The 144179-nt window shown below is 43.8% G+C and overlaps 1 protein-coding gene and 1 long non-coding RNA gene across 2 annotated transcripts; one reads left to right on the forward strand and one right to left on the reverse strand.

The window, feature by feature from the left end:
- Positions 1-7342: 7342 nt before the first annotated feature.
- On the forward strand, positions 7343-25708 carry LOC100077648. Its single transcript, XR_003759954.2, has 3 exons — positions 7343-7529; positions 22574-22667; positions 25522-25708. It is a non-coding gene; the product is annotated as an uncharacterized LOC100077648 (long non-coding RNA).
- Positions 25709-27127: 1419 nt separating this feature from the next.
- Positions 27128-87457, reverse strand: LOC103171503. Its single transcript, XM_029066792.2, has 7 exons — positions 87368-87457; positions 83688-83754; positions 79720-81875; positions 70224-70360; positions 64500-64657; positions 43213-43325; positions 27128-29928 (listed from the first exon to the last, which is right to left on the reverse strand). The coding sequence occupies exons 3-7, from the start codon at positions 81793-81795 to the stop codon at positions 29590-29592; spliced, it is 2823 nt and encodes a 940-aa protein (XP_028922625.1). The 5' UTR covers positions 81796-81875; positions 83688-83754; positions 87368-87457; the 3' UTR covers positions 27128-29589.
- Between the last annotated feature and the right edge of the window lie 56722 nt (positions 87458-144179).

The following is a 144179-nucleotide window of genomic DNA, read 5'->3' on the forward strand; positions in this document are numbered from 1 at the left end:
CCTTGCCCCTTCACTTCTCTGGGCCTCAGTTCCCTCCTCTGTAAAATGGGGATGAAAACAGTGAGCCCCAGGTGGGACAACCCCATCACCTGGTCGATGCTTGCGGTGCTTTGCACATAGTAAGGGCTTAACAAATACCACCGTTTCTTTACTTTATTTAAGCGCTTAACAAACACCAACATTATTATTATTCTCCATGCCTCAGTTCCCTTATCGCCCCGCGCTCAGAACAGTGCTTTGCACATAGTAAGGGCTTACCAAATGCCACCGTTTCTTTATTGAAGCACTTAACAAATACCGACATTATTATTATTATTCTCCTTCCTCCTCTTGTCAGCTGTGGGACCTTGTCCCTTCACTTCTCTGGGCCTCAGTTCCCTCCTCTGTAAAACGGGGATGAAAACTGTGAGCCCCAGGTGGGACAACCTCACCACCTGGTCGATGCTTGTGTTGCTTTGCACATAGTAATAATAATAATGTTGGTATTTGTTAAGCGCTTACTATGTGCAGAGCACTGTTCTAAGCGCTGGGGTGGATACAGGGTAACCAGGTCGCCCCACGTGAGGCTCCCAGTCGATCCCCATTTTCCAGAGGAGGTAACTGGGGCACAGAGAAGTGACTTGCCCCAAGTCACACAGCTGACAAGTGGTAAGGGCTTACCAAATACCACCGTTTCTTTATTTTATTTAAGCGCTTACCAATCATTCAATAGTATTTATTGAGCGCCGACGATGTGCAGAGCACCGGACTGAGCGCTTGGAAGGGACAAATGGGCAACAGATAGAGACGGTCCCTGCCCTTGGACGGGCTTACGGTCTAATGGGGGGAGACGGGCAGACAAGAACAATGGCAATAAATCCCAACTTCATAATAATAATAATAATTTTGGTATTTGTTAAGCGCTTACTATGTGCCGAGCACTGTTCTAAGCGCTAGGGTAGACAGAGGGGAATCAGGATGTCCCACGTGGGGCTCACAGTCAATCCCCATTTTCCAGATGAGGTAACTGAGGCACAGCAAAGTGAAGTGGAAAAGCAGCGTGGCTCAGTGGAAAGAGCACGGGCTTTGGAGTCAGGGCTCATGAGTTCGAATCCCAGCTCTGCCACTTGTCAGCTGTGTGACTGTGGGCAAGTCACTTCACTTCTCTGACCTCAGTTCCCTCATCTGTAAAATGGGGATGAAGACTGTGAGCCCCACGTGGGACATCCTGATTCCCCTGTGTCTACCCCAGCGCTTAGAACAGTGCTCGGCACATAGGAAGCGCTTAACAGATACCAACATTATTATTATTATTAAGTGACTTGCCCACAGTCACACAGCTGACAACTTTATTACTATTCCACAGCGAGGGCTTAACGGAAGGCACGAGCAGCATCACTGAGGGGCGGATTTCGGGGTGAGCGAGAAGGGAGGCCGGAGGGACTGACGGTTTTCTCCCCGTGCGGTGCAGGAGGAGGAGCGGGTAGCGGGCCGGTCCTTCGTGGTGTTGGTGGTGTGGCTTCCCTCGCCTTGCCCTCCCGTGCCTCCAACTGGCCATGATCGCCACCGGAGGCCTCCTGAGGCTGTCGGCTCGCAAGGCCGAGCCCCCAAGGGCCCAGCGCAGGAGGAAAGTCAAGAAGAAACGCAAAAACGACGTGGTGGTGGTGAAGGGCAAGCTGCAGCTCTGCTCCCTGTCGGGCCTCGTCGCCCTCTGCGGCATCCTCGTGCTGCTGGTGGGCATCGCCATGGCCGTGGTGGGCTACTGGCCCCACCGGCCCGGCTCCTCCTCCTCCTCCGCCTCCTCCGCCTCCGCCTCGACGCCAACTCCTCCGAGAAGACCTCCGTCCTCCTCCTCCGTGGGCTCCCTCGTCCGGCTCTTCTCGGGCTACCTGCACTCGGACCGGCTGAAGGTCTTCGGGCCCCTCATCATGGGCATCGGCATCTTCCTCTTCATCTGCGCCAACGCGGTGCTGCACGAGAACCGCGACCGGAGGACCAAGGTCATCAACCTGCGGGACCTCTACTCCACCGTCATCGACGTGCACAGCCTAAGGGCCAAGGAGCCGCCGCCCGCCAGCGCCGCCCCGCCGCTCAACGGCTTCCCCGGCCGGGCGAGAGGCCGGGGAGCTGAGTTCGAGGTGGTGCGGCAGCGCGCCGCCGCCGCCGCCTCCGGGGAGCCCTCCGGGCCCAGGTGGCTCCACAGCGCCCCTCCCGGCGGGCCCGCGCCCGACAGCCCCCTGCTCGACGGCGCCCCCCGCGGCCGGCCCGCGCCCGACAGCCCCCTGCTCGACGGCGCCCCCCGCGGCAGCCCCGCGTCCGACAGCCCCGCGTCCGGCTGGGGGCGGCAGAGCACCACCAGCTCCGTCCTGGGGTCGTCGCTCAGCGCCATCGCCCTGCTGCCCCTGCAGGGGGGCGGGGGCGAGATCCGATTGGCCGACGGCGACGCGCGGGAGGGCGGGGCCGGGGCCCGATTGGCCGAGGGCGCCGCGGCGGAGGGCGGGGCCGGGACCCGATTGGCCGGGGCCCGGGAGGAAGGGGGCGGGGCCTTAGAGGCCGGGGGCGTGTCCCTGGAAGACGAGGGCGTGTCCTTGGAATGCAGGGGCGGGGGCCTGGAGCCCAGGGTCTTGTCCCTGGAAGGCGAGGGCGTGTCCCTGGAAGGCGGGGGCGTGGACCTGGAGCTCAGGGAGGTATCCAGGGAATGCGGGGGCGCGGACCCGGAGCCCGGGTGCACGTCCAGGGGATGCGAGGGCGGGTCCCTGGAAAGCGGGGGCCTGGATCCCGGGGACGTATCCTTGGGCTGCGGGGGCGTAGCCGTGGATCCCGGGGCAGTGTCCCTGGATCGCGGGGGCGCGGTCGAGGCTCCCCGGGGCGTGTCCCCGGAATATGGGGGCTTGGTCCTGGAGCCCGGAGTCTTATCCAGGGAATGCCAGGGCGTGTCCCTGGAATGCAGGGGCGTGGACCCGGAGCCCGGGGGCGAATCCCTTGAATGCGGGGGCGTGGACCTGGAATCCGGGGGCAAGGACTTGGTATCTGGGGTCGTGCCCCCGGAATGCGGGAGCTCGGTCCTGGCTCCCGGGGGCGTGTCCCTGGCAAGCGAGGGAGGGGTCCTGGCTCCTGGAGGCGCGGTCTTGGATCCCGGAGGCGTGGGCCTGGCTCCCGGGGGCGGGTCCCTGGGATGCGAGGACCTATCCCTGGCAAGCGGGGGAGGGGTCCTGGCTCCCGGGGGCGTGGGCCTGGAACGCGGGGGCTCGGTCCCGGCTCCCGGGGGCCTGTGCCCCGAAGGCGTGTGCTCGGTGCGGGAGTCGGGCCGGGCGGGGCCTCCCGGGCCGGACGGGGATCCGCGGTCCGGGGGGATGCGGGAGGTGGCTGCGGGGGTCGGAGGCCCCGGGGGCCGCCTGCCCAGGACCGTCGGGCCCGGGGGGGTCCCCGCCCCCCGCCCCCCGGGCTTCCTCCCGCTGCAGGACCGGCCGCCCCCCGCACGGGCCCCGCAGCCCCCCAAGCCCCCACCCGCAGGCTCCCCCTCCACCCCAAAGGAGCGGCTCTTCGTCATCTGCAGGCCGCACGGGGTGGGCGTCGACGACGGCCGGGGGGAGAGCCCCTAAGTGCCCCCGCACCGTACGTCCCGAGCGGTCGGTGCGGTGCTCTGCACATCGTCGGCGCTCCACAGACGAGACGATGGACCGAACGATCCGCACAGGCCGGATTCACCCGAGGAAATCCGTCACCATCCAAAGATCTGCGGCATGGCCGCCCCCGGTGGCATCCACTGCCTTCCTAAGGATCAAACTCAATAACCATGCCGATGCCGATGGCGGTGGCTGGTATCTGTTAAGCGCTTACTCGGTGCCGAGCACTGTTCTGAGCGCCGGGGGGGGAATTCATTCATTAACGAGGGCATCTGTCAAGCGCTTACTATGTGCCGTGCGCTCCTTTAAGCGCTGGGAGAGATACAGGGTTATCAGGTTGTCCCACGTGGGGCTCGCCGTCTCGATCCCCATTTGACAGATGAGGGAACTGAGGCCCGGAGAAATTAAGTGGCAGGCCCGCGGTCCCACGGCTGTCGAGCCGACAAGTGGCCGAGTGGGGATTAGAACTCACGACCTCTGACTCCCAAGCCCGGGCTCTTTCCATTGAGCCACGCTGCTTCTCTAACACTGTGGGGTTGTCCCACGTTGGGCTCACGGACTTCATCCCCATTTGACGGATGAGGGAACTGAGGCACAGAGAAGTTGAGCGACTTGCCCAAAGTCACACAGCTGACAAGCGGACAAGTGGCGGAGTGGGGATTAGAACCCACGACCTCTGACTCCCAAGCCCGGGCTCTTTCCACCGAGCCACACTGCTTCTTAAGGATGGTGTGTGTGAAGGGCTTACTCTGTGCCAAGCACTGTTCTAAGCGCTGGAGTAAATGCAAGATAATCAGGTTGTCCCACAGTCTAATCCCCATTTTTACAGATGAATCATTCATTCAGTAGTATTTACTGAGCGCTTACTATGTGCAGAGCGCTGTACTAAGCGCTTGGGATGAACAAGTCGGCAACAGATAGAGACGGTCCCTGCCGTTTGACGGGCTCACGGTCTAATCGGGGGAGACGGACGGACGAGAACGATGGCGATAAACAGAGTCGAGGGGATGAAGTAACTGAGGCACAGAAAAGTTAAGCGGCTTGCCCGAAGTCACACGGCAGACATGTGGTGGAGTCGGAATTAGAACCCAAGTCCTCTGACTCCCAAGCCCATGCTCTTTCCAAGCATCCTTTTTTTCCTTATTAATAATAATAATAATGGTATTTGCTCAGCGCTTACTATGTGCCAGGCACTGTACCAAGCGGTGGGGTGGTCACAAGCAGTTTGGATTGGACACAGTCCCTCTCCCTTATGGGGCTCACAGTCTCAATCCCCAGATGAGGAAACTGAGACACAGAGAAGTAAAGTGAGTTGCCCCAGGTCACACAGCAGACGAGTGGCGGAGCTGGGATTAGAACCCATGACCTTCTGACTCCTAGGCCCGGTCTCTATCCACTGCGCCAAGCTGGTTCTCAAGCAAACAGCCCTCTATGCCCAATTGTGATTATACATTCCATGAACACAGCGACTCTCCAGTGATTAGATACACTTTTCTTAATTTTCTTAGGAGCAAAGGATATATTTTTGGCAATAACTGTGCACTTTATTCCATCTTGTTTATGTTTCTTTGAGCCCGTGGGTTGCTCAGTTGCCGGGTTAGTCCATGGCGACCTGAAAGTCAAACGGCTCTCCGCTGAGCCGCTGACATCCACCTTCCCAGAAAGGGGTGAGCAATAATATTGCTGGGTAAAGGCTTGCGAGGTTAAAAGCATGAATAAATCCGTCCCTAAAGAACACTCCTCCCACTTCCCACAAAATCGCGTACATACACACGCACATACACACGCATATATACACAGACACGGACACAAATTCTACAATAGTGGCCTCCTGTGGAAATCAGTATGCATCGCTGGGATGTGGTTGGACTGTTACATTCCTAAATTTAAGATATTGAATACAGTACATGATGCTTTATTGAGTATTACTACACCTGTATTGGATAATACCATTAATAAAGAATGTTTTTAATAAAAGGTTTGCAAACAAAAGTCGCCATTCAGATTTCGCTTTATTTTGAGGTCATGGAATGCTTTCAAATATAAGAGGCCGTTGAAAGTTATGGGGTTAAGATTGGGTCTGTAACAATTACATTGTATTCATTTGGTAAATAGTAAGCCTTATTTTTCCAATTTCTCCTTTATACTGAGGTTGACCCTATCTTTTTTTTTTCCCACTCATAAATCAATGATTTATAATCTGTTGCCTATCTTGCTGTAAGGAAATGCTTGAACCCAGACAAAGGGATTGGGGTGGGGTTAATCCTGGGGATTGTTTCTTTCTGATGTTTATCTTAAACATGTTTATTTTCTCTTTAATGAAATGCAGTCTTTAATGAAATGCAGTGAGTTCATTGTCATGTGTTAAAAAGTTACCCATCTAACCGGGTTCTCAGAGGAGGAGCCCACCCAGGAAACAGGTAAGAAATCGCAAGAGTTAGACAGAACAACCTGCTGCTGGCCTGGAGCCCTGTCCGTGTCCGCTAAGCAATGTGGTTTAGTGGACAGAGCACAGGTCTGGCAGTCAGAAGAACCTGGGTTCTAATCCCAGCTCTGCCACTTGTCTGCTGTGTGACCTTGGGTAAGTCGCTACACTTCTCTGGGCCTCAGTTACCTCATCTTTAAAATGGGAATTAAGATTAGGAGCCCCATCTGGGAGAGGGACGGTGTCCAACCTGCTTAACTTGTATCTACTACAGTGCTTAGAACAGTGCATGACATGGCAATGTTCTAAGCACTGGGATAGATACAAGTAAAGCAGGTTGGACACCGTCTCTGTATTAAACGCTTAACAAGTACCATTATTCTTCAAAAGTATTTATTGAGCACTTACTATGTGCAAAGCACTGTACTAAGCGCTTGGAATGTACAAATCGGGAACAGATACAGTCCCTGCCCTTTGATGGGCTTACAGTCTAATCACGGGTTTACAGTCTAGTCATGGGTTTACAGTCTAATTATTATTATTATTCCCACCCTGAGCCCTAAAGTCTCAGAGAGGGGTTTTCTAAAAAGCTCCACCTTGGGAAGGGTGTGTGGGTTAAACTAGGTTATTCGCCCGTGATCGAGACCCATTTGGTTTTCAACTGCAGCGATAATGTCCTAAGTGTGCCCTACCAGCCTAAATTTGGGTTCCTCTGAACATGAACTAGGGTAGTATGGAGGGACATACTGGAGACTAGCATAGGTGGACATGTTCCTGGCCCACAAGGAACTTTTAACAAATCCATTTATTTGAAATGCATAAATAAATTCCCACCCCAGGACTTTTCAGGAAAGTAGGTCTGATGGTCCACCTTGCTGATCATAAAGTCGATGGTCATCTATAAAACTCGGTTTAAGGAATTTAATTTCTTCCAATTAAGTCGCACGATAATAGCAAGGTGTTGATTCAGATTTGCTAATTATTCACCTTTGCAGAAAGAAACTATCTATGAAAATGAATAAAATGCAAGGCAAAAAAGCCAGTGTTGATTAGAGGGTAATATCTATAGCTCATTCGATGGAGACCACCGTGGAAGCAGTGTGGTCTAGTGGAAAGAGCATGTTCCTGGAAGTCAGAGAGCTCTGTGCCTCAGTCTCCTCAACTGTAAAATGGATATTAAATGCTTCTCCCCATGATTGTGGATCAGGGACTGTGTCCAACCTGATTATCTTGTATCTACCCCGGCACTTAGAACAGACCTTGAAATATAGTAAGTGCTTAACAAATTCCATAAAAAACCAGCACAGTACAGTGCTTTGATTAACAAAAAATAGTGATTAGGTCTATGGGAGGTAATTTAATTTTAATTTTCTTTTTTAGCCTGGCAGATGAGAAGAAAGTTTCAAGCAGCCATGTTGAGGGAATTGCTGGCCAAAGAGGATTTTGGGGTAGTGAATCTGCAACAAGACTGCCCGAGGCTCTGAACTCTGGATAACTGCGTGAGTAAATTTATGCAAAACATGAGCAATAGTGCTTCCTTTCAACAAAGGAGTGGGCTGGATAGTATTATGAGAACCATATTCTTTGAAGTGAAAACTGAATGACATTTTGATTTAGCCAGACAGTCAAAATACACAAAGAAGTATCTCCCTTGTTCTCCTCAATCAAATTAGGTTTTCCTTATGCCTCTCCCAAATGCACTTTGTGCTGATAACTAGTGATTTGAGCCTTGGAAAAAAAAAGCTATTCTGGTAATCCTACAGTGTAGGAAAATTATTATTTTCATTAGTGTACTTTGGGTCAAAATGTATCATCTTCAAAGACATCACTGAAAGCCAGCATCTTCACTTGTATTACTTCACTCTTTGGGTGGTTTCTTTTCAGAGACTCAGAATCAACTTTCCATAAGCTAATAAGTAATAATAATAATAATAATAATAATGTTGGTATTTGTTAAGCGCTTACTATGTGCCGAGCACTGTTCTAAGCTCTGGGATAGACATAGGGGAATCAGGTTGTCCCACGTGGGGCTCACAGTCTTAATCCCCATTTTACAGATGAGGGAACTGAGGCACAGAGAAGTTAAGTGACTTGCCCACAGTCACACAGCCGACAAGTGGCAGAGCTGGGATTCGAACTCATGAGCCCTGACTCCAAAGCCCATGCTCTTTCCACTGAGCCACGCTGAGTAGGAATAAAGCATAGGCAGATTGCAAGGCAGTCAGAGGGTAAGGACATTATTTTTCGGCTATTGAGTAGTGGTTGACAGTTTATCCTGCCTTTTGGATGAATAACTTTGAAAGACTTTCCCAGAACTGTTTAACTTTTCTTCTGAGTAACATGACCTTTGGAAAGATTTTCTTTTCCACTATTCAGTCAATCAATCGACCGATCAGTTGTATTTATTGAGCTCCTACCCTGTGCAGAACACTGTATTAAGTACTTGAGAGAGTAATAATAATGAAAATGATTGTGGTGTTCGTTAAGTGCTTACTATGTGCCAGGCACCAAGGTCTTTGAGGACAGGAATCTTATCTACTAATTCCAGTATTCTCTCCCTAGGGCTTAGTACTGTGTTTTGCACACAGTAGGTGCCCAGCAAATACTATTGATTCAATGATGAAGGGGGTAGTTCCCTCAGAGTCCTCACCTTACCATTGCATCAAATAAGGCCCCTGAGCAAGCCCGATACACTGGCATTAGGTGGTTTCTGAACAATACACTTTGTGGACCTGTTATATATCAAATTCCTCCCTCTCCCAATTCGGAGAACTGCCAGGAGGAGGAGGTGGAAAGAGAGGAATAGAATAATTCTGCTTTTCTTCTACTTTGAATGTTGAGTTGTTTCTCTGGGCAGAGACAAATCTTAATCTGGGGAAGGCTGTCCAAGAGATTGAAATGCCTCTGGAATTTCTACAGGAGAGCTAATGGGCTTGGGGAGAGGCAAGGCATGTGAAAAAGGAGGGCGAAGTTGGTGGGAAAGAGAGGAGGGAAAAGCTGGTTCTGTCTGGATGGTTCCACAACGGTTTGATCCTACGAAGTGACAAGCAAGTGAAATACTCGAGGTTATTATCGTATTTACTGAGCTGTGTGCAGAGCATTGTATTAAATGCTTGGAAGAGTACAATATAACAATAAGTGACACGTTCCCTGCCTACAACGAGCTTGCAGTCTAGAGGAGGAAACAGGCATTAATATAAATAAATAAGAGGTAATGAGACCAAGATAATTCCACTGAGGGGTGCTTTACAGAACCGCCCCTCTAGTTCTCTCCAAACTTTAAATTATCAAGTCTCTGGGCATCATGAGCAGGGGGATGGGCACTAGGGATGTGTCTGGATTGCTTCATATGACTGGGGGAGGGGGAGGCAATGACATGTGGTATAATAATTAAACCTCTTCACCTCAGGTTTGGTAGAATTGATAGAACACTGAGTTAGCTTCCTAAACCAACCACACGGTCATCAAACCAATTGCACTGCTGTCGTGGCACCGTCTGGATGCCATGGCTTCAGTTTTCTTTTATTCATTCAATCACATTTTTTGAACATTTATTACTGTACTAAGCAGTTGGATGATTAGAATACAACAGTAGCCACTTCTGGTTCCATACAACATGGATGCTTGAAACCAAAATATATTTTTAGACACTGTCAACTGTGTTATTAGTATGTGTAAACTCAACCTAAAAAAGTGTCTTTCTCACTAAAGGGTTTATCCTTTTTCTTTAACTCTCAAAATGTGTTCTACTCTAGCATAATGTACAATCCATTTTGATTACAGATAGTACATTACTGGCAAAATTATACAGTAATTCTTCTTTAATTGCCTAATAACCGTTGTCTTTTACCTAGATTGGGTAGCAAAATTATACAGTAATTATTCTTTTATTTTCTAAGTAGCTGTTGTCTCCCACCTAGACTGGGTAGTTTATCAGCACAAAGATAGTATCTGAATTTGCTTATTTTGTCACTCCATGTTCAGCACACTGTTCAATACCCGTGCTCAGTAAATATCCCTACTAATAGAGTAAAACATAGTTTAAGCCCCAAACAATTTAAATTTGAAAGTGCTGGAGGTTGATGCTCTGGTAAATTTGGCTTTCTAGGAAGAAAAGCAAATGAACATTTGAAGAAAGCAAGAGCATTGAAAGGTTGATTCAGTGATCTAATGCTAATCCTTCAGGGTTTTGTAACCACCTGACTTTAGGAAGGGTTATTTAGAGCCCTAAACACAACTTCGACTTGAAAATTTGATTGCACAATTCTCTCCATTTATATTGCTAATTTCTATTCTGCATTATGCTTAAAAACCATTCCTGATTTATTAGTGTGGCTCGTTACTAATGCATTAGAAGGAATAAATGAGTTGCTGAAGATGCTTAAAGGAGAAAAGACCTCATTTGAGTTTATTACTAATAGTAAAATAGAAATTACTAATTTCTTTTTTAATCTCCCCTAACCTCTGGGATCTTATGTTGCCGAATAAAAGAGCCTGGGCTTGGGAGACAGAGGTCGTGGGTTCTAATTCCGACTCCTCCTCTTGTCAGCTGTGTGACCTTGGGAAAGTCACTTAACTGCTCTGTGCCTCAGTTACTTCATCTGGAAAACGGGGATTAAGACTTTGAGCCCCAGGTGGGACAACCTGATTACCTTGTATCCACCCAGCGCTTAGAACACTGCTTGGCACATAGTAAGTGCTTAAAATATACCAAAATTATTATTATAATAAAGGAACAGCAAAATTCCTGTAGAGTGGTGGGAGAGTGGAAGTCTTGAAGGCAGAGAATCTGGGTTTCAGTTCATGTTCTACCACCAGTTTGCTCTGTGATCTTAGGCATGTCTCTTAATCTCTCCAGATGTCTGTTTCCTCATTTGTAAAATGGGAGTGATGATCCCAGCCTTTCTCCCTACCTCACAGTGTTATCATGATGTTCTGCAGCTCAGCCTGTACTAAATGCTTCATCCCACTAATACCAAAATACTCAGTGAACTTTGAGCTCATCTCTCTCTCACTGTCAATTCCTTGCTTACATCCTCCTTATGACCTGGAACTTCCTGCCCTTTCATATCTGACAGAGTACCCTTCTCCCCATCTTCAAAGCCCTAGTAAATCAAATTTCCTCCAAGAAACCCTGAATAATCTATTCTCCCCAACCTCTTCTCCCTCCCTTCTGCATAACCTATACACTTGGATCTGTATCCCCTAAAAATTTTGTTATTCATCCCACCCTCAGCCCCACAAAATTTATAGGATTAATTAATCCATAATTAATCCAATACTCTGTCCCTTCCCCCGTCTATGATTTATCTTGATACATATCTTCCCCACTAGATTGTAAGAACCTTGAGGACGGGATCATGTATTTATTATTATTATTATTATTATTAAGTGCTGTCAAGTCATTCCGGATTCATAGCCACTCCTGGATATACTCTTCAGAACATCCTGCCCTCTGCCATAATCCGCAACCTTTCTAACGGTTCTTCCGTTATTGTTGTTATGGTCTCTATCCATCTAGCTGCTGGTCTGCCTCTTCCACATTTTCCCTGGACTTTTCCTAACATTAGTGTCTTCTCCAGAGAATTAGTCCTCCTGATTATATGTCCAAAATAGACTAATCTAAGTCAAGTCATTTGGCCTTCCAAAGACCACTTTGGTTTAATTTGTTCCAAAATCCATTTATTTGTTTTGGGGGCAGTCTATGGGATTCGCAAAAGTCTTCTCCAGCACCACATTTCAAAAGAATCGATGTTCCTTCTATCCTTGTTTATCACTGTCCAGCTTTCAGATCCCTACCCTGTCATTGGAAACTCCATAGAGTTAACAATTTGTATTTTTGTGGCAATTGTTGCATCAGCACATTTCATGACCTTTACCAGGCTCCTCAGAACAAGTCTTCTTAACATTTATCTTTGGCATATTTCTTGGCTACTAGTTCCTTTATCATTGATTATTGATCCCAGGAAAGAAAAATTGTCAACTATTTCAATCTTCTCTCCATCCACTACAAATGTGTTAAAAGTTCCAGTTGCCATGATTTTTTTTTTCTTGACATTCAGATATAGGCCCATCTTTTTGTTCTGTTCCTTAACTTTTAATTATAAGCCCTTCAAATCTTCTTCACTTTCTGCTAGTAGGGTTGTATCATCAGCATAACGCAGGTTGTTTATATTCCTTCCTCCAATTTTCACTCCCCATTCATCTTCATCTAATCCAGATTCTCTCATTAGGTATTCACTGTAAAGGATGAACAGATAAGGCAGTAAGATACATCCTTGTCTTACACCTTTACTGATGAGAAACCATTCTGTTTCTCCATATTCTGCTCTTATTGTAGCCTCATGTCTACCATGTCTGTTATACTCTCCCAAGCACTTAGTGTTCAGCACAAAGTAAGGGCTCAATAAATATCACTGATTGATAGTCTGATAAGTCATGTGAAAGCATTTGGGGAATAAAAGCGCTAAAGAAAATTGAAGTGTTCTTTTGAACTCTTCTTGCATTCCAAGTCAACTGGACATCAGATAATGAAAATCTCCTTTCACTTGAATGTCTCTGGGCTAGACATAAAGCTTGGACAGGGCTGCCCTTTAGGCTGAAATTGCTCAGGACACTCAAACAGTGTGGGAATAACATTTTGGTGGGGAGAGAGCAAAGGGAGTTTTAGCAAGTTAAAACCGGTATTTAGAAAGTGCTCACTATGTGCCAGGCACTGTGTTAAGTACTGGGAAGAATTTAAGATAAACTGTTCAGACATGATCCCTTCCCCAGGCAGGGCTCATAGTTCAAGTCGGGGGAGGACAAACATATAGAAAAGACAAATAAATTACAGACAATGGGACAATTAATAAAGACAGTATTTATTAAATGCTTTCTATGTCCCTGCACTGAAAACAAAAAATGAAAGACTTGGGGCAAAATAGTAGATGAACAATACTAGCAAGGACGCTAGACTGTCAGCTTGTTGTGGGCAGGGAATGTGTCTGTTATTTTGTTATATTGTAGTAATAATAATAATGATAATTATGGTACTCATTAAGCACTTGCTCTAAGCAAGCACTGTTACTTGCTAAGCCAACATTAAACATTTTTCTAAGTGCTGGAGTAGATATAAATTAATCAGGTTGGACATAGTCCCTGTCCCTCATGGGGCTGACACTCTTAATTCCAGTTTTACAGATGAGGTAGCTGAGGCCCAGAGAAGTAGTCACGTGCCCAAGGTCCGACAGCAGATAAGTGGCAGAGCCAGGATTAGGACGGTCCCACAGCAGATAAGTGGCGGAGCCAGGATTAGGACCCCCATCCTTCTGATTCCCTGGCCTGTGCTCTATCCACTAATCCATGCTGCCTCCCAAGCCCTGTGCTCTCCCAAGCACTTAATACAGAGCTCTGCACACAGTAAGTCCTCAACAAATATGATTGATTGATTAATTGATTGCCTGAAATGGGTCCTTCAAATTGCTTTCTCTGCTGATGTCCAGAAGAAGCCCCCAGAGCTGCTGTTTCCAAGGCTTGCTTGTTCCCAATCTAAGAACTGGACAACTTGCCAGGAGGGGTGGGATTCAGGACAAATTACCCCTAGAAGTCCCAACTGTAGTAATGCTCCTGATAGGAGTGTGAATGTTTTCCAGTTGTTTTTCTGTCACTAGGAGATAAATGGGAGATAGAGATGATGCACAGGAAGAAATGCAGAGTTGAGCTCTGATTCAGTTAATGGCAACAAAACAATTACAAATGAGTTAACAGAACCATCTGGCTAAACTGAATTATGGCTCATCTCGGATGGCAATTTTCAGTACTTAATTTGTGCCGGGCCTCACCTCACTGTGGCTTTGCTCAAGAACCATTTTGGGAAGAACTATGATGGGGGTGGTGTGGGAGGGAGCTATGCTGTTGGGGGTCTATGCTCAGACCTGTTGGAGCCAGGAGCTGCGTTGGACTGGAAAATGGAGTTTCTGCTTCTGACACCATTTTCCCTGATCCTTAAATCTCCCATCCCAGCCGTTTGACTCTGCAAAGAGAGAAGTCTAGTCTTTCCTGTGAAAAAATGATGATAATAATATACTAATCTTATAATAATTGTATTATTATAATCATCATTGTGGTATTTGTTAAGCACTTACTCTGTGCCAGAAACTGAACTAAGCAATGGGGTAGATACAAGGTAGACTGTAAGTTCTACCTTTACAGTCTACTCTGGACTATAAGCAGGGAATGTCTTTGCTTATTGCAGTATCGTACTCTACCAAGCGTGCATATAGTACATTGCTCTGAACACAGTAAGCACTCAATAAATATGATTAAATAATGTGGTAAGGTTGGACAAATTCCCTGATTTATTTCTTTATTTTATGGAATTTGTTGAGCACTTAGTATGTGCCAAGCACTTGTACTAAGTGCTGGGGTAGATACACAATACTCAGGTTGAGAAGCAGCATGGAGAAGTGGGATAGAACACAGGTCTGAGAGTTAGAAGGTCATGGGTTCTAACCCCAGCTCCGCTACTTTGCTGTGTGAACTTGGGCAAGTCACTTCACTTCTCTGGATCTCAGTTACCTCATCTGCAAAATGGGGATTGAGATTGGGTGCCCTATGTGGGACAGGGACCCTGTCCAACCTGATTTGCTTGTATCCAACCCAACACTTTAAGCGCTTAGTACGGTGCTCTGCACATAGTAAGGGCTCAATAAATACTATTGAATGAATGGAACGCAGTAAGTGCTTAACAAATACCATAATCATCATCATCATCATCATCATCACAGTCCCTGTCCCACAGTGGACTCACAGTCTAAGTAGGAGGGAGTATGATTTAATCCCCATTTTTCTGATGAGGAAACTGAGGGCCAGAGAAGTGAAGCAACTTGTCCAAAAGACAAGCGGCAGAGCCGAGATTAGAACCTAGGTCTTCTGACTTCCAGGCCCGTGCTCATTCCACTATGCCAAGCTGCTTCTCACTTGGGGCTCAGTGTAAGAAGGAGGAAGAACTATCAATTAAATCAATTAAATCCTGGGCAACATGGATTTTGAATCAAAGATAAGGTACTCCTGGCTAAAATGCCCCCACTGAGAAGCATGATTAGCTCTTCTCCAAACAAGACATTCATACAGAATAAAGGAGATGTGGACTCTGGCTGGAGTTCAAAAGGAGTTTCTTTGAAGAATTATAAATCTCTTATTAACCATGTGTGGTTTCACTTGACTTACAAGTTGAAAAGGATGCAAAATTCAGATCCAGATTTAAAGCCACCAACTAAGACTTATACAAGGAAAACTCCACAATAGATCATCCACCCCCCTTCCCTCAATCAATGGTATTTATTGAGCACTTACTGTGTACCTAACAGTGTTTTAGTTGCTTGGGAGAGCAGAGAACATTAAAGTTAGTATATAAGTTCCCTGTTTACAAGGAGTTACAGTCTGGATGAAGAGACAGACATTAAAATAAATTACAGAGAGGTGAAACAGCAGAGTATAAGGATATGCACGTAACTGCTGTGGGGCTAGGGGTGCGTGAAAATCAAGTGCTTAATGGTACAGATCCAAGTGTATAGGCAACCCAGAAGGGAGGGTGTCTAGGAAAAATGAGGGTCTTGTCAAGGAACGCCTCATGGAGAAGACGTGATTTTAGCTAACCCTATAAAATTACTGGTAACTATGACTCTAATAGGTTCCTAGTAAGAATAATGGCCAAAGTCCTCATTTAATCAATATTTTAATTGGAAAGAATACAAACAGAGCCCAGTGGAGCTTTGAAACTGCAAACCTAAAGGTACACCTGAAGAACAGCCAAGTCATAACAAGGACTTCTTCCAAGTACTTGGGGTCACATCCTTTCAGCACACGGCTCTCCTTGCTCTGGGCAGGGAACGTGTCTGCTAATCTTGTGGAACTGTATTCTCGCAAGCATTTAGTACGGTGCTCTGCATATAGTCAGTGCTCAATAAATACCATTGGTTCATTGATCGATTGAGGCTTTTGCTTGGAGAAAGGATAGCAGAAACTCAAAATTGAAATAACCCCAGCCTCTTTTACCACAGATATTGGTTGAAGAAAAAACCTCTCCCTGTGTCTCTGAGAAAGGGAGAGACTGAAGTCCCCTCTTGATCGTGGCAGACCTTAATCAGATCAATAATCCATTCAACTCAGCGTTCTGCCTCCAACTCTGTCATCTTGTCCCCTTCTACCTCATCTCCTTATCCCCTTAATACAACCCAGCCTGCACACTTCGCTCCACTATTGCTAATCTTCTCATTGTACCTCAGTCTCATCTATCTCGCTGCCGACCCCTCGCCCACGTCCTGCCTCTGGCCTGGAATGCCCTCCCTCCTCAAATCTGATAGACAGTGACTCTCCCCTGGCTTCAAAGCCTTACTGAAGGCACATATCCTCCAAGAGGCCTTCCCTGACTAAGACCTCATTTCCTCTTCCCCTTCTCCCTTCTGAGTTTTGGTTTGAAAAGGAAAAATAAGGGGGAGAGGAGGAAAAAAGACAGTGCAGGGAGGAGAGAAGGATCAACTGAAGGAGAAGGGAGAGGAGAAGGAGAGGAGTAGAGAGGAGAGGAGAAACTAGAGGATACAGCAGGGGACAAGGCTCCATTTGCTATCATGACAAGGGGTGGGGGCGGGGAGGAGTGGCACAAGACACAACTGCTGTATCTGACTTTGGAGGCATCCCTCTGTTCTTTCCAAGCATCTAGTACAGTGCATCTCACCAAGTGGGTGCTCATTAAATATTATTAGGGCTACTGGTGTTCCCCATATAGATAGGAATTAGGTACCATGATTACTCTGGGATTTTACTTCCCCCGACATCAGCCACTTTGCTCATATCTGTAGATAGATGATACAGATATAAGTATAGATATTATGGTATTTGTTAAGTACTTACTATGTGTCCAACACCGTTGTTAGCCCTGAGGTAGATACAAGTTAATCAGGTTGGATGCAATTGCTGCCCCTCATGGGGCTCAGAATCAAAGTGGGAGCGGGAATGAGTGTTTCATCCCCATTTTACAGTTAAGGGAACGGAGGTACGGGGGAGTTAAGTGACTTCCCCAAGGCCACACAGAAAGCAACTGACAGAGTCAGAATTAGAACATGGATCCTGTGATTCCCTGGCCTGTGGTCTTCCACTAGGCCATGCTGCATATATTTCCATGATCAAAGCTGCTCAGTTGCTTTTCATTACCTCCCACGCCCTCCTGGCTCTCCCCTTTGTAAACCTTTGTGATTGATTTTTTTTTCTTTGAGCCTTTTTGATTCAGTCCCAAGGGCACAGTCCCCAGAGAACAGAGAAAGCAGGGCAATGCAGCTCTGAATCATTGTCCTGGGAGAGAAGGACTTCCCTACATTCTCCCTGTCTCATAGGATTCGGACTGTGGTCACCACCATCTTTCTTGGTAATATTGTTTAGAAACACCCAAAAGCTGTGTCTACAAGGTTCTGGCATTTCCAATTCAAAATATCTGACCTCAAATATTGTTCTTTTTTCTCTTTCTCTCTCTTCTCATTTATCCTAGTCATAGTCTATATCAAACAAAAACTCCTCACTATTGCTTTAAAACTATCACCTTGCCCCCTCCTACCTCACATTGCTTCTCTCCATCTACAACCCAGCCTGCACACTTTGCTCCTTTAGTGCTAACCTCGCTGTGACTCGATCTCACCTGTCTCACTGCTGACCCCTCGCCCACGTCCCGCCTCTGGCCTGGAGTGCCCTCCCTCCTCTAATCTGACAAACAATTACTCCCCTCCCCTTCAAAGCCTTGAAGGCCCATCTCCCCCGAGAGGCCTTCCCACACTAAGCCCCACTTTTCTTCTTCTCCCACTCACTTCTGCATCCCTTTGCTGACTTGCTCCCTTTGCTCTTACCTCCTCCTAGCTCCACAGCACTTATGTACATATGGCACAGTGGATAGAGCCCTGGCCTGGGAGTCAGAAAGACTTAGGTTCTAATCCTGGCTCCTTCACTTATCTGTTGTATGACCTTGGGCAAGTCACTTCACTTCTCTGTGTCTCAGTTCCCTCATAGTGAAATGGAGATTGAGACTGTGAGCCCCACATAAGACAGGGACTTGTCGAACACACTTTGCTTGTAATCACCCCAGTCCTTAGTCGAGTGCTTTGCACCTAGAAAGCATTTAACAAATACCACAATTATTATTATTATTAATAATTTTATGTATTTGACTTGAAGTCTGTCTCCCTGCTTCTAGTCTGTAAGCTCATTGTGGTCAGGGAATGTGACTGTTTATTGTTGTATTGTACTTTCCCAAGTGTTTAGTCCAGTGCTTTGCACACAGTATGTACTAAGAGAAACAGCGTGGCTCAGTGGAAAGAGCCCAGGCTTGGGAGTCAGAGGTGATGAGTTTGAATCCCGGCTCTGCCACTTGTCAGCTGTGTGACTGTGGGCAAGTCACTTCACTTCTCTGTGCCTCAGTTACCTCATTTGTAAAATGGGGATTAACTGTGAGCCTCACGTGGGACAACCTGATTACCCTGTATCTACCCCAGCGCTTAGAACAGTGCTCTGCACATAGTAAGCACTTAACAAATACCAACATTATTATTATTATTACTCAATAAATCCAATTGAATGAATGAATGAATTGTGAGCCAGGAACCTGGATTTGTCTTTACTTCCCAAACAGTTCCCTGGGATACGGGTTTCCCCTACCATTGGGCAGTCCTGGATCTGTCATTTGGGGACACCTGTAAACCTGCTCAGCACAGGTGAATTTTGACTTTTAGCAGATTGCCTTCCACTCGCTAGCCACTGCCCAAGCTAGGAATGCAATGGCTAAGCCTTTGCTTGACTCCCTTCCGTAGTCGAGACTGCTAGAGAACTGGAAACTCTCCAGAAATGACGCTGAGAGGGGAGCTAGTCAGTTACCTCTCTCTCTGTAAAACATTTCCATCATGGTAGGAGGGGGTTAGCAGTAATGCCTCATGGTCTGTCTTCGGCAATAATCTGAAAACCTCTGTTGAAGGTCTACAAAGAAATTGTAGGGAAGAAAAAGAAAAAAACTACATTTCCCAGAAGGCGAAGAGGCTTGACTCCTGCCCTCTTTAGGGAGTGGTCCTGTGTAGAGCCCCTCTCTGGTCTTGATGAAATGGGAAAGAATACAGCTCTTTCTCTTTTTCCCTCCTGATCTTGGGTTGTGAAGGAACTTCTTTAGAGGTGGCTCCCCAAAGGCAAATCACTTGTCAGTCAGTCAGTCAACGGTATTTATTGAGCACTTACTGTGTGCAGAGAGCGCTGTACTAAGCACTTGGAAAAGTACCATGTAACAATTATCAGACACATTCCCTGCCCACTGTGAGCTTACAGGGGTGAGACAAACCTTAATAGGCAAGCTCCTTTACCTTTGATTATGCTGGTGGAAAGGTTGGGTTTGTGGGTTTAAATTTTTGTTTGAATTTGTTCTCTTGTATCCTTGACATTTGTGTCTCCAATTAAGATACAATTTGTTAACAGATGTGGTTAATAAGTTTTATAGTTCTTCAAACCACTAAGGTATAATCCTCTTTTGGATTCTGGGTAAAATGCACCTCTCCCTTAATTTTTTTGAATGCCTTGTGTGTCAAAGGGCTGTTTGTACTATCACTATTGTTGTTTCTCATAGGTTAGCAAGGTACCCTAAACCCGTATCTAAGAGAGAGCCTTTGGTCAGCTATAAGGAAGGTCTGCATAATAGAATACCAAAAGAGGCTAAGGAGTTGTGCTCCCTAAGAGGCTTTTAGAAAAGGAAAGAATATCCTAGATGGTCTAGTAATTCACTTGTGTGGAGACAGGAGGCTGGATCAAATGAAGTCTCAAAGCCCCTTTCCAACACTAAGATTCTCTGATTTTTTGATCTAAAATGTATAGGGATGTGCATATTTCTTGGTCACAAGAGTTGTGGATTTTTGATCACCTATTATCCAACCACTTAGACCAGATAAGGCGTGCATGTACACACACACACACTCACACACCCACACACACCCACACACACCCCCGCCACTAAATTCCGTTGTTGGTCCTGAACCTATAAGATCAGTTTTCCATGCATTTGCACCCTGTGTGTTTTATGGATTCGGAATTCAATGATCTGGATCAGAGAATTTACTTTCCATTGCTTCCTGTACTGCTAAATAAGTGTTGGTGCTTCTTTAAAAATTTATCTCCCATTCGTATCCTTCAAGAGGCTTTCCCTACTAAGCCTTTATGCTCTCTTCTCTCACTCCCTCTGTATTGCCCTTGTACCTGGATTTGCACCCTTTATTCACTCCTCCCTCAGCCCCACAACACTTATGTACATATCCATAATTTATTTATATTAACGTCTGTCTTCCTCTCTAGATTGTGAACTCACTGTGGGCCGAGAACACGTATACCAATTCTGTTATACCAAACTCTCCCAAGCATTTAGTACAATGTAAGCCCTCAATAAATATGACTGATTAATTGATTCAGTGTACATGTCTGTTTTTAGTTAGACTACATAGGATCTCTGCCCTCAAACACCCACCCCACACAACATACCCTCGGAACCATTTGAAACAATGACCTTTCTTTTTCTCGGTCAAACCAACCTCTATTATTGAAGCAATTTCAACAGTGAGCTCACCCTATTCACTTAACTCCTTGTTTCCTCCACTACTGTACTCTCATATTACTAAACCTTCTGGATTTTTTTACAGTGTTCATGGGGCTTTTATTAATGATATATGTTTATGGGCAAATGTTTACGGACACATGGACTGTCTGCTCCTACTCTTCCCCCACTTCTTACTTCCACACTGTTTCATTCTTTCATTCAAACGTCCCTCTACAAAAGCTTATGCCTCCTAGGGTCTCCTCTGTTAGAATATAAGCTCCTTGTGGACAGGAAACCTGCCACTTCATTATTCCATACTTTCTAATGTCTAATACAATGAGCAAAATAATAATGGTAAAAGCTAATACTATCCTCTATGCCACAGTTTCTCTAGTTTTCCTGTAAGGAGGGAGAGCTCAGTGTCAAGTGACATAACTTTGACCACCTCCATTTCAGAGAAACAGACCTTTTTTTGAAGTAGTATTTATTAAAGCCGTTACCATGGGCAAAGCACTGTACTAAGCACCGGGAGAGAATAACACAGATGGCAATTAAATGCAGTCCTTGTCCCTCGTGGAGAAATATTCCTCATGTCACCATTCAATTATTTGCATAATCATAATTAATTATTGATAATAATTATGATTTCATAATAACAATTCAATTATTATTTCAATTATTTCTCTATAAGAACTTGTAGAGAGGTCCATAAGCACAACAGTCCTGTGGTCTCCCATGATTTCTACTTTTACTACTCTTTCTATTTCAAGATTTTACTGCTTTTGTATGTTTCCAAGCACCTAGAACAGGGCTCTCCTCATCAAGGCTGCTATAGCTAATAATAATAATGTTGGTATTTGTTAAGCGCTTACTATGTGCCGAGCACTGTTCTAAGCGCTGGGGTAGACTACTGCAACTGCTGCTGACATGAGGTCACCAAAGAGGCCGTGGAAGGAACAAAATGGTCTTGACAGCATTCTACAGTTTAGGCTGGAGTTCACATATCAGAACCTCTCTATAAAAAAGTATACATCCCGCTTTGATTCTCTTTCTTTGAAAAATATTGTTCAGTAATCTCTCCATTTCTAATAGCCAACAAACTGGAAGAGCAAAATTAAGTGACATTTGTCTTGAGAGCATAAGCAAAAGCCAATTGCTTATGACTCATCAACTTCTGACATTTAAAACATCAATTAGCAGAGTGGAAAGTTTTTTTGCTTGCCGTGCCATTTTTAATTTTTAATTTATGTAGCATTTCTTAAAAACGTGTGGATAGAGGAATGTATAATACTCTGTTCTCCAGGGAAAGAGATGGATGATTGGAGAGGAATTTTACAGCCCAAGTCATCAAAGAAAATTCTTAATGAAAAGAATTTTGGACTGGAAGACAAAAAACCCGGGTTCTAATTAAGCTCCACTACTGATTAGTCTGTGGTGGTGGTAAGATACCTGAGCTCTCTGGTTCCAGTTCTGGATCTGGATTGTGTCTTCCCCCTCCCTACTTCAAAGGTAAACCTTGGAGTTCCTCAATAGAGAAGCCCCAAGTATGTTCATGGTATGTTCATTCTCCATATCGATTAAATGTCTGCAGCATTTTCATCCACAAAGTTCTTCCTTCCCACTCTCTAATGGGTCATCAGGACAATGCTGACTCATAACTTAAAAAGACAAAAATAGGTCCCATTTAAATAGCATTTGCATTGTTCATTCAAACCCGCTGAGAGAACCAGTTACTGTCTCAGCACGCCTTCTTTGTTTGGTACAGATTCTCTGAAACTCCTAGGAAGGAATTTTTCTCAGGTTCTAACCCCATTTTGAAATGCACATTTACAAGGCAACAAGATATAGAGGATAGAGCATGGCCTGGGAATCAGAAGGACCTGGGTACTAATCCTGGTTCTGCCAATAGTATGCTGTGTGACCTCGATCAAGTCACTTAATTTCTCTGTGCCTCAGGTCTTCAAATGCCGGCGAGACATTTCAGTCCCATAGCAGCTCCATGGACACACCTTCTTCAGAACATCCCGTCTTCCGTCATAAAGTCACACTGGTATGTGTATCCATAGAGTTTGCTTGGTAAAGATGCAGAAGTAGTTATCATGGCCTTCTTCCACACAGTAAAAACTTGAGTTTTTGCCATTGTTTTTGATCAATGTTCTGATCTCTTGATTATCTGCCTTTGACTCTTTCCCATGCTGCTGCTGCCCAGCACAGGTGAATTGACTCTGATGCTTTGGCTTAGACCTTTCCATTATGGATAAGCCTATATGGCGTAATCTTAGCTTCAGCAGCGTACGCAGACTCTCTTGCCATGATAAGGTGTCAATACAGGTAATTCATCTGTAAAATGGAGATGAAGACTGTGAGCTCCAAGTGGGACATGGACTGTGTCCAACTTAAGTTGTCTCTTAGTACCGTGCCTGACACCGAGTAAGTGCTTAACAAATACCATTAAAAAGGCTGCAAGGGTTAAATGCAGAATACATATCCATGTTGCTCAAATTGTGATTCTGAACTAATCCTTCTGTACTGTTCGTTTTGATTCTAAAAAATGGAAAAATTCATGTTTTCCTATCTTTTCCAATAGAATGAAACCCCAGCATCTTCAAGTTGGGTTTTCCAAGTGATTTAGAACCCTGGAAAGCAGTTATAGGCACTGCCAGAATGAAGACTTTCTTTTTGGACATAGTCTGCCTGGAAAAAAACCAGACAACTCTGCAATTCATTTGAGATCCCCTAGACTGTAGGCTCTTCCACTAGATGATAAACTCCTTGAGATTAGGGGTCAAGTATACCAATTCTATTGCTTCACAATCTTCCAAGCGTTTGGTGCAGAGCTCTGCACTAAGGTATGCACTCAATAAATCAAATTTGTTGATTGACTGATTTTGAGGGGGATGTCCTAACAATTTTCTGGTTACCTCGGGAGGAGAAGTGGTGAGGGGGCTTCAACCACACCTAATAGGTTAATCAGTGGTGTAAGTTCCTTCTAGGCAAGAACCATTTCTACCAACTCTATTTCACTGGACTCTCCCAAGAACTTAGTACAGTGCTCTTCACCCAGTAAGCTCTCAAATACCATTGATTGATTGATTGATTGAACTGAGACTAGAACTTGAGTTCTTTGCTTTGTTTGCTTCCTTCCACCAGGTTCCCTGCTTTTAATCTGCATAGTAAATAATAAGGCTAAGAAGGGATTTAGCCAACTCTAGTCTATCCGTCGATCAGAGCTTGGCAACAAAATCTCAAGCCAATCATTCATTCAGTAGTATTTATTGAGTGCTTACTATGTACAGAGCACGGTACTAAGCGCTTGGAATGTAAAATTCGGCAACAGATAGACAATCCCTGCCCAGTGACGGGTTCACTGTCTAAACCTGTCTCTAACCTTGATAATTATAATTATAATGATGGTATTTGTTAAGCGCTTACTATGTGCCAAGCACTGTTCTAAGAACTGGGGTAGATACAAGGTAATCGTGTTGTCCCACATGGGACTCACAGTCTTAATCCCCATTTTACAGATGAGGTAACTGAGGCACAGAGAAGTTAGAGCCTTTCCCAAAGTCACCTAGCAGACAAGTGGTGGAGACTGGATTAGAACCCACATCCACTGACTCCCAGGCCCAGGCTCTTTCCACTGATCCATGCTGCTGCTCTACTAGTGCACTTTTAAAGTCTGAGTCAAGTTCACCCTTGGCTCCATTTTGACAGCTTCCTGGAATGAACTCATTTCCTTCCACATGACTTTTGGCAGGAGTGGTTACTATTCCTCTACTTTCACAATGAAATGGTTTTGGTCTGAGCCAAAGGGTACAGAAGAATGCCCCATTTGAAGTCTCCTTGCAGGATAAACTCCACTGCAGTAAAAGTAGCTGGCTGAATTGCCAGGGCAATACATCCACCTATGCACATCAGTGTGAATACTGAAACTTGTGATAATTTGTTGAGGAACAAAAATACAGTCAACAAATCGATAGTATTTATGGAGCAATTGTGTATAGACCACTGGACTAAGCACTTCGGAGAAACCACTAATGTGATCTCTGACCACAAGAAACATCATTTTGAAGGGAAGACTGACCCTAAAATAATTTACAGATAAGGGAAGAAGGACAGTAGTTGGGTACTAAGGGTTTTTAAGGGTAGTTGGATGAACAAGTGCTGAATAGAGCTTGAAAGTAGATATGTACAGAAGGGCTAAAAGGTGTGGTGAACGTGCAACGTGTAGTTGGTGCAAAATTATTAAGGTGGCAGTTGGAGGAACATAATTTAGGGAGAACATAAATTGATCAGGGAAGGCTTTCTGGGAGTGGGGGAGATATAACTTTTGAAGGGGTTTAAAGATGGAGAGAGCTGTGGTCTAACAGATTTGAAGGTGGAGTGAGGGCCTGGCAGATGAACAGGCATGAGCAAGGGACCAAAGGTGGGGAAGAATCAAACTAGTTGCCCAAGGGCAGAGAGAACTACCTGGAGCTCATCAGGGTGTTTAGGAGGGGTTTCCTATTGAAACAAGAAGATGATCCTTGAGCGTTTCAGTCTCAGACCTTTAATCCGTTCTGCCAAAGTTGTTCTGTTTTAAAAATTTTTGTCCCTCAAAATACAGTGTAAAGAGTAAGGGTCAAAGTTTGGTCACAGCTGCTCCTTTGATGCACAAATCCCAACTGTTCCTTGAGACACTTCTCCTTCTGAAAAATCCTTGCCATTTTTCCTAAACTGCAACGATGCTGTGAAGATCATCAACTTTGCCTTTAGAAACAGGATTGGGGAAATTCAAACAGGTGGATGTGGTTAATACCATGGAAGTCTGACTACATTGGCTGAAGAATTTTCAGGCAGTGGACAGTTGGAGGAGGTTAACTGACTACAAAGTTCAGCTGATTCTTTTTTTTTTGTTATTGTAGGATATACACTGCTCCACTTGGCTTGGGGAAGATGTAAACAACTTGATCTTCAGATAGGTTTATTTTCACAGACGTGACACTTCAGCACCCAGAAGGAATTGATCTGAATAGAACTCAACAGAAACAGATGCATGATCAACAGCCCCTTCCCTAGTGGCACCCATAAAGATGATCTGTTGCCATGCTATTTGTGGTGACTGGTGCTGTTTGTAATTCTGTTCTGGGTATCACAATCCTGCCACAGCCTCTGATTTCCGAACAAGCCAAGATGTTCTGCCTGCCACTTTTGCCTTCTAGCCTGGCTGTCTCCTCCTTCCCCCTCCCCATCTTTGTCTTCCATATCTATCATTTATTTATATTAATGTCAGTCTCCTCCTCTAGATGGAAAGCCCATTATGGGCAGAGAATGTGTCTACCAAATCTGTAGTATTGTTATACTGTACCTCCTATGCACTTAGTACGGTGCTCTGCAGTGAGTACCATTGATTGAACTGAGGCACAGAAAGGTGGTTTTTGGTTGCTGTTGATAATAATTATGGTATTTGTCAAGCACTTACTATGTGCCAGGCACTGTACTAAGAACTGGATACAAACAAATCAGGTAGGACACAGTCCCTGTCCCATATGGGGTTCATGGCCTCAATCCCCATTTCACAGATGAGGTAACTGAGGCATAGAGAAGTCAAGTGACTTACTGAAGTTATTGTTTTATGATATTTGTTAAGCACATATTATGTGCCAAGCACTGTCCTAAGTTCTGGGATAGATACAAGACCATCAGGTTGGACACAGCCCATGTCCCATATGGAGCTCACAGCTTTGATTCCCCCCATTTTGCAGATGAGGGAACTGAGGCACAGAAAAGTTTAAATGGTATTTATTGAGCTCTTTGGGCAGAGCACTTTACAAATAAAATAGTAAACATAATCCCAGTTACAAGGAATCAACCTCCTCTACTATTTCCTCATCCTCCTGACAGCATTTGTACATACACACACTCATCCTTCACTCCTCACCCCCCCCTACTTCTTGTGGACAGGGAATGTGTCTACCAAGTCTGTTGTATTGTACTCCCCCAAATGCTTAGTACAGCGCTCTGCACTCAGTACATAGCACTGATGATGACTGCTCCTATTCTTTACAGGTCACGCTCTAAGCCCTTCCCTATTCCCTCTCGGCCCTCCCCACCCACCTCCTCCAAGCAGCACCCTGGGTAGCAGTCATGATGTGGGTGGGCAGGGAAAAGGGAGCAATCAATCAGTGGTATTTATTGAGCATTTACTATGGGCAGAGGACTGTACTAAGTGCTTGGGAGACTACCACTAAATTAGCAGACATGTTCCCTACCTATAATGATCTTGTGGTCTACTGGGCCACCCCCCCGGGCTAAGGTCAGGGCTGAGACCACCCCTAACCTGTTGGTATGCTTGCTCTCTAATGTCAATCTCAGAGGCAAATATGGGAACTCCCTTTACTCTGGTCTAGCACTACCCTCCTTTATCTCTTCTAGCCTTTCACGACCCCAAAAGCTCCAGAATTGAATCAGATTAAGCCCACACTCAAGTACAAATTGTGGAAATTAATTTTAAGGAAAACCAGAGCCAGGATGATTTTTCACTCCAGATTTATTCATTTTACATTGTTATCTTGCTTGAGCCTGCAACCAGGCAGGGACCAGAATCATCAGTCGTTAATTATTTTCATTTTAAAATGCATCACCTCTCCTACCCAGTTCTTAAATGCAAAATGACCTGTTTGGGAACAGTCAATTTGGGAATGAGAAAACAGGCATAGGAAAATAAATATGAAAAACAGAAAAAGAATGTTTTGGAACCAGAACACTTTCAGCATTTTCAATGAGCGAGGACATAGCTTCTGCATTATGCAAACTTGTTTTGGTACAACTGCCATATCAAGTTAAGGGACTGAGCATCATAGCCAGAAAGCATCTCTATTAGGACCTTTTCAACAATAGTAAATTCTAGGCTTTCAGCAGTACTGATTTTCTCAGGCTCAAATATCTACAGGTTACTTTCAAATGAAACAAGAAATCATCTTTTAAGTCACCACATCCAAATTCCAACGTTTTATGCTCTGTCAGAAGTCAGCCTTCAAACTATATAGGCTCACATAGTCCTTGATCCCTTCAATATACCAGACCCTTTGAGGTCGATGGGAATTCCAGTCCTGAGCTCAGTTCAATGGCCTAGTGCCACCAGCATCTGAGAAAAAAAGTCAATCTGGCTCCTCTCGAGGAGCTGTAGTGGTTTGGGAGTGTGGTTTGGGTGCTAGGATACATAATCCATTTGATGTATTCATCACAATAGGATGCAACTCTTCACCCCTCTCAAATATGAATTATTAAAGACTCGGTCACTGTTGCATTTCATGTGGAACTTGACTGAAAAATCATTTGGAGGCTGAGGAATACAAGCCAGTTAGGGCTTCTGGTCTCCACAAATTTTCATCCATCTCTTGCTCTTAAAAAAAATATATCTCATTTACCCATTTTGTTCTCATTCGTGGTGCACAGTGTAATTGACCTTGAGGGACACCTATAGGAAGATGCTGAGACTGGAACATCAGTAAATTCCTCCCATTTATGTCTCTAGTTCCTCTTCCCTGCTCTCCACAGAGCACAGCTCACCTGCTATAAAATGAATTGGTAGATGATGCCTTCATTAAACATTAAACACTATTTTCAGCTCTTGTAAGTTCTTGTCCTGTGGAGGATATTCCCATAGTAAAAATGTACAGAAGCTTAACAAATAAATATCTTTGTGAACTGCAAGCTGTATCTTACAAAAACAGTCCATTAGTACTCTGTTGGCTGTGGATAAACCATTTTTACCACCTGCTGTCTTCCCAATACGGATGAATAATTTTTATGCTCACATCAGTGAAAAATTGTTTTAATGAAAACTGAAGGGCAAGTGCGCTTACTGTTATGAAATCGCAGTCCTACAGAGAGACCTACAAGCTCATATACTCAAAAGGGAGAGCATAGGGTATGTTCTTCTCATATCTTTTCAAAATATATTTTCACTCCTCTCAGTGTGAGGTTGTACTGCAGATTTTAGGATAGGCTAAAAACCACCGTATCGAAACAGCCGAGTCTTTTCAAACTCTTCAAGTCAAGTGTCTTTTCCTGTTGGTGCCATCTACTGGTTTACATGATCTTATTTTTTTATTTTATTTTATTTGTTTTTTACTCTACACACATTCCTAAAAGCACCAAACTAAGATTCAGTGGGCAAAATACCAAAATTGATATCTATTACGGTTCTGGGAAAAGACATTCTGTTTGGTCAATTAGAATTGGGCCATCGATCTTAATTCTCTCTCATGTATCAGCAACAAAGTTGTATCTACCAACTCAGATTTCCTGAAACATATCAAATTTTCATGGGATGGAGTGGCAAGTTAATAGCTTTATAGCATTGATAAACTATCTGAAATTAATGTTACCAGCTTTTGATTTTGAGGAAGACAACATTTTTTGGAAAAACTAGTATTCTAATTATTGACAATCATGTTGGAAAAAGCTTTAACTAGAGCATCCCCACGTAGGAAACAAGGCTTGAGCTTGAAAAATCAATGCACATGCTAATGCATCCTCAAATATTACTTTCAACCAGTGTTAATGTGATGGCATTTTTGCAATAATTTTACCTACCCAGATCTCTATGCTTCAGCAGATGGCATTCAAACGAGACGGCATATTTTAGTCTTTGTTCTAGCACCCAGGCCCAAAGGTACCCAGCAGCTTAATTTTCTGCCTCTCAGTCCAATTCTAAGAGGAATTCTTCTACGGTTAGCCCAAGACTGGGACAAGTTTCTCTATCTGTGCAGGCTGCTCAGACACTGTTGCTGTTGATTCAACTCTTCATATTGCCAACTGTCATCTTTTGCTGGTTTTGGTTTTGGTCTCAACAACACTCTCTTAGGCACTTGGGTGTGTTGGCAAGAACTGGAATACTGACTTGAAGCCATTCCCTCCCATCTGTAGAGAAAGCCTCACCATTTGAGCCTAAAAACACCCTTTATTTGGGGAATTTCCTTTTTTTCTCATTTATCTCCAACTGCTGAGGTAATTTCAGCTGGTTGGTCACAATCTTCTTCTGTATGTGAGATATAGTTATGACTTCCATTAACATCTCCAATTTCCGTGTCAGGAACAACTCTGGGGGATTCCTTGGTAACTAGCTCCTCCAAATATTCCGACTTCATAGGTAGATTCTTGTCCAGTGTCGGAGAAGTGACTTTAATTGAACATTCACAATGATAGTATCCAGATTCCTGCTTCTTCTTATGCATGGAGCAAAGGTCGATTTGACTTAAGATTTCAGTTCCAAAGGGGCTGTCTTCATATTCTTTATATAAATCCAAACTAATCTTCCTGTAACCCTAAGAATGAGGGAAAATTAGCTTTCAGTGTTTAGGAAATGGAATGCATACAGTTTGGAAATTTCTTCTGTTTAGCAAGACTAGTGACACCTAAATGTAAATAAATCACGAACATTGTTAACGGTACTGTGTTCTCCGAATTGCTTAGCACACTGCTCTGCACAGTTGGTGTTTAATAAATATTACTGATTGATACATCCCAAGAGATAAAGTGGCCAGTATCGGAAACTGGTAACCATGGCACCAGGATTTTGAAAACAACCTATCAATCAATTCATGATACTTATTGAGCATTTACTCTGTGCAGAATACTGTACTAAGTGCTTGGGAGAATATAATACCACAGAATCGGTAGACACATTTCCTGCCCATAATGGCCTTACTATGAAATCAATGACAACTCTGAATGGCAAGTTATTTGTGAAACCTCTTTGCACAATTGATTTACAGCACAGTTTCTCCTCCTCAGCTTTGTTTTCTGACTGCCTCAATCTTTCATCCTCTTACTGTGGGCACCCCCCAAGGCTCTGTTCTGGGTCCTTTACTCTTTTTGCTTTAAACCTACTCTCTTTGGGATCTCCTCTGGGCACTGGTCATGCCCAGCTTGACTGTTGCATTAGCCTCCTCACTGGTCTCCCTGCCTTTATCCTCTCCCCTCTCCAATCTAACCTCCATGCTGCCTTTCCGAAGCATTGCTTGGGCCACATTTCTTCTCTCCTCAAATCTCTCCACTGGCTTCTAGGAGCTCTCAGCCTCACATAAACACCTCATTCATTCATTGGTATTTACTGAGCATTTACTGTGTACAGAGCAGTGTGCTAAGCACTTGGAAAGTACAATTTGACAACAAATAGAGACAATCTCTACCCAACAACAGACTTACATGCCTCTGCTTGACTCTCCCTCCCGTAGTCGAGACTGGTAGAATACTGGAAAACTCTCCAGGTGCGACTCTGACAGTTGGGAAAGTACAGTACAATAATGAACAGTGAAATTCCCTACCCACAAAGACCTCCCAGTCTAGAGTTGGGGAGACAGACATCAATACAAGTAAAATCACAGGTATGTACATAAGTGCTATGGAGCTGGGAGGGGGGAAGAGCAAAGGGAACAAGTCAGGGTGATGCAGAAGGGAGTGGGAGATGAGGAAAAGTGGGGCTTAGTTCGGGAAGTCCTTTTGGAGGAGATCTGTCTTCAATAAGTCTTTGAAGCAGGGAAGAGTGGTTGTCATGATTGGCTTTAAGGCTGTCCACCAGCAGCATGGTGTAGTGGGCAAAGCATGGGCCTGGGAATCAGAAGGTCATGGGTTCTTATCCCAGCTCTGTTAATTGTCTGTTGTGTGACCTTGGGCAAGTCACCTCACCTCTGTGCCTCAGTTACCACATATATAAAGTGGGGATTAAGACTGTGAGTCCTATGTGGGACATGGACTGTGTCCAACCCGATTTGCTTGTATCTCCCCAGTGTTAGTACAATGCCTGGCACATAGTAAGCACTTAACAAATACAAAAATTATTACCCCTCATCTGGTCTCTTCACCATTATTCATCAACCCACTGTCTTCATTCCTTCCAAGAGAGCTTTCAGGCACTATCTTGCTCTCCAACTTCCCAGTGTCCTCCCCTGTACATAGTACAGTGCCTGGCTCACAGTAAATGCTTAACAAATACCACTATTATTAATAGTATTATTATTATCTCCTTCTCCTCACTCACACTGTTTTCCCAGATTGGCAGTCTCTCCTTTTCCACATCAGATGCCCATAGCTCTATCCACACTCCAATCCCTCCTAAAAAGCTCACTTCCTCCAACTAGCCTTCCCTGATTGATTTACCCACACCTTACTTTACAATCATTCTTTCAAGTCAACTCTAGCACTAATGATGAGCTTATTTACATCTTTTTTACCACTCATGTACATAAGTGTACTTGATTATTTACTTTAATTTTTAAAATATTTTAATGTATGTTTCCCCTGTTGAAGTGTAAACATTCTTGTGAACGGGAAATGGGTCATTTCTGTATTCTGCTCTTCCAAAGGACCTAGTACAGTGCAGCACAGGAAGTAGGTGGTTCAGTAAATATTACTACCAGCAAGCCTTAAAAAATTGCCCTATTCAAACACTGTGTCTTGGTTGTGGGCAATTGGGAGGAGTGTGTGTAGAGATGTCAATCTCCATTTTACAGGTGAAGAATCTGAATCCCAGGGAGTGAGTAATTTACTCAAGACCAGAGAACTGGAAATTGAGCAAGCTCCAGGACCACTCATTAGTGGTCTCCTCACCACATCACGTCTGCCATGAGTGAATACAAAGTTTACATTTTCTTGGAAACCCCCTTCCTCAATAAAATAATGACTCACTGATTCCTGTGATCACTTTTCAGCTTACCGACTGACAGCTGGGCTCATAATGGGTACATCTTGGCATTTCTTTTTTTTGTGTTTTGTTTCTTTAATGTTTAATGCTTTTTTGTTTAATGTTTCTCCTGTAAATATTATCCAACATTGGCTTCACTGACACTGTCTCCTCCTGGTCCTCCCCTTATCTCTCTGGTTGCTCAGTCTCAGTCTCCTTCACGGGTTCCTCCTTTGCCTCCCACCCCCTGTGGGGATCCCTCAAGGTTCGGTTTTGGGTCCCCTTCTATTCTCTATCTACACCCACTCCCTGAGCCATGAGAAGCAGCATGGCTCATTGGAAAGAGCACGGGCTTTGGAGTCAGGGCTCATGAGTTCAAATCCCAGGTCTGCCACTTGTCAGCTGTGTGACTGTGGGCAAGTCACTTAACTTCTCTGTGCCTCAGTTCCCTCATCTGTAAAATGGGGATGAAGACTGTGAGCCCCACGTGGGACAACCTGATTCCCCTGTGTCTACCCCAGCGCTTAGAACAGTGCTCGGCACATAGTAAGCGCTTAACAAATACCAACATTATTACTCCCTTGGAGAACTCATTCTTTCCCCTGGCTTCAACTACCATCTCTCTGCGGATCTACATCTCCAGCCCTGATCTTTCTCCCTCTCTCCAGTCTCACATGTCATTCATTCATTCATTCATTCAATAGTATTCATTGAGTGCTTACTATGTGCAGAGCACTGTACTAAGCACTTGGAATGTACAAATCGGCAGCAGAGAGAGACAGTCCCTGCCCTTTGACGGGCTTACAGTCTAATCAGGGGAGACAGACAGATGAGAACAATAGCAATTAATAGAATCGAGGAGAAGAACATCTCATTAAAACAATAGCAAATAAATAGAATCAAGGTGATGTACATCTCATTAACAAAATAAATAGGGTAATGAAAATATATACAGTTGAGTGGACGAGTACGGTGCTGAGGGGATGGGAAGGGAGAGGGGGAGGAGCAGAGGGAAAGGGGGGAGAAGAGGGCTTAGCTGCGGAGAGGCTAAGAGGTGGGGGGGAGTAGAAGGAGCAGAGGGAAAAGGGGAGCTCAGTGTGGGAAGGCCTCTTGGAGCAGGTGAGCTTTAAGTAGGGTTTTGAAGAGGGGAAGAGAATTAGTTTGGCGGAGGTGAGGAGGGAGGGCATTCCGGGACCGCGGGAGGACGTGGCTCAGGGGTCGACGGCGGGATAGGCGAGAACGGGGGACAGTGAGGAGGTGGGCGGCAGAGGAGCGGAGCGTGCAGGGTGGGCAGTGGAAAGAGATAAGGGAGGAGAGGTAGGAGGGGGCAAGGTGATGGAGAGCCTCGAAGCATAGAATGAGAAGTTTTTGTTTTGTGCGGAGGTCGATAGGTAACCACTGGAGGTTTTTAAGAAGGGGAGGGACATGCCCAGAGCGTTCCTGCAGGAAGATGAGCCGGGCAGTGGAGTGAAGAATAGACTGGAGCGGGGAGAGAGAGGAGGAAGGGAGATCAGAGAGAAGGCTGACACAATAATCTAGCCGGGATATAATGAGAGCCCGTAACAGTAAGATAGCCATTTGGGTGGAGAGGAAAGGGCGGATTTTGGTGATATTATAAAGGTGAGACCGGCAGGTTTTGGTGACGGATCGGATGTGTGGGGTGAACGAGAGAGCCGAGTCAAAGATGACACCGAGGTTGCGGGCCTGAGAGACGGGAAGGATGGTCGTACCATCCACAGTGATAGCGAAGTCAGGGAGAGGAGAGGGCTTGGGAGGGAAGATGAGGAGCTCAGTTTTGGTCATGTTGAGTTTTAGGTGGTGGGCAGACATCCAGGTAGAGACGTCTTGGAGGCAGGGGGAGATATGAGCCTGAAGGGAGGGGGAGAGGACAGGGGCAGAGATGTAGATCTGTGTGTCATCTGCATAAAGATGATGTCCTCCTGCCTTCCAGGCATCTCTACTTGGTTGTCGTCCTGTCATCTCAAGCTTAACATGTCCAAAACAGAGCTCCTTATCTTCCCACCCTAACCCTGTCCCCCTGACTTTCCCATCACTTCAGACAGAACCATCATCCTTCCTGTCTCAAAAACCTGTAAGCTTGGCATTATCCTTGGCTCCTCTCTCTTATTCAGCCCACATATTCAATCCATCACTAAATCCTGTCGGTCCCACTTTCACAACATCGCTAAAATCCACCCTTTCCTCCCCATCCAAACTGCTGCCACGTTAATACAATCACTCATCTTATCCAGCCTGGAGTACTGCATCAGCCTCCGTGCTGACCTCCCAGCCTCCTTTCTCTCCCCACTCCAGTCTATACTTCACTCTGCTGCCCAGATCATTTTTCTACAAAAACATTCATAACAAGATTCTCCACTCCTCAAAAAACTTGGTTGCCCATCCACCTCTGCATCAAATCAAAACTCCTCACCACTGGCTTTCAAGCACTCAATCAACTTGCCAACTCCTTCCTCACCTCACTACTCTCCTACTACAACCCAATCCATACACTTTGCCGCTATTGCCAAACTTCTCACTATGCCTCTATTTTCCCTCTCACTGCCAACCCTCACCCACACCCTGCCTCTGGCCTGGAAAGTCCTCCATCCTCAAATCTAACAGACAATTACTCTCCCCTTTTTCCAAACCTTATTGAAGGCACATCTCCTCCAAGAGGCCTTCCCTAACTAAGCCTCCCTTTACTCTTCTCCCATTCCCTTCTATGTTGCCCTGACTTGCTCCCTTTGCTTTTCTCCCCTCCCAACCCCACAGCACTTATGCAAATATCTGTAATTCACTTATTTATATTAATGTCTGTCTCTCCCCATATAGACAATAAGCAAGTTGTGGGCAGGGAATGTTTCTGCTTATTGTTGTATTGTACTCTCCCAATAATTTAGTATGGTGCTTTGCACACAATAAGAGCTCAAGGAATATGATTGAACAAACGAATGTTAAGATTTTTCACTTAGTTTCATTTGTTTTTAGCCCCATTTAGCAGTTTCTATTTGCTCTCTGTTTCTCTGGAAAAAATCATCCAGAACAGTCAGAATGCTCACAGTCCAGTCTCACTAAGGAGGGACTTGCCTACAGTATACATTTAAAATAATAATAATAATAATTATGGTACTTATTAAGTGCTTACTACACACCAAGCACTCTTCTAAGCACTGGGGTAAGTATAGGTTGATCAGGTTGGACATAGTCTCTTTCCCACATGGGGTTCATACTCTTAATCCCCTTTTTACAAATGAGGAAACTGAGGCACAAAGAAGTTAGGAACTTACCCATGATCACATTGCAGATCCATGGTAGAACCAGAATTAGAACCCAGGTTCTTTTGACTCCCAGGCCAAGCACTTAGTACAGTGCTTAAGCACTTAGTACAGTGGTCTGCACAAAATAAGTGCTCAATAAATATGATTGAATGAATGCTCTTTCCACTAAATTAGGTTGTCCTTTAGTGAGTGTCAGTGAGTGTGACTCAGAAGAGGAGTCTCTCTCGCACCCAATGTCCATTAAAATGAACTGCAGTACTCCTTCTCTGACCTCTTGCCAACTAGACACCCCAAAGCCAGAAAATGGCAGGAGCATAGGAGCAGTAAGGTCTTGGCAGGCAAGAGCAGTTGTGTCAGGGGGCAGAGCAGTGTCCCTCCTACTTCTGGACTGGTTTGGAAGGCCCTGAGACCAGCAACTGTTGGACAACGGAGCCCGACCCTTTCAATCATGCACCAATTCTATTTATTGAGCGCTTACTGTGTGCAGAACACTGTACTAAGCGCTTGGGAGAGTACAGTACAACATGAAGCAGACACATTCCCTGTCCACAGTGAGCTCACAGTCTAGAGGGGGAGACAGACATGAATAGACATAAATAATATTACAGAACTATACATAAGTGCTGTGGGGCCCGGAGTGGGGAATGAATGAAGGGCGCAAGTTAGGGCAACGCAGAAGAGAGGGAGAAGAGGAAAGAAGGGCTTAGTCAGGGACGAACTCTTGGAGGAGATGTGACTTCAGTAAGACTTTGGAGGGGGAGAGTGTAATAAATAGTCTGTCGAATTCAAGGAGGGAGGGCATTCCAGGCTAGAGATAGGATGTGGACAAGAGGATGGCGGTGAGATAGATGAGACTGAGGTATAGCGAGGAGGTTGGCATTAGCCGCCTGCCAATTCCTGCAACAGCTACCGCTCTGCTGAGGAAGGCCATTTCCTAACCATTCAATAGCATTAATTTTCTGGCTTTGGGCTGTCTACTTGGCAAGAGGTCATAGCACCCACCATTGAAAATGTGTTTCCCACCCTCCAGCTTCCACAGAGGCACCACCTTAACCCAGCTTTGCAGGCATCTCCACATCTGGCCAGTTCATTTGCCACAAGCAAAGTCATCCTTTTGGGTTTTTTTATTTATACTGTCTGCCTCCGCCTCTAGAAATAATAATCATACTTATTAAGTCCTTACTATGTGCCAAGCACTGTTCTAAGAGCTGGGGCAGATACAAGTTAATCAGGCTGTACTCAGTCCCTATCACCCATGGAGCTCATACTCCTAATCCCCATTTTACAGATGAGGTAACTGAGACCCAGAGAAGTTAGGCAACTTGTCCAAGGTCATACAGCAGACTTGTGGCAGAGTCAGGATTAGAACCCATGATCTGACTCCCAGACCCGTACTCTATTTACCATTCATTCATTCAATCATATTTATTGAGTGCTTACTGTGTGCAGAGCATAGTACTAAGCACTTGGGAAGTACAATTTGGCAACAGAAAGAGACAATCCCTACCCAACAGCAGGCTCACACTATGCCATGTTGCTTCTCATACTATGCCATGCTGCTTCTCCTCCAGTCAGTAAGCTCACTATGGGCAGGGAATGTGTCTGTTTATTATTATATTGTACACTCCCAAGTGCTTCGTACAGTGCTCTGCATACAGTAAGCACTCAATAAGTATGATTGACTGATAACTGATCTTGTCACCCAGTGCCCCCAGTAGAAGTGGGCACACTATGAAATTGGCACCGGTAGATAAGGCAGACCTGGGATCAAAAAAGTTAAAAATCAAAAAGATACATTGTGGCTGAGTGGAAAGAGCACTGGCCTGGGAGCCAGAGGTCTTGGGTCCTAATCCCACCCCCCTCTTGCCTGCTATGATGGGCAAGTCACATTATTTCTCTGTGCCTCAGTTTCCTCTACTGTAAAATGCAGGTTCAATCCCTGTTTGCCCTCTTGCTTAGACTGGGAGTCCCATATGGGACAGGGATTGGGTCCAACCTTATCACTGTGTATCTACCCCAATGCTTAGAACAGTGCTTGACATATGATCAGTGGTTAACAAATACCATTTTGAAAAAACAAACAAAAAAGAAGATCAAAGCTGGGAAGCCAGGAGCAGAGATTCCTTTTTTCTCCAGAAGTCTACTTTTCTGGCTCAGGCCAGTGGTAGAACAAATAATAATTGTGCTATTTTTAAAGTGCTTAATATGTGCTACACACTGAGGTAGATATAATAAAATCAGGCTCAACAGTCCTTGTCCCACATAATAATAATGTTGATATTTGTTAAATGCCTACTATGTGCCAAGCACTGTTCTAAGTGCTGGGGGAGATACAAGGTAATCAGGTTGTCCCACATAGGGCTCACAGTCTTCATACCCATTTTACAGATGAGGTAACTGAGGCACAGAGAAGTTAAGTGAATTGCCCAAGGTCACACAGCTGACAAGCATGGAGCCAGGATTAGAACCCATGACCTCTGACTCCCAAGCCCGGGCTCTTGCCACTGAGCCATGCTGCTTCTCATGGGACCTGCTGTCCAAGGAGGAGGGAGAACAAGTAATTAACCCCCATATTATTGATGAGGAAATTGAGGCAGGGAGAATTGAAGCCACCTGCCCGACGTCATAAACGGGTAAGGGGTGGAGCTGGGATTAGAATCCAGGTCTCCTGAATCCCAGTCCATTTCCACTAGGCTACAGAAATGGATTATCCTGTTACTGCCATCTATTGCCTGGATCCAAGTTGACGATTTGTCACGAGAGGTTGAGAAATGGAAGAAGTTGTTAGTGAGAGAATGGGGAAGAAATATTAAATTAAAATATGTGGAATCCTGTCAGAACATCATTCCTTTTACCAAGAACACCTGAAACATCCTCCCTCCTCATACCCCTGCAGATGATGACTTTCCTCTGCTTTAAAGCCTTACTGAAGGTGCATCTCCTCCAAAGAGGCCTTCCCCGACTAAATCCTCCTTTCTTAGTCTTCCACTCTCTTGTGCATCACCCTGACTTGCTCCCTTTATTCATCCTCCTCTCCCAGCCCCACAGCACTTAAGTATCTGTCTTTTATTTCTTTATATCAATATCTATCTCTGCTTCTAGACAGTAAGATGACTGTGGGCAGGGAATGTGTCTGTTTATTGTTGTATTGCACTCCCCTTATTACATTACTCTGCACAGAGTAAGCGCTCAATAAATAAGATTGTATGATTGACTGACTGACAAGGCACCTAGGAATCATGGGCCCAAAACCAGACAGCAGGGGCATCAAGTAGGGCAAATTACCCTATTTATTTTGTTAATTAGATGTACATCCCCTTGATTCTATTTATTGCTACTGTTTTTATCTGTCTGTCTCCCCCGATTAGACTGTAAGTCCGTCAGTGGGCAGGGATTGTCTCTATCTGTTGCTGAATTGTCCATTCCAAGTGCTTAGTACAGTGCTCTGCACATAGTAAGCGCTCAATAAATACTATTGAATGAATGAAAGACACCTCTTTTTTTTTTCCTCCTTCAACCCTCATGCCCTTCCTGGCTAACTCTAGCCCAGTACTAGCCCACAAGTCATGGGTTATTTCAGTTATTTCTACACTAGGCAATTTACCAGTGATACAAATTAGAACATACAGAGCACAAAGATTGAAAAATAATTCAACTCCACTGAGTGGAGAAGAGTGCTCTTTCTCCTCAGCCGGTGAAAGACAAAATTTCCTACCCCAGAAGTGAAGCCTGAAAGAATGTTCTTCCCTGCTGGTATTTCTGCAGCAAAATAACAGTAGTCAAAACAGAGGAAAGGAAATATTTGTGCCAAAAATCCTCTTAATGAAGAAATATGCTTGTCACACCTAGACTGCTCAAACAATATTTTCAGTGAAATAAAGTCTAGAAATCTGCTAAGTGAATTTCCTAGTAATTAGCAAAGAAGTGTCAAAAATGAGACTAAAATCTGCCAATTAAAAATTTGGATGATTAACCCCAAATCATCAAATGAATTGCTTGCTTTATGTAGCTCAGTGTGACCTAGGGGAAAGAACATGGGACTGGGAATCAGAAAACTGCCACATTTCTGCTGTATGACCTTGGGCACCACACAAGTTCCTTGTACCTGAGTTTTCATGTCTGTAAAATGGGGATAAAATAAATACCTGTTCACCCTCTCTCTCTCAGTGCCCAGTGTGGTCAGAGCCAGTGTCTGATCTGATGATCTTATATCTACCTCGGTGTTTAGCACAATGCCTGGCACATAGTAAGCAATTAATAAATGCCATCATTATCATTGTAGCAATACTAACTTTGGATTTTTTTATGGTATTTGTTAAGCAATCACTGTGTGTCAAGCAAACTTCTAAGCGCTGAGGTAGATACAAATTTATCAGGTTGGATAGTGCCGGTGCCTCAGTGGGCTCCCAGTTTAAATTAGACGGAGGGGGGGAGGTTAATCCCACTTCACAGATGAGGTACCCTGAGGCACAGAGAGAAAAGTTAAGTGACTTGCTCAAGGTCATGAAGCAAGCAAGAGGTAGGGCTGAGATTAGAACCCAGATCCTCTGACTCCCAGGCCCACGATCTTTCCACTAGGCCACACTACTGTTCTCAAATGTTCCACTAACTGTAGGGGATCCTCAAGGGTCAGTACTTGGCCCTCTTCTGTTCTCCATTTACACTCACTCCCTTGGTGAACTCATTCGCTCCCACTGCTTCAACTATCATCTCTATGCAGATGACCCCCAATCTACATCTCCTCCCCTGTTCTCTCCTTCTCCCTCCAGGCTCATATCTCCTCCTGCCTCCAGGACGTCTCCACCTGGATGTCTGCCCACCACCTAAAACTCAACATGTCTAAAACTGAGCTCCTTATCTTCCCTCCCAAACCCTGTCCTCTCCCTGACTTCCCCGTCACTGTGGACGGCACGACCATCCTACCCATCTCACAGGCCCGCAACCTCGGTGTCATCCTTGACTCTGCTCTCTCATTCACCCCACACATCCAATCCGTCGCCAACACCTGCCGGTCTCACAATATCACCAAGATCCGCCCTTTCCTCTCCATCCAAACGGCTATCGTGCCAGTACAAGCTCTTGGGAGACCAACACTTTTGACCGTGCAAATAAAATCCAGAGAATCCTTTTCATGTTTAAGAAGCTTTTTCAAATGCAGACTCATGAAAAGCGATTCCCCCCAACAGTATGTATTTGACATCAAATAAAGTAGTCCATTAATGAAAAAAGTCTTAAAATGAAATAAAGCTTCTACTAGACATTATATATGACTTGAATAGTCACTCTGATTCAAAAATATGGTTTGGTATAGAGAAATGTAATTATAACCAGTAGATGGCATCATAATAGCTTCAATGATATTTTGGAGGCCTGATCTATTGATTTCATTTTGCTGTTTCATAGAGGCTTCTGTCATGGTGACTTTGAGTTGGTCCCTTTCAATCTTTATAACCAGTAAATAGAATTTCACTTATCAGTCATATCAGACAGATCAATGACATGGGTTTTCAAACAATTAAACTTTAAAATTCTACTTGTAAATTTTTCTACTTAACATATGTTAACTGGAATTGATCTGGAAATTGAAGACATATATTCTGAAGCACTAGACAGCAACATCCCAAGTTTCTTGCTTCTTAATGTATTATTGGACAAAGAAATTTGATAGCAACAATGTTTTGAAAATAACCCTTCCCCCCTTACATAAAGCCCACGGAAGTCAAATGAGTAGAACAATTTCACATCTATTTAAAATTACTCTATATCACTCTAATGGCATTCATTCATTCATTTAATCACATTTATTGAGCACTTAGTGTGTGCAGAACACGGTACTAAGCACTTGGGAAAGTACAATACAATAATAAACAGTGACATTCCCTGCCCACGACTACTAATGAAAACACCCTAGATTCGAATCCTTACCTTATAAATTGGATAGTCAAAAAATTTTACTATCTGCTATTGCAGCAAACTACTCAATTCATTTAAAAAATGGCCCCTTTTCTCTTTGTATGCAACTCCAGCAGAACCTAAATACAATCCATCATGAATTCAGAATGTACAGTTCGGGGAAATACATTTGCAGGTCTGCATTCATTTTCTACACAGCTTTAGGGATCCACACAAATATTACAGTTCCAAAGCCCTTCATTTCAAGAACACAAGAACATTTCCTGTTTTTTCAGCCTTTCATTTTTTGGGTCCTCATATTTTGGGGTATGTGATTGCATTAGTTTGGTTCGCTGTATTGAATGATGTTCTTGGAAATCCAATGGACAGTGGACTAATCTAATCAGAGGCTTGGTTCTTCAGTTGTGGGTCCTAAAAACGGTTGAATCCCATGTCATACTGCAGTCTAGATTAGGTCAGCACTTCATATAATATTTATATTGAGAAGAGACCATGCAGTCTGGATACTAATCATTTTACCCCCTCAGCTAAATGCTTTTCTGAGTATTAAATGGATGATGGGAATAATGGAAAGTCCAGCCTGGATAAAACCACAGGAATGCTGGACCAGAGCACTGCAATTATTATTGTCTAGTGGCACACTGAAAGAAATAGGGTGAAGAGATACCCATTGGGCACACCTAGGGCCTTCTGAGTATGAAGGAAACTACATTCAGAGGATTTCAATTTGGGTCATCCAGAAACTACAATCACCCAAAATAGGAAATTTGAGTGGTGTGGCCTAGCAGATAGAGCACAGATCTGTGAGCTGGAAGGACCTGTGTTCTAATCCTGGCTCTGTCATTTATCTGCTGTGTGATCTTGGGCAAGCCACTGCACTCTTCTGTGCCTCAGTTACCTCACCTCTAAATTGGGAATTAAGTCTGGGAGCCCCACGTGGGACAATCTGATTACCGTATATCTACCCTAGTGCTTAGAACAGTGCTTGGCACATAGTAAGCACTTAACAAATGCCATAAATGATTATTATTATTAATAATACTACTAAAATGGAGGGTTAGACTGAGTCCTATGTGGGACATGGCTCTCCGTGTTTGTTTTGTTTGTTTTGTCTTATGGTATTTTTTAAGCCCATTCCCCCCCTTTTCCCCATCCCCCTCAATGTTTCATGTGATATTATGTTTGTGGGGTAATTCCATTTTTATTTGCTTCAGGAAAAGACATGGGTTCTCTTAGCTATGGGATAGGAAAAGGGTGAAAATTATTTTCTGGAAGGTAAATTGGGGTGGACAAACTGATTCGTTTGTATCCACCTCAGAGCATAGTACAGTGCCTGGCAGATAGTAAGCACTTAATTTAAAAAGTGGTATTTATCACAATTATTCCACAATTATTATTATTAATATTAAGAAATCATCCATTTTATACATCATTCTAGAGATCACATTTTGTTAAATCGTCACTGAAATCCTGTTTTGACACCAAAAAGGTAGCACAGGCAGCTGGTATATAGAGCTTATTAGCCACAGTGAAATTAATTTAATCAATCAATAATATTTACTGAGTACTTACTGTGTGCAGAGCACTGTTCTAAGCGCTTCGGGGAGTTCAATACTGTTTTAAGTGCTTGGGAGAATTCAGTACAACAGAATTAGCAGACTTAGTCCATATCAAGCTTATACACTAGAGGAGGAGAGAGACATTAATATGAATAAATGAATAATAGGAATAATTACCTTTCTCCTCAGGACTGGAGCTTTGGAGAGCTTGAGAAATGTCAGGTGTGGTTTGAAATCTTTGCCACCAGTGATGTCTACACTCATTTCACGGAAAGAGCTCTCCACAACATCTGATAAATAGGTAAATGAGAAACGGTAATGTTCAGAATTATTAGAGCCTGTGTTACTCTGTATCAAAATATCTAGCTGCACATGTCTGTGGAAGAACAGCAATCATTTGCCTTTCCACGATCAATCAGTGGTAATCATTGAACAATTTTACTGTGTGCAGAGCACTGTTTTAGTCAGAGGTCATGGGTTCTAAACCCAGCTCCGCCACTTGTCAGCTGTGTGACTTTGGGCAAGTCACTTAACTTCTCTGTGCCTCAGTTACCTCATCTGTAAAATGGGGGCTAAGACTGTGAGCCCCACATGGGACAACCTGATCACCTTGTATCCCCCCCAGCGCTTAGAACAGTGCTTTGCACATATTCAGTGCTTAACAAATGCCATCATTATTATTATTAAGCTCTTGAGAGTATTAATACAAGACTTGGTAGGCAGGTTCCCTGCCCACAAGGAGCTTACATTCTGGGGGGGGGGAGACTTCTGTGAGAAACAGATAATTATAATAATAATAACAATAATGCTGGTATTTGTTAAGTGCTTACTATGTGCAGAGCACTGTTCTAAGCGCTGCGGTAGATACAGGGTAATCAGGTTGTCCCACAGGAGGCTCACAGTCTTAATCCCCATTTTTACAGATAAGGTAACTGAGGCACAGAGAAGTTAAGTGACTTGTCCACAGTCACATAGCTGACAAGTGGCAGAGGCGAGATTCGAACCCATGACCTCTGACTCCCAAGCCCGGGCTCTTTCCACTGAGCCATGCCAGTGTGTAAGGTGTGTAAGGATGTGAATCTCACAATTCCCTCACTTTCTAACCAAAAATAGGGGAACAAAGAGAACCAGATATTACAAAGGACCTTCCTTTAGGGGGCTATGAAATTCAGGGAGTGGTCAGGAGTGCAAATGCTATTTAGCAAACAATAAGTCATTTACTATTTAGAGGCTGTGGTAGACATCATCATCATCACTGGTATTTATTGAGCATTTACTGTGTGCCAAGCATTAAGTGCTGGGGGAAGTAAAATCTAAGAGAATTGATATAAATATGGGCTTTTGTCTGGAATTGTACTCTTCCAAGCACTTGGTACATTGCTGTGCCAATGGGAAATGCTCAGTGAATACCAGTGATTGATAGAGATCTCCTTGATTCTATTTATCTTGATGATGATGTCTTGTTTGGTTTTGTTCTGTTTTGCTTTTCTGTCTATCTCCCCCATTTAGACTGTGAGCCCGTCACTGGGCAGGGATTGTCTCTATCTGTTGCTGAATTGTACATTTCAAGCACTTAGTACAGTGCTCTGCACATAATAAGTGCTCAATAAATACTATTGAATGAATGGAGGGGGACACAGACATTAATAGAAATGAATAAATGACAGTAATGTACATAAGTGCTGTGGGGCTGAACCTGGGATGAACAAATCCACATCCAAGGGCAATGCAGAAGAGAGTTGGAAAGAGGAAATGAGGGCTTAGTCAGGGAAGGCCTTTTGGAAGAGATGTGCTTTTAATCAGTGGTATTTATTGAGTGCTTCCTATTTGCAGAGCACTGTACTTGTGCTTGGGAGAGTACAGTACAATAGAATTAGAAAACACATTCCCTGCCCATATTGAACTTACCATCCTGAAGGTGGGGAAAGTGATTGTTTTCCCTTATGGTATTTTTTAAGCCCTTGGTAGTGTCTGGCACATAGCACTTAACAAATACTTTAATTATTATTATCACTAAGAAGCAGCATGGCTCAGTGGAAAGAGCCTGGGCTTGGGAGTCAGAGGTCATGGGTTCGAATCCTGGATCTGCCACCTGTCAGCTGTGTGACTGTGGGCAAGTCACTTCACTTCTCTGTGCCTCAGTGACCTCATCTGTAAAATGGGGATGAAGACTGTGAGCCTCACGTGGGACAACCTGATGACCCTGTATCTACCCCAGCGCTTAGAACAGTGCTCTGCACATAGTAAGCGCTTAACAAATACCAACATTATTATTATTATTGTGTCAAGCACTGTTCTTTAAGCACTGAGGTACATACACATTTATCAGGTTGGACACAGTGTGGGTCCTACATGGGGCTCACAGGAAGTAGGAGGGAGTTGGATTTAATCCCCATTTTACAGTTGAGGAAACTGAGGCACAGAGAAGTGACCTGCTCAGTCATCCATTCATTCATTCACTCAATCATATTTACTGAGCGCTTACTGTGTGCAGAGCACTGTATTAAGCACTTGGTAGAGTACAATATAACAATAAACTGACACCTTCCCTGGCCACATCGAACTTTCAGACTAAAGGGAGTCACACAGCAAGCAATTGCCAGAGCTGAGATTAGAACTCAGGTCCTCCGACTCCCAGGCCCATGTTCCTTCCAATAGGCCATGCTGCTTCTCTGGACCTTTCCCCCAGATCAAACCCAACTTGGGTATTTTGGATCATCTGTATGTAACACCCCTGATCGTGGTCCCCACCTCCGCCGTCTGGGGCTGTCCATCATCAGAGACCCAGGATTTAGACCCGATACAATCCTCTTACACAGGAAGCGGGATGAACTATTCAGGAAATATTGGTGGGTTGAGGGAATTAAGCCTGCTGTAACTCCAGGTGTGCCTTTAGAGAGTACCTGTGAATATAGCCCTCTAACAGAGAGGTTGCCAGTCTAGAGCAGTTCAAAAAGAAGAGTGAAGACCAGAATTTCCCTGGTTCTATTAGCTCAACAGGCCTCTGGGCAAGCCTCACTTAGACCAGTTCAGGAAGATGGACATTGACACTGCTCTCAAAGACCCTCCGGGAAGGAAAGACTCTTAGCTACACCCAAAAGTAGGTATTCCCCACAAGGGAAACACAAAAAACTCATCAATCACTCAGTGGTATTTTTTGGGCACTGTTCAAAGCTCTTAGAATACAATGCAGTTGAGTTAGTAGACATGCCCCCTGCCCTCAGGAATCTTACAAGTCATGGAGATACGAAAATTAGCCCGTGCCCAGGGCCTCAAACTGGGCAGTGGACTAAGAGAAATCAGGCAGCCTAATTGAAAAAAGTGCAGCAGACTCTGCCTGCTTTCTAATTCTCCCATGCCCCTCCCATCCCCCTCAATTTTTCATGCAAAATTATGTTTGTGGGACAATTCACTTTTTATTTGCTACAGGAAAATACTTGGGTTCTCTTAGTTGTGGCATAGGAAAAGGGTGAACATTATTTTCTGGAGGGTAAATTGGGATGGACCATAAAAGGGAAGCAGCATGGCCTAATTGAGAGAGCATGGGCCTGGGAGTCAGAAGGACCTGGGTTCTAATCCCATGCTCCTCCAGTTATCTGCTGTGTGACCTTAGACAAGTGACTTCTCTTTTCTGTACCTCAGTTACCTTATCTGTCAAACTGTGAGCCAATGTGGGGCAAGGATTGTGTCCACCCTGATTAACTCATATCTATCCCAGTGCTTAGTACAGTACCTGGCACATGGTAAGCACTTAAACACCATTGAAAAAAAGGCCAGAAAGAGAGAGACAGAGATTTATTGAGTGAGAAATAGAGAATGACAGAGAGAAGTGGAGGAGGGGTGAAGGGGAAAAGTTGAAAGAGAGACATAGGTGCCAACTGTGGGGGAAGGGAATGGAGGGTCATAGTTTCCCTGTGCCTCTAAGCCTCAGTTACCTCAACTGTAAAATGGGGATTAAGACTGTTAGCCCCACATGGGACAGGGACTGTGTCCACCCCGATTTGCTTGTAAACACCCCAGCATTTAGAACAGTGCCTGGAACATAGTAAGCACTTAACAAATACCATAATTACTATTACTGGGACTGTGGGAGTGAAACCACTAGGTTCGTCCCACAGGTTTTGAGGCAGGGTGGGCATCTGTCCCCATCCCAACAGCCTTTTATTTCTGGGTGGGGCTTGTCCTGTCTTATACTGTCAAATTGTTTCTGACCCAAAGCGACTCCATGGACACAGCTCTCCCAGAACACCCCACTTCTATCTGCAATCATTCTGGTAGTGGATCCTTAGAGTTTTCTAGGTCAAAATACAGAACTGGCTTACCATGGTCTTCTTCCACACAGTCAAATCTAGTCTCTGCCCTCAACTGTCCCCCATGCCGTTGCTGCCCAGTTCAGGTGAGTTTTGATTTGTAGATGATCGCCTTCCATTCACTAGCCACTGTCCAACTTCGGAATGAAATGGGTTTACCTCTGCTTGGTTCTCCCTCCCATGCCTACTAGAGTACTGGTAGAGAAACTCTCCAGATGCGATCCTGAGAGGGGTGGATGGAGCTAGCCAGAAATTAAATTGCCAAGATAGTGACCCTACTAGCTTTTTCACCCCTGACCAGCAAGCGGCAGCTGGTTTGTGACTTAGTGGATAGAGCATGGACCTGGGAATCAGAAGGACCAGAGTTCTAATCCCAGCTCCTCCACATGTCTGCTGTGGGACAAGTCGCTTTACTTCTCTACACCTCATTTACCTCATCTGTAAAATGGAGATTAGGAGTGTGAGCCCCATGTGGGACAGGGGCTATGTCCAATCTGATTACTTTGTATCTATTCCAGCTCTTAGTTCAGGTACTAGGATGGGACCCCACCCAAGGTAGGTTCTTACACTGCCCAATGTAGCATAAAGGGGAATTGGTTGGATGGAAGAAGCTGGTGTAGGTAGGGGGTGTAACTTCTACAGATGGGAGCAGTGACAACACCTGTCTGAAAAGCTGGGAAGAATGTGGCAGCTCTAAAATTTATCAGAGAAACAGTGTGGCCTAATGGATAAGAGCACGGGTCTAGGAATCAGTAGAAACTGGATTCTCATCCCGGCTCTGCCATGTGTCTGCTATGTGACCCTGGATAAGTCACTTAATTTATTTGCCTCAGTTGCCTCTTCTATAAAATGGGGATTGAGACTGTGAGCCCCACACAACAGGGACAGGGTCCAATCCACTGTGCATGTATCCACCCCAGAACTTAGAACAGTACCTGGCACGTAGTAAGTGCTTAACAAATGCCCCTAATATTATTATTAACCTCTGTGCCAGGCTGCTTCGACTTCAAACAGTTATTGCTTTGCCCTGGAGAGATTATTTACTAATGCCAATTAGCTTTCCGGGTCTGTTAAATAAACACTGGTTGCTCTTGAGTGCCTATTTTTTTTTAAGGTATTTGTTAAGCACTTAGTATGTGCCAGACACAGTACTAAGTGCTGGGGTGGGTACAAGCTAATCAGGTTGGACATAGTCCATGTCTCACATGGGGCTCACAGCATAAATCCCCATTTTACAGTTGAGGGAAATGAGACACAGAAAAGGTAAGTGATTTGCCCAAGGCACATAGCAGATAAATGGTCGAGCTGGGATTAGAACCCAGGTCCTTCTGACTCCCAGGCCCATGGTCCATCCACTAAGCCACACCTACTGCATGCAGAGCTCTGTACAATGAGCTTGGAATAGTGGAATAGTGGAATAGAGGAATAGTGGAATAGAGGAATAATGGAATAGAGAAGCAGTGTGGCTCAGTGGAAAGAGCACGGACTTGGGATTCAGAGGTCATGAGTTTGAATCCCTGCTCTGCCACTTGTCAGCTGTGTGACTGTGGGCAAGTCACTTTACTTCTCTGTGCCTCAGTTCCCTCATCTGTAAAATGGGGATTAACTGTGAGCCTCACGTGGGACAACCTGATTACCCTGTATCTACCCCAGCGCTTAGAACAGTGCTCAGCACATAGTAAGCACTTAACAAATACCAACATTATTATTATTATTATAGTACCCAAGGGAGATGATGCCATCTCTGCCTTCAAGGAGTTTACAGTCTAGCAGTAAATATATTATTGAAAAAGGAGGAGCAGAGATTTAGAACTTTGTTAAGGAAAAAAAAAAAGGATCTCTATCATTTCCTCTCAAAAGCAAAGGGATTTTTATGAGGAACCTATAAGCTACCATATACCAACTCTTACCTTGTACTCTCCCAAATGCTTAATCAGTGCTCTGCACACAGTAAACGCTCAATAAATATGATTAATAGTAGTAAGAAAAGGTGAAAGGGAAAGGTGGCTTCAAATTGGACATCTCTTTGGATGAAGGATGTGAGGCTTCCAACTGGGACCAGTTCTTATATATTTGAACAGGTTACTGATGCAGGGATCGAAAGCCAGAAAAATGACCCAGCAGCAGAGGCAGAACCTTGTTTACATTTCTACTGAACTTGTCACATTGGGCACATCCAGCCTTTCAGAGGAGACTCTCCCAACATATTAGGTGACTGTTTCCCAAAGAAATACCTAACCCAGACTCCAAAATCTCTAGTATCTCATTATCAGAAAGACCAGGGGATAAAGATGACATTTTCCAAATATTTAGACCCTGGCCTTGGCACTATGAGGTCAGAAGAGAGAGGGTATTTGCAGATGTCACAAATCCATTGATAAATCAATTGTATTTGAGCACATACCGTGTGTCGAGCAATGTAATAAGTGCTGGGGAGAGAACAATATAACAGAGTTGGAAGAAGACACGTTCGCTGCCCATAATGAGCATTCAGTCTTGAATGAGCAGCGTAGCATAGTGGATAGAACATGGGCCTGGGTGTCAGAAGGTCATGGGTTCTAATCCTGGCTCTGCCACTAGTCTGCTGTGTGACCTTGGTCAAATCACTTCACTTCTCTGGGCCTCAATTACCTCAACTGTAAAATGGGGATTAAGACTGTGAGCCCCAAGTGGGAAAGGGACTGTGTCCCACCCGATTTGCTTGTATTCACTCCAGCACTTAGTACAGTGCCTGGCACCTAGTAAGAGCTTAACAAATACCACAATTATTATTAATTATTATGATTATTACAAAGAGGGGGACTTTTCAGTCATTATTTCTGAGGCTTATTATAAGCTAGAGACTGTTACATGTAATAGTGCCAGGAAAATGTAATGTTAAATACTACCATGGGAGGAATGAAATGATTCTGAAATGATCAGAACCTATCATCCTGAATGGAGAAGTTTGCCTCTTAGGCCGGCTACTTTGAAGGTAGCCAGGCAGGCAAAAGATCCATGAGCTTATCAGCTGATTCAATGTGAACCTGTCTTCTAGACTGTGACCCCGTTGTTGGGTAGAGATTGTCTCTATTTGTTGCCAAATTGAACTTTCCAAGTGCTTAGTACAGTGCTCTGCACATAGTAAGGGCTCAAAAAATACAACTGAATGAATGAATAATTGAGAATTGCCCCTTTCTCCTTCCTCCTTAAGGTAGTAAAATCAAGCCTTCCCAACCAAGCCAGTGCCTGGAGTCTGTAACCATCCAGGTCACCCAAGGGGTAGGACACTTCCTTAAGGATGAGGGAGTTGTGGGGAAGCTCACAAAGGAAATGGAGACAAGGGTGAGAACACTAAATAAGGATGGTGGGGGGCTCACAGAGGAAATAGAAACAAGGGGCAGAGAACTACCATAAAGGCCATGGGGAAATCACAAAGGAAATGGAAATGAGGGACAAGCAGAGAAGCGGCATGGTTTAGTCGAAAGAGCACGGGCTTGGCATTCAGAGGACATGTGAGTCTGTAACTGGGCAGGGATTGTCTCTATCCATTGTCCAATTGTACATTCCAAGCGCTTAGTACAGTGTTCTGCACATAGTAAGCACTCCACAAATATGATTGAATGAATGAATGAATGGATTCTAATCCCAGCTCTGCCACTTGTCTGCTGGGTGACCTTGGGCAAGCCACTTAACTTCTCTGTGCCTCCATTAGCTCATCTGGAAAATGGGATTTAAAACTTTGAGGCCCATGTGGAACAAACTGATTACCCTGTATCTACCCCAGCACTTAGAACAGTGCTTGGCACATAGTAAGCACTTAAAAGGTACCATAATAATAATTACTGTTATCTTCAGTAGTATATTATTAAGCGCTTACTATGTGCAGAGCACTGTATTAATTACTTGGAATGTACAATTTGGCAACAGATGGAGACAGTCTCTACCCAGTGATGGGCTCACAGTCTTAACGGGGGAGACAGCAAAGCAAAACAGAGCAAAACAAAAACAAGACATCATCAAGATAAATAGAATCAAGGGGATGTACACCTAATTAAGAAAATAAATAGGGTAATAAATAATATATACAAATGAGCACAGTGCTGAGGGGAGGGGAAGGAGGAAGAGCAGACGGTGGAGGGGAGGGGCGAGGGAGCAGAGGGAAAGGGGGTGCTGAGTCTGGGAAGGCCTCCTGGAGGAGCTGAGCTCTCAGTAGGGCTTTAAAGAGGGGAAGAGAGTTAGTTTGGCAGATGTGAGGAGGGAGGGCATTCCAGGACAGCAAGTGGGAGGATGTGGGTCAGGGGTCGATGGTGGGATAGGCGTGAACGGGGGACAGTAAGGAGGTGAGCGGCAGAGGATCGGAGTGTACAGGGTGGGCAGTAGAAAGAGAGAATGGAGGTGAGGTAGGAGGGAGAAAGGGGATGGAGAGCTTTGAAGCCAAGAGTGAGGAGTTCTTGTTTCATGCAGAGGTTGATAGGCAACCACTGGAGGTTTTTAAGGAGGGGAGTGACATGCCCAGAGCATTTCTGCAGGAAGATGATCTGGGTAGCAGAATGAAGAATAGACTGGAGTGGGGAGAGACAGGAGGAAGGGAGATCAGAGAGGAGGCTGACACAATAATCCAGTCGGGATATTATGAGAGCTTGTACCAACGCGGTAACAGCTTGGATGGAGAGGAAAGGGCGGATCTTAGTGATTTTGTAAAGGTGAAACTGGCAGGTGTTGGTGACGGATTGGATGTGTGGGATGAACGAGAGAGCTGAGTCAAGGATGACACCAAGTTTGCGGGCCTGTGAGACGGGAAGGATGGTCGTGCCATCCACAGTGACAGGGAAGTCAGGGAGAGGACAGGGTTTGGGAGGGAAGATAAGGAACTCAGTTTTAGACATGTTGAGTTTTAGGTGGTGGGCAGACATCCAGGTGGAGACGTCCTGGAGGCAGGAGGAGATATGAGCCTGGAGGGAGAAGGAGAGAACAGGGGAGGAGATATAGATTTGGGTTTCATATGCAAAGAGATGATAGTTGAAGCCCTGGGAGCGAATGAGTTCACCAAGGGAGTGAGTCTAGATGGGAACAGAAGAGGGCCAAGAACTGACCCTTGAGGAACCCCTACAGCTAGTGGATGGGAGGGGGAGGAGGAGACTGTGAAGGAGACCGAGAATGAATGGCTAGCAAGATAAGAGGAGAACCAGGAGAGGACAGAGTCCATGAAGCCAAGATGAGATAAAGTGTGGAGGAGAAGAACAGTGGACAGGCACAAAGAAAATGGAGACAAGGCCATTTTACTCAAGAACTTGCAATCTATAGAGGATTGCGATCTCTAGACTGTAAACTCCCTGTGGGCAGGGAACATGTCTGTTATTTTGTAATAATAATGTTGGTATTTGTTAAGCGCTTACTATGTGCAGAGCACTGTTCTAAGCGCTGGGGTAGATACAGGGTAATCAGGTTGTCCCACGTGAGGCTCACAGTTAATCCCCATTTGACAGATAAGGTAACTGAGGCACAGAGAAGTGAAGTGACTTGCCCACAGTCACACAGCTGACAAGTGGCAGAGCTGGGATTCGAACTCATAACCTCTGACTCCCAAGCCCATGCTCTTTCCACTGAGCCATGCTGCTTCACTGTCCCAAACCCTTAGTACGTTGCTCTGCAGATAGTATGTGCTTAATAAATATGATTGATTAACTCTGGTCAATCAATCAATCGTGCTTATTAAGCACTTACTGTAAGCAAAGCATTTCACTAAGGGCTTGGGAGAGTATAAAACAATATAACAGCCACACTCCCCAAAATCAATGATCTTACAGTCTTGGGGAGAGACAGACATCAATATGAATAAATACATTACAGAGATGTACCTAAATGCTATGGAGCTGGGAAAGTGGTGAATAAAAGGAGCAAGTCAGGCCAAAGCAGAAGGGAGTGGGAAAAGAGGAAAAGGAGGGCTAAGTCAGGAAAGGCTTTTTGGAGGAGATGTGCCTTCAATAAGGTTTTGAAGGAGGGGAGAATAACGGTCTTTCGGATTTGAAAAGAGAGGGTGTTCCGGGCCAGAGAGGTGACGTTAGAGAGAGGTGGGAAGTGAGATAGATGAGATCATGATACACTGAACAGGTTGACATTAGAGGAGCAAAGTGTGCCAGCTAGGTTGTAGTAGGAGAGTAGCTAGGTGAGGAAGAAGAGGCAAGTTGATTGAATACTTTAAAGCCAATGGTGAGGAGTTTCTTTTTGATATAGAGGAGGATGGGTAACCAGTGGAGTTTCTTGAGGAATGGGGAGACATTGACTTAACAGTTTTGTAGAAAAATGGTCAGGGCATCAGAGAGAAATACAGATTGAAATGGGGAGAGACAGGAGGCAGAGAGGTCAGCAAAGAGGCTGATGCAGTAGTCGAGGTGGTATAGGATAAGTGCTTGGATCTACATGGTAGCAGTTTGGATGGAGAGGAACGGGTGGATTTAGCGATGTTGTGCAAGGACAGACATTAAAATAAATTACAGATAAGGGAAGGAGCAAGGATTTAGGATAGGTATACAAGTGCAGTGGAGCTAGGGGTAGGCTAAGAATCAAAGGGCTTAGGGGTTACAATGCAGTGCAGAAGGGAGGGTGAATAGCATGGAGAAATTAGAGGTTAGTCAAGGAAGGCCTCTTACAGGAGATATGATTTTAGTAGGACTTTCAAGATGGGGAGAATGGTGGTGTATCAAGTATGAGAGGGGAGGGAATTTGGGCCTAGGAGTTGGGAGGACTTGGGTTCTAATTCCGACTCCACGTGTCTGTGTGACCTTGGACAAGTCACTTCACTTCTCTATGCTTCAATTACCTGATCTGTAAAATGGGGATTTTGACTGGGAGCCCCATGAAGGACAAGGACTGTGTCCAACCTGATTATCTTGTATCTACCCCAGTGCTTAGTACAGTGCCTGGTGGATACAGCGCTAAGCACTCAGTGTTTAGTACAGTGCTCTTCACCTAGTAAGCATTCAAATGCAATTGAATGAACATAGTGAGAGCTTAGAAATACCATAATTATTATTTTTATCCTAGGCAGGAGAGAGGCCTTGAGTAAGGGGTGGATGGCCAGAGAGATGTAATCAAGGTGCAGGAAATAGGTTGGTGTTAGAGGAATGCAGTATGTGGGCTGGGTTGCGCTGGAGAGAAGTGAGAAAAAGTTGGAGGAAGATAACTGAATGAGAGCCTTAAAAGCAATGGTGAGGAAGTTTTTTAATGCAGAGATGGATGGGCAACCACTGAGGGTTTTTGAGGAATGGGGTGATACGTGCAGAATGATTGTTTTTTAGAAAAATGATCCAGAAAACGGAGTTCACTGTTAAGGGAGAGGCTGGAGGCTGAGATGTTTCTGGAAGATCCCAGAATGCCCCTACCTGCCAGGAGCCATGACAATCTCCCACAGCAAACATTGCAATCATGATTATTACTAACAACATCACTGATCGATACTTCTCTAGCCAACAACAGTATGTACTCAGCACCTACTTTGTGCAGAATCCTGTTCTCAGAGCTTGAGAGAGTACAATGGAAGTCAAGGAGGCTACAATCCAATGCACTCATTGCTTATGACACTCATTAAGCACTTACTATGTGCCAAGCACTGTTCTAAGCTCTGGGGTAGATACAAATTAATCAGGTTGGGCAGAATACCTGTCCCATATGTGGTTCACAGTCTTAATCCCCATTTTACAGATGAGGGAACTGAGGGCCAGTGAAGTGAAGTGGCTTACCTAAGGTCACACTACAGACAAGCCAGGGTTGGAATGGTACTTCTGACTCCCAGGCCCGTGCTCTATCCACTAAGCCATGATATTTCTCTAATGGAGAAGCAGCTTCTGCATTGGAGTTGCCAGACATCAACTATTTACAGGTAATGGGAATAGGGAGATGAACAAGGCTATAACTGTTAGTAGCAAGAAAGAGTTGTATTGGTTTCAGAATTTAAGCTGACATTTGTGTTGAGCCATAATGATGGGTCCGTTAAGAACTGACTGGATCAGATGGGGAAATGCGAGACAAACTTCATTATAAAGCTTCAGTTGCATGAAAGAAAACAATTTAGGAGCAATGAAGTTTGAAAGCGGGCTAATATAAATCAACAAAGCTCAGGAATACATCATGACCTTTTTTTCATAAATATTTTCACGATTTGGTTCAACAGACTTGTCTACAATTTGGAGAAAGGCACAGAGCTGCAGGCTGCTGAGCCATAACGGTTTTAAAAAAAAGAAGTCAGGAAGTCACTTCTGCAAAATTAGATGCTCTGAGAACAAGCTGCTAAACAATCTTGGTTTTTTCATTTGTTCATTCATTCAATCATTTTTATTGAGCGCTTACTGTGTGCAGAGCACTGTACTAAGCACTTGGAAAGTACAATTCGGCAACAGATAGAGACAATCCCTACCCAACAACGAGCTCACATTCTAGAAGGGAAAGACAGACAACAAAACAAAACAAGCAGAGAGGCATCAATAGTAGCAAGATAAATAAAGTTATAGATCTATACACATCATTAATAAAATAAATAGAATATTAAATATGTACAAATATACACAAGTGCTATAGGGAGGGGAAGGGTCTAGAGAAGAGGAAGGGAGTATTGTTTAAGTGTTTACCTTGTGCTAGGCACTGTATTAAGTTCTGGGGTAGATTTAATCTAATCAGGTTGGACACAGTCCATGTCCCACATGGGGATCCTGCTCTTACCTCCCATTTTACAGGAGAGGTAAGTGAGGCCCAGAGAAGTGAAATGACTTACCCCAAATCACACAGCAGACAAGTGGTGGAGCTGGGATTAGAACCAGGTCCTTCTAACTCTCAGGCCCGAGCTCTATCCGCTAGGCTATGCTCCTCCTTTTCCAATCACTTTTCCAAAAACCAAGAATTTTACCTAGTCCAGTGCTTTGCACACAGTAGGTTCTAAATAAATGCTATTAATGATGATGATGTTTAGTCATTCTAACATTTTTAATCTCACCACCTTGGAAATACCTCTGTCTGACTATAGCCTCCTAACCTCCATCAATCAATCAGTAGTATTTATTGAGCACCTATTCTATGCAGAGCTCTGTATTCAGCATTTGGGGTAGTACAACAGTGTTAATAGACTTGATCCCTGCCCTCAGTGAGTTTACAGTATAATGGGGGAGAAAGACAAAAATAAATTTTAGGTAGGAGGAAGCAACAGAGTAAAGATGTGTATGATGTAGGAGGAGGATCAGAGAGTACCCAAGTGCCTAGGTGCCTGGTCCACCCCCTCCCCCATCTTTCTCATCACTATCCTCCGTATCTCACAATCCAGTAATCTTGGTGTTGTCCTCAACTCCTCCCTCTAATTCCACCCACAAATTCCATCTGTCACCAAATCCTGTTGGTTCTGCCTTCACAATATTGCTAAAATCTGCCCCTTCCTCAATATAGATTGAATAAGACAGTGACTAATCAGGGAAGGCTCCCTGGAGGAGATATGATTTTAGAAGGATCTTGAAAGTGGGGAGAATAGTGGTCTGTTGGATGTGAAGGGGGAGGGAATTCCAGGCAGGGGAATGATGTGAGGAAGAGGTTGGCAATGAGAAAGAGATAATAATAATAATAATAATAATGATATTTGTTTAGTGCTTACTATGTGCCAAGCACTGTTCTAAGCACTAGGATTGATACAAAGATAGAACTTATCTTATCCTGCCTTTACTACTGCATCTGCCTCCTCGCTGACCTTTGGGCTCCTGCCTTTTTCCACTCCAGTCGATACTTCACTCTGCTGCACAGATCATTTTTCAAACATCATCCAGTCTGTGTCTCCCCATTCCTCAAGAACTTCCAATGGCTGCTCATCCATCTGCACATTCTAGAAACAGAAATTCTTTGTCTCTCCCTTCTAGAAACAGAAACTCCTTACCTTTGGCTTTAAAGCAGTCAATCAGCTCACCCTATCCTACCTCACCTCACCAATCTCCTACTACAGCCCAGCCCACACACTCTGCTCCTCTAGTGCTTAGAGAAGCAGCGTGGCTCAATGGAAAGAGCATGGGTTTTGGAGTCAGAGGTCATGGGTTCGAATCCCGGCTCGGCCACTTGTCAGCTGTGTGGCTTTGGGCAAGTCACTTAACTTCTCGGTGCTTCAGTTACCTCATCTGTAAAATGGGGATTAAGACTGTGAGCCCCAAGTGGGACAACCTGATTCCCCTGTGTCTACCCCAGCGCTTAGAACAGTACTCGGCACATAGTAAGCGCTTAACAAATACCAACATTATTATTATTATTATTAGTGCCAGTTTACACACTGTGTCCCAATCTCATCTATCCTGCCACCAACACCTTTCCCACATCCTCCCCCTACCCTGGAACTCTCTGCCCTTTATATATGCCAGTTCACCACTGTCTCCACCTTCAAAACTTGATTAAGGTCACATCTCCTCCAAGAGGCCTTCCCCCATTAAGCCTTCTTTTTCCCAGTTGACTTTCTTCTGCATTGTTTATGCACTTGAAACTGTGTCCTTTGGACACTTGATATTTGCCCCAACCCCACAGCACTTATTCACATATCTTTAAATTATATAATGTAAATTCTATATTACCAATTATGTATGTCTATTAATGTCTGTCTCCCCCTGTTGACTGTAAGCTCATTTATGGCCAGGGAACATATCTGCTAATTCTGTTGTATTGTACTCTCCCAAGTACTTAGTACTGTGCTCTGCACATAACCAACCAACACGCAATAAATACCATTGATTAGTTGAGTGACTGTGATGTGGAACTGCTGAACTGGCAGTAGGTAGTGAAATAGATTGAATACGAGAATGATTAATCAGGGAAGTCTCCCTGAGGGAGGTATAATAATGTTGGTATTTGTTAAGCACTTACTATGTGCAGAGCACTGTTCTAAGCACTGGGGTAGATACAGGGTAATCAGATCGTCCCACATGAGGCTCACAGTTAATCCCCATTTTACAGATGAGGTAACTGAGGCACAGAGAAGTTAAGTGACTTGCCCACAGTCACACAGCTGACAAGTGGCAGAGCCGGAATTGGAACCCATGACCTCTGACTCCCAAGCCCAGACTCTTTCCACTAAGCCACACAGAAGGATCTTGAAGGTGGGGAGAAGAGTGATCTGTTGGATGTGAAGGGGGAGGGAATTCGAGGCACGGGGAATGGTGTGAGGAAGAGGTTAGCAATGAGAAAGAGATAATAATAATAATGATAATAATAATTATGATATTTAAGTGCTTACTATGTGCCAAGCACTGTTCTAAGCACTGGGGTAGATAAAAGGTGATCAGGTTGTCCCACGTGGAGCTCACAGCATTAATCTCCATTTTACAGATAACTGAGGCACAGAGAAATGAAGTGACTTGCCCAAGGTCACACAGCAGACAAGTGGCAGAGCTGGGATTAGGATCCATAACCTTCTGACTCCCAAGCCTGTCCTCTTGCCACTTGGCCATGCTGATTCTCTAAGTTGACAATGAAGTTCAGTGAAGGTTGGTCTGAGAGGAACAAATCATATAAACTGGGCTGCAGTGGGAGAAGGGTGAGAACAAATTATGGGGAGAAGAGAGCCTATTTAGTGCCTTAAAGCAAGTGTTCATGAGTTTCAGGTCTATGCAGAGAGAAATGGGCAGTCACTATAGGTTTTTCAGGGGTCAGGAGAGGTGTATAGAAAGATTTTGAAAAATTATCTGGGGAGCAGAGTGATGTATGGACTGGAGTGGGGAGACACTGGAAACAAAGAGGTCAGCGAGGAGGCTGCTGCAGTATTTGGTACGGCACTTTGTGGGAGTATAGTAGAGACAGTCGACAGTTCCTGTACTCAAGGAGCTTACAGTCTAATGTAAACAGAGCACTAGTGATAGTAGTAGCAGTTTGAATGGAGAGAAAAGGGCAGATCCTAGAAATGTTGTGGAGGAAAACACGACAGGATTTGGTGACAGACTGAATATGCAGGTTCAGTGAGAGAGAAGATTAGAGAATAATGCCAAGATTGTGAGCTTGAGTGATGGGAAGGATGCCCAAGTCACACACAGCAGACAAGTGGCAGAGCTGGCATTAGAACCCAGGTTCTTCCAACTCACAAGCCCGTGCTCTATCCACTAGGCCATGCTGCTTCCAACAAGATTGCAAGATTACGTAAAGCCAATAGTTGAAATTGTAAGAGTGGATGAACTCCCCAGGAGTCTGTGGATTTTTTTATGGTATTTTTAAGTACTTACTATGTGCCAGGCACTGTGCTAAACTCTGGGGTAAATACAAGCTAGTCAAGTTGTCCCACATTGGGCTCACAGTCATAATTCCCATTTTACAGATGAGGTAGCAAGCCCTGAAAAGTGAAGTAACTTGCCCAAGATCATACAGCAGGCAAGTAGTGAAGCTGCAATTAGAACCCAGTTCCCACTGACTCCCAGGCCCGTGCTTTATTCACTAAGCACAGTGCTTCTCTAGATTGAGAATAGAGTGAGACCCTAATCTGTCATCTCATCCATAGCTCTTTCCCTCCTCCTTGAAAATCCCTTCTCTCACCCCATCACCGAGACCTCTGATTCTTAGGCCCCCCTCTTTTATCAGGCTAACATGTGCCCACCTGGACCCTCTATCTACCCTCCCCACGTGCACAAATCCACACCCCCCTCATTCAACTCACCTTCATCTCCCCGCCCCTCTGTTGATTTTAATAATAATGTTGGTATTTGTTAAGCGCTTACTAGGTGCCAAGCACTGTTCTAAGTGCTGGGGGAGATACAGGGTAATCAGGTTGTCCCATGTGGGGCTCACACACTTTTAATCCCCATTTTACAGATGAGGGAACGGAGGCACAGAGAAGTTAAGTGATGCCCACAGTCACACAGCTCACAAGTGGCAGAGCTGGGAGTCGAACTCATGACCTCTGACTCCAAAGCCCAGGCTCTTTCCACTGAGCCAGGCTGCAAATAGTGACCCATAGCCCTGGATCACTGGGAGATTCTTCCATTTCTGCCTACCTGCTTCCTAACACCATTGGTAGAAATCCAGCCCCCAGACCAACTTCAGCCATTTTAAATAGCCCCTCACTTGCTTCAATTCTGCCCTTTTTGCTCAGCAGCATTATCTCTCCTACCTTGACTTCCATGCCCTCTACCAATTATTCTAGACCTTTAGCTCCTTCCTGAAGCCCCCAAGTCTCCCACCTACCTCTCTCATCTGAGAAGATTTCACTGACTGCTTCCTTGACAAAATTGAAACCATCAGGTGCGAGCACCCCAAAATACCCTCCTTTCCTCCTAGTTGTTTTGTACACAGTAAGTGTTCAATAAATACGATTGGATGAAAGACTGCCTCCCACCACTTGATGCACTTGTTATTCATTCAATTGTATTTATTAGCACTTACTGTGTGCAGAGCACTGTCATTCCCAACCTCTCTCAAGAGGATATGTGATATCTGTTTTCAACTTCTACCTCCTGTAACTGTGCCTCTGATTGCATCCCTGCTTGACATCTAAAACTAGTTGCTCCCATCCTTCTTCCCTTCCTTTCCTTTTCAACAACTCACTTGCCCTCTGTCTTCAAACATGCCCAGGTCTTCCACCTTCTGAAGAAAGATTCCTCTGGGTTCCACAGAAGCTTGCAAACTCTGACTCCATCAAGATGCTTCCCTATCTCTATCTCCTAACCAGATCCTCAGTACCTGTAGCAGTTGTGTACCTATTGACTTATCTATTCTATTATTTAAAGATGTATTTTTCCACCTCTGCCCCTAAATATTTTGTGCCTGTTATTCCTATCAGGTTGTAATAATAATAATAGTAATATTTGTGAAGTGCATAGTATGTGCTCTAGTGTACTAAGATCTGGGGCAGAACCAAGATATTCAGTATGGACACAGTCCCTGTACCACATGGGGCTCACAGTCTAAGTAGGAAAAGAGGAATTATTATCTTATTATCATTATTACTACTAATAATAATGGTATTTGTAAAGCATTTACTATATGCCAGGCATTGTACAAAGTGCTGGGGTGGATACATGAAAATTGGGTTGGACACAGTCCCTGTCCCAAGTGGGGCTCACAGTCTCAGTTCCCATTTTACAGATGAGGTAACTGCGGCACAGAGAAGTAAAGTGACTTGTCCAAGATCACACAGCAGACAAGTGGCAGATCTGGGATTAGAACACATAACCTTCTGACTCCCAGATCTGTGCTCTATCCACTTTGCCACTCTGTTCTCTCATGCATCCCAAACATTCAATCCATCACCAAAACCTGCTGGTCTCACCTTCACAACATTGCCAAGATCCGCCCTTTCCTCTCCTTCCGTACTGCTACCTTGCTGGTACAATCTCTCACAATATCTCAACTGGATTATTACTGCAGTCTCTTATTGCATCAGCCTCCTCTCCGATCTCCCATCCTCCTGTCTCTCCCTGCTTGAGTCTATACTTCACTCCACTGCCTGGACTATCTTGCTAGAGAAACACTCTGGGCATGTCACTCCCCTCCTCAAAAACCTCCAGTGGTTGCTTAACAACCTTCGCATAAAGCAAAAACTCCTCACTGTTGGCTTCAAAGTTCTCCATCACCTTGCTCCCTCCTATCTCACCTCCCTTCTCTCTGTCTGGAGCCCACCCCGCACACTCCGCTCCTCTGCCGCTAACTTCCTCACCTTACCTCATTCTCACCTGTCCAGCTGTCGACCCCTGGCCCACATCCTACCTCAGACCTGGAATGCCCTCCTTCTTCACATCCGCCAAACTAACTCTCTTCTCCACTTCAAAGCCCTGAGGGCTCACCTCCTCCAGGAAGGCTTCCCAGACTGAGCCCTCCCTTTCCTTTTGCCCCTCCTCCCCTCTCCATTGTCCCTACTCCCTCCCTCTGCTCTACTCCCTTCTCCCCACAGCACTTGTGTATATTTGTACATATTTATTATTCTTTTAATAATCTGTATATATCTATGATTTTATTAATCTATTTTGATGGTATTGATGCCTGTCTACTTGTTTTGTTTTGTTGTCTGTCTCCCCCTTCTAGACTGTGAGCCCGTTACTGGGCAGGGATTGTCTCTGCTGCCAAACTGTACTTTTCAAACGTTTAGTACAGTGCTCTGCACACTGTAAGCACTCAATGAATACCATTGAATGAATGAATGCCCATTTTACAGATGAAGAAACTGAGGCCCAGAGAATCTAAGTAACTAGCCGTAGGTGACACAGCAGGCAGAGACAGGATTAGAATCTGGGGCCCCTCACTTCCAGACCCGTGCTCTTTCCACTAGACAACACTGTTTCTTAAAGATGGGGATCCTGCATTGTGCCTCTAGTGTATTCTCCCAAGAGCTTAGTACAGTGATCTGCACACAGTTGGAGCTCATTAGAAGCTTTGGATTGCTTGATGAATAAAATCATATTGGTTGCATAGTGCGGAGGGGAAGAAAAAATTAAAGCAATTTAATGATCTCAAAGGGAATCCAGAATCATTCAAATCAGACACTGGAAGAGAGCAGGGGAAGAGTTCCTTCTGAAGAACACTTACTAAAAAGAAACCACTGGATGAAATGACTGAGGTTTAGCGGAAAGTCAAATAGAATTTAAAGCAAAGGCCACAAAAGTCAGTCTAGATAAATGCCAAACAGTCGATGATCACCTTCTCCTCTAGCTGATAAGGTGAAATTCGATTCCACCTTCACCGGAGACTAACTACTCAGAATCCACAATCTGTGATAGAAAAGATTTTCTGATTAATGGAAAACTGACAAATGTCACCTAAATAAAGGAAGTTCTTCCTTTCTTAATTTGAAACCCTGCAGTCAGCCTGCATTATGAGATATTGAAGCTTCTAGAATGGTAAGAAGAAAATTGGTGGCCAAGAGAAAGTATCCCCCAAAAGCACAAATTCCAAAGGTAATTCAAAGCCGTGATGTTGGTGACAAGGAAAAGAGTTTGGGAGCAAGGAATACTGATTTCCTATGGGAGGCAGCATGGCCTAGTGGCAAGAGCAAGGGCCTGAGAGTCAGAGGTCATAGGTTCTAATCCAGCCTTTGCCACTTGTCTGCTGTGTGACCTTGGGCAAGTCACTTCACTTCTCTGGGCCTCAGTTACCTCATCAGTAAAATGAGGATTTAATCCCTGAGCCCCTTGTGGGACATGAACAGTGTCCAACCTTATCCTCTTTTATTTATCCCACTTATTATATTATTATTATAGTACGTGCTTAACAAATACCATAAAAAAACTTCTCTATGCCTCAGTTTCTTCAATCATTATTTATTGAGTACTTACTGTGTGCAGAACACTGCATTAAGTGCTTGGGAGAGTACAATATAACAGAATTGGTGGGCATGTTCCTTGCCCAAAATTGAAATTCAATACATGGTCTTTCTCCTATTTAGATTGTGAGTCCCGTATGAGACAGTGTCTGACCTGGTTATCTGGCTTCTATCCCATTGCTTAGTACAGGGTTTGGCATATTATAAGTGCTTAACAAATGACCTTATTATTACAATTGCTCTTTAACTAGGTTGGAGGAGATTGTAAACTCCTTGAGGAAAGAGATCCTGCCTTAACACTGTTGAACTCTTCCCAAGAGCTGAGTACAGTGTCCTGCACACAGTAGCACTCAAAAAACATCACTGAGGGATAAATTGCAAAGGAAGGGGGAAAGCGATTAGGCTTCGCTTTTGCTGCTCCCGGAGAATGCAACAACACCCTTCTGCATCTACAAGACTTCCACAAAAGCATCTTTCTGTTTTATAATAATAATAATAATTGTAGTATTTGTTAAGCACTTATTATGTTCTAGGCACTGTTCTAAGCTCTGGGAAAGACACACGATATTCGGGTTGGACAGAGTCACTGTCCCACCTGGGGCTCACTCAATCTCTATTTTACAGATCAAGAAATTGAGGCACAGAGAGGGTAAATGAGTTGCCCAAGATCACACGGTAGACAAATAGAGTGGGGATTAGAACCCAGGTCCTTCTCACTCCCAGACCCATTTATTATTTACTATGCCAAGCTTCTTCTCAATGTTATTGGAATGGAAATAAGATAAAAGATAGTTTTGACTCTCCTGGATCCATTTTTCTTCATTTTCAGAATAAAATGCTCATCAGGGCATAACCTCAACCTGGACATCGCCAAAAAACTAAGACTGATTTCCCCCAAGAGCACATCAATTTAGGTACCAAACCTGCAATCTTGCTCAGGATTTGCTGTTCCTCTCCAGACATTTTCACATAGATCACTTGGTTGTTAAACTGGCCGATCCCTCGAAATGTCAAGTTGAGGGGTTTTCCCTGCAAAAGGGCATCCACTTTAGCTTTGCTCTGTTCCAGTGCTGAAATAGCCCTGAAAAAGAAGTACATCCCCAGAGAGATCATTAGGCATCGAAACAATCAGAGATGCAGTTTATTCCAGCGATGAAGAGCTGTAACCAATGATAAGAGAAGGCTGGTCTATGTGAAGAGGATGGTTTTTCAAAGACTATTCTACAACCACAGTTATGACAGGAAGGCCATTGTGACCACCTCCCTTTCCCCCTTCGCCCCCTCACCCCAAGCCCTCCCATTGCTAAGCAGCACTGCCTATAATCTAGCCTATACAGATGGGGTTTTTATTCATCACTGAAAGCAAAGTGCACTTGCCTTTTATGGCTAACTGCCTTCTGTATTAAAAGTCTTTTAAGGGAACTCAGCAAGGATATTTTGAACATTTAAAATATTTGAGAATTAATCCTCCCAAGCATTTAGGATTGGATACATCAAAAGCTTAGTACAATTATGGGGCCTGGTGGAATGCACTTAGCACAATGTTCTGCATACAGTAAGTACTTAAATGTGACTGACAATGAATACATGAATGAAAGCAGGTCTGGGTGTCAAATCTGGGATTTAATCCCAGCTCTACCACCTGGACAAGTTACAACTTTTCTAGGCCTCGGTTTCCTCGTGAGGGTTGTTAAATTTCTGTTCTCTCTCCCCTTTAGACTGTGAGCTTCACAAAGGACAGAGACTGTTTCTGACTTAATTGTATTGCACCTACCTTAGCACTTGACAGAGTTCTTGGCACATAGCACTTAATACCACAGTCACTGTTATTTTTCAGGAATGAAAAATTACGCTAATGACAAGAGCAGATTTGAAATTAGAACTGTTTCTGACACTGGCTAACCACTCTTTCTTTGGTGGATTTATCTCAGTGGAAACCCTTGTGGATTTCTTAGGAAATTGATCCTTGGTAGTCAGCTCCAAAGGATTCAGAGTCACCTGCTTTGGACTAAAAAGAGGAGCATTCTCCTATTCTTGCTGTGGTCAAGGTCTGCCTTTTCAAGAGCTTTCTGCACTGAATTCCTCCTGCTTGCTTAAGCAGAGAGTCATATTTCTGCCTCCAGAGAGAATCCCCCGGGTCCTGGAATTGGGATGCCGTCGGCATGTGCCAGGGTGGATGACAAGCCCAGCATGTGACCAATCAATCGATCAATCCAACTCCCTATTCCTGTGAATTGAGCTACAGCTGGAAGTGACCTGGGGAATCTGTCAAGAGTACAGGCAGCCAAGAACTGCTATCTCTGCATGTTCAGGCTCTTGCCACAGGTCTTCATTTCCTTCACTAGCCCATCAGAAGCAATGTGCCTGCTTATTGTTGTATTGTACTCTCCCAAGCATTTAACATAGTGCTCTGCACACAGTATGTGCTCAGTGAATTATCATGCTGAAATAATAATAATAATAATGATGTTATTTGTTAAGCACTTACTATATACCAAGCACTGTTCTAAGCCCTGGGGTAGATACAGGGTAATCAGATTGTCCCACATCATGTTCACAGTCTTCATTCCCATTTTACAAATGAGGGAACTGAGGCACAGAGAAATCAAGTGACTTGTCCAAGGTCACAAGCAGACAAATGGGGGATCTGGGATTATAACCCATGTCTTCTGAGTCCCAAGCCCTTGCTCCTTCCTCTAAGCCATGCTGCTAAAGACCACCACAGTTGACCTGCTCTTCACAAAAGCAGTCCTCATACTGGGTCAATTCCCCAGTGTTTGTTCTGAAGAAGGCTACAGCAAAGAAGTTTTTCCCTTTTTCAACTCCACTTGGGATCCAATTTGAAGAAGAGGGGCAGGGCATATGTGTGTGAGGAGGGGGAGAGGGGGCGGGCAGTATAACCTATTCCTTCCCCCTCTGCCACATTTGCAAGCTGCAAATCCACTGTGCACCTATGCTGAAGCCACCTGAGGATCTGCCCAAGTTTAAGACAAGCTGAGTTTCCTCTCTCCGGAATATATTTTAACATGAATATATTTTAACATCTGTCCTCCCCTTCCCCCCATTCTTCAACTAGAAAAGATAAATGACCACACTGCAAGCACTGTGGTTAGAGGATTTTTTTCCCCTGTAGATGGTAAGCTCCTTGTGGGTAGCAATTATGTCCACTAACTCTCTTGCATTGGAATTTCCCAAATGCTCAGTACTGTGCTCTAGATACAGTAAGTGCTCAAAAATACCACCAATTGGTTGATTTTCACAGAGAAAAGATTGAGATTCATTATAGTAGTTAGTAGTCGTCGTATTTATGGTGTGTCTACATCAATCAGTGGTACTTAGTGAGTGCTTTCATTGTGCAAAGCACTGAACTGAGGGCTTGAGAAAGGACAATTACAGTTGGTAGACCCAGTCCCTGCCCTCAAAGTGTTTATGGTTTAACTGTATTTGAAGCAGTGTACTGTACTAGACATTTGGGAAAATGCAACAGAGTTAGTAGACAAGATTGCTCCCCACAAGGAATGTACACTCCAGGGGAAAAAAAAATCCTCTAGCTACAGCGCTTGCAGTGTGGTCATATATCTTTCCTAGTTGAGGAATGTAAAGAAATCCAACCTTGGACACTTCTGTTCTCTCTTCCTTGAATTCATGGCCAGGTGCAGAGAGAAGGCTCCTTTTCAAGTGTCCAAGATCTTGCCTTTCTGTAGATCTCCTGTCACTGCTCTGGAAATTTGTTCTGCTTTCTGACAACTGTGAAAAATCCCCAAACTGTCTTCTGAAAGTAGCCCCTGACCCCCTTCAAACGATCTCTTAGAAATCCATCAATCTCCCCTGTAACCCCTTCCTCCCACATACATTTTTGTTGTGATCCAAAGCTAAAAATAGGATTTGTATGTTTGTTCTATGAAAACTAAGGATGGATACATGGAAATCAATTCTCATTTATCTCCCATAATAGGTTTGCAAAGGTTCAGAGATCCTGGCGCTTTAAAAATATGGGTCATCGCCACTTACCTAAGCTGAAAAGTTTAAATCTTTAAGCCACCAGCATCACTCCAAAGCCTATTTTTATAGGCCAAGGGATTGTCAAAGTGCTCTGAAAGTGAGTTAATGAAATTAACCAAGTGCACTGACTTTAAACATTGAGTATCTCTGGCAGAATCGTTTATTACTGTGACCTACTTATAATCCTTCGGGTAACAATTTTCTTGAGACAATTCTGACTCTTCCCCCCTGCCTGCACCAAAAATTACTATAAAAGAGACAACATTAATCAATACATACATTTTGACTTAAGCATTTAATTCAGTCATTTGGGCTTTTTAATCCTTCTCTTGCTGGTTCCCAGAGGAAGCTGGGTGGAGATGAGAGTAAATTCCCCATTCCTCTGCTTTTGGGAAACAATACCTAATTGTCTACATGAAGCAGTGCTTAATTTGTCCTGGGAAAAATGCCAGGCACTGAAATACCTGCAACTCTCCCAGGCTCCATGCACCCTAGTGAAATGTCAATCGACTTATGGCATTTCTTGGGGGATCACTCTGTTCAGAGCACTGTATTAAGCATTATACAATGGAGTTGGGAGAAGCTTACTCCCCTCTGCAAACCTCCAGTAGGAGCGTGTTTGACAAACCAGAAGTTCCTCATTGTTCCCTCTCTAGACTGTAAACTTTTTGTGTGCAGGGAATGTACCTACCAATTCTTGTTGTATTTGCCCAAGTACTTAGTACAGGGCTCCGTACATAGTAAAAATTCAATAAATACCACTGATTGATTTCAGATGAGCCACATAGAGAGAGAGAAATTTCTTTTAATGATTGCACAGAGAGCATGCTGGCATTCCTCTGGTCCCTCTGTATACATGTCAGAGGTCAGAAACTCTGCTCTGACCCGTTCCAGCCCAAACTGAACACAGGGAAAGGCTTGATGTAATAAAAGATTGTCAATGCCCTCAACTGCTTATTCTGATGTTTGCTACCATAGCAACCAACTTTTAATTTTCTGAGTGGGGATGGAAAAGTGGCGGGGGTATTTTAAGGGTGATGAAAACTGGGATAGGACATACCTCAAAGAGGTATTAAGCTTGAGAATCACCTCTTTGGATCTCTTCACCCCTGTCTGAAAATTTTCAATGATTGTGGTGTTTATCATTTTATATATGATAAACACTATGCTAAGCAATAGGATAAAATAAATGAATCAGAATAGCTTCAGTCTCTGTCCTACTCGAAGGGTGGGGGAAGAGAACAGTTATTTAATCCCCATTTTAGAGATGAAGAAACTGAGGCCCAGGGAAGTCCCCCAGGGTCAGGAGTTGGGATTAGAACCCAGGCCACCTGATTCCTAGGCCTGTGCTCTTTCCACTGGACCACACTGCTTTCCAGAAACATATAAGTTTGGCTGGGAGTGCAGGGTACATGCTTGAGCCCTTTATCCAGTTAGAGCCAAATACTTATGAATGGCAAGATTAATTCAATAAAGTTTTGGATTCCTCTCACTATGAAGTTTCCACGATAGACCAAAATTGTTAGAGCAGGGACTTTACTTTAAGTACCTTTACTTTAAGTACCTTCAATGATTAACATTAATTATCACCACAATTATACCACCTTGAATTTGTGTAACATTTTTTTTTCCACTAAGAACTTTTGTATTACTTATCTGCATCCTTCTAGACTGTTAGCTCCTTATGGACAGGGGACATGGTTATCAACTCTGTTTTCTCCCAAGCACTTATACAGTGTTCTCCACAAAGTAAGAGCTCCCTAAATACAATTGATTGATTGATGCCCTTGAGGTCAACAGAGGCAGATATAATTCTTGCTATCCAGATGAGGAAATTGAAAGCTCAGAGAGAGACTCATGACTCAGTGGAAAGAACACAGGCTTGGGATTCAGAGGTCATGTGTTCTAATCCTGGCTCTGCCACTTGTAAGTTGTGTGACTTTGGGCAAGTCACTTCACTTCTCTGTGCCTCAGTTACCTCATCTGTAAAATGAAGATGAAGACTGTGAGCCCCACACGGGACAACCTGATTACCTTGTATCTACCTCAGCGCTTAGAACAGTGGTTGGCCCATAGTAAGTGCTTAACAAATATCATCATCATTATTATTATTATTCATTCAATCATATTTATTGAGTGCTTAGTGTGTGCAGAGCACTGTACTAAGCACTAATGCACAGTATGCCAGTGATAGAGCTGAGACTAGAACCCAGACTTTCAGAGCCATATATTTTCCACTAGATCCCACTGGCTGGAGGTGAATGTGCATCCTTTCAAAACTGGGCTTTCCCTTCTGCATCAACAGAGAGTGCACATAGCCATTAAGGGCATTTTGTCTGGCTTTTATGCCCTAGGGTCTACTGTTCAACCCTACACTGCAAACAACAGAGCACTGTTGACTTTCTTTTTACCCCATACGAGCTGGATAAAAGGAAAATCCTTATGTGTCTGGGAAAATCCATCTCACTCTTCTCACTTTGAAATCTGCTTTCATCAATTCACTAAGCTGGGAAGCAAATCAAAAGGACCCAACCAGAGAAAATGGAGGAGGATATTTTGATGAGGAACATTTACTAAATGATTGCCATGAAGAAAACCAGGAGACGAATCAAGCTAGCTCAGCAGTTATTTTCCACAGTTCTTACTTTTGTACGTCTTGGTCAGTTCCCAGGTGAACTACAGTAAGGGTGATGTGAAGTGTCTGGACAGGAATCAGTGCTTTCAGCAGTTCAGGATCTTTAGTGTATATAAGTTCCTGCACATCTTCAATTTTATTCAAAATCTACAAAGCAACAGATAAAAAGAAATACCTTAGGCAGAGTCAGTAAATGGAAACTCCTAGTTAGTCTAGTCAGGCGATCGTATTTATTAAGCACAAAATATCCACTTTATGTGTGCTAAATAATATCTACGATTCTGTCCTTTGTTCTGGATACCATCTAGATCTAGGTCCCAGTTTGAGTCAGTTAAAATAATAGTGGCATTTATTCATCATTTACTATGTGCTAAGCACTGGAGTAAGCACTTAGGTAGGTACAAGATAATCAGATCAGACATTGTGCTGGTCCTACATTGGGATTCACCAACAGAGGTAGGGGGAACAGGTATTTAAACCCCCATTTTACAGTGGAGATAGCTGAAGCCCAGAGAGGTTAAATGACTTACCCAAGGTAACAAAGTAGGTCATAAGCAGAGTTAGAATTAAAACCTGGATCTCCTGATTCCTAAGCTCACACTCTCTCTAGCTTATACAGCATTTAAATTTCGATTTATAGACGCATACCATGAGGTCTCCTTAAAGTAGGGATTACATTACTGCAGAAGGCTGTGTTAAGGAGACTGTATCTAGTATCAGTCATTTCATCATACTGCAGTGTTGCTGTCCTTCGACCTTAGCCAAAAGAGTCCTGCATATTGAAAAAAAAATGTGCATATCCTTCTCAATATGCTGGACTCTTTCCTGCTGACTCAGCCATTTTGCTTCATGCCCAGGAGGAACATGACTGGCAGGATGAAAGAATGATTGGTGCTCACCACTGTGTGGCCTTGAGCAAATCACTTCACTGACCTAGGCCTCAGTTTCCTCATCTGTAAAATGGGAATAAAATACATATCTCAATCCCTCTTAAGCCTTGAGCCCAGTGGGACAGGGACTGTGTCCAATCTGCTCATGTTGTTTCTACCCCTGCATTCATGCAGTTTAGTACGTAGCATGCATTTACCCAAGATCACAGTTATTATTCTTAGCAAGCCACTAGCACCAATAACTCTCTGCAACCTCTCAGTTCGAAAGCTCATCCCTTCTTCTCGATGGGAGACTCCATAGCCATTATCCTCATAATAACAGCTGTGGAATTTGTTCATTCATTCATTCATCCATATTTATTGAGTGCTTACTGTGTGCAGCGTAGTGCTTGGAAAGGTACAATTCTCCAATAGAGAGAGACAATCTCTGCACAGGATGAGCTCATAGTCTGTGTGTGTGTTGGGGGGGGCGGGTGGGGTGGGGAGAGACAGACATCAATATAAGTAGACAGACATCTATATATGAAATTGTAGATATATACATAAATGCTGTGGGGTGAGGAGATGGGAGAAGAGGAAAGGGAGCGAGTCAGCATGATGCGGAAGGGAGTGGGAGATGAGGAAAAGGGGGCTTAGTCTGAGAAGGCCTCTTGGGGGATATTTGCCTTCAGTAAGGCTTTGAATGAGGTCGTGGGGGAAAACAATTGTCTGGAGGATTTTAGGAGAGAGGGCGTTCCAGACCAAAGGTAGGATGTGGGCCAGGGTTTGGCAGGGAGACAGGCGAGAACGAGGCACAATGAGAAGGTTAGCACCAGAGGAGTGAAGTGTGCAGGCGGGGTTGTATTTGTTAAAGTGCTTACTGTGTGCCATGCACTGTACCAAGCACTGGGATAGATACAAGCAAACAGGGATGGACACAATCCCTGCCTTGCATGGGGCTCACAGACTTAATCCCAATTTTACAAATGAGGTGACTGAGGCACAGAGAAGTGAAGTGACAAGTGACACAGCAGACAAGTGGCAGAGCCAGTATTAGGACCCATAACCTTCTGACTCCCAAGCCCATGCTCTATCCACTCTATCATGCTGCTTCTTCTGGAAGGGAATGTGTCTGTTTATTGTTATATTGTGCTCTCCCAAGTGCACACTGTAAGCGCTCAATAAATACAATGAATGGAAACTATTAATCCTGGTCCTGCAGGCCTGGATAATTCAGAATCCATCAAACCCAGTTCTTGCAGCATATCTATAAATTATATATCATATGATTATTTATATTAATATCTGTCTCCCCATCTAGACTGTAAACTCATTGTGGGCAGAGAATGTGTCTGCTAACCTTGTTGTGTTGTATTCTCCAAAGGGCTTGTACAGTGCTGTGTACATCAAAAGCACTCAGTAAATACTGTCGACTGATCCAGTTTCAAGAGATGCACACAATCTCTTTCTCTAATCAAAGGGAGGAGAAATTTCTAATCCTCTGACAAGCATTGCGTATAACACATCTGTAAGGCTTAGAAGACCATCATCACAGATACCAAAAGCAATATCTTGCCTCCTTGATAGGTCCTCTAAAAACCAGATGAAATGACCATTTCCTTGTCTAGACATAAAGGGAAAGTGACAGTCTAGACTTTGAAAACTCAGTGATAATTTTGTTAACATTAGTTTAAAATCCAAGAGTAAATACATTTTTGAATCCATTAGCATTGTTTTTGAAATGAATTTGACATTAATTATCTCTTTTTAAAGTCTAAAATATGTTGAAATAAAGTGTGTAGGGCAAGGCAATTATTAATGTAGTCTTGATGCAGTTGTCTGTTAATAGACTATTGAAATTGAACAGCATTTCCATAATTCATTTTATACCATTTTCCAACTATAAATTTGGTCCCAGATGAAAATGTTATTTTTAAGAATATTTTTTAAGAATAATCAAGTGCAAGCTATACCTCACTTGGATGAATGCATTACTTTCAGAGACAATTCCGTTTGGTTGCAAGGCCAGTATTTGGCTATTCTAAATTTGCAACTTACCTCTCTTTCTACCTTGGAGTCCACAGTAGAAGAAGAGGCATAACCAATCAAGATTTTTAAGCCAATGCTCCCAGGGAAGTCAACTGTATTTATTGAGAGCTTACTGTGTGCAGAGCACTATACTAAAGGCCAGGGAAAGTACAAAGTACAATAAACGATACATTCCTGCTCACAACAAGCTAACAGTCTAAAGGAGGCTAGTGTACTAAAACCTGCAGACTATAGTCTCAGAGTCTCTTTTAAAAAAATGGTATTTGTTGAACATTTATTATGTGCCAGTCACTGTATTAAGTGCTGGAGAAGATTGAAGATAATCCGGTAGACACAACCCCTGTCCCCCATGGGAGTTCCAGTCCCCCTCTAAGCTGCAGGTTGAATCCAGCACTATTTGGATTCACTGCAGACCCTCCAATCACCTTAGAATCCCTCCTGCATCTACTCCCACTCAGTCATATTTTTTAAGAGCTTACTTTGTAGAGAGCACTGTACTAAGCACTTGGGAAAGTACAATATAACGGATACATTCCCAGTCCACAACGAGCTTACAGACTCAGGCTCTGGCCCCTGATTCACTTAAGGAAGCTTAAATTACTCCACATGTCTTCAAACTCTCCATAGGAATCAGTCTTGATCACAAAGAACTTCATTAGTCTTATTAAAAATAAACTCACTGAATATTTATTTTTGAGTCTTGCTTAGGTATCCAAACACCACAGACAATTGGCCCTGAAGGCTCTTTCCATCTGTAATGAAACTTTAAGCTAATAAAAATAAAAATCCAACCCCTCAAATGATGAAAACTCGGGGGATATTACTCAGTGAAGGAAACAGAATTTAGAAAAGGTTTCATATCCTGATGGAGGCCTGAAAGCAAAAGGACTTGTATTTAGTATTACAATGCTGATGTTACTGAAGTCCCTCAGAAAAGAACCATCTTGGAACCTTAGCTCTGATTTTCTGTTCCATGCTTTCCTACTAAGAAGGACTGTGGAAAGAGAACCTGGGTTCTAATCCCAGCTCTGTCACATGTCTGCTGTGTCTCCTTGAGCAAGTCCCTTAACTTCTCTGTGCCTCATTTACCTAATTCATTCATTCAATTGTATTTGAGTGCTTACTGTGTGCAAAACGCCTCATAATAATGATAATAGTAATGATGATATTTAAGTACTTATGTGCCAAGCACTGTTCTAAGTGCTGCATCTGTCATTTGGGGATTAAGATTGTGAACCCTATATGGGACAGGGCCTGTGTCCAACCTGATTATCTTGTATCTACCCCAGAGCTTAGTACAGTCCTGGCACATAATAAGCACTTAGCAAAATATATTAAAAAAAAAAAAAAACTTGAAGACTTGATTCCCTCTATTAGGCTGAGTTTGAAGTTGACTGATTCTAAATCTGGATGATCTTGTCCTATTCATGGTGCAGGGTTAAGCCATTAACTACTCTGTTCAATCATAAAACCAGATGTAAATCCTCCACCATTCCCTCTCTTCTATTACTTTAGTTGCAAATTTTATTTGGAACATCATTGTAGATTGGACATCTGCATTGGCGGCATGAATTAGACATCCTGGAATCATCGTATAATATTACAACACTTCCAGTAGAAGACGGTTAAGCCTTTTTATACTTGGCTGGCAGCCAGGCCTTTTAAAGAATATGGAACTAGATAGGTGGAAAGTGAATGCATCTGTCTATAAGTAGGTTTTAAACAAACTTCTCCCAAACCCTGCATCACTCCTTCCCTCCCCAAAAGTGGGAAGTATAGAGTTAGAGAGGCAATTAGGAAGAGCTTTTATCTAGCAACTACAAGATCGAGAAACTTTTAAGATAAGGCAATGATTTAATTTTTAGTTGGCCTTGAATTTTAAAATTGAAGGGTTATTACTGAAACCAACATCCAACCCAGAGCTCAAAGCACTTCAGAGTAAAGATTCCAGGATCATGCAGATTGGCTAAGCTGGCATTGTTTCTAAAATCATTATTATTAGCAAAGATAAAAACATTTTGGCTTAATTCACCAGTTGAACTGAGGAGCTCTGAGCCCTTGCCTGTATGGGCTACCCCCTGCTAATTTTTTATCTCTTTATTGTTTGCTTGATATCTTACCTCATTTCCTTTCCTCCCTGCCTTCCTCTCTTGTGTTTGCTAATTATTTAGAGCTGGTCTACTTTGATTTTTCAGGCACCAGAAAGATGATGTTGAGTAGTAATTATTTTCACCAACCTAACTACTCTTCTCAGAAGGTTTCACTGTGGAACTCCATGGGAAATATTGGCAGCTGTGATGTTAATAAAAATAACAATAATGTTCAAGTGCTTACTGCATTTCAAGCACTGTGCTAAGTATTCATTCATTCAGTCATACTTACTGAGCACTTACTGTGTGCAGAGCACTGTACTAAGTGCTTGGGAGAGTACAAGATAACAATAAAAAGACATGTTTTGGAGTAGATACAGGATAATCAAATCAGACATAGCCCCTGTCCCTCATGAAGCTCATAGTTGAAGGTGAGGAGAACAGGCACTGAATCCCTATTTTACAGATGAGAAAACCGAAACATATAAATTATTAGTAGTAAGAATAATTATAATTGTGCTATTTGTTAGGTGCTTACTATGTGCCAGGCACTATACTAAGTGCTGGGGTGGATACAAGCAGATCAGTCTGGAGAAAGTCCCCGTTATTCATTCTATCATATTTATTAAGCACTTATGGTGTGCAGAACACTTTACTAAGCACTTGGGAGAGTACAATACAACAATAAACAGTCCCATTCCCTGCCCACAATGAACTTACTACAGTCTACCCCCTGTGGGACTCAGCCTCAATCCCCATTTTACAGGTGAGGTAACTGAGGCCCAGAAAAGTGGATTGACTTGCCCAAGTTCACACAGAAGGCAAGTGGTAGAGCTGGGATTAGCACTCATGACTTTCTGATTCCCAGGCCCATGTTCTATGCACTATGTCATGCTATTCCAAATAAGGAACTTGCCCAACGTCACACAGCAGGCAAGTGGCAGAGCAGAAGGACAACCGAGGCCTCCTGACTCCCAATTCTGAGCCCTTTTCACTAGGCAATACTCCTGTAGTATTAATAACAATAATAATAGCAATAGTGGCATTTGCTAAGGCTTATTATGGGTCAAATGCTGTTCTAAGCATTTGGGTTGATACAACGTAGTCAGATTGGACTAAGTCCCTGATTCCAAATGGGCCTCACAGTCTTCCTTAATTTTTTTTTTTTAAAAAAAGGAAGAGTCTGAGAGGGGAAAGATTTCTTGAATGCCTTCCACCAATAATTCTCCAAGAACGCAGTGCTTGTACAGTAACGGTAAAATGAACTCTAGGAAATGCTTAAAACCCTCTGGGATATGACCCTCTTTACATTTAATCCTGAAATAACAGAATATCTTTTTTGAAAGCAAAATTCCCTGGGCACGAACGAGTCATTCTGGCAGCTCAGGAAACAAAGTGAGGAAGCCATTTGGGGAGCTTCATTTCCACTGCCCTGCTTGGACTGCCCTTAGCATAACATCTGAGGGAACAGAACATCACTAAAAATCTGCCCTTTCCTTTCCATCCCAACTGCTACCATGTTATTACAATCACTCATTCTACACCTCCTGGATTGCTGCATCAGCTCCTTGCTGAGCTCCCAGCCTCCTGCCTCTTCCCACTCCAGTCCATACTTCACTCTGCTGCCCAGATAGTTTTTCTACAGAAAACTTTCAGGATGTCACCCTGCTCCTCCCAAAACACCAGCAGTTTCCCATCCACAACCATATCAAACAAAAACTCCTCATCACTGGCTTTAAAGCAGTCTATCACCTTGTCCCCTCCTACCTCACGTAGTTACTCTTTCTACAACCCAGCCCCCATACACGGCTCCTCTAGTGCTAACCTTCTCACTGTGACTCCATATTGCTGCCCATCCCTAGTCGATGTCGTGCCTCTGGCCTGGAACCTCCCTCCTCAAATCTGACAATTACTCTCCCCCTCTTCAAAGCCTCACTGAGGCCACATCTTATCCAAAAGGTCTTCCCACACTAAGCCCCCTTTTTCTTCTTCTCCAACTTCCTTCTGTGCTGCCCTGACTTGCTCCATTCGATTTTCCCCCTTCCCAGCACCACTGACTTATGTACATATCTGTAATTTATTTATAGTGATGTCTGTTTCCCCCTCTGGCCCCCCAATCTAGACTGCAAGCTCATTGTGGGCAGGGAATGTATCTGTTTATTGTTGTATTGTCCTCTCTCAAGCACCTAGTAAAGTGCTGTGAACACAGTAGGTGCTCAATAAATATGACTGAGTGAATGAACAGAACAGAAAAGCAGGACCTGGGATGGATTGCTCAGTAGATAGTGGGAAGCTCTGGAGGAACTCACCACAAACTGAAAGATATAATAAATAGTGAATGAATTCCTTCAGGCATGGCAGTTCACAGAAAATGATTGGGTCCTAGGAAACATTTACAGTGATATTAGAAACTGGTGGATTCCTATTGGTTCTCTTTTCTAAAGTCAGTTTTAAAAACAGAAATCATACACCATGTGTGTTTTGCATTTAAAAACCTACCACACACCACATAGTTCAGGGATTGGCTTCAGGGTCAGGAGAAGAAGGATTAAGACTGAGAAGTAGGGTGACTTTCTTCAAGGAAAGAGCAGGAACTGGTAATTATTTTTTGGAGGATGACAGGAGATTGGGATCGTGGAGGTATTGCCAAGTTAAGAAGTGTGGCTGGGAGGCAGTGCATATATATAGTAAATGGTTATAGAAGCCTTGGTAGAAATAAAAGGGCCACCACAGAATCTACAAACTAGCAATGTGTCAGAGAAAAGGATATCTTTAAAAGAAGCTCCTTGTGGGTAGGAACAGAGCATGGGCTTATGCGTCAGAGGGCGTGTGTTCTAATCCCGGTTCTGCCACTTGTCTGCTTTGTGACCTTAAGCAAGCCACTTGACTTCTCTGTGACTCAGTTACCTCATCTGTAAAAGGGGGATTAAGACTGTGAGCCCCACATAGGACAACCTGATTCCTTGAACTACCCCAGCACTTAGAATGATGCTTGGCACATAGTAAGCACTTGAAAAATACCATAACTATTATTATCTCTCAACTGTACTGTACACTAAGCACTTTGTACACTGCTCTGCCTATAGTAAAGCACTCAGTAAGTACCACAAATCACCTATGCACTTTACATCTTAAAGCACTTTGATAATAATAATTATAATAATGTTGGTATTTGTTAAGCACTTACTATGTGTCAAGCACTATTCCAAGCACTAGGGTAGATACAACATAATCAGATCGTCCCAGGTAGGGCTCCCAGTCTTCAACCCCATTTTACAGATGAGGTCACTGAGTCACAGAGAAGTTAAGTGTCTTGCCCAAGGTCACAGAGCTGACAAGCAGTGGAGCCAGGATTAGAACCCATGACCGCTGACTCCCAAGCCCGTGCTCTTTCCACTAAACCATGCTGCCCAGACCAATGGCAACCATGTGCATATCTTTCAACTCCATTTTTTCTACCTGTGATTTATTTCAATAACTGTGTCCCACTGTAGACTGTAAGCTTCATGTGGGCAGGGATTGCATCTATCTATTCCACTGCATTGTCCATTCCCAAACACTGAGCACAGGGCTCTGCACATGGTAAGCACTTGTTGGGTAGGGATTGTCTCTATCTGTTGCTGAATTGTACTTTCCAACCACTTAGTACAGTGCTCTAGTACAGTAAGCATTCAATAAATACGATTGAATGAATGAATGAGTAAATAAATACCACTGATTAGTTGATCTTTGGTTCTAAACTATCTGGCTCTCCCCTCTCCCTCCTTCTTTATTCCTTCTGTTCTCCTTCCTTTGCCTTTCCCTGCTCTCCTCCCATCTGATGCTCAGCCCCCTTAGAACGAATCAGACACCTTGACCGCGACCCAGGCAGAGAGGTTCGGACAGTTAGAGAACTTACTCCGTAGAAACAAAATTTCAGTTTCTGCTTCTCCCTCATCTCCCTGTATTCTGTAGGTCCCCCCATGGGATCCATAATTAGCCATTTTCAGATACATAAAGAGATAAGGGACGCTAAGGGATGCTCGAGAAGCACCGTGACTCAGTGGAAAGAGCTCGGGCTTGGAAGTCAGAGGTCATGGGTTCTAATCCCAGCTCCGCCACTTGTCAGCTGTGTGACTTTGGGCAAGTCACTTAACTTCTCTGTGTCTCAGTTACCTCATTTGTAAAATGGGGATTAAGATTGAGAGCCCCATGTGGGACAACCTGATCACCTTGTATCCCTCCCAGTGCTTAAAACAGTGTTTTGCACATAGTAAGCACTTAATAAATGCCATTATTAATAACACACCACCATCCACATCCTTGAATATCTCTGAACTACTTACCTCATCTGTAAAATGGGGATTAACTGTGAGCCTCACATGGGATAACTTGATTACTCTGTATCCATCCCAGTGCTTAGAACAGTGCTCTGCACATAGTAAGCACTTAACAAATACCACTTAACTTTCAGGGTTTTCATAGCAACCCCCCCAAAAAAGCCTGAAATATCCTATACCTGATCATTTCTTATAGGAATTGCTACAAAATAATTAGGCGTTTCCCTTGTAGGTTTTTTGGATTGCTTTTCTTTGTTCTCACTGTGTTTGACCACCTGGCTACTTGGCTCATCCTGACCCAGGTTTTGTGGTAGACTGTCCAGCTCTTGGGATTGTTGTTGCTGCAGTTGTGGCTGCTGCTGCAGCTGTGACTGCTCTGGCTGCTGCTGTGCCTGTTGCTGATATCGCAACTGTTGCTGTGACTCGACCTCCTTGGCTTCCCAGTCTTGGCCCAAGCCAGTTACACCCCACAGCCTTGCCCTCTCACACATTCTGTCCTTTCTGTTCCGGTACCATCTCCGCTCCATCATCTCTGCATCGCCCTCCTGCTCGCAGGGTGGAGGCCAGGGCCTCCCTTCTCCCTGGCAGTGGAGCTCACCCGCCGTCAGAGACCATTCCCACTCAGGTAGCTCTTGCTCCTCCTCTTCTGCAGGTCGGGGCTGCCGCATCACTTTCCCAACCATTTCCTCTTGGATCTGCTGTTGTAACCTGAGGACCTCCAGGATGGCTTCCTCCTGGACCTGCCACTGTCGGCGCAATGTCACCAGAATCGCATCCTCCTGCTGCGGCAGTTTCCGGAGGGCCTGCAGGATGGCCTCCCCATGGTGGTCCCTCTGTTGCCGCAGCACCCTCAGAATGGCGTCTTCTTGGCAGCGATGCTGCTCCCGCAGCAGCTGCAGCACCTCCTTTTCTGGCCGCTGCCGCTCCTGCGGCTGCCATGGACCGTTCCTTCTGGGAATGTTTCCTTCCAGTCTCTTCAGCTCGGCTTCTTCCTCACCTTGATCAGGTCTGGCCGAAGTCTCATTTTCTCGGGTTGGCCAGTCTTCATTTCCCCTCTGTGGCATTTCTGTGGTGCTCTTCTTACCGGGGCAGGAACCCCGATGCACCAGCTCAGACACTTCTTGTTCTTGGAAAGCAGGGAGAGAAAGCTCTTGATCATCCCCTTGATAGCCAAATGGACATCCCTGGGAGCAGCCTGAGTCCTGCCTCTCGTGGAGCTTTGTGGTGACCTCCAGGCCCTTCTCCTTCAGCTGCCACTGCTGCTCTGTGACTTTCAAGCTTCTCTTTTCTTTCCTCGGCATCAGGGCCATTGACTGTCCTTCCTCTTCCCAGAAGTGCTGCTGCAACACCTTCAGAACACCTTCCACTTGCTGATGATGCCAGAGCCTCAGCACCTTCACCACCTTCTGCTCCAGGAACTGAAGCTGCCATTTTGATTTTCCTTGGACATCTTCTTGGGGAATCTCTTCCTCATGATTGATTTCTTCCTCGGTCCCACAGTCTTGGCACTTTAGGGGCTTCCGCCTGGAACCATTTTCTTGGGCAGGGACAATCAAATGAGGTCCTTCTGAATCGAGCATGAGTGTCCAGGTTTCCTCCTGACTTCCCACATCCTCCCTTTGGACAAGTGGGAGTTCTTGTCCAATCAACTTTGGGCACTGTGGGTGTGGGATTTGTTCTGGTTCAGGGCCCTTTATTGACTGACCTTTCTCTGGATTTGGCAAGGGGAGCACCATCAGAGTCTCCTGGGACTTTTTCTCCAGACTCTGACAGCATCTTGACAGGTCTGTCATCCCCACAAACAACCCTTCATGAGGCTGCAGTTGGGTCAATGGGGCAGAGGTCGGATCTTTTTGAACAGAGTCTTTTTCCTGATGTTTTCCTGCTGGATTTATTGGTTCTTCGCTTTGATGGCAAGACAGTACTTCAGTCCCCAGAACTTCCTGCCGTGGTCGAGGAATTGAACTTGGCTCTATATCAATCTCTACCTCCTGACCTTGGTGTTTTTGCTGCTGCCCCATCACCTGCTGGTCTGTGGTCTCTGCCAGCTTTGGGATTCTGTCAATTTGGCTAATTGGATGACCTTCCAACTCATCCCATATCTTCTTGGGGCTCTTGTGTGGCAGCACTCCCATCGTCTCCATTTCCACGTCATGGCACCAGTCTGGCTGCCCCTCATCCCGATCTTCATTCAGATGTACGGTTGGGGGCTCCAGAGGGTCCGGGGCCTCATCCCGATAGCCCTGGTCCATCATCTCTGGCTGCTGTACACCCGTCTTTCATCGCCAAAATTGTTTTCGTCTCTTTCTTGATCCGAAGCCAGTTTTGATAGAAACTGAAAGATTATAAACAACATCTTGACTATCAAATTCTACCTTTAAAAGGTTCCAAGATGATAAAACCCAGAAAAAGGGGAAGGAACATAAGCTTTAGAAAATCATCAGTGCCTCTTCAGTTTGGAGGTTCACAGTACCCAGAAATAGAGTCTTCCAAACATACTGGGGATACATATAATATCTGCAATTATATCCATAATTTATCCATATTAATGTCTGTCTTCCCCTCTAAAATGTAAACTCATTGTGGGCATGAAATGTGTCTGTTTATTGTTGTATTGTACTCTCCAAACTGCTTAGTTTAGTGCTTTGGTAATAATAATAATAATGTTGGTATTTGTTAAGCGCTTACTATGTGCCGAGCACTGTTCTAAGCACTGGGGTAGACACAGGGGAATCAGGATGTCCCACGTGGGGCTCACAGTCTTAATCCCCATTTTACAGATGAGGTAACTGAGGCACCGAGAAGTTAAGTGACTTGCCCAAAGTCACACAGTTGACAAATGGCCGAGCCGGGATTTGAACCCATGACCTCTGACTCCAAAGCCCATGCTCTTTCCACTGAGCCACGCTGCTTTGCACACAGTAAGCCCTCAATAAATGCAGTTTAATGAATAACAGATCTTTTGATGCTGGGTTCAGTATTGTAACTGACCAGGGGTCTGCAGGCCTAGGGAATGGGCTTCAGTTTCATGGTTCCAGCCTTCAAGGCCTAAGAGATTAAAGGAGCTGCTTAAGCTTTCATGCTTCCACCCCTAGACTCTCTCACATGGGCCAAAAATTATCAATCAACCAATCAGTTGTATTTACTGAGCACTTACTATGGGCAGAATACTGTTCTAAGCACCTAGGAGAGTACAGTGCAACAGAATTAGCAGATGGTTTCCCTGCCCATAGTGAGCTTATAATAGCGGTATTTGTTAGATAATAATGTTGGTATTTGTTAAGCGCTTACTACGTGCAGAGCACTGTTCTAAGCGCTGGGGTAGATACAGGGTAATCAGGTTGGCCCACGGGAGGCTCACAGTCTTCATCCCCATTTTACGGATGAGGGAACTGAGGCACAGAGAAGTGAAGTGACTTGCCCACAGTCACACAGCTGACAAGTGGCAGAGCTGGGATTCAAACCCATGACCTCTGACTCCCAAGCCCGGGTTCTTTTCACTGAGCCATGCTGCTTTCCCAATGAAGGGGAAGAGCATTCCAGGACAGAGGGAGGGTGTTGGTGAGAGGTCGGTGGTGAGATAGTTGAAAATGAGGTACGGTGAATAGGTTAGCATTAGAGGAGAGTAGCGAGGTAAGGTGATTGAGTGCTTTAAAGCTATGTTGAGATCCTTGTATGGCCAGAAAATGCATGGGATACAAAAATGCATGGGATAGTTTTTGTCCTTTGCATGTGTGTCTACATCAACTTTATTTTATAAAATTGAAAATCAGCCCTTCTTAATTGAAACCCAAAACTTTTTATATTTGACCAAATGACTCTTTTAAACATCTGGGTAGTTTAAGGAACAACCAGGTTGACTTTTGCTATAGTGTAGCCTCTACTCAGATGTTTCATGCTTTGCTCACAACTTCTTCCTCCAAACTCATTGCCTTATGAAATGTTTAGAAGAGCCCTTTCAGAAAACAGCGTGACTTATGAGTAAGGTTGTAACTTCTAAACTTGTACTAAAACTTATTTTTAATCAAAGAATTTACCTTTTGAAACAGTTTTTGGATCAAGATAATTGTGAATGATAACTGTTGGCCAAGGTAAAGGACACCATGCCCAAGGAGGGAAAAGGTGGGATAAATGACATAGTACTCACTTTCAAATATTTCTCTGATGTCAGCCTTCAAAAAAGGAAGTAGATCCGTCTCCATGTTTCATGATAACTGGAGTAAAAACCAGATCACAGAACTGTTCTCAAGAACAATCTTCATGGAAAAAAGTCAAGCCTAAAATACAGAACAAAAATACCTCCTACCTGTAAACTTCCCAGATTGACAACCTAATTATCCTATCATATGTGGATGTGAAAGATTACCAGACCAGAGTCTTGGGTTCTATTCTCCCTCTGACACTGTTCCCACTTTGTGCATCAATCTCCCGGTAACCAAAATGGGAATGAAAACTATTTCTACCCTCAGCTAGCTGTCAGGGGTCCCTGGAGGGTTAGCTTGCTGTGCTTATGAAAAGCTTAGAGCCCCTGAATCTCAGGACAATGTCCCAGCCCTCTTAGAAGAGGGTTTCAGGCCTCTGAGGGTGGCATTAGCACCAGAAGAATCAGTTCTGGATCAAGTCTTGAAATGTAAAGCCCTAATTTCTGGTCCACACAAGGCTGTTCCTCAACATAACATTATACTGCATTACAGCCTTCCACCAAAACTCTTCAGAGGACTGTGCTGCTATCTTTTTACTGTTCCTTTGATTTAGGAATGGGGAAAACAATCTTCTCCCACTTTGTGCCACCCCGCCCCCCACCCCTCCGATACACACACATTTTACATATGAGAAAACTGATGCACACAAGGAGTCAAATTCCAGATTCCACTTGAGCCCAAGCCTCCTGGGTCTTGTTTATTTTTAATGGTATTTGTTAAGTGCTTTTACTGTGTACCAGACCTTGTACTAAGGACTAGGGCAGATACAAGATAATCAGATTGGACATAGTCCATGACCCACATAGTGCTTACAGTCTTAATCCTCACGAGAATCTGCGTGTCCTAGTGAATAGGTAATGGGCCTGTGAGTCAGAAGGACCTGATTTCAAATCCTGGCTCTGCCTCTTGTCTGCTGTGTGATCTTGAGCAAGTCACTTCACTTCTTTGGGTCTCAGTTACCTCATCTGTCAAATGGGAATTAAGACTGTAAGCCCTATGTGAGACAGATATTGTGTCCAACTCAATTATCTTGTATCTACCCCAGTACTTAGTACAGTTCCCAGCACATAGTAATACCACAATTATCATTTACTGCCAAGGTAACTGAGGCGGAGAAGTGAAGTGACTTGCTCAAGATCACACCGCAGACAAGTGGTGGAGCTGGCATTAGAACCCAGATCAGTGCTCAGATCTGCTAAGCCACATCATTTCTCTGCATGGCCTCCTCCATTTTTCCCTCAGAGAGGCTCAGCCTGAACCACAGGAACTGGCCGTGAGTAACCTGGGCGGAGGTTTGGAAGGATGGATGAGAGAGTTTGGAGCCTCCTCACACTCAGCTCCGAGGCCCTCCACATCTGCTCACTGTCTTCGATAGCTTCTCCCCAACTCGCCATCTTTGTTCCTCCCAAGCCAACAACTTTGGTCCCCTTCCTCAACAGTTTCCTGGACCTGGAACTCCCTCCCTCCCCATATCAGACAGACCCCTGGTCTCCCTGCAGTCTGTCATTCAGTTGTATTTATTGAGAACTTACTGTGTGCAGAACACTGCACTAAATGCTTGGGAGAGCACAATACAACAACAAATACTTTCTCTGCTGACAATGAGTTTACAGTCTAGAGTCTGTCTACAGCCTATAATCGCTCAGTACAGTGGTTTGCACACAATAAGCACTCAATAAATACAGCTGAATAGAGGACTGCATTTAAATCCTGCAGAGAATCCCACCTCCTCCAACAAGATTTCCCTCATTAATCACCCACCACTGTGAAACAGATCATCCTGGTACATGATAACTTTTATATACCCCAGCATTTAGAACAGCGCTTGACACATGAATAGTACAATTTTTATTATTCCTCCAGCCAATTTTAGCATTTACAACACTACTTATTCCCTCCTTTCATTCATTCAATCTCATTTATTGAGCACTTGTGTGAGAGCACTGTACTAAGCACTTGGGAGAGTACAATGCAACAATTAGACACATTCCCTGCCCACAACAACCTTACAGTCTAGAGGGACTGTCCTCTTTTGTACTAATGTTTAGGTGTCCCTTCAATTTTTTTTAAAGTTTGACCACTCTAGTTATATATATATTTGTGTCCACCCATTAGAATTCAAGCCCTTTATGGGAAGGGAGAATATTACTTGTAATAATAATAATAATTATTATTATGGTACTTGTTCAGCACTTACTTTGTGCCAAACAGTGTCCTAAGCATTGGGGTAGATAAAAGCTAATAATAATAATAATGTTGGTATTTGTTAAGCGCTTACTATGTGCCGAGCACTGTTCTAAGCGCTGGGGTAGACATAGGGGAATCAGGTTGTCCCACGTGGGGCTCACAGTCTTAATCCCCATTTTACAGATGAAGGAACTGAGGCACAGAGAAGTTAAGTGACTTGCCCACAGTCACACAGCCGACAAGTAGCAGAGCTGGGATTCGAACTCATGAGCCCTGACTCCAAAGCCCGTGCTCTTTCCACTGAGCCACGCTGCTTCTCACAGTCCCTGTTCCACATAGGGCTCACATTCTTAATCCCCATTTTACAGGTGCGGTAACTGAGGCCCAGAAAAATGAAGTGACTTACCCAAGGTCACACAGCAGACATGTGGAGGGGCCAGATTTAGAACCCAGGTCTTTCTGACTCCCAGGCCCATGTTCTATGCACTGCCCCATATGGGCACTCAAAAAATGTTATTAATACTATTTATTAAATGCTTGCTACCTGTCAAACACAACGCTAAGTTTCAGAATGGGCACAGTGATTATCCTACATGGGGTTCACAGGAGAAAAGAAGAGGAGGGATAGTTCCCACTTTGCAGACAAAGAAACTGAGGTACAGAGAGATTAAGTGACTTGCCTAAGGTCACATAGCAGGTAAATGGCAGAGCTGGGACTCCTGTCTCTGTGGTATTTCCATTAGGCCACCCTGACACCCTCAGATTCATTCCCAAAGAGTCACACCAGAATTATAAAGCAAGTCAAAGTTAAAGTTGCTGTTGAATTCTTAGAAAATAGCTAATTAGTAATCTCTCTTAAAAACTTCAGGATTTCCTCTCTCATTCCCAAATCCTGGGAAAGTCACCATTACAAAGAAAATATAAGCAAATATCAGAAAGTGCAACACAACCAAGGCAGATTACAGAAGGCAGTGTGATAATTTATGCAATTGACACATACTTTGTCTCCTGTTAGTCACCCAAGTGCCTCCCTCACCTCAGGAACTAGAATATTTACCACTTAAGCAAAAGCCATTTCCTCAATAAGTAGATTAATTAGCTCAGATATTAGCACCACATCCCCACAAAAACCCTACTTAAAATGTGAGCTCCATGTGGGACAGTGACTGTGTCCAAAAAGAATATCTTGTAGCTACCTCAAAGCTTAGTACAGTACTTGGCACTTAGTAAGAGCATAAAAAATACCACAATTATTATTCTTTATTTTTTATATTATTAACCTGGGACGAATGGACTCTGTCCTTCCAAGAATCCAAGCTGGATAAAGTCTTGGCTCTGCCGAAAACCCGCTTTTGTTACCTACCCTGGAAGCTTCACTCTTCCTACATCTGTCCAGAAAGAAGTTCTCATTCTGGTGATTTTTGTTTTCTTTACCCACCTGAGTCAAGTCAAATAAATTTCCGTCTAGTTTTCCTACAACTTCCAAATGAACCACATTTACTCCGTCAGGATTCCCAAAGCTGTGGGCTGAATTAAAACATAGAGTTCTTTCACCAATCCTATGTATTAATCAGTAGTATTTATTGAACATAGACATCTCACCGATCATATTTATTAATCAGTTGTATTATTGAGCCCTTACTACATGCAATGCACCAAACTAAGTACTTTGGAGAGTACACTAAAAGAGAGTAGATAGACATATTCTCTGCCCACATGGGAATAAAACCTTCCCAACATCCACTTGCCCCCCTCAACACAGATTAGGGCCGGACTGTGAAACCCAAAAGTGTCATCTGGGAAAGAGGAGGTTTAGCATTAAGATCCAGGTGAGAGAAGGCAATTCTATCTTACCTCAAGTTTGTGACTAAGCCTGTTAGCTAAAAGAGTGATGTCTCTTAAAAGATATGACCTGGTTTCTGTCCTGGCTACTAGGAGGGTAGTTTGAGGTTTTGTGGGTAAGGGGAAGAAGAGAGAAAAAGTAAAACCCCAAAGTTTAGCTATGTTTCCAACTTCCTCTTACCTTTTTCTCTGCCAGCTCATCTCTCCCTCCCTCTCCATGGCTCTGAGGATTTAGATCAACTGACTCGTTTCCATGGGGAAGGAACAGGTGTTCCCTCTGAACAAAACGTGGGCTGGTTGGAAACGCGAGTGTTAAAATAGAACGCCAAAGGGAGAGGCATGTGCTACAGTGGACACTGTGCAAACTATGTTTATTCAGCAGATAATGCTGGCAGGGGGAGAGATCGAGGGAATTGAATCTTCCTGTCAAGCACCCAATCCAACTGATTTTTAATCATCTCAGCTCACTGACCACCTCCTCTGCTGAAGAAGAAGAGTTTGACCCCAGAGGGCCAGACCTGCTCAGCTGCTGAAAATGATGTTTTCACAAGTGAAGAGGTTGGGTTTTATCAGCCTTTCAAAGAGTTTTTAATGATGAGTGTACGCAGCCTGACATCCTTTCAAGCTGGAGAATTCTGCAGTAAGGCCCGATTTCCCAATATCCTCCCCCATCTTTCCCTTTCAGTCCCCCCCAGCCACTTCTTTCTACTGCTCTATCTATTCCTGACCTAGAACACAAGCAGAACACAAAACTAAGACCTCCTTTCCTTGTCTTCTCTTGCTCTCTTTATTCATCCCCTCCCCGTCCAGCCCCATAGCACTTATATAAATATTTGTAATTATGTTTATTTATATTAATGTCTTCCTCCCCATCTAGACTGTAAGCTTATTGTGGGGGGGGGGGATGTGATTGCTATATTGTTATATTGTACTCCCCCAAGTGCTTAATGAAAAGCAGAGAGCACAAGCCTGGGAATTGGAAGGTTCTACTCCCAGTTCCACCACTTGTCTGTTGTGTGTGGCCTTAGGCAAGTCACTTAACTTCTCTGTGCCTCAGTTACTTCATCTGTAAAATGGGGATTAAGATGGTGAACCCCATGTAGGACAGGGACTCTGTCCAACCCATTTTACTTGTATCTACCCCAGTGCTTAGTACAGTGCCTGGCACAAAGTGCTTAACAAATACCATCATTATTACTATTATTGTAATTAATAATAATAATAATAATAATAATGTTGGTATTTGTTAAGTGCTTACTATGTGCTGAGCACTGTTCTAAGCGCTGGGGTAGACATAGGGGAATCAGGTTGTCCCACGTGGGGCTCACAGTTTTCATCCCCATTTTACAGATGAGGGAACTGAGGCACAGAGAAGTTAAGTGACTTGCCCATAATAATGTTGGTATTTGTTAAGCGCTTACTATGTGCAAAGCGCTGTTCTAAGCACTGGGGTAGATACAGGGTAATCAGGTTGTCCCATGTGAGGCTCACAGTTAATCCCCATTTTAAAGATGAGGTAACAGGCACAGAGAAGTTGTGACTTGCCCACAGTCACACAGCTAAGTGGCAGAGCCAGGAGTCAAACGCAGGACCTCTGACTCCGAAGCCCAGGCTCTTTCCACTGAGCCACGCTGCTTCCCCACACATTGCTCCACACAGAGTAAGTGCTTAAGAAATATGACTGACTGACTGACCAGCATATCCCTGCAGAAAATTCACTGCCCAGACTTCTGCGTAAATGAAATGAAATGGGAATAAGAGGGAAGACCAGTCTATTCGGTGGCTCTGAGGCCTCTCCCACTAATTTTTCTGAGCTCTAATCACATCGATGATATTTAGTAACCACATACTAAGTGTTATGCACTGTGCTTGGTAGGATTCAAGTGGAAGATCTTTCCCACCACTCACCATATGACCAATCATATTGGAGGCACAGAAAAGTAAGGTGACTTTTACCCAAGGCCACACAGCAGCCAAGAGGCAGAGCTAGGATTAGAACCCATGACTTTCTGACTTCCAACCCCGTGCTCTATCCACTACACCATGCTAACGCTTATAATTATTCATAACAGGCCCAAATTTATTATAACAATAAAAACAATAATAATACAATATTGGTATTTATTAGGCACACAATAGGTTTGCTAATCTATGACGTCCATGACAAATGAAAGACTTTTGACCTTTTTGCTCAGATTCTTTCAATTAAAACATTGGTTTACAATCTGCCACTCCCATGCCTCCTCTGATTAGTTACTCCACACAGGATCTGATTGTTAATCAATCAACCAGTCATATTTATTGAGCATTTATTGTGTGCAGTGGACTGAACAGTGCTCTAGACACAGTAAGTGCTCAATAAATATGACTGACTGACTGTACTAGACATTTGAGAGAGTGGATAGGCACAATCCCTGCTCTCAAGGAGCTTATAGTTTAATGGAGATTACAGTCAGAAACTGGGACCCAAATGGCTTAGATAATACTGAGGCTTCAGAATTTGTAACCAGACCTCCAATGCCCAGGCCAGTGGACCCCTATCCCCTGCCTGACCCCATGGGAGTGAAGTTGGTCTTTCCAAGGTTAACAATAATAATAATGATAATAATAATAATAATTGTGGTATTTGCTAAGCACATACTATGTGCCAGGCACTGCACTAAGTGGTGGAGGAGGTACAAGATAATCAGGTCAGATACAGAAGTGAAGTGACTTGCGCAAGCTCGCACGGCAAGCAAGTGGCAGAGCCAGGATTAGAACCCAGGTCCTTCTGATTTCCAGTCCCGTGGTCTTTCCACTAGGCCATGCTGCTTCTCTAAAATTTTGGCAGTTTCTAGCCAAGAACTGTTTTTTTTCGGGGGGGGGGGGGGGAGAACACTGAGGAGTTTGAAGCCTGTCCCTCCCATAAGAAGCGTGGCTCAGTGGAAAAAGCCCGGGCTTGGGAGTCAGAGGTCATGGGTTTGAATTCCGCTCTGCCACTTGTCAGCTGTGTGACTGTGGGCAAGTCACTTAACTTCTCTGTGCCTCAGTTACCTCATCTGTAAAATGGGGATTAAGACTGTGCGCCTCACGTAGGACAACCTGATTACCCTATAATTCTACCCCAGCGCTTAAAACAGTGCTCTGCACATATTAAGTGCTTAACAAATACCAACATTACTATTATTATTATTATTTCTGCTATTACTTTAATAATCGGCAATTTAGATCTCTAGTGGGCTCTTATTATCATGAGTATCTTATTCTTAATGTTTTATATGTCTGTTTTATCCAACTCAAATAGGAAGCCCCTTGTGGTGATAAGATCCATGTCTATATCTTCTCTTTGATATTGTCCCAGCATTTAGGACAGTGCTGGGCCTATAGAAAGAACTCAGTAAATGTGTTAATAACAATAATGATAAGAATAGGTGGATTTTAGCATAGCCTCATCTCAGTGTTATCTAAATGTAGAATACCAATCTCTATCTCTCTCCTAACACTGGGCCATGTAGCTCGAGATCTTTAAGCAGACATTTTTGCTTATGTTCTTTTAACGAGAAAGGGGGACACAATCGCTTTTGTTGTTAGCCGAAAAGTAAAATGAATTTGCTCAGTCTAAAAAAGTGCCAGGCTATAAATCAAATCTGACTCATTTTAGGAACTCAAGAAAAGCGGGGATGAATGTTATCCCCAAGAGTCCTAAACAAATAGGCCACTGGAAAATCTAACTTACCCTGTTAGTATTTGACTCAGCATTTACTTTACAAGAAAGGTAGGTTTTTTTAGTCCACCGTAAATCAAATGAAAGGAAAAATAGATGACATACAACTTCGGTTGTTAGGAAAACATCTATTTTTTAAGGGTCTGTGATGGAGTGTGATACGGTTAACTTATGATGCATTGTCCATGTTAGTATCTGTTTCAACTGGTCATTTTGATTCCTTCAGACTTTTTGAATGGGTCATAAAGATGAAATTGTAAGGTTGTCAAATTTGGAATAAAACACAGAAAATGTACCAGTCCACACGCAGGAGACCCTATACGCAACCAGGCGTTTGATCGACTACTTCAAACTTTCTCTAGTCACTGAATTCTGCTATCTAGGCAGCATGTCATCCAAAGATGCTATTCCGTGAGTGATAAGGAGAGAAATCCATCAATTAATCAATGGAATTTATTGGTACCATGAAGCTAATCCGACCTTGTGGATAGGGAACCTCATATCTGGTGAATTCCACAAAGACTAGTCACTCTAGAGGTGGTTTTACTGAGTGATTATTCCCTTTTTCGAGACTACTATTGCTCAATTTCAGTATTGCTAGTTAAGAGGGGGTGGGCTGAGTGGAAGAAGTAGGGTGAATTAAGGGCAGGGATTTGCAGAAAAGCAGAAATACTGTTAGGAAAAGTTCTCCTAAGTGGCCCTGCACCTAAGGACTCAGTCTTCCCAAAAACCACCCTTTTATTCCCAAATTACCTGGAACCCAAAGCCTGGGTCTTGACTGTTTATCTCTTCCCAACCTTGATCCCAACACAGGTTTTTCAAAGGAATCTGTGACTTGCCTCAGACTCAACTCCCCTCTGGTTACCCATGCTTAACAGAAGCCTCCAATCTTTGGACAGGGTCTGGAGAATATTTTCTGTTTTCCTTCCCAGTTGTTCATATTATCAAGCTTCAAAAGGTATTGGACTCCAGCAGGATCTCTCTATTACACCCCAAACTCCAGGTATCGCAGCCAAGCTGTTTCCCTCCTACTGCCTCTCACAGTTTCTGAAATCTCTTTCCAGAGTTTTTGCTTTGGGAATCGAATGAGTACAGGATTCATAGTCAAAAGACATGGGAAACAGAGTGCCTACTGTCATGAGAAGTGCTGAGTGCCCATTGTATCCACCCTCACAGGTTCAGTCCCAGAGGACTCAGCATGCAGATTATACCTCAAACCAGACCTGATTTAGTCATGGCTACTACTCAACAGATTTTCCCACCCATCAGATCTGGCCTAGTTTTTGCTAGGATTCAACTGGAAGATTTTTCCCACTAATCAGATCCTGTGTGGAGGAACAAATCAGAGATGGGCCTGGGAGGGGCAGATTATAAACCAATATCTTAATTGAAAGAATCTGAATGAAAAGGTCAGAAGCCTTTCATTTGCCATGGGAATCATCTATTAATGAACGTATTGTGTGCTTAACAAATACTATTATATCATTGTTATTAATATTAGTATTATTAATAATACCAATATTATTAATACAATAAATTTGAGCCTGTTATGATTGAGCTGTAGCATGGTATAGTGGATAGAACATGGGGTTAAGAGTCAGAAGGTCATGGGTTCTAATCCTAGCTCTGTCTCTTGGCTGCTGTGTGACCTTGGGCAGATCACTTTACTTCTCTGTGCCTCAGTTACCTCATCTATAAAATGGGGATTGGAATTGTGAGCACTACATGGGACAAGGACTGTATCCTATCCAATTTGCTCATATCCACTCCAGCGGCTTAGTACAGTGCCTGGTACATAGTAATTGCTTAGTAAATACCATTATTATTATTTTTATTATTATTATTCTAGGGTTTTGGTTAGATTTCTCTGTTTTGAGCTACAAAGTGACAGAGCTATAAAGGTAAGGAGGAGATGAGTATTGTCTTTGAAACTAATTCATCCGGCTCTGGTGGAAAATCTCCTTCTATTCCATTCAAATCATGCCCTTCCTCTGTATGAATGATATCTTCTATTTGTGAAAATGAAATGATTGTCTCCTCTGGGTTAATGGCCCGTGAAGATTTTTTTTAATGCTTTTACAGAAGGGGTGGCTTATTTTCCAAAGGAATAGAGGTAAGTACTGGCTTAAGGATGTGCAGAATTTTATGGTCAAGTCTAGTAGGAGGATTCCTAACATGTAGTTGATTTGTGGTGCTATTACCATTTTGATTAATTTAGCCATCTTCTGAGCATGAGAGGTGGGAGGAGGGCTTTGCTCACAATGGCCTTATGAATTACTGTTTTGTGTCTTTGGTAATGAGTTGAATAGTCTCTTTTAAATCACTGTGGTATGTCACAGTCAAGTATTTTATTCAATTTGTTTTATAATTAAACGTAAAAGAGGGCTTGAGAGAAACCATAGAGGAAAAATATATTTAAATTTAGTGATTTTATTCCCCATCTATGTAGCCCATTGAAAAAGATCTGTGTTCAACATCACTTAAAAGAAACAGGAACTTTTGCATTTAGGGTTTTAACTGACTAAGGAAGTCAATGATCCAGGACTCTTGGTCAAAGCCTAAGGTAAAAGAAGGGACAGGGGATGTAGAGAACATTCTTAATGAATATTCTCTGCTGAAGAAAGGATTTTGTTGCCTCTCAGTCAAATTATCTCAGTCAAATGACAGAAAATGAGATAAATTCAGTAGAATTACACCATACCCAAACCCATCTGTTTTAGCGTAAAAGTTTCCCTGAAGCACTTCCACAAGAACTCTTCTCTTCATACAATATTTAGTTTTATGTATTGATTACAGTTTTAAGGATTGCTAAAATATATATTCTCCCTTATAAAAACGCACAAAGAAACTCGACTATTGTATTAGTTCTGCAAATGGCTTGAAGTCTTTGGAATAATTTGAGGCTGTCCCCACTGCTGATTTCCATTTTGCGATGTCAGACTTAACTTATCCATTTGCAATATGAGTAGGAAAATCAGCAGGTCATTTGGACATTAAAATGGAGAATTGGCTTGGAAAAGTCTGACTTAGCTTGAAAATGTTCACACCAAAAGCACATTCCTTTCTTTCTCCCTCCTCTGACCCTTTTTTCATGCTCTCTTGCTGCTAGCTCATCTCTCTGATTTCCTACTATCACCCAGCCTACACACTTTGGTCCTCTAATACCAACTTGCTTAGTGGATCTTGTTCTCTTCTATGTCACCTCTGACCTCTTGTCCATGTCCCCTCTTTGGCGTGGAACACTGTTTCCCTTCATATGTGACAGACCACCATTCTACCTACCTTCTAAGTCTTACTAAAATCACATCTCCTAGAAGTCTTCCCTAAGCCCTCATTTCCCCTCATTTCTCTTCCTTCTGTGTCACCTGTGCCCTTTGATCTATACCCTTAAGCCTTTAATATTCACCCTACTTTCAGCATCCCAGTACTTACATCCATATCCATAACGAATTTTGATGTCTGGCTTCCCATCTAGAATGTAAGCACCTTGTGGGCAGTGTAGAGTGTCTACCAACTCTGTTGTTTTCTCCCCAGTTCTTTGTAAAGTGCTCTGCACACAGCAAGCTCTCAATAAATACCATTGTTTGACTGACTAATTTTCTAGTCTGGTACCTCACTCCCTTTCAAATCCACCAGGCCACAGATTTTCCCATCTTCCAAGTCCTTCTGTAAACACATCTTCAGGAAGTCTTTCCGGATTAATTTTTCTTCTCATGAGGTCATATAATAAAAATAATAATTATTATTATGGTATTTGTTAAGTGCTTACTATGTGCCAGGCATGGTACTAAGCACTGGGGTAGATACAAGGTAATTGGGTTGGTCACAGTCCCTGTCCCACATTGGGTTCACAGTCTTAATCTCCATTTTACAAATAAGGTAATTGAGATACAGAGAAATAAAGTGATTTGCTCAAGGTCATGCAGCAGACAAGTGGTGGAGCCGGGATTCGAATCCTGGTCCTTTTGACTCCCCGGCCCGTGCTCTATCCACTAGGCCACAGAGCTTTCTAATTACCATTTCAACACTTTTTTACTAATTACACACTTACAATTTTACACTACCAGTAGCACCTCTGTACATATCATTTTATACGCTCGATCAGTCAGGGGTATTTATTGAACACTTACTAATAATAATAATGATGGCATTTGTTAAGCGCTTACTATGTGCAAAGCACTGTTCTAAGCACTGGAGAGGATACAAGGTGATCAGGTTGGCCCACATGAGGCTTACAGTCTTAATCCCCATTTTACAGATGAGGTCACTGAGGACCAGAGAAGTGAAGTGACTTGCCCGAAGTCACACAGCTGACAAGTGGCTGAGCTGGGATTTGAACCCATGACCTCTGACTCCCAAGCCCATGCTCTTTCCACTGAGTCACACTGCATCTCTGACGCATCTTCTACTAGATGCAGAGCACTGAACTAAGCCTTTGGGAAAGTGCACTACGAAAGAATTGGTAGACCATTCCCTGCTCCCAAAGAGGTTACACACTACAGACATATATTAAAATAAATTACAGATGGATACATTCATAAATGCTGTGGGGCAGGAGGGGGGTGAATATCAAAGTGCTTATGAGTTAACAGACTCTATTGTATAGGTGAAGCAGGGAAGAGGGCTTAGACAGGGAAGGCCTCTTGGAGGAAGATTCTAAATACCAACATTATTATTAGAGATGCTGTGAAGGTAGAACCAACAGGGTTTGGTGACAGATTGAGTGTGTGGATTGAATGAGAGAGATGAATCAAACATGAGCCTGGGAGTCAGAAGGTCATGGGTTCTAATCCCATGTTCTGCACACAGTACTGTTCTGCACACAGTAGGTGCTCAATAAATACTACTGATTTACTGATTAATTAGATTTGCAATCTGGCTCCATTAGCCAAACCTCAAGCCATTTTCCCAGGCAGAATATTGTCCACACATACCAAGATTCATCAGGTGAAAACTAGTTCAGTCTGAATAGCCTTGGTTTTAAAAACATATCTTCTGTATGGATGCCAAATTAACCAGATAATTAGTCTGCCTGAAGGTAGTCTTGAACCAGCAGTGTATAGACTGTAAGCTCTTTGCAGGCAGGGAATGTGTCTGTTCATTGTATTGTACAGCGCTCTGCACAAAGTAGACCCTCAGTAAATATGATTGATTGAATGAATGAATGAATGAATCTGCTTCTCTGAGTACTCTGACTCTGTTTAGTCAAAAAGTGTCCTCATACAGCACGGTACGATTCTTTCCAGTGCTTAGTACAGTGTCTGGCACACAGTAAGTGCTTAACAAATGCCATAATTATTATTACTATTTTCTTTAATGACAAGCCCACCAATTCTAAACCTGGCACCTGAGGTTCACAGAGAATGAGGCCCTGGTTTTTTGCCAATAAAATAAACACAGAGGACTGGGATGGGCATGATTTGAATAAATACTTCTATCCCCTGAGAATATTTCTTCTTCATCAAGGGAAGTAGACAGCAAAATTTGCTCAAGGTGCAAATTAACTTGTGGGATTCTCCCCTCCCAGTGCAGTTACAAGTGACAAACAAGAAGGATTTAGATCCAACAACATCTTGTCAGAACCATGTGAGACTTCCCAACCAACTGAGGAACAACAAGTGTACTAGACCCTGGTATCCCGCTGGAGGAATCTCTGGAAAGAACTAAATAAATATTATTGATTGATTGATCAATGGATTGATGCTGTGGTGTAAGTTTCCTCTTGATTGTAAGATCGTTGTGGGCAGGGAATATGTCTGCCAACTCTGTTATACTGCATACTCCCCAGCATTTAGTACAGAGCTCTGCACAGTAAACAATAAATACGCTCGATTATTGATTAATAGGCTCCAACCCGACAATTACTCTCCCTACTTTCAAGGCCTTTTCAAGGTCTTATTGAAGGTAAGCACTCAATAAATACTATTGATTATTGACTGATAGGCTTCAAGCTGCTAGTCTATCCTTCCCATACCCTGCTCGGGAACAAGGAATTATATTTGGGACAAGGCCGATACTCAGACAAGGGAATGTGAGGAATGATGAAATGATGAATCAAGCTCTCTTTACTTCTGCCCTCCTCAATTAAGGGAGAAATTACTAGAGGACTAGAGATGTGACAAATAATTTTGGCCCATACCAAAATAATGAAATGTGAATTTCCGTATGCCAGCATCTATGATTTAAACAGAACATGCTAAATTCAACAGGGAGTGGACAAAGGGAAAATCAGATTGATAAAGGGGAAAATCAGGCTGAATATTTAAAGATGACAATCTTTTTAAATAAATTGAAATGGACATGGTAATTACAGGAAAAACCCTGCCTCTAACGCCCTACATTTCGCCAAGCCTTTGAAATGTTAGCCTATTTAGTGGTTTTCAAAAGCAGAATGGACACAGAGGAAACCCTTGAAATCTTTTCTTACTAAGAGGAATATTTTTTTACAATTTTGTGGACCTCCCTCCTTTAGGATGTTTAGGGATATAAGCAATGCCATTTACTCTGTAAATACTTTTTTATCTGCCTTTCCATCATTAGAGTTTAAGCTTCCTATGGGCAGGGAATGTGTCATTTCATACTTTGTATTTGCTTAATACAGTGCATTGCATTCAGTGGGTGCTCAATAAATACTTTCACTATTGCAACTACTATTAGTACTAATACTAATAAAGCATGACTTAGTGGAAAGAGCCTGGGCTTGGGAGTCAGAGGACATGGGTTCTAATCCCGGCTCCACCACTTGTCAGCTGTGTGACTTTGGGCAAGTCACTTCACTTCTCTGTGCCTCAGTTACCTCATCTGTAAAATGGGTATTAAGACTGTGAGCCCCATGTGGGTCAACCTGATTACCTTGTATGTACCTCATTGCTTAGAACAGTGCTTGGCACATAGTAAGCACTTAACAAATACCATAATTATTCATTATTATAATACTACTACTACTAATTGTGGTATTTATTAAGCTCTTACTATGTTCCAAGCCCTGTACTAAGTTCTGGGGTAGATACAAGTAATCAGGTCTCACATGGAGCTCACAGTCTAAGTAGGAGGGAGAACCCCCATTTAGCAGATGAGGGAACTGAAGCACAGATAAGTGCAGTGATTTGCCCAAGGTCACACAGCAGATAAGTGGTGGAGCCAGGTTTAGGGCCAGGTAGTAATGATAATAATAATTATGGTATTTGTGAAAGCACTTACTATGTGCTGAGCACCATTCTAAGCGCTGGGGTAAATACAGGGTAATCAGATTGCTCCATGCAGGGCTCACATTTTTTAAGCCCCATTTTACAGATGAGGTCACTGAGCCACAGAGAAGTTAAGTGACTTGCCCAAGCTCACACAGCAGACAAGTGGCGGAGCCGGGATTAGAACCCAAGACCTCTGACTCCCAAGCCCGTGCTCTTTCCACTAAGCCAGGTCTTCTGATTCCCAGGCCCACCGTCTTTCCACTAGGTTAGGCCACGTCTTTTTTCCACTACTTCTACTATTTATACTTCTACTACTGGACGTGTTCTGTCCAGAATTCTATGTCTGACCATGGAAGCAGGATGTTGGACCTCAGGACAAGTTATAGCATCCACAAAGAGCAGATACAGTGTAATCTAAACAGAAGTGGATGACTTTTTAGAGTGAGTGCTGGATCTCTACGATCCCTCAGACTTTCATGTAGAGGAAAAATGCAGCTTTGCTTCGAGTAGTCTACAAAAGAATATGTGCAGACAATCTTAAGTACAACTTGTCCAATAATTGCATCAAATACACCGACCACTTGCCGTTCCTTAATCTTGCTGCAATTCATTTTGAACAGGTCAACAGCTTCCCACTGACATGACAGCGACTCACTGCTTTTCAATAGCCGATTCCCCTTTCCCAGCCCAGCCTCTCACAGAAGAGAGTCAAGAAATCAATGCCAGGGTTTGCTGAGCCAAAAAAATGACCTAAATACCTCTTTGGCTTTGAAAATGTACTGCTGATTGCTTTTTATATGGTATCTTTCTTCATCATTCCCGGGCACTGACTCCATTTGGCCTAAGCGGGCATAAAACAACAGACTGAACAGAAAGCTGGAGAAAGAGAATGCAGCATGCAATCAGAGAGACAAAAAGAAGAGTGGAAATGAAAACTCTGACTCTGAGACACATCAACCCACGTGGCAACTCTTGCTGGGTTCTATTACACTTGTTTCCATCTTACACGTAAAGGGCACACAAACTTCATTTATAAAAGCCCTAAATCTCCCACTTTATGCTCAGGCACCAAAAAAATAAAAAATAAAAGAGGAATGCCTTTAAGAGATTCTTTCATCACTAGGTGGTAGAATAAATGGATTTTCAGTAAATAAAGGGACCGAGCACCTGGATGAAATCCCTCTTTTTCTTTGACTATAATATTTGTCTTCCTACTTCTGGTGAATGAAGAATGAAGAACCTGTGGGGAGGTATTTTCTCAAATAGCTTTGACTTGCTTTTCTTCATTCAAGTCAAAACTCTTTGACAAAATACCTCCTCACAAATGAAAACTGGGATATGTCTTCTATATTTTCTATGATATATACATATATTTATTACCTAGAAGCTAACATTTAAAAATGCTATATGACTGCTTATTCTTACGCCTCTCAGCCCAATAGCTCATGACCACCAGGAAGGAAAATCCTGAGTTTTATGAATCTAGTCTAATTCCCTCTATGGTCATCAAAAAACAAATTTCCCATGGTATTCGTTTTATTTGGTAAATGACTTCAAGTGATTCATATGTTGCTGAAAAAGAACTTGCTAAGATTTATGCTTCCTCAGCTTTGTAGAACTTACTTGCACATCTGGTGTTTTACAGGCAAAACTTCAAATTCCCTGGGTTCTGTAAGTTTTGAGAATTAAGTGGATCAGGGTCAGAACCAGAAGAAGTTTTGGAAAACAACAGAGAAAATAGAAGTTGTTTTGTAAAATCACTAGCACGATCAGAAATCTGCTGGAGGTTTCAGAATCAATACCGATCTCGTCTTTTCTACATCCTCCCAGAATACACCAATGATAATAATAACTTTTCTACCAAACGTTAAGTCCATGTATCCCCACTCCTCAAGAACCTCCAGTGGTTGTCCATTCACCTACTTACCAAAGAGAAATTCCTTACCATTGACTTTAAAGCACTCAATCATCCTGACCCCTCCTAACTCACCTAGCTATTCTTCTACTACAACCCAGCCCGAACACTTGACTCCCCTAACTCCACCCTAAACAATGTACCTCAATCTTGTCGATATCACCGCTGACCTCTCGCTCACATCTGACTTCTGGCCTGGAACACTCTCCCTTTTCATATCCGAGAGACAATTCTCCCCACCTTCAAGGCCTTATTGAAGGTACATCTCCTCATTGAGGCCTTCCCTGACTAAGCCTTCATTTCCTCTTTTTCCACTCCCTTCTGTGTTGCCCTGACTTGATCCTTTTATTCATCTCTCCACCAGCCCCACAGCACTTATGTACATATCCTTAATTTATTCATTTAATAATAATAATAATAATGTTGGTATTTGTTAAGCACTTACTATGTGCCGAGCACTGTTGTAAGCGCTGGGGTAGACACAGGGGAATCAGGTTGTCCCAGTGGGGCTCACAGTCTTAATCCCCATTTTACAGATGAGGTAACTGAGGCACCGAGAAGTTAAGTGACTTGCCCAAAGTCACACAGCTGACCAGTGGCCGAGTCGGGATTCGAACCCATGACCTCTGACTCCAAAGCCTGTGCTCTTTCCACTGAGCCACGTTGCTTCTCATTTATATTAATGTCTTTCTCCCCCTCTAGACTTTCAGTTCATGTGGGCAGGGAATCTGTTATACTGCTGAATTATACTCTCCCCAGCATTTAGTACAGTGCTGTGCAAACAGCAAGTGCTCAATAAATATGACTGATGGACTGATAAATTTGTACACACCCTCCCTGGAATTGAGGACCCTGGTTCAGCCTTCTCTGACTTTTCCCAATCTTCTCAAACAAACTCCTCTCTCTTCTCCCAGCTGGACTTAAAGCAGAAAATTTTCAGAATCCTCTGGAACTTTAGGCCAGAGGCAGCATGGTCTAGTGGATAAGGCACAGGCCTGGGAGTCCGAAAGACCTGGGTTCTAATCCTGACTCTGCCAGCTGTCTACTGTGTGACCTTAGGCAAGTCACTTCACTTCTCTATGCCTCAGTTAGCTCATCTGCAAAGTGGGGATTAAGACTGTGAGCCTCATGTGGAAGGGGGACTGTATCCAACCAGATTTGCTTACATCCACCTCAGTGCTTAGTACAGTCCCTGGTACATAGTAAGCAGTTAACAAATACTCTTGTTATTATGATTGTTATTATTTTTTGGTCCTAAGGGTAGAGAAAGGTTAGCAGTTATTCAGTTCTTTTATGCAGTTGGAGAGTCAGTGTGCTTGCTTTTCCTCCAATACTCACACACTGTGTGCAAAACACTGAACTAAGCACTTGGGAGAGTAGAATACAACAGACACAGTCCCTACCCATAACGACCTGACAGTCTAATGGGGGAACAGACAATAAAATACATAATAAATAAATAGACATGTACATATCTGTAATTATTTATCTATAATAATGCCTGTCTCCCCCCTCAGATTGTAAGCTTGTAACGAGCAGGGAACGTGTCTACCAATTCGGTTATATTGTACTCTCCCAAGCGCTTAGTACTGTGCTCTTCACATGGAAGGGCTCAATAAATACGATTGATTGATTCATTCATTCATTCAATCAATAGTATTTATAGGGCTCTTATTGTATGCAGATCTCTATACTAAATGCTTGGGAGAATACAGTGTAACAATAAACAGATACATTCCCAGCCCATTACAAGCTTACAGTCTGGAGGGGGAGACAGGCATTATTATAGATAATTACAGATATGTACATGTTTTTTATTGTCTGTTTCCCCCATTAGACTGTCAGCTCGTTATGGGCAGGGACTGTGTCTGTTGTATTCTACTCTCCCAAGTGCTTAGTTCAGTGCTTTGCACACAGTAAGTGCTCAATAAATACGATTGAATGAATGAATAAGTGCTGTCAGGCTGCAAGGGGAGTGAATAAAAGGAGCAAGTCAGGATGATGCAGAAGGAAGTGGGAGAAGTGGAAAAGGGGGCTTAGTCAGGGAAGGCCTCTGGGAAGAGATGTGCATTTAATAAGGCTTTGAAGAGAGGGAGAGTAGGGAGAGGGAGGGTGTTCCAGGCCAGAGGCAGGATGCGGGAGAAGCAGCGTGGCATATTGGAAAGAGCACGGGCTTGGGAGTCAGAGGTCATGGGTTAAAATCCCAGCTCCGGCACTGATCAGCTCTGTGACTTTGGGCAAATCACTCGACTTCTGTGTGCTTCAGTTACATCATCTGTCAAATGGGGATTAAGAGAGTGAGCCCCACGTGGGACCTGATTAGCTTGTATCCACCCCAGAGCTTAGAACAGTGCTTGGCACATATTAAGCATTTAACAAATGCCATCATTATTAAAATTGTTATTATGCGGGCCAGGCATAGGCAGCGAGATAGGTGAGATTAAGGCACGTGAGAAGGTTAGCTCTAGAGGATTGAAGTGTGCAGGCTGGGTTATAGTAGGAGAGTAGCGAGATGAGGTAGGAGGGGTTCAAGGTGACTGACTGCTTTAAAGCCAGTGATGAGGAGTTTTTGTTTGATGCAGAGGAGGATGGACAACTACTGGAGTTTCTTGAGGAGTGGGGAAATATGTCCTGAACATTTTTGTAGAAAAATGATTTTCCCTAGGTCACACAGCAGGCAGATGGAGGATTCAGGATTAGAACAGGCCAGGACCATGCTCTTTCCACTAGACCACACTACTTACCAGAGATTCCTTGTGACAGTGACATAACACATCACAAAACACCAACAACCATCAAACATTCACCTTTCATTGCCCACAGGTAGCTGCCACTAAAAGCCCCTTCAAAGAGATAGGCTATTTGGGGGTCAATCAATCAGTCAATTGTATTTATTGAGCGCTTACTGTGTGCAGAGCATTATATTAAGTGCTCGGAAGAGTACAGTATAACAGAGCCGGTAAACATGTTCCCTATCCACAATGAGCTCACATTCTACAAGGGGAGAAAGACATTAATTTAATAAATTAAATTATGAACATGTACATAAATTCTGTGAGGCTGAGGAGGAGGTGAATAAAGGGTGACAGAATAATAATAATAATAATAATGGTGTTTTTTAAGCACCTATTATCTGCTGAGCACTGTTCTAAGCACTGGGGTAGATACGAGGTAATCGGGTTCTCCTATGTGGGGCTCACAGTCTTAATCCCCATTTCACAGATGAGGTTACTGAGGCACAAAGAAGTTAAGTGGCTTGCCCAAGGTCACACAGCAGACAAATGGCAAAGCCAGGATTAAAATCCACATCTTCTGACTCCTAAGGCTGTGCTCTTTTCCACTGACTGAGCCACACTGCTTCTCACAAGGGAGAGAGAGAGGAGGAACTGACAGCTTAGTCAGAGAAGGCCTCTGCTGAGGATTTACGGAGCCTGGAGCTCTGTTTCATAGCCTAGAAGTCCCTGGTCCCTAGAAGCACCACACAATTAATTATTATGGTATTTGTTAAGCACTTACTATGTGCCTCTGTTCTAAGCACTGAGGTGGATACAAGGAAATCAGCTTGTCCCATGTGGGGTTTACAGGCTTCATCCCCATTTGACAGATGAAGTAACTGAGGTGCAGAGAAGTAGAGCAACTTGCCCAAGGTTACACAGCAGACAAGTGGCAGAGCCGGGATTAGATCCTACGTCCCCTGACTCCCAAGCCCGTGCTTTTGCCACTAGGCCATGCTGCTTCTTATTAAAGCCTAAAAAGGGAAGGAGAGGAAAGGGATTCTCCTTGGGATTTTTTTTAAATGCTATTTGTTAAGCGCTTGTCTTGTCTTGCCATCGAGTTGTCTTCAACCCAAAGAGACATCATGGACACATCTCTCCCAGTATACCCCATCTCCACCTGCAATCGTTCTGATAGTGTATCCATAGAGTTTTCTTGGTAAAAATACAGAAGTAGTTTTCCATTGCCCCTTCTGCGCAGTAAACTCTTCACTCTTGATTCTCTCCCATGCCACTGCTGCCCAGCACAGATGAGTTCCCAGACTGAGCACCCCCGTTTCCTTCTGCTCCCCTTCCCCTCCCCGACACCCTCTGCTCTTAACCCTTCCCCTCCCCTCAGCACTGTGCTCATTTGTATATATTATTTATTACCCTATTTATTTTGTTAGTAAGATGTATATCTCCTTGATTCTATTTATCTTGATGATGTTGTCTTGTTTTTGTTTTGCTCTGTATTGCTTTGCTGTCTGTCTCCCCCGTTTAGACTGTGAGCCCATCTTTGGGCAGGAACTGTATCTGTTGCCGAATTGTACATTCCAAGCACTTAGTACAGTACTCTGCACATAGTAAGCGCTCAATAAATACTATTGAATGAATGAGTTTTGACCTGTAGCAGATTGCCTTCAACGCACTAGCCATTGCCCCAGCTATGAATGGAATGGATATGCCTCTGCCTGACTTTCCCTTCAGTACTCGAGACTGGTAGAGTACTGGAAACTCTCCAGGTGTGACCCTGAGAGGAGTGTTAAGTGCTTACTATGTGTCAAACACTGTTCTAAGCCCTGGGGTAGATACAAATGAATTAGATTGGGCACAGTCACTGTCCTGTATGGGGTTCAAAGTCTAAATAGGAGAGAGAACAGGTTCTTGAGTCCGCAGCCTTAGCTGCACTAACATCATATAGGTTTCTAAAGTCTCTCAACTCTTGATTCTGGGAGTCATTTTATGCAATGCTGAAACCCAGCACATAGAGAAGAAGTTTCTCTTCCAGCCTTGGTTGCTATGGCCACTGAGCTTTCTTTGGGCTACTGGAATTTCTGAGCCCTTGTTTGTGCATCCGCCTCCTCTAGTCCTGGCAGGTTTTATTCAGTCACATCTGAGGGAGATAGGTGATCTTTTGCCTCTAATTCGATTCTTCTCTATTTGATGATGATGGTATTTGTTAAACGCTTACTATGTGCTAAACATTATTCTAAGCACTGGGATAGTTGCAAGTTAATCAGGTTGTCCCATGTGGGGCTCACGGTTTTCATTCCCATTTTACAGATGAGGGAACTGAGGCCCAGAAAAGTGAAGTCACTTGCCCAAAGTCACACAGCTGACAAGTGGCAGATCCGGGATTAGAACCCATGACCTCTGACTCCCAAGCCCAGTCTCTTTCCACTAAGCCACGCTGCTTCTTTGCTTCTCTCTATTTCCGAATTCAGACAAGATCTCTGCTGGTTCTCAAGGAGCAAAGACCTCACTGGGGCTGTTAATAGGCCGGTCCATCTTTCCTACCTTTTAATATTGCAACTGTCAGAAATACTTGACTGTAGAAGAGGGACTTGAAGAGGTATCTCCTGCCCCGCTTCCCACTTGGCATGAAGGTGATTTCTAATCATGTCCCATAATGCAGAATTAAAAGTTTTGAATGCCCTAGGAGATCATCCATGGTTTGGCACAACGAAGTGGACTGGTAGGTGTTTCACCTGGCTTGAGTCCAATCAGGCTCAGTGTCATAAAAATGGAAGGAAGCAGTGTGACCTAGGCAATGACTTCCTCCACTTCAATGTCTTATTGAAGGCACGTCTCCTCCAAGAGGCCTTCCCTGAATAAGCCTCCCTTTCCTCTTCTCCCACTCCCTTCTGCATCTCCCTGACTTGCTCCCTTTATTCATCCCCCCCGCCCACAGCCCCACAGCACTTATGTACATAGCTGTAATTTATTTATTTCTATCTAAAAATAAATTACTATCTGACTCCCCCCTTCTAGACTGTAAGCTTGTTGTGGGCAGGGACTGTGTCTATTGCTGTATTGTACTCTCCTAAGTGCTCAGTACGGTGCTGTGCACTCAGTAAGCACTCAGTAAATATGATTGACCGACTGAATGACAGAGCAGAGCTCTGGGCATCAGAATTACCTGGGTTCTAATTCCGGCTCTGCCACTTGTCTTTGGTGTTAACCTTGGGCGAATAATTTAAACTTCTCTGTTCCTTAGTAATCTTATCTGTGAATTGGGAATTAAGACCATGTGAGCCTCACATGAGACATGGACTGTGTTCCACCTGAATAGTTAATATCTACTCCAGTGCTTAGTACAGTGCATGATATATAGGAAGCACTTAAAAAATAAATTTAAAAAATGGTCTCTGGTTTGTCACTCCTTTCAGCGGGTGCTCCTGGGACCCAGTTAGGGTGAGGGATGAGTATGGGGGAGCTCAAGATTGAGTGGATTGGGAGTTGAGCTGGATTCATCCTAATCAGCATCACATAGTGGAAAGGCCATCAAGAATGGATCCAGTGCTATGCTCCTTTTTCCCTGTTTCTGCCCTTCAAAATGTGCCACTCTCACTGTCATCTGTAGAGTAAAATCTCCCCTTTCCTGAGCTCTCAGCAGACATTGCGAATAAAGTCACCTTGGACATTTGATCGATTTTATTACCAATATAATTGGAAGATTTTCTTTTTCAAATCCTAGAGGTAGTATGATATGTCATCCCCAAGTCTTCTTTAATTGGTTTCACCTGATTTCCACAGGATTTCTTTTCTGTGATGCAAACAAAAATACCCAACCTTTGGCCTGTAGGCCTGGCTGTGTACTGGAATCACTGGGGTCATTAGGACAGCAGGATAATCATCATCAAATATAATTTGACACAAATTCTCTGAGGATTCTATTTTCTGCAAGTCAACCTTGCTATTTCATCCCATCCTGACTTTGCTGATATGGCAAAAGCAGGACTATTATCGTGATTTTCCAGTCTGAAACTTTTGACTTAAAAAACAGACAGTAACCAATCAATTCCTAGGTCATGTATTTTTCTTCACGAAAGGGAAAGAGACTCCAGGGTTCATATCATATTTCTGCATATTATCATACAAGCGGCATTTTAGGGGTCTTTTGCAGGTGATGGCAGTGATGATGGAAAGAAGGACAATTGATTCTAGTGGTACTGATGTGCCAATGGTCACTTGCCATCTTTTTTTTTCTTTATGGTATTTGTTAAGTGCTTACTAGGTGCCAGGCACAGTTCTAAGCACTGGGGTGGATACAAGGTAACTGAGTTGGAAACAGTCCCTGTCCCACATGTGGCTCACAGTCTTAATCCCCATTTTACACGGGAGGGAACTACTACTACTACTAATAATAATGTTGGTATTTGTTAAGCGCTTACTATGTGCAGAGCACTGTTCTACGCACTGGGGTAGATACAAGGTAATCAGGTTGTCCCACTTGAGGGTCTCAGTTAATCCCCATTTTACAGATGAGGTAACTGAGGCACAGAGAAGTGAAGTGACTTGCCCACAGTCACACAGCTGACAAGTGGCAGGGCCGGGATTCGAACCCATGACCTCTGACTCCGAAGCCCATGCTCTTTCCACTGAGCCACGCTGCTTCGGCACAGAGAAATTAATTGATTGGCCCAAGGTCACACAGCAGGCAAGTGGTGGAGATAGGAGTAGAACCCAGGTCCTTCTGACTCCCAGGCGTATGCTCTATCTATTAGGCACTGCTTCTCCTTCTTTAGTTCCTGTAGCCTTATTCTTACTGGAGCACCGTGAATCAAGAAAGTAGGAGGACAGAGATGTAGTGCATTGAGAAACACACATGAACAGTTTTAACATTCTATAATAATGCTGATAATTATGGTATTTGTTAAGTGCTTAAAATGTGCCAAGAATTCTATTCTTCTAAGTACTGGGATATACATAATTATTATTATTATTATTACTGATATCTCTGGTATCTGATAAGCACATATTAAGGTTCAAGGACCGTTTTAAGCAGTGGGGTAGCTACAAGTTAATCAGGTGAGACACCCCTCCTGTTCCAAGTAAACACTTGGGCAAATCACTTAACTTGTCTGGACCCCAGTTACCTCAACTGTAAAATGGGGATTAAGAGTATGAGCCCCATGTGAGATATAGACTGTGCCCAACCTGATTATCCTGTATGTAACCCAGTGCTTAGTACAGTTCCCAGCACACAGTAAACACTTAACTATCATAAAAAAGTCACTTAACATCTCTGTGCCTCAGTTAGCCTATCTGTAAAATGGGGATTAAGACTATGAGCCCCCTGTAGGACTAGACTGTATCCAACCTGATTAGTCTGTAACTACCCCAGTGCTGAGAGCAGTGCCTTGTACATAAGTGCTTAAGAAATGCCCTTAAAGAAAAAAGTAAGGGGGAGAGGGGCCAAGTAGGAGGAAACATTTATGGCCAAAGTGATCCCAGCATAGTGACGATGCTGTGTGCCCTAGCATCAAGATGTTGGTAATGACTTTAGTCTTTGCTGTCCATATTAGCCTGGTGTTATGGGGGATTCCTGCTGGGTCTTTCCTCCTTGCAGTACGTGCTATGTAATTCTTGGGTTAGAAACCATCCCTGCTGATGACAGAGCTCAGAAAGGCAGAACAGAAATTAGAACCAAGACCTCCTGATTCAACTAATCCTTCAGTGGAATTTATTGAGCACTTACTGTGTGCAGAGCCCTATACTAACTGTTTGGGAGATTTGGAAGATATGATCACTGCCATCAAGGGGATTAGTCTAGTGGGCAAAACAGACATGACATTATATTTCACGTAGGGTAAAGGGCAGAGTATAGGATTACTCTCATAAGTGCTGTGGGCCTGGGGGATGAGATGGAAAAGGCTTAAGGGGTCCAGACCCAAGTATATAGGAGACACAGAAGAGAGGGTGAATAGGGTGGAGAAATGAGAGGCTAGTCAGGGAAGACGTCTTGAAGGAGAGGTGACTTAAGGAGGGAGTTGAAGATGTGAAGAGTGGTGTTCCATCATATACAAAGAGGGACAGAGTTCCAGGCCTTAGGGAGGATGTGAGCAAGGGTTTGGAAACAAAACCAAAAAGTACAGCTTGCTCTCTATTAGTCTGGCCATGACTTGACTCTATTTTTATCAAACAGTGGTATTTATTGAGCGCTTTTTGTTTCCAGGGCACTGTACTAAAAACATTTTTAAGCAGAAAGGAGAACTGGGGAGAGGAGAGAAGAAATTCTTTTGGGCGGAGCACAGCCCTGCCAGCAGGAGGGGAAAAAAATCAGTGTTTTATTGCTTTTTCCATTCACTCACAGAATACAGCTTCTTGAACTGAGTGAGTTGTTCTTACCTGCTTTCCTGTCTCGGTATTTGGGGTCCCTGAGGGAATAGAAGATAAGTGAAATTGAGTTGCCTGAGCTGATTTTTGATCTGTCCTTTTAAATGCTACTCATCCCTCCCTCCCTCCTCCTCTCTTTGAGCTCTTGCTCCTTTCAGTTTCGGAGTCAGTCAGAAGGTCTCCATCTGTGTTTGCCTTATCGGGGTTGTTGGTAGGAAAAAGCAACTCTTTCAAGAAAAGCTCAGCAACAAAACGTGAGCAGCAAACAAATCTGAAGGACGAGAGAAGCAGTGTGGCCTAGTGGATAGAATACAGGCCTGGGTGTCAGAAGGACCTGGGTTCATTCATTGAATCGTATTTATTGAATGCTTACTGTGTGCAGAACACTGTACTAAGTGCGTGACTATTATAGGGTTCTAATCCTGACTTAGCTACTTGTCTGCTGTGTCACCTCGGGCAAATCACTTCACTTCTCAGAGATTCAGTTACCTCATCTGCAAATGGGGATTAAGACTGCGAGCTCCACGGGGGATGGACTGTGTCCAGCCTGATTAGCCCCAGTGTTAAGTACAGTGCCTGGCAAATAGTAAGTGCTTAACAAATACAATAAAAAAAATTCAGAGAGGATGAGGCAGTCTAATCCCAGTTCTGCCGCTTGCCTGCTGTGTGACTGTGGGCAAGCTATTGAACTTCTATGGGTCTCAGTTTCCTCATCTGTAAAATGGGGATAAAATACCTGTTCTCTCTCCCTTTTTGGCTGTGAGTCTTATGTGGGTCAGAGACTTGGACTGATCTGATTATCTGCATCTGCCTCAGTATTTGCACTTAAAAACTGCAATTATTAATACATGGTCAGATGCTTTGGCATTAACATGATCTCTGCTAACCAGGAGTGCTTGTGAATGTAAGGGCCTGAAAGTTTATTTACACCAATTTGAAACCCTTGGCAGAATGTCAGTAAGCTATGTGCCCTTGTACCAAGAAACAGACAAGCAAGTAATGTTGCTGAGAGATAAGAGATATTTTGACACTTTGTGTAGGTAAGAAGAACAGTAAAGCAGATGCATTTGATTATGGACTTTCTTAGTCTAATGATACTAGGGAATTGATATAATTATGTTGGAAATAGAATCACAGTTAATTGTAGCTCAGAAAAATCAAAGTTTACAATGCTCACTCCCCCACACACATAAAAACTCAAAATCTTATATTAACAACCTACCGGAAATTTCATGTGGATTCATATCCTAAGCCAAAGAAAAATTCCCCATCATTAAGTGGAACATCAGCTTCCTGTGTTAGAGGGTAGGGTGAAGTTCCCTTCCTCTCTGTCAAAGCCAACCCTGAGGGGATGGTAATAGTTCAAGTGATATCATCCAGAATAATAAATAACCCACACAGGGAAGACACTGGCCAAGAAGGGCCAAGAAGTCAGGGGCATCTCTTTGTGCCAGAAAGGATGCTAAAGGCTCAGCTGGACCCTCTGGGCAATAAATTGCAAAATGAAGGACACTAATTGAAATATTCCATGCCCAGTCTCCTGTAGCCTTATGCCAAGGCAATCAGATGCTATGTGCCTTCCCAATCCAGTTCATGTCATAATAGAGAATGGGAATTCCTCAAGGCAACTCGATGCTCTTCCAGTTTGGGAACATGCAGAGAAGCAGCGTGGTTTTGTGGATAGAGCCTGGGCCTGGGAGTCAGAAGGACCTGGGTTCTAATCCCAGCTCCGCCACATGTGTGAGACTTCCAGGCTCCTGTTTGTTCCACTAGGCCACATTCCTTTTTAGCTATACTGTACTCTCCTAAGTGCTTAGTACAGGGCTCTGTACACAGTAAACACTCAATGAATACTATTAATTGATTGATTCAATAATAACTGTGATATTTGTTAAGCATTTACTTTTTGCCTACTAAGCACTGAGGTAACACAAGATAATGAGGTCAGACACAGCCCCTGTACCACCTAGGGCTCATAGTCCAAGAAGGAGCGGAAATGGGTAATTTAATCCCCATTTTGCAGATGAGGAAACTGAGGCAAGGAGAAGATAAATTACTTGCTGGAGGTCACAGAGCAGGCAAGTGAAGGAGCCAGTATTAGAACCCCAGTTCTCTGACTCTCAGGCCACTAGGCCAAAATGCTTCTCACAAATGCTTTTCCACATTTCCACCTATCCGGACTCTTCTTCCTCCTGGATATATTTCATGTCTATCTCTTCCATTAGATTACTAGATCCTTGAGGGCAAAGATCTTGTCTTTGATTTCTATTTCACCACTGAATCTACCTCCTCGCTGACCTCCCAGCCTCCTGTCTTTCCCCACACCAGTCCATACTCTGCTGCCTGGTTCATTTTCCTAAAAAAAAAATTGTCGACATCCAGCACTCCTCAAGAATCTCTAGTGATCCCCCATTCATCTGCACATCAAACAGAAACTCCTTACCATCTGCTACAAACTACTCAATCTGCTTGTCTCATTCTACCTCTCGGCCTTGATCTCCTACTACAGCCCAGCCCACACGCTTCGCTCCTCTAACACTAGCCTGCTCCCTGTGTCTCAATCTCATCTATCTCACAACTGACCCTCTAGACTGTCGCCCCTTCTAGACTGTAAGCTCCTTGTGGGCAGGGAATGTGTCTACCAACTCTGTTATATTGTACTTTCTCGAGCACTTAGTACAGCACTCTGCACACAGTAAGTGCTGAATAAATACAATTGACTGATTGACAGAGATGGATTGATTGGAGGGCAGGGCTTGAGGGGACACAGTGAGGTCAGAGAGGTTTAAGGGTTGTAGGTGATGTTATCAACAGCAGTAACTGCTTAATTTGGTGGTTAATATTCAGTAGTATTTATTGAGCGCTTACTATGTGCAGAGCACTGTACTAAGCGCTAGGGATGAACAAGTCGGCAACAGATAGAGACAGTCCCTGCCGTTTGACGGGCTTACAGTCTAATCGGGGGAGACGGACAGACAAGAACAATGGCACTAAACAGCGTCAAGGGGAAGAACATCTCGTAAAAACAATGGCAACTAAATAGAATCAAGGCGATGTACAATTCATTAACAAAATAAATAGGGTAACGAAAATATATACAGTTGAGCGGACGAGTACAGTGCTGTGGGGATGGGAAGGGAGAGGTGGAGGAGCAGAGGGAAAAGGGGAAAATGAGGCTTTAGCTGCGGAGAGGTAAAAGGGGGATGGCAGAGGGAGTAGAGGGGGAAGAGGAGCTCAGTCTGGGAACGCCTCTTGGAGGAGGTGATTTTTAAGTAAGGTTTTGAAGAGGGAAAGAGAATCAGTTTGGCGGAGGTGAGGAGGGAGGGCGTTCCAGGACCGCGGGAGGACGTGACCCAGGGGTCGACGGCGGGATAGGCGAGACCGAGGGACGGCGAGGAGGTGGGTGGCAGAGGAGCGGAGCGTGCGGGGTGGGCGGTAGAAAGAGAGAAGGGAGGAGAGGTAGGAAGGGGCAAGGTGATGGAGAGCCTTGAAGCCTAGAGTGAGGAGTTTTTGTTTGGAGCGGAGGTCGATAGGCAACCACTGGAGTTGTTTAAGAAGGGGAGTGACATGCCCAGATCGTTTCTGCAGGAAGATGAGCCGGGCAGCGGAGTGAAGAATAGACCGGAGCGGGGCGAGAGAGGAGGAAGGGAGGTCAGAGAGAAGGCTGACACAGTAGTCTAGCCGGGATATAACGAGAACCCGTAATAGTAAGGTAGCCGTTTGGGTGGAGAGGAAAGGGCGGATCTTGGCGATATTGTAGAGGTGAAACCGGCAGGTCTTGGTAACGGATAGGATGTGTGGGGTGAACGAGAGGGACGAGTCAAGGATGACACCGAGATTGCGGGCCTGCGGGACGGGAAGGATGGTCGTGCCATCCATGGTGACGGAGAAGTCTGGGAGCGGACCGGGCTTGGGAGGGGAGATGAGGAGCTCAGTCTTGCTCATGTTGAGTTTTAGGTGGCGGGCCGACATCCAGGTGGAGACGTCCCGGAGGCAGGAGGAGATGCGAGCCTGAAGGGAGGGGGAGAGGACAGGGGCGGAGATGTAGATCTGCGTGTCATCTGCGTAGAGATGGTAGTCAAAGCCGTGAGAGCGGATGAGTTCACCGAGGGAGTGAGTGTAAATGGAGAACAGAAGAGGGCCAAGAACTGACCCTTGAGGAACTCCAACAGTTAAAGGATGGGAGGGGGAGGAGGCTCCAGCGTAGGAGACCGAGAATGATCGGCCAGAGAGGTAAGAGGAGAACCAGGAGAGGACAGAGTCCGTGAAGCCAAGGTGAGATAAGGTATGGAGGAGGAGGGGATGGTCGACAGTGTCAAAGGCAGCAGAGAGGTCAAGGAGGATCAGAATGGAGTAGGAGCCATTGGATTTGGCAAGAAGGAGGTCACGGGTGACCTTAGAGAGAGCAGTCTCGGTAGAGTGGAGGGGACGGAAGCCAGATTGGAGGGGGTCTAGGAGAGAATGGGAGTTAAGGAATTCTAGGCATCGATTGTAGACGACTCGTTCTAAGATTTTGGAAAGGAAGGGTAGTAGGGAGATAGGACGATAACTGGAGGGGGAAGTGGGGTCAAGAGCGGGTTTTTTTAGGATGGGGGAGACGTGGGCATGTTTGAAGGCAGAGGGGAAGGAGCCCTTGGAGATTGAGTGGTTAAAAATAGAAGTTAAGGAAGGGAGGAGGGCAGGGGCGATGGTTTTAAGAAGGTGAGAGGGAATGGGGTCCAAGGCGCAGGTGGAGGGGGTGGCACTTGCGAGGAGGGAGGAGATCTCCTCTGAGGATACTGCAGGGAAGGATGGGAAAGTAGGGGAGGGGGTTGTTGGGGGGGGAGGGGAGAGGCGGAGGGGTGACTTTGGGGAGCTCAGACCTGATCGTGTTGATTTTCGTGAGGAAATAGGTGGCCAGATCATTAGGGGTGAGAGATGGGGGAGGGGGAGGAACAGGGGGCCTAAGGAGAGAGTTAAAGGTCCGGAACAATCGGCGGGGGTGACGGGCATGGGTGTCGATGAGGGAGGAGAAGAAGCTTTGCCTGGCGGAGGAGAGGGCAGAGTTAAGGCAGGAAAGGATAAATTTGAAGTGTGTGAGGTCGGCTCGGTGCTTGGACTTTCGCCAGCAGCGCTCAGCAGCTCGAGCATAGGAGCGTAGGAGGCGGACGGAGGAGGTGATCCAGGGCTGTGGGTTAGTGGAGCGAGAGCGGCGGAGGGAAAGGGGGGCGAGAGAGTCGAGATGAGTAGAGAGGGTGGAGTTGAGAGCGGAGACCCGCTCGTCGAGAGTGGGAAGAGAGGACAGGGCGGCAAGGTGAGGCGAGATGCTATTGGAAAGACGGATGGGATCGAGAGAGCGGAGGTCTCTGTGGGGCAGCAGCGAAGATTTGCAGGGGGAGGGAGTGTGAGAGATGAGGCAGGTGAGAAGGTTATGGTCAGAGAGAGGGATTTCAGAGTTGGTGAGTGAGGAGATAGTGCAGCGGTAGGAGATGACGAGATCGAGGGTGTGACCGAGTCGGTGAGTGGGCGCGGTATGGTGGAGGAGGAGGTCGGCAGAGTCGAGGAGGGATAGCAGGCGGGCGGCAGAGGAGTCGTCGGGTACATCCGTATGGATGTTGAAGTCTCCAAGGATCAGAGTGGGCAGAGAGAAGGAGAGGAGGAAGGTGAGAAAGGGGTCAAGGTGGTTGAAGAAGTCGGAGGTGGGACCGGGAGGGCGGTGATAAACATGACTGATAGGGTTGATTGATTGACTGACCCTCTCACCACTGAATCTGCCTCCTCACTGACCTCCCTGCTCCCTGTCTTTGCCCACACCAGTCCATACTTCATTCTGCTGCCTGGATCATTTTCCTAAAAAAAAATTCTGTCCACATTTCCCCACTCTTCAAGAACCTCTAGTGATTCCCTATTCACCATGTCCTCCTTCTAGCCTGGAACACCCTCGCCCTCCATATACACAAGACCACCACTCTTCCCCAACTTTAAAGCCTAATTAAGATGCCTTCCCTGATTAAACCCTCTTTTCACTGACTTCCTCTCCCTCCTGTGTTGCTTATGTCCTTGGGTCTGTACCCTTTAAGCACTTGATATTTACTCCACACTCAGCACTTATGTAAATATCCTTAATTTATATTATTTATATTAATATCTGTCTCCTCTTCTAGACTGTAAGCTCGTTGTGATCAGGGAACATGCCTACCAACTTTATGGTATTAGACCCTCCCAAGCAGTTAGGACCAGTGCTTTGCATACAGTAAGCACTCAATAAATACCTTTGACTGTTGTGGGCAGGGAATGTGTCTGTTATTGTTATATTGCACTCTCCCAAGAACTTAGTACAGTTCTGTGCAATTAGTAAGCACTTAATAAATACAACTGAATACAGTTCTCTCTGCACATAGTCAGCACTTGGTAAATAAGATTGACTGATTGATGGATTATTCTAATGATTCCAAAATAACACCCATCTCTCATTCAGGAGCATCCTACTGCTTTGAATCCAGCTTTGTCCATTGTTTTCAAAAATTCCAATATCCACGAAAATTCTTTTTGTCTCTCAAGGGGCTCTTGCCATTTTACCAAGTTACTACAATAACTCATCCTATCCCGCCTAGATTATTCATTCAATCATATTTATTGAACCCTTACTGTGTGCAGAGCACTGTACTGAGCGCTTCCAAAATACAATTCAGCAACAGAAACAATCCCCATCCAACAAGGAGCTCACAGACGAGGGGGGAGACAGACAACAAAACAAAACAAGTAGACAAGCATCAATAGCATCAATAAATCAGCTTCCTTTCTGACCACCCAACCTCCTGTCTCTCCCCACTACAGTATATACTTTACATCTTTCTACAGAAACGTTCAGGACACGTTACCCCCTTCTCAAAAATCTCCATTGTTGCCTATCCACCTCCATATCAAACAAAAACCCCTCACCATTGGCTTTAAAGCACTCCAAAACCTCGCCCCCTCCTACCTCACCTAGCTCCTCTCCTTCTACAACCCAGCCCACACACTTCCCTCCTCTGGTGCTAACCTTCTCACTGTGCCTCTATCTCTCCTGTTTCGCTGCTGACCTCTGGCCCATTTCCTACCTCAGGCCTGGAACACCCAAACTCCTCAGATCTGCCAGACAATTACTCTCCTCCTGGTCAAAGCCTTACTGAAAGCACATCTCTTCCAAAAGGCCTTCCCAGACTAAGTCCAACTTTTCCTTATCTCCCACTCCCTTCTGCATCACCCTGACTTGCTCCCTTTGCTCTTCCCCCCCTCCCTGTTCCATAGCACTTATGCTTATATCTGTCATTTTATTATTTATATTGATGTCTGCTTATTTGTACTGATGTCTGTCTCCCCTTCTTCCCCTTTAGACTGTGAGGTTGTTGTGGGCAGGGATTGTCACTCTTTATTGTTGTATTGTACTTTCCCAAGCTCTTAGTACGCGCTCTGCACGCAGTAAGTGCTCAATAAATACAATTGAATGAATTAATTAATGAATACTAAAGGCTGGGGTAGACACAAGATAATCAGGTTGGACCCAATCCATGTTGCATATGGGGCTCACAGTGTTAATCTACATTTAATAGGTGAGGTAACTGAGGCACAGAGAAGTGATGTGACTTGCTCAAACAGACAAATTTTAGACTCTGAGCTCATTGGGGGCAGGGATTGTCACTCTTTATTGCTGTATTGTATTTTCCCAAGTGCTTAGTACAGTGCCTGGCACAGAGGAAGCACTTAACAAATACCATAAAAAAAAAGATCCTTGTCCTGGGAGTTGAAAGATCTAGAATCTAACTCCATATCTAGATTCTGTTACCTACCTGCTGTATGACTTTGGGTAAGTCCCTTAACTTCTTTGTTCCTCAGTTTCTTCCTTAGTAAAATGGGGATTAATATAATAATGATGGTATTTGTTAAGCACTTATTATGTGCTAAGCACAGGGGCAGATATAAAGTAATCTAGTTGTCCCACATGGGGTTCACAATCTTAATCCCCATTTTACAGATGAGGTAACTGAGGCACAGAGAAGTTAAGTGACTTGCCCAAAGTCACACAGCTGACAAGTGGTGGAGCTGGGACTAGAACCCACTCTTCCTTCCCCCAGACTGTGTACCCCATATGGGATAGGGACTGTGTCCAACCTGCTTATCTTGTATCTAGCCCAGCACTTAGTACCACATTTGACACTTTGCAAAACCTTAACAAATACCATAATTAAAGTATTATTATTATACATCTGCTAAAAACAAATTTACTCAGAGTTCTTCTACCAACACAGATTTCCATGAAAACTCCAACAAAAAAAAGACTAGAAATTTGAAAATTTGAAATTTATTTTTGGTCCACTTCCTGATTTCTATAGGGTCCTCCAGATTTCCTTTAGTTCGGTAGCATGTAAAAGGGTGTTTATTTTCACGGGTGAGTTAATACCCCTTCAATCGGATTTTTTTTCTGCTGTTCTTTCTGTGGCTCTATCAAGTTTTTGGAGAATTATTGAATGGCATGTGCAAAATAGAGCTATGGGGAATTGCCCAGCTGCAGAGACCCATTGATATTTAGTGGTGAACACATCGTTACATTTTTAAAGCTCAGCTGTTCGAAGTATTCTGAATGCAAAATCATTGGTGAGTTACAATGTGTTAAATTGCTCTAATTAAATGCTTCTGTACTATGACACAGTCCATGATATTTCATAGCAAAAATTATAGCTCATGCACTTACAGTAGTGAATACTGTGTTCTTTATCTCATTTTGTGGAACTGGGAAAAAATGGAAAGTACAACTTCTCAGATAATTGCATTCCAGGAAAAGTTTTATTATTTGAATCATTTTAACCTCTTGGTAACCTTTAGCAACTGCTGTAGAGTACAATCCTCTCCATCATCTGTGTATTTTTCATCTTTTCTTCACAAGAATGGAGAATAAATTACTTTTAAATGAAATTTCAAGCAAATGACAGTTCCTTGATGACTGGACATTGATAGTTTTTTCCCGGTTTAGTTTTTGTCCGTTTGTTTGCTTTTTAACATCAGGAAGGGCAAAAACAGACATGTAAATAGAACACCAAATTCAAAGTTCTCCATACAAAGAATGCAAAGTCTTCTGTTTGGGTGAAAAACAGCTGAAGCCAGCCAAGTTCATGGATTTTTTTTTGAAATTGTAAAATAAAAAAATGCCTCTGTCCCATTCTTAAATCAGAAAACTCTTTACACTAGGTGCAAATTGCTCTGTGGGTACAATAAAACTCACCTCCAACTCCACTAAAAAACTGTGCTGATGGTCTGGGTCTTTATGTGACGATCATCGTCAGAGGTTAAGTTTCTGGTCTATTCTTAAACACAAATCATAAGAGTGATTGATATGGGCCATTTTAATAGGGCCAACTTCTACTCTCCTCCCTAACGTAATTTATGGGTCTGGTGTGGCAGTCAAAATTCCCAGAGCAGCCAATTATTCTGATTGTCAGTGTGAGTTTTGCTTGAGTCAAGCTTTATACCTCATAGATATTCTGAGTTCCAATCCAGTTGCTACTATTGGATTACTGAGAAAATTGCTGTCCTTGTGGAGTAAAATATGGGCCATAAGCCTGACCTTCCTCGGGAGGCTAAAGAAAGGATGAATTTAGTCCCGGGCTTCTCAGAGTGAGGGTTCGAAGCTCATTTGCAAATCCCTGGCAGCCCCCAAGGGCCTTGGAAATGACAGCTCCAGAGCTGACCAGTCTCTTCCTGTGGGTTGGATTCACCTTATCAGCAGTCAATCAATCAATCAATCATATGTATTGAGTGCTTACTGTTTGCAGAGCACTCTACTAAGGTATTAGAGAGTACAATACAACAGAGTTGGAAGACACATTTCCTGGCCAAAAGGAGCTGGCAGTCTTGAGGAGGAGACACACCTTAAAAATTCGGCTCTGTACATAAATGCTGTGGGGCTGAGGGTGGAGCGAATAAACGGTACAGATCAGCACAGTCACTAACCTCTGTTCTCTCCTCCTGGTCTCCATTGCCCCCTACTCATCCCCCATTGGTCCCCCTGCCTGTTGAACTCTTTGTCTTTATTATTATAATGGTATTTGTTAATTACATACTATGTGTCAAGCACTGTTCTAAGTGTTATAAGATATAATCAGGTTAATCAGGTTGGACAGTCTTAAGTAGGTGGGGGAACCAGCATGGAATTCCCAATGTACAGTCAGGAACTGAGGCACAGAAAAGCTAAGAGATTTGCCAAAGGTCACACAACAGGCAATCCTTCCCATCATTCCCTGTCTACTTAACTAGAACTAGTGCTGGACAGACCAGAGACCAAGTGAGGTATAATGTACGATTCTCACATTGGTGAAAAAGGGAAAAAAAAATACTCATTTCCTCTTCTGAACAATAAGGAAATCCATGAAAATTATGTCATTCTTATGTGTATGTGTTTAGATTTTTAACAATATGGAAATTGTTTATGTGCCTGTGGGTGTGTTAATAATAATAATTGTGGTATATGTGAAGCATTTACTATGTGCAAGCACTGTACTAAGCACAGAGGTGTATGCAAGATAATCAGATGGGAGCACTCCTTTCCCAAATGAGAGCAGTCATTTAATCCCCATTTTACAGATGAGGAAAGCTATAGGGCACAGGTAAATTAAGTGACTTCTCCATGGAACCAGGATTAGAAACCACGTCCTCTGACTCCCCAATCTGTGCTCTCTCTGTTAGGTGATGCTGCTTCCTCTGTGTGGGGCGGAGGGGGGGGAGGGGGGGTGCCTAAGTGTGATCTAAAAGCATAAGAGAATTGGTTTTTGGATGAAAATGCTGAAAAACAGACAGTGATTACAAAATGTGTTGCATTCACAGATGTGGTAGTATGATGGTGATTATGATTATGGCATCCATTAACATTACCATAATGTCATTCCAGCTCCAAATTTCAATCCATGCAGTTGCTGAAAGTACAGCTTCTCTTTGAAGTTTGAGGCCATGAAAACAGCAGGGGGCAAGATGAGAATTTGGTCAAGCGTGACTAATTGGGTGTTACACAAAATGGCATTTGTAGCTATAGAGCATTCTGAAGACCTGGCTGAAGACCCAGATGACACGATAACATCAAAGCTAGAATGCAGTTTCATGGTTGTAGTGTTTGCTCTGCCAGTTCCAGGGATCTCTGTATTTTTTTCCACTTGCAATCTGCATCTTTGAGGTGTGTCTACACGACTAAGGGAATTTTTCCCAGTGACTTCCACAAAGAGCAGAAGAGACGCCAGGCTCCGTCCAACCTAATGCTGGCAGTGAGTGTGTCTTCTGAATGCGATGGAGCATGAGCAGGGCCACACCCGAGGGAGAAAGGATGGAGGGACAGACTAAAACTGAGCATTAATCCAATCGTATTTATTGAGTGCTTACTGTGTGCAAAGCACTGTACTAAGAGCTTGGAAAGTACAGCACTGAAGAAAACCAAAATGCCAGATTGTCCATTCTAATTGGAATCATTTCAAAATGGACATTGTTTTCTATCTGTGGTGACACCCAGCTGCCTTTACAGGGATCTCCACAGGCTTAGCCTTGGCCACAGCACAGTGCCACCCTCCTTCTAGAGTGTAAGCTCGTGCGGGAAGAATATGTCTGTTCTTTTGTTCTATTGGACTCTCCCAAATGTTGATTACAGTGCTCTGCACACAGTAATTGATCAATAAGTACGGCTGACTGACTGACTGACTCGGTCCAAGAGTGTGGCCAAGGGCTAGAACGCCATGTGCCAGGAAGTCAATTGGCCACTGTTGGATCCAGGGCAATGAGCAGCCAAAGGACTCATCCTTTTGTGCAGCACCGTTTGGCTGCTTCCTGGCTTATTGCTCTTGCTACTGGTGCTACTTTTTTATGGTATTTTTTAAGCACTTACTATGAGCCAGGCACTGTTCTAAATGCTGAGGTAGATAATACTAATTATGGTATCTGTTAAGCACTTACTATATGCCAGGCACTGTACTAAGCGCTGGGGTGGATGCAAGCAAATAGGGTTGGCCATAATTCCTCTCCCACCTGGGGCTCACTGTCTTAATCCTCATTTTACAGATGAGGTAACTGAGGCACAAAGAGGTAACTGGGGCACAGAGAAGTAAAGTATCTTGCCCAAGGTCATACAGCAGACAAGGGGTGTAGTCAGGATTAGAACCCATGACCTTCTGACTCTCAGTCCCGTGCTCTATCCACTAAACCACACTGCTTCTCCAAATACAGATACAAGTTAATCAGGTTGGACACAGCCACTCCCTTCTGCATCACCTGTACTCTTGGATCTGAACACTTTAAGCATTAAATTAGAGAAGCAGTGTGGCTCAGTGGAAAGAGCCCAGGCTTGGGAGTCAGCGGTCATGAGTTGGAATCCCGGCTCTGTCACTTGTCAGCTGTGTGACTGTGGGCAAGTCACTTAACTTCTCTCTGCCTCAGTTCCCTCATCTGTAAAATGGGGATTAACTGTGAGCCTCACGTGGGACAACCTGATTACCCTGTATCTCCCCCAGCGCTTAGAACAGTGCTCTGCACATAGTAAGCACTTAACAAATACCAACATTATTATTATTATTAAATATTCACCCCACTCTCAAACCCACAGCATTTATATACATACCCATAATTTATTCTAATGTCTGTCTCCCCTTCTAGCAGGTAAGCTCCTTGTCTACCAACTCTGTTGCATTGTACTCTCCCAAATGCGTAGTAAAGTGTTCTGCACACAGTAAGTGCTCATTACATACCACTGATTGATGGAGATATTGCTATGGGTGTGAGCTGTAAGAGAGAGCAAGGAAATAATTAAAGCCAAAGTGATCTTGAGATAAATCCTGAAATAAGGACTTTAGAGTCTTGACTCTAACCATTTTAATGGGAGGAAGTGCTAATTCTTCTGCAGGGATTAATTAATAACAACAAAAATAATGATAGTGGTATGCTTATGTATTATGTGATATGTGTTATTTGTACTAGATAATCTGTAGATAACTGCTCTCACCTATTTCAAAACCTTATTAAAGGCACATTTCTTCCAAGAAGACGTCCCTAACTAAGCCCTCCACTCCTCTTCTCCCACCCCCTCTGCACTGTTCTTACTTGCTCCATCATTTATCCTCCCTCCCATTCCCACAGCACATATGTATATATCTGTAATTAATTTATTTAATCCATTTGTTTATTTTTGTAAATGTCTGTCTCCCCCTCTAGACTGTGAGTTCATTGTGGGCAGGAATGTGTCGGTTTGTTGTTCTATTCTGCTCCAAGCATTTAGTACAGTGCTTTGCACACAGTAAGCATTCAATAAATACAATTGAGTGAATGAATGAATGGATGAATGAATGAATGAATGAATAGTATGATATATGCCAACCTCTGTACTAGGCATTGGGATTGGTAAATGATAACCAGGTTGGACACAGTCCTTGTGCCACATGAGGTTCACAATCTATGCAGGAGGGTGAACAGACAGAAAAACTGAGGCACAGAGAAGTTAAGTCACTTACCCAAGGTCACACAGTGGGCAAGCGGTGAAGCTGGGATTGGAATCCAAGTCCTTTGACCCACAGGCCTTGGGCTTTTTACACTTAGCTTTCATGTCCACAGTAGAGTGCTGCTACTTGCTATATCTTTCCTCTAGTTCCTCTCATATTGTACAGAATTTTTAGTTAGGTATCACATTTCCTGCTCCACAAGGGAGAGGGTGAGCAAGTGAAATCTCATTACACAGGCGGCGTTGTGCAGGCTAGTAATATGCAAAGAGAATAAATCATGGTGAAAAATCTATAACGGGTTACTAAAGACAAAATTAATGTTTGATCAATTAGTCAATCAACAATGGTACTTATTGAGTGTTTACTATGAGCAAACTACTCTACTTCTAGAGAAGCATCATGGCTCAGTGGAAAGAACCCAGGCTTGGGAGTCAGAGGTCATGGATTATAATCCCGGCTCAGCCACGTGTCAGCTGTGTGACCTTGGGCAAGTCACTTGACTTCTCTGGGCCTCAGTTACCTCATCTGTAAAATGGGCATTAAGATTGTGAGCCCCATTTGGGACAACCTGATAACCTTGTATCCCCCCCCAGCTTAGAACAGTGCTTTGCACATAGTAAGTGCTTAACAAATGCCATTATTATTATTATTATTATTATTATTACCAAGTGCTTGGGAGAGTGCAGTACATCAGAATTGGTAGACACATTCCCTGCCCAAAGTGAATTTACAGTCTAGAGAGGGAGACAGACATTAATATAAACACATAATTTATAATATCTGATTTAAGGGTATGTACATAAGTGCTGTGGGATTGAGGAAGGGGCAAAAATCAGATGCCCAAAAGTCACAGACAATGCACAAGGGAGAAGGATCCAAGGAAAAGAGGGCTTAATCACATCTCTTGGAGGAGGTGTAACATTATTCTTTGGTTGATTGATGTCAGACATTGGTGCCTGTCCCACACAGGGATTCCAGTCTAAGTAGAAGGGAGAACAGGTATTTATTCCCCTTTCTGTAGATGAGGAAACTCAGGCACAGAGTAGTTAAGTGACATGCCCAACGTAACAGCAGATAAGTAGAAGAATCAAAATTAGAACTCAGTTCCTCTGACTCCCAAACCCATGCTCTTTCTATTACTCCATGCTGTTTCTTACTAGGCCTTAGGCGAGCCACTTATAAATATATTAATAATTATTATTATTATGGCATTTTTTCATTCATGCATTCAGTTGTATTTATTGAGTGCTTACTGTGTGCAGAGCACTGTACTAAGCGCTTGGAAAGTACAATTCAACAACAAATAGAGACAATTCCTACCCAACAAAGTCTAGAAGCGGGGAGACAGACAACAGAACAGAACAAGTAGACAGGTATCAAGAGCATCAATATAAATAGAATTATAGATAGATACACATTATTAATAAAATAAATAGAATAATAAATTGTACATATATACACAAGTGCTGTGAGGCAGGGAGAGGGGTAGAGCAGAAGGAGGGAGTAGGGGCAATGATGGGGGGAAGAGGAGCAGAGGAAAAAGGGGGCTCAGTCTGGGAAGGTCTCCTGGAGGAGGTGAGCTCTCAGTAGGGCTTTGAAGGGGGAACCATGCTAGTTTGGCAGATGTGAGGAGGGAGGGCATTCCAGGCCAGAGGTAGGACGTGGGCCAAGAGTTGACAGTGAGACAGGCAAGAACAAGGCACAGTGAGAAGGTTAGCAGCAGAGGAGCAGAGTGTATGGGCTGGGCTGTAGAAGGAGAGAATAGAAGTGAGGTAGGAGGGGGCAAGTGGATGGAGAGCTTTGAAGCCATTAGTGAGGAGTTTTTGCTTCATATGAAGGTTGATAGGCAACCACTGGAGATTTTTGAGGAAGGGGATGATAATCTGAGCAGCAGAGTGAAGTACAGACTGAACTGGGGAGAGACAGGAGGTTGGCTGATCTGAAAGGATGCTGACGCAATAATCCAGTGGGGATATGACGAGTGATTGTACTATATATATACACATTATTAATATCAATAAATAGAATAGAAATATGTACATATATACACAAGTGCTATGGACGGGGGAGGTAATTATGGTATTTGTTAAGTGTTTACTCTGTGCCAGCCCTGTACTAAGCACTGGGATGGTTACAAGCAAATTGGGGTGGACACAGTTCCTGTTCCAAATGGGACTCACAGTCTCAATCCCCATTTTACAAATGAGGTAACTGGGGCACAGAGAAGTGAAGTTACTTGCCCAAGGTCACACAGTAGACAAGTGGCGGACCTGGGATTAGAACCCATGACCTTCTTATTCCAGACCCAGGTTCTATCCGCTATCCTTTAGATATGATTCACACTTTGTCATAATCCCAACTTTGTCTTTTTAAACAGGTCAGCTCTAGGTGATTGTTTTGCTCCGAGAGTCTTTCAGACAAGAGGAAAAAGATTTCCTTGTAACTCTACCATAATACATTAAATGGTTGCCGGTCACAAAATACCTCTGTTCTCTGTCATATAAAGCTTCTGAAATGGTTGTGAAAGAATAACTCTAGCCAAATTCCTTGAGCAGGTGCATTTCTCTGCATTATCTATTCTTCTAATGGTCCTTAATTATTTAAGGAACGATAACTCGCTCGATGATTATTAAAAATTGACATTGCAGCAGATCATTTTAAGTGATAGGGTGTTTCCCATTTCCAGTGGAAATATTTCAGTAAAGGAAAACACTTTCCTTTATGAATATCAAAACTTTCCTGAAAACATGTTTAGGCAAGTACTAACCCTGAAGATGGTCTTCCATTTCAAAATATGCAGGGGAGAATATCAATATTGAGTTTGGACTGTTTCCACTTTGTCCCCTCCCTCTTTCACCTTCTGCGAGCTCAGGTTAGACCAATGAAAAACCCCAGCCTATTTTGGCAGGAAACAGAAAGTTTGTCCTTCATGGGCAAGTTACTTGCAATAGGAAGAAAGAAAGAAATTATCTTCAGGGTGCCTGTTGATCTTCCATTGTATGAAAACAGTTTGGAAGGCCAAGCTATTTATTGACAGAACTGGGGTAACCACCACTAATTAGCTCGGCTTTCACTAGTGGATATCTGGGCGCAGGGAACGGAAACATTGTGTGCTATGAAGCATGTCACAGTGGGTTCCTAAAACCTCTAATAGCCTGTCTGACATCCTAATCTTACAGGATAAGCCTAGAGCACCTTCTGTGTTAGTCTCCAAAACCCAATCCTAGGAGGAGCAGGCATAAATGTAAATCTCTCCTGGGAGTAAAGAGCACATCCACTTTAAGAGATAAATTGTGCCTTTCCTTGAGCCAAATGGTGGGGTGAACCATGGCTTAGCATGCAAAAATGCCTGCCATTTGGCAGTCTCGAAGAAACCATTTTCTCCATCTGCGATAACATTTGGTTCCCAAAAGGCTGTTTTCATTCCCCCAGGATTGGATCCACTCCTGCCAGGGGCTTGGAGATACCTCGCTATTTCAAGGAGAATTCAGAGAAATGATGAATCTGCGGCTAAGCCTGCAAGGTAAACATTTCGAGAAGCTGTGGTATGTGGTCTCTGAATTTCCTTAAACTCCATCCCCACAAATATCCACACAGAAAAGAGGAGTTAAGAACTAAGCTTCTAAATGCAGGCGGACTGTACGGGCCAAAATGACCTTGGATGAGGATATGTTGAGCGAGTGGAAACTTCCATTTAGAAATGTTTAAGAGGATGCAGACTGGGTCCGTTCCAGTGGAATAGCGGTAAGTGCTTATAGAGTTTCAAGTCTGAAATAAATATATTCCAATGGTTGGTACAGGAGATTCTCTGCTTTAAAAATTTTACTAGCATTCTTCTAAGCTTCTTTTTCCCTACAGCTTAAAGCCACTCTATGCAAATATTCACAGGGTTTTCTATGTCAGAAATTGCTGCTTTTTCTTAATTCCCTCCTGGCAAGCCAATGGGAGACTTTACTGGAACAGTACGCAGAGCCCAATCATATTAGATAGGGCGTCCCTTTTAAAAGCTGCTCCTAGTAATTACTGGAGCTAGAAATCAAAAAGGCAGAACATTAAATAGGACCTTGACAGTCTCCCTTTAGTTTTCCTTTACCTGATGCCAAAATAATAAAAATGTCCTAAAGGTTTTTTTATTATTATTATTTAATTGGATTACAACATACATTAAGAAAGTGCAATACAGCATGGCTTTGTAGATAGAGCACAGGCCTGGGTTCTAATCACAGCTCTGACACGTGTCTGCTATGTGACCTTGGGCAAATCACTTAACTTCTCTGGATCTCAGTTATCTCATCTGTAAAATGGGTATTAAGAGTGTGAGCCCCATGTGGGACGGGGACTGTGTCCAACCTGATTGACTTGTATCTACTCCAGTGCTTAGAACAGCACTTCCCACATAATAAGTGCTTAATAAGTATTATAATTCCAGTGTCAATACAGCAGGTCTGGAATTTCTAGTCTGAGACCCCGGATCCAAAACTGGAAGGGGATATGGGCTTGAGAGTCTTCTTTCTCAGCTGCCTGATCAGAACAAATATGATCATTATTATAATCAGTAAGAACACAGAAGGCACTGTGTTGATCCTTTCTCTTCCTTTCTCCTCCTCCTCCTTGTTCTTTCATTCATTCATTCATTCATTCATTCATATTTATTGAGCGCTTACTGGGTGCAGAGCACTGTACTAAGCACTTGGGAAAGTACAATACAGTAATAAAGAGAGACAATCCCTGTCCACAATCTAGATGGGGGGAGGCAGACATCAGTACAAGTGAAAAGACATAAAAAAAAATAAAATGCCAGATCTATACATAAGTGCTGTGGGGCCGGGAGAGGAGGGCGGATCAAAGGGAATGGGTCAGGGTGACATGGAAGGGAGTGGGAGATGGGGAAAAGTGGAGATTAGCCTGGGAATGGAGTCTCTGCCAAGGCCACTGCCATGTTCTGGAGGGTTCAACTTAGCAGTTTCTTCCATTGACCTCATGGCCTGTATGTGAAAAGTGGGGGTAATAATAATGTTGGTATTTGTTAAGCGCTTACTATGTGCAGAGCACTGTTCTAAGCACTGGGGTAGATACACGGTAATCAGGTTGTCCCACGTGAGGCTCACAGTTAATCCCCATTTTACAGATGAGGTAACTGAGGCACAGAGAAGTGAAGTGACTTGCCCACAGTCACCCAGCTGACAAGTGGCAGAGCCGGAAGTTGAACTTATGACCTCTGACTCCGAAGCCCAGGCTCTTTCCACTGAGCCACACTGTACTTGAGACTGGTGTGGGGAGCCGATGGTTGGGGTGGTGGTGGAGCAGCTGGTGGTGGTGGTAGAAGTAGTAGTAGTAATGGTACTTATTAAGCACTTACTGTTTGCAGAAAACTATACTCATCACCGGGAAAAAAACTGGAGAGCGTTAAACCTAGTTCCTGCTCATCTAGGGGCTCACAATCTCAAAATAGGAACTGGGAGGATTTGGTAATAGTAGAAAGATGAAATGACGTAAATACAAAATGTAAAAGCAATCTATAAATCCCCAGTCCAATAAATCTGATGGAAAAGGGGACCTGGAGGGGTCTTTGAAATTCTGCAGAGGCTACATGCTGCAGCTAATTAAAACCCCATGCCTAAAAGGCCCCGGGCATGATGGGAAGGCAACAGGTTCCTGGGGGAGTAGCTTGGCCATCTGGTTAACGGAGAGGTAGGAGGGGCACACTGCACTCAGTCGACTCGCCCCACTCTACCTCACCTAGCTAATCTACTACAGCCCAGATCACACTCTTCACTCCTCAAGCACCAGCTTCCTCGCTGTGCCTTCAAACTAATCTATCTTGCCATCGACCCTTTCCCAAGTCATCCCCCTTCCATGTATGCCAGACCACCACTCTCCCCCCCTTCAAAGCATTATTGGGGCACATCTCCTCCAAAAGGCCAACCCCAATTTAACCCTCTTTTCCCCAACTCACTCTCCCTTCTGCATTGTCTACACACTTCAATCTGTGACATTTGGCCCTCAATATTCTCCCCACCCCCATAGCACTTATATAAATATCTTTATGTTATATGTTATAAATTACTAAAGTTTTCATATTAATGTAAGTCTCACCTCTATACTTTTAGCTCATTATGGACAGTTAACACTTCTGCTATTTCTGTTGTACTCTCCCCAGCTCTTTGTAAAATGCTCTGCACATAGTTGTGGAGAGCCCACAGCACACTGCCTCATTAGTGACTGTTTGTGATCTTGTGAACAAGAAGAAAGAAGAGACTGGTGAAGGCACTAATGGGCTCTACCAGAGGCAGGTGATTGCTGGCCTGAGAGGATGGAGCATGGAGGGAGGTGGGGCCTTCTCTCCATTTTCTACCCAGTAACGGGCCTGGACCAATCAATGACTGCCATGTAGAGTGCCAGCTGTGATGCCTGATGCAGATAAAATGCGCTTATTTTGAATCGTGAGAAGGTATACTGGGACACACAACAGCATGGGGGTATACAGAGGACACGTAGAGACCCGCAAAGGGCAGTAGAAGAGCAGCCGGAGAGCAGCACTTGGAAGCAGAAAAAGGAAGCATTGGCAGAATGGGCTCCTTTGACCACAGATTGGTACTGGGCCTTGAGTGGAGTGAGTGTGTGTATGTGTCACTCCCTTGTACGTTGGTAAAACTAAGTAAAAAACTAGCCACAGTAATCGTGGTGATTAGAGGTGTGGTTTGACTTCTATTACATGTCACTGAGGCTCCCCTGGTCCAGGAAGGTCCTGGTTGGCTTGAACTGGGGGCTTGTAACAATAGTAAGTGCTTAATAAATACAATTGATTGACTTCATGCAGCAGTTTGAGTCTCCAGGGCCTAGGAGCAGAGGCCCCAGAAGTCCCAGTGGACTGTGGCAGCATTCCTAGTTTTTCTGCTCAGCCATCTGATAGAGGGACCTAATAATAAGTGTGGTATTAAGTGTTTACTGTGTCAAGCACTGTTCTAAGCACTGGGATAGATACAAATTAATTAGGTTGGACACGGTCCCTGTCCCACGTAGAGTTCACAGTCTGAGAAGAAGGGAGGACATATGCTGAAGCCACATTTTATGGATGATAAAACTGGGACACAGAAGTGACCTGCCCAGGCTTGCCCAGGAGGCAAGTGGCAGACCTTGGATTGGAACCCAGGTCCTCTAGCTCCTGGGCCTATGTTCTTTCCATTAGTCCATTCTGGCTGGCATGGTGCCTTCATGCTCCCTACCCACCCTGGGATAGTGAGCCTCAGAAGAAATATGGTTTGTCCCTTGCCACTTGTCTGCATTGTGAAGTCTATATGGCATGGCCTCGAAGTGGTATGACGACTCAGGGGCAAGGGCTATGCCTCCTGGGCAGCAGTGCCATGGCCCTGAGACAGCCTCAGCCCCCATCTTAAGCCACAGTGCAGGCCTGGATGGCAGGTGTGCTGAGCAGCATTGTGGGCTTCTGTAGAGAACTGGCATATCCCAGGCAGTGTGCTGGGATTGACTCTGGATGACATAACAGTAATAATAATTATGATACTTATTAAATACTAGGTGCCAGGCACTGTTCTAAGGGCCTAGGGAGATAGCCACATAGGGCTCACAGTCTTAATTCTCATTTTACAGATGAAGGAAGAGAGGCCCAGAGAAATAAAGAGACTTGTCCAAGATCACACAGCAGATAAGTGGCAGAGCCAGAACTAGAACCCATGACTTTCTGACTTTCATTCATTCAGTTGTATATATTGAGCACTTACTGTATGCAGAGCACTGTGCTAAGCACTTGGAAAGTACAGTTCAGCAACAAATAGAGACAATCCCTACCCAACAATGGGCTTACAGTCTAGAAGCGGGTATTCTTCCAGGCCTGTGTTCTGTCCACTAGGTCATGCTGCAGGTGAACACTAGGGCCTGCACCTGTGGAATTCCCACTGTTCTCTTCAGGCCACAGGGCAAGCCGGAGCTGCTAGTCACTCTAGACTGTAAGCCTATTGTGGGCTGGAATCCTGTCTACCAGCTGTATTGCATTGTACTCTCCCAAGTGTGTAGTACAGTCTTAATAATAATAATAATAATGTTGGTATTTGTTAAGCGCTTACTCTGTGCAGAGCACTGTTCTAAGCGCTGGAGGAGATACAGGTTAATCAGGTTGTCCCACGTGAGGCTCACAGTTAATCCCCATTTTACAGCTGAGGTAACTGAGGCACAGAGAAGTGAAGTGACTTGCCCACAGTCACACAGCTGACAAGTGGCAGAGGTGGGATTCGAACCCGTGACCTCTGACTCCTAAGCCCATGCTCCTTCCTCTGAGCCACACTGCTCCTCTAATCTTCTAGTCTTCTGCACTTCTAGACTGCTTCTTCTAGTCTTCTGCACATAGTAAGTATTCAATAAATATCACTGATTTTGATTGATCGATTGAAGCAGAGAGTGTCTGGGCCTACTGAATCTAACTTTTTTGGTGGCACCTCAGGGCTGGATGTGGGATAGACCAGCTGTAAACCTGACAAAATAGCCATCCTGCTCTTTTCCTTACATCTTTCCCACTTCTCCCTCATTTTCCTTCTAGTTTCTCCCTCTGATCATCAGGAAATGTACTTGAGACCAGGCCTTCCTGGAGCCTCTGAAGTGCCACAGTGGATAAATTACTTCTTCATCTCTGCTGGAGGTAAAAAAGCAAAGATATTATGGAGGGAATGACTAGGATAATTCAGGCCCAAAAATGTCCACTATAGAAAGAAAATGATTATATTGTTTGTGCTCATTGATTTATCCAGATGATTATTCAATTTTCCACTTCCCTTTGGTCTCCTTTTCCATTTCCTCTTGATTGTGAAAGAACTGGATTTTCTCCCTTTTGGCTGGGGAGGAATTAGTTCATGTAAATTCCCAGGGATTGGAGAGTCGAAATACCAGAGGAAGACCAGGAGCATTTGCACCAATTACCTCAAGGAAGTTCTGCTCTTTTTCGTCCACCTCCCAAGCTCCTGGGTCCACAAGGTACCAGAGAGAGGATTAAAGATGATGAGACCCCTCACCACAAGGTACAGGGACCAAGTTTAATTTCTAACTGTATATTTTCCCAGTGCTTAATACATTCATTCATTCAATCAGTCATATTTATTGAGTGCTTACTGTGTACAGAGCACTGTAGTAAGTGCTTGGAAAGTACAATTCAGCAACAAATAGAGACAATCCCTACCCAACAAAGGGCTCACAGTCTAGAAATAATAACATTTGTTAAGTGCTTACTATGTGCCAGGCACTGTACCAAGCAGTGGGGTGGATACAAGCAAATCAGATTGGACACAGACCCTCCCCCACGTGGGGCTCGTAGTCTCAATCTCCATTTTACAGATGAAGTAACTGAGGCACAGAGAAGCAAAGTGACTTGCCCATGGTCACACAGCAGCCAAGTGGCAGAGCCTGTATTAGAACCCATGACCTTCTGACTCCCAGGCTGTTGCTCTATCCACTAAGCCATGCTGCTTCTTCCCGGTAAGTGCTTAATAAATCAATTGATCAGTGGTATTCCTTGAGTGCTTACTGTGTGCAGGCTTGTTGTGGGCAGGGAATGTGTCTGTGATATTGTTATATTGTACTCTTCCAAGTGCTTAGTGTAGTGGTCTGTGCACAGTAAATGCTTAATAAATAGGATTGACTGACTGACTGCAGAACACTGTACTAAGTGCTTGGGAGAGTATAATATAATGGAATGGGAGCTTTCAGTCTAAGGAGGAGTACAGCCTAGAGGAGGAGCTTACAGTGGAGAGGAGGAGCTTAAGAGGAGCAGTATATCTTAGTGGAAAAAACACAGGATTGGGAGTCAGAAGGACCTAGGTTCTGATCCCAGCTCCACCACATGTCTGCTGTATGACCTTGGGCAAGGCAATTCACTTTTCTGTGCCTCGGTTTCCTCATCTGTAAAATGGGGATTAAGCCTTTGAATCCCATGTGGGACAGGGACAAGAGAAGCAGCGTGGCTCAGTGGAAAGAGCATGGGCTTTGGAGTCAGGGCTCATGAGTTCGAATCCCGGCTCTGCCACTTGTCGGCCGTGTGACTGTGGGCGAGTCACTTAACTTCTCTGTGCCTCAGTTCCCTCATCTGTAAAATGGGGATGAAGACTGTGAGCCCCACGTGGGACAACCTGATTCCCCTATGTCTACCCCAGCGCTTAGAACAGTGCTCGGCACATAGTAAGCGCTTAACAAATACCAACATTATTATTACAGGGACTGTGTTCAACCCAACCCAATTTGCTTGAATCCACCCAGCACTTAGTAGAGTTCCTGATACATTGTAAGCACTTAACAAATACCACCATTAGAGGAGGAGCTTTCAGTCAAGAGGAGGTGCTTACAGTCTAGAGGATACTATGAATAAGTATTAATAAAGGAAACTAAGGTCAGATCGTGTCCCCGACCCTGGGGCCATTTTGTTCCGTAGCTATGGGAATGATTAATGTCCATCCATGGGGAATTGGAGTGGGAAATTGGTGGGGACAACTACTTAGACTGTGAACCCCATGTGGAACAGAGACCAAGTCCAACCTGATTATCTACCCCAGTGCTTAGAACAGTGTTTGATGCATAGTAAGTGTTTAACAAATACATCAATAGTTGTTCACATACACTCATGTGGGAACTGTCTGTTGGTTTCTGACAATGGCTGCCCAGTTTTGAATTAGGCCAAACATCTTTTCTGAGCTTCTCCCCAATTGAGCATCTCTGTCGTCATCACCATCCCCATGATCCCAGCTGTTCAGGAGAACTTAAAATCACAAATAACTACCTAAGGGAAAGAGCACAGGGCAAAGGACCTGTGTTCTGGTCCTGACTCCACCCTTTGTCTGCTTTGTGACCTGGGTCAAGTCGCTTAACTTTTCTGTGTCTCAATTTCTGCATCTCTTCACCTTCCCTCTCAGATGTAGTCCTATGTGGAACAGGAACTATGTCCAAACTGATTGTCTTGCATCTGCCCCAGTGCTAAACAGAGTATTTGGCACATCGTAAACAGTGAACAAATATGACTATTACTCATAGTGGGTATTAATTAGCCAACTGAGAGAAATGTAAGTGAAATCATAAGGAAGCCCAGGATATGCCCATCTTAGGTAAGATAATCAAAACCTCTCCCTCAGAACCCCCTCAAGTGGATTTTCACCTTGAACTGGGCCTCGTCACTTAAAATGAAATCTAATTGTGAACTTTATGTTAGGTTTTCAGACTGCATTCAGCTTCCAGCGGCAGCAGGCAACATCGCCAAATTTGTATCTCCTTAAATACATTTACAAGGTGACAAGATAGTCATACCAATCCAGAATACATTTTTGTCAACAGTAACTGTCAAAGTGGGGCTAATTTCAATTTTTCTCATCTTAATTGTACCTAATCCACAATAGAACCAGGAAATGCACAAAATATGACTAAAGCCTGCTTAAGCATCTGAGATATCAAGCCCCCAAAGGATTCTGACTTTAATAGGGCAATGCAGTTGGGTTTAACTCTGATCTGAGAAACTTGAGTTTTTTCCAGAGATCATTAAAAGTCTGTTATGGGAAAAAATAAAAATCGACCTCACAAGCTTGCTGTACAGCTCATTCTAATAGGAGAGATCTATTTTTCTAAGCCACTCTTTATGTCTTGTTAAGGAGGGAGAATGGTACACATTTCACTGGGTGAAGTTTTCTGTATTTTATGGATACTAAGTTCCTCTAGACTACAAGCTCACAGTGGGCAGGAAACTCATCTACCATCTCTGTTACATTATATTCCCCCAAGTATTTAGTACAATGTTCTGTATGGAGTAAATGCTCAATAAGTGTGATCGATTACTATATTAGCTATTAGCTCTCTTAGCTAGCAACTCTCTAAGAAGCATAGTAGCCGTCTGAGACACATGGAAAGACCACAGGCCTAGGAATCAGAGGGCCTGGGTTCTAATCCCACCTCAGCTACTTGTCTGTTGTGTAACCTTAGGCAAGACACTTAACTTCTCTGTGTCTGTTTCTTCCTCTAAAAAAATCAATGATATTTATTGAGTATTTACTGTGTGCAGAGCACTGAACTAAGTCCTTAGGAGAATACAACAGAGTAGGTAACTCTATTCCTGATGACAAAAAGCTTACAGATAAGAAGGAAAGACAGACATTAAAATAGCAGATGGATATGTATGTCAGTGCTGGGAGAGGGGTCAATATAAAAGGGCTTAAGGAGTACTTAATAATAATAATGTTGGTATTTAAGTGCTTACTATGTGTAGAACACTGTTGTAAGCACTGGGGTAGATACAGGGTAATCAGGCTGTCCCACATGAGGCTCACAGTCTTAATCCCCATTTTACAGATGAGGTAACTGAGGCACAGAGAAGTTAAGTGACTTGCTCACAGTTACACAGCTGACGTGGTGGAGCCGGGATTCGAACCCATGACCTCTGACTCCCAAGCCTGAGCTCTTTCCACTGAGGTGAGACAGAGGGAGGGTGGGTAGAGGAAGTGAGGTCTTAGGAAAGGTCTCTTGGAGGATGTGGTTTTAGTAGGGCTTTGAACATAGGGAGAGTGGCGGCCCAACAGATTTGAAGGTGGATGGAGTTCTAATCATTCATATTTCAATCAGTCAATCATATTTGAGAGCTTACTCTGTGCAGTAGACTATCTTCAGTCCTCTAGACTGTAAATCCAAACCCCTTATGGGCAGAGAATATGTCTGCTAATTCTGCTGCATTGTACTCTCCCAAGAGCTTAGTCCAGTGCTCTGCTTATAGTAAATGTTCAAAAATATCATTGTTTGATACATTGATTGCAGTGTACTTAAACACCCGGAAGAGTACAATAAAAACAGAGTGGGTAGATGTGCTCCCTGCCCACAATGAACTTATAGTCTAGAGGGGAACACAGACATTAATAGAAATAATTACAATTATATACATATGTGCTGCGAGGCTGAGGGAGGGGTGAATAAACGGTGCAAAACCAAGTGGAAAGGCAACACAGAAAGGAGTGGGAGAAGAGGAAATAAGGGCTTAGGGCAGGCCTCTTGGACAAGGTGTGCTTTTAGTAAGACTTTGAAAGTGAGGAGAGTGATCATCTGTCAGCTACGAAGAGGGACAGAGTTCCAAGCAAAAGGCAGGTGGTGGCTCTAGACTGTAAGCTCATTATAAGCAGGGAATGTGTGGGCTAATTCTGTTGTATTATTCTCTCCCAAGCATTTAGTACAGTGCTCTGCACATAATATGTCCTCAGTAAATACCATTGATTGATGTGGGTGAGAGTTTTGTGGTGAGATAAATGAGCTCACAGTAGAATGAGTAGGTTGGAATTAGGAGTGAAGTGTGCAAGCTGAGTTGAAGTAGGAAATCAGGGAGGTAAGGTAGGAGAGAGCAAGGTGACTGAGTGCTTCAAAGGCTATGATAAAGAGTTTCTGTTTGATGCAGAGAAGGTTGGGCAACCACTGGAGGTTCTTGAGGAGTGGGAAATGTGGCCTGAATGTTTTCGTAGAAAAATGATCCAAGCAGCAGAGTGAAGTAAGGACCAGAGTGGGGAGAGACAGGAGGCATGGAAGTCAGTGCTCGGATTAATGTGGTAGCAGTTTAGATGGAGAGGATGTTAGCAATGTTATGAAAGTTGAAGCAACAGGATCTGTGACAGATTGAATATGTAGGTTGAATGAGAGAGATGAGAAGAGGATAAAACCAAGGTTACAGGATTGTGAGACAAGCGAGATGGTGGTGCTGTCAACAGTGACGGAAAAATCACGGGGAGGACAGGGTTTTGGAGAGAAGATAAGGAGTTTGGACATAAGTATGAGATGTCATTTATATTCAAAGACCAGAAGCTGCGTGGCCTAGTGGATAGAGTATAGGCCTGGGAGTCAGAAAGATCTGGCTTCTAATTCTGACTCTGCCACTTGTCTACTGTGTGAACTCGGGCAAGTCACTTGACTTTTCTGTGCCTCAGTCATCTCATCTTTCATTCATTCAATAGTATTTATTGAGTGCTTACTATGTGCAGAGCACTGTACTAAGCGCTTGGGATGAACAAGTCGGCAACATATAGAGACAGCCCCTGCCGTTTGACGGGCTTACGGTCTAATCGGGGGAGACGGACAGACAAGAACGATGGCAATAAATAGAGTCAAGGGGAAGAACATCTTGTAAAAACAATGGCAACTAAATAGAATCAAGGCGATGTACAATTCATTAACAAAATAAATAGGGTAACGAAAATATATACAGTTGAGCGGATGAGTACAGTGCTGTGGGGATGGGAAGGGAGAGGTGGAGGAGCAGAGGGAAAAGGGGAAAAAGAGGGTTAAGCTGCGGAGAGGTAAAGGGGGGATGGCAGAGGGAGAAGAGGAGCTCAGTCTGGGAACGCCTCTTGGAGGAGGTGAGTTTTAAGTAGGGTTTTGAAGAGGGAAAGAGAATCAGTTTGGCGGAGGTGAGGAGGGAGGGCGTTCCGGGACCACGGGAGGACGTGACCCAGGGGTCGACGGCGGGATAGGCGAGACCGAGGGACGGTGAGGAGGTGGGCGGCAGAGGAGCGGAGCGTGCGGTGTGGGTGGTAGAAAGAGAGAAGGGAGGAGAGGTAGGAAGGGGCAAGGTGATGGAGAGCCTCGAAGCCTAGAGTGAGGAGTTTTTGTTTGGAGCGGAGGTTGATAGGCAACCACTGGAGTTGTTTAAGAAGGGGAGTGACATGCCCAGATCGTTTCTGCAGGAAGATGAGCCGGGCAGCGGAGTGAAGAATAGACCGGACCAGGGCGAGAGAGGAGGAAGGGAAGTCAGAGAGAAGGCCGACACAGTAGTCTAGCCGGGATATAACGAGAGCCCGTAACAGTAAGGTAGCCGTTTGGGTGGAGAGGAAAGGGCGGATCTTGGCGATATCGTAGAGGTGAAACCGGCAGGTCTCGGTAACGGATAGGATGTGTGGGGTGAATGAGAGAGATGAGTCAAGGATAATAATAATAATAATGTTGGTATTTATTAAGCGCTTACTATGTGCCGAGCACTGTTCTAAGCGCTGGGGTAGACATAGGGGAATCAGGTTGTCCCACATGGGGCTCACAGTCTTAATCCCCATTTTACAGTTGAGGGAACTGAGGCACAGAGAAGTTAAGTGACTTGCCCACAGTCACACAGCTGACAAGTGGCAGAGCTGGGATTCGAACTCATGAGCCCTGACTCCAAAGCCCGTGCTCTTTCCACTGAGCCATGCTGCTTCTCTGTGAAGGATGACACCGAGATCGCGGGCCCGAGAGACGGGAAGGATGGTCGTGCCATCCACAGTGATAGAGAAGTCTGGGAGAGGACCGGGTTTGGGAGGGAAGATGAGCAGCTCAGTCTCGCTCATGTTGAGTTTTAGGTGGCGGGCCGACATCCAGGTGGAGACGTCCCGGAGGCAGGAGGAGATGCGAGCCTGAAGGGAGGGGGAGAGGACAGGGGCGGAGATGTAGATCTGCGTGTCATCTGCGTAGAGATGGTAGTCAAAGCCGTGAGAGCGAATGAGTTCACCGAGGGAGTGAGTGTAAATGGAGAACAGAAGAGGGCCAAGAACCGACCCTTGAGGAACTCCAACAGTTAAAGGATGGGAGGGGGAGGAGGCTCCAGCGAAGGAGACCGAGAATGACCGGCCAGAGAGGTAAGAGGAGAACCAGGAGAGGACAGAGTCCGTGAAGCCAAGGTGAGATAAGGTATGGAGGAGGAGGGGATGGTCGACAGTGTCAAAGGCATAATAATGTTGGTATTTGTTAAGCGCTTACTATGTGCAGAGCACTGTTCTAAGCACTGGGGTAAACACAGGTTGTTCCACGTGGGGCTCACAGTCTTAATCCCCATTTTACAGATGAGGGAACTGAGGCCCAGAGAAGTTAAGTGACTTGCCCACAGTCACACAGCTGACAAGTGGCAGAGCTGGGATTCGAACTCATGAGCCCTGACTCCAAAGCCCGTGCTCTTTCCACTGCGCCATGCTGCTTCTCTAAAATGCTGCATCTGTAAAATGGGATTAAGAATGTGAGCCCCTTGAGGGACATGGGCTGTGTCCAACTTTAGTACAGTGCCTGGCACATAGTCAGTACTTAACAAATACCATTAAAAGTAAAGAAGACAACACTGACTGTAAAATTCACCTATGAGAGCAAGTGTGGCCTAAAAGGGCAATGTGGGATCCACAGTTCCTGCCCTATTGTACACCTAAAATGGCTGTTTCTTGTTGTATTGCCATGCTTAATATTTTCCGTACCTGACCCTGTTCCCTCTTTTGCTTCTTTGCAAAGCTTTTGCTTGAAGAGTCCCTCCTTTCTTGATACCAACTCTGCTATATTGTACTCTCCCAGTGCCCATAGTAAGTGCCCAATAAATACGATATTGATTGATTGATAGGTAGCAGTATGCCATCCTGGTCTATTCTCAGCAATTTTCGGCTGGGATTCAGCACTATCTGAGGCTTTGGTTTTTCAAGCCCTTTAAACATTTCCTCTATCTTCTTTCTTTCAATCAACAGCCAAGAATCAGCAAGTTAGTAATAATAATTATGGTATTTGTTAAACACTTAGTATGTGCCAAGCACTGTTCTAAGTGCTGCTGTAGATACAAGGTAATCAGGTTGTCCCACAAGGGACTCACAGTCTTAATCTCCATTTTACAGATGAGGTAACTGAGGCACAAAGTTTAGTAACTTGCCCAAGGTCGTGCAAGCAGGCAAGTGACGGAGTCAGGATTAGAACCCATGTCCTCTGATCCCAAACTCTTGCTCTTGCCACTAGGGCAGAAGTTTTGGTGTCAGAGGATTGGATTTCTACTCCCATCTCAATCACTTGACCGCTGAGTGATCTTAGACACTTAGGTCTCTTGTAGTAATAGTAGTTATAGCATTTTTTAAGCGCTCACTATGTGCAGAGCACATAGCATTAGAAGAGGACACAAAGAGAGAAATGAAGCATGGTCCCTATCTCTCAGAGGATTCAAATTCTTCTTTTTTTCATCTTTAAAATAAAGATATAGACTCTTCCACTTCCTCCCTCCTAGGAATAATGACATGGCAAAATTAAATGCCTGCAAATGAAATCACTTTGGAAAATTAAAAGTGCTATATGAATTCAAAGTATTATTATTAGATAGACCGTTGGATCAGTCCACATTTTGCACATTAGTAAGCAGAAATGTAATGAGGTGAATTTATTCCCTTAACCACAGAGAACCTAATACATATTATTCAGAGCAAGGGTCTGGGTATCTGAGGATCTGGATTCTCATCCCAGCTCTGCCACTTGCCTGCTTTGTGACCTTGGACAAGTCACTTTGCTTCTCTGAGCCTCAGTTTCTTCATCTGTAAAATGGAGATTCATCTTTATTTAGTGCTTGCTTGTTAATGTTGTTAAGTGCTTAAATGGGGCAGATACTGCACTAGGCACTGGGGTAAATGTAAGCTCATTAGGTTGGACACAGTCCATGTCCCACATGGGAATCACAGTCTGAATACCCATTTTACAGATGAGGGAACTGTGTCACAGAGAAGTGAAGTGTTCTATCCTTTCTCCCCCTTAAGACTGTGATCTCTGTGAAGGGCAGGGGCTAAATCCAATCTGATTAACTTCTATTAAACCCAGTGCTTAGAACAGTGCCTGGCACATAGTAAGCTCTTAACAAATATTACAATGATTATCTTCATCATATCATCATCATCATCATCACTTGGTCATTGTAACTTACTGAGTGCCGTACTACGAGACAAGTGTACTAGGAGCTGTGAGGAGTTCCCAGGAAATTAGGAGCTATTGTCCTTTTCCTTGAGGGATTGACTATTTACTGCTCTTCAGCCCTGACTCTCAAAATCAATCATATTTATTGAGCACTTACTATGTGCAGAGCACTGTGCCAAGGGCTTGGGAGAGTACAAGCAGCATGACGTAGTGGAAAGAGCACGGACCTGGGAGTCAGAAGGTCATGGGTTCTAATCCCCACTCCACTACTTGTCTGCTGTGTGACCTTGGAAAAATCACTTCACTTCTCTGGGCCTCAGTTACCTCATCTGTAAAATGGGGATTGAGACTGTGAGTCCCATGTGGGACAGGAACTGTTTCCAACCCGATTTCCTTGTAGCCACCCCATAGCTTAGTACAGTGTCTGGCACACAGTAAGCACTTGACACATAGCTTATTGATTATTATTATTATTACAATATAGCAGAGTTGGACATGTTTCCTGCCCACGTTTAGCTAACTCCCAAGATTGTTCTTTCCACAGGACTACACTGTCTCCTGCTTTTTAAAATACCATCCTAGTTAGATGATTAGGTCATTTGTGAACAACTAAGCCCAACTCTAGATTGGTTTTTCAGTTGGCCAGCTGAAATAATATCCCTATAACTGTTAATCCACACAGATTGACCATTCAGAATTTTAAGAATTAAAATAAATCCTTAACTCTTACATTTAATTGTTTCACCTGGATTCAGTCTCCCATCTAAGAGATTGCATGATTTGATGGCTAATAACCTTCACTAACTTGATATTTTATTCCTCTAAGCAAGATCAGTTTTATGGTAATTATTTATTGCTCTATATTAAGACTGGGTGTCTATTATAGGCATTTTGTTTTTTATGGACAAAGAATCTTTCATATCCTTTCTATTGTAAGGAGGAAGGACCTAGTTGTCTTGGAACAATTCAAATATTTTATATAAAGTCTAAGTTTTTACAGTCTGTCTAGAAAAGTGTTTTACTGTAATGTTTTTTCCATGAAAGTTAATATTCTGGAGAAGTAGTTTACACATTTGGTTTTATTAGAGAAAAGGTTACATTTTATCATTTAGTACCCCAAGTTGCACTGATTTTTTCATTGATACCAGAAGATATTCAAAGATGAAAACAGAAGGACTGTCATTACTAGTTCAAACCAGTGATGGATCCAGCCCCATATTGTGATTCAGAAAGGATCAACAGGATGTTCGGAAGAACTGTGTGATAGCAGCACTCCTTGACATTCATTGTAATGATGATGGTGTAAAATCTAACAACTAACCAATTAATCAGTGCTATTTATTGAACACTTATTGTTGCAGAGCACTGTACTAAGGCCCTGGGAGAGTAATAATGATGGCATTTGTTAAGCGCTTACTACGTGCTAGTCACTGTACTAAGCGCTGGAATACAATGGAGTTGGTAGAGACATTCCCTGGCCACAGTGAGCTTGCAGTTACAGTCTGTAATCACTAATGTTTTGCTAACCTTTCCTCTAATAAGTTAAAATAAACTTATTCAGAACTTCCTTGAATCTACTGATGTTTTAAGCTTCCACCCCTTCCTGTGGTAAAAAAAAAAAAAATTTCACAGATCTACCTCTTGCAGTGTGAAGAAGTGTTTTCTCCTTTCCTTTGTAAAAATAAAATAAATAAATGTTGGTATTTAAGCACTTACTATATGCATAGCACTGTTCTAAGCACTGGGGTAGATACAGAATAATCAGGTTGTCCCTCGTGAGGCTCACAGTCTTAATCCCCATTTTACAGATGAGGTAACTGAGGCACAGAGAAGTTAAGTGACCTGCCTACAGTCACACAGCTGACAAGTGGTGGAGCTGGGATTTGAACCCATGACCTCTGACTCCCAAGCCAGGGCTCTTTCTGAACCAATCACCTTCAGTGTTTACCGGGTACCCCATGTCCTGGAGTTTGAGTTTTGTTAAAAAAAAAACAAAACAGTTCCATGTTCACCTTGTCCATAACCTACATGATGTTGCTAGAACCTCAGATGTTTTTTTTTTCATGGTATTGGTTAAATGCTTGCTATTTGGCAGGCACTGTTCTCCCCCAAGTGCTTAGTACAGTGCTTTGCACACAGTAAGAGATCAATAAATATCTTACTGAAGTGAAGCGGCTTGCCTAAAATCACACAGCAGACAAGTTGCAGAGCCAAGATTAGAACCCAGTTCTTTCGGATTCCCAGGCCCGTGCTTTAACCATTAGACTATGCTGCTTCAGTTGTGGGCAGAGAACTTCTCTGCCAACTCTGTTGTAATATTCTCTCCCAATTTCTAAAGACAGTGCTCTGCACATAGTAAGCACTCAATAAATACCATTAATAATGACCTAAACATGTCTGAAACTTGTTCCATCCTTAGAATTGATTGCCCTTCTTTGTCTCTTCTTCAGCTCTATTGCATCTTTCTTAAGATGGATTGAACAGTCCTATACACAGTCTTCCAGATGTAAGCATGCCATGATTTTATATAGAAATAAATGGTGCATGACCTAGGGGAAAGAGCATGGGTCTAGGAGTCAGAAGTACCTAGGTTCAAATCCCACCTCTGCCACTTGTCTGCTGTCTGACCTTAGGCAAGCAGCTTCACTTCCCCGTGCTTCAGTTATCTCATCTATAAAATGGAAATTAAGACTGTGAGCCCCGTGTGGGACATGGATCGGGTCCAACATAATTATCTTGTACCTACCCCAGCACTTTGTACGGCCCCTGACACATAGTAAGTGCTTAACAAATACCATTAAAAAAGAAAAGGCTACCAACTCTATTACACTCTCTCAAGTACCTAGGACAGTGCTTTGCCTCCAATAAAAGTCAATAGTATTTATTGAGTGCTCACTGTGTGCAGAGCACCATACTAAACTTTTGGAAGTGTGCAATATCATGGAGTTGGCAGGCATGATCCCTGCCCACAAGAAGCTTAATTTTTGGAGAGGGAGACAGACATTAAAATAAATTGCCGATAGGGAAAATGGCAGAGTGCTTAAAGAGCATAGACCAAGCTCACAGGTGATTCATTCATTCAATTGTATGTCCTGAGCACTTACTGTGTGCAGAACACTGTAGTAAGCACTTGGAAAGTACAATTCAACAACAAAGGAGACAATCCCTGCCCACAGCGGGCTCACAGATTCAGAAGGGAGAGTGAGTAGGGGAAATTGAAGGCTTAGTTGGGAAAGGTAAAACTACTGATAGAATGACTGTGGTAATAAAGAAAAATTCCAATATTTTTGCCAGTTGCTTTCCTTTCATTTTTGCTTGAGCTAAAACTGAACTGCAGGAGTTCAA

This window comes from Ornithorhynchus anatinus, chromosome 5 (genome assembly GCF_004115215.2).
Source record: "Ornithorhynchus anatinus isolate Pmale09 chromosome 5, mOrnAna1.pri.v4, whole genome shotgun sequence".
Taxonomy (NCBI): domain Eukaryota; kingdom Metazoa; phylum Chordata; class Mammalia; order Monotremata; family Ornithorhynchidae; genus Ornithorhynchus; species Ornithorhynchus anatinus.

Coding starts and splice junctions, on each gene's coding strand:
- LOC103171503 (XM_029066792.2), bottom strand. CDS start 81,795: ATGATGGACCAGGGCTATCGGGATGAGGCCCCGGACCCTCTGGAGCCC. Junction 64,658..70,223: donor ACTGACCAAGACGTACAAAA/GTAAGAACTGTG, acceptor CTTCTTTTTCAG/GGCTATTTCAGCACTGGAAC. Junction 29,929..43,212: donor CTCCAGTCCTGAGGAGAAAG/GTAATTATTCCT, acceptor CCTCATTCTTAG/GGTTACAGGAAGATTAGTTT.